This window comes from Blastomyces dermatitidis, assembly GCF_000003525.1.
Source record: "Blastomyces dermatitidis ER-3 genomic scaffold supercont1.2, whole genome shotgun sequence".
In the NCBI taxonomy this organism is placed as follows: domain Eukaryota; kingdom Fungi; phylum Ascomycota; class Eurotiomycetes; order Onygenales; family Ajellomycetaceae; genus Blastomyces; species Blastomyces dermatitidis.
In genome coordinates, this window is record NW_025544775.1 from 4,220,153 (window position 1) to 4,361,713 (window position 141,561).

General features: G+C 36.9%; 17 protein-coding genes across 21 annotated transcripts; 5 read left to right on the forward strand and 12 right to left on the reverse strand.

The window, feature by feature from the left end:
* Positions 1 to 17,676: 17,676 nt before the first annotated feature.
* Positions 17,677 to 17,838, reverse strand: BDCG_16453 (uncharacterized protein; the record flags this gene model as incomplete). Its single annotated transcript, XM_045425684.1, has 1 exon — positions 17,677 to 17,838. One exon carries the CDS (start codon positions 17,836 to 17,838, stop codon positions 17,677 to 17,679), a length of 162 nt encoding a protein of 53 aa, XP_045279799.1.
* Positions 17,839 to 38,161: 20,323 nt separating this feature from the next.
* On the forward strand, positions 38,162 to 38,434 carry BDCG_16454 (uncharacterized protein; the record flags this gene model as incomplete). Its single annotated transcript, XM_045425685.1, has 1 exon — positions 38,162 to 38,434. One exon carries the CDS (start codon positions 38,162 to 38,164, stop codon positions 38,432 to 38,434), a length of 273 nt encoding a protein of 90 aa, XP_045279800.1.
* A 3,558-nt stretch (positions 38,435 to 41,992) lies between these two features.
* BDCG_16455 (uncharacterized protein) lies at positions 41,993 to 43,704 on the forward strand. Its single transcript, XM_045425686.1, has 3 exons — positions 41,993 to 42,382; positions 42,463 to 42,645; positions 42,692 to 43,704. The coding sequence occupies exons 2-3, from the start codon at positions 42,643 to 42,645 to the stop codon at positions 42,932 to 42,934; spliced, it is 246 nt and encodes an 81-aa protein (XP_045279801.1). The 5' UTR covers positions 41,993 to 42,382; positions 42,463 to 42,642; the 3' UTR covers positions 42,935 to 43,704.
* Positions 43,705 to 72,225: 28,521 nt separating this feature from the next.
* Positions 72,226 to 74,088, reverse strand: BDCG_01866 (alcohol dehydrogenase; the record flags this gene model as incomplete). Its single annotated transcript, XM_045417411.1, has 3 exons — positions 72,226 to 72,712; positions 72,768 to 73,021; positions 73,801 to 74,088. The coding sequence occupies 3 exons, from the start codon at positions 74,086 to 74,088 to the stop codon at positions 72,226 to 72,228; spliced, it is 1,029 nt and encodes a 342-aa protein (XP_045274231.1).
* Positions 74,089 to 74,221: 133 nt separating this feature from the next.
* BDCG_01867 (NIMA interactive protein) lies at positions 74,222 to 76,256 on the reverse strand (the record flags this gene model as incomplete). Its single annotated transcript, XM_045417412.1, has 3 exons — positions 74,222 to 74,428; positions 74,487 to 75,665; positions 75,735 to 76,256. 3 exons carry the CDS (start codon positions 76,254 to 76,256, stop codon positions 74,222 to 74,224), a joined length of 1,908 nt encoding a protein of 635 aa, XP_045274232.1.
* A 20-nt stretch (positions 76,257 to 76,276) lies between these two features.
* On the forward strand, positions 76,277 to 81,205 carry BDCG_01868 (F-box domain-containing protein). Of its 3 annotated transcripts, none has more exons than XM_045417414.1 (6): positions 76,277 to 76,462; positions 76,517 to 76,661; positions 76,736 to 76,846; positions 76,918 to 77,039; positions 77,115 to 77,643; positions 77,696 to 81,205. In XM_045417414.1, the coding sequence occupies exons 2-6, from the start codon at positions 76,632 to 76,634 to the stop codon at positions 78,416 to 78,418; spliced, it is 1,515 nt and encodes a 504-aa protein (XP_045279803.1). In that variant the 5' UTR covers positions 76,277 to 76,462; positions 76,517 to 76,631; the 3' UTR covers positions 78,419 to 81,205. The 3 variants fall into 3 exon arrangements, with proteins under 3 accessions (XP_045279803.1, XP_045279802.1, XP_045279804.1); XM_045417413.1 differs by having other exon boundaries at positions 76,527 to 76,661; XM_045417415.1 differs by having other exon boundaries at positions 76,281 to 76,422.
* Positions 76,905 to 82,198, reverse strand: BDCG_01869 (indoleamine 2,3-dioxygenase). The gene is made up of 6 exons (XM_045417416.1): positions 81,449 to 82,198; positions 80,378 to 81,345; positions 79,992 to 80,314; positions 79,772 to 79,932; positions 79,405 to 79,707; positions 76,905 to 79,258 (listed from the first exon to the last, which is right to left on the reverse strand). Exons 2-6 carry the CDS (start codon positions 80,860 to 80,862, stop codon positions 78,986 to 78,988), a joined length of 1,545 nt encoding a protein of 514 aa, XP_045274233.1. The 5' UTR covers positions 80,863 to 81,345; positions 81,449 to 82,198; the 3' UTR covers positions 76,905 to 78,985.
* A 384-nt stretch (positions 82,199 to 82,582) lies between these two features.
* BDCG_01870 (uncharacterized protein) lies at positions 82,583 to 84,165 on the reverse strand. The gene is made up of 2 exons (XM_045417417.1): positions 83,357 to 84,165; positions 82,583 to 83,244 (listed from the first exon to the last, which is right to left on the reverse strand). Exons 1-2 carry the CDS (start codon positions 83,825 to 83,827, stop codon positions 82,669 to 82,671), a joined length of 1,047 nt encoding a protein of 348 aa, XP_045274234.1. The 5' UTR covers positions 83,828 to 84,165; the 3' UTR covers positions 82,583 to 82,668.
* A 382-nt stretch (positions 84,166 to 84,547) lies between these two features.
* Positions 84,548 to 88,341, reverse strand: BDCG_01871. Of its 2 annotated transcripts, none has more exons than XM_045417419.1 (5): positions 86,810 to 88,341; positions 86,684 to 86,704; positions 86,513 to 86,570; positions 86,382 to 86,441; positions 84,548 to 86,262 (listed from the first exon to the last, which is right to left on the reverse strand). In XM_045417419.1, the coding sequence occupies exons 3-5, from the start codon at positions 86,513 to 86,515 to the stop codon at positions 84,964 to 84,966; spliced, it is 1,362 nt and encodes a 453-aa protein (XP_045279806.1). In that variant the 5' UTR covers positions 86,516 to 86,570; positions 86,684 to 86,704; positions 86,810 to 88,341; the 3' UTR covers positions 84,548 to 84,963. The 2 variants fall into 2 exon arrangements, with proteins under 2 accessions (XP_045279806.1, XP_045279805.1); XM_045417418.1 differs by having other exon boundaries at positions 84,548 to 86,288.
* Positions 88,342 to 88,376: 35 nt separating this feature from the next.
* BDCG_01872 (ran-binding protein) lies at positions 88,377 to 93,401 on the reverse strand. The gene is made up of 6 exons (XM_045417420.1): positions 91,507 to 93,401; positions 91,187 to 91,413; positions 90,943 to 91,073; positions 90,592 to 90,838; positions 89,792 to 90,478; positions 88,377 to 89,666 (listed from the first exon to the last, which is right to left on the reverse strand). Exons 1-6 carry the CDS (start codon positions 92,781 to 92,783, stop codon positions 89,536 to 89,538), a joined length of 2,700 nt encoding a protein of 899 aa, XP_045274235.1. The 5' UTR covers positions 92,784 to 93,401; the 3' UTR covers positions 88,377 to 89,535.
* Positions 93,402 to 93,426: 25 nt separating this feature from the next.
* BDCG_01873 (uncharacterized protein) lies at positions 93,427 to 97,040 on the reverse strand. The gene is made up of 2 exons (XM_045417421.1): positions 95,799 to 97,040; positions 93,427 to 95,669 (listed from the first exon to the last, which is right to left on the reverse strand). Exons 1-2 carry the CDS (start codon positions 96,284 to 96,286, stop codon positions 94,958 to 94,960), a joined length of 1,200 nt encoding a protein of 399 aa, XP_045274236.1. The 5' UTR covers positions 96,287 to 97,040; the 3' UTR covers positions 93,427 to 94,957.
* Positions 97,041 to 97,835: 795 nt separating this feature from the next.
* Positions 97,836 to 99,419, reverse strand: BDCG_01874 (membrane associated DnaJ chaperone). Its single transcript, XM_045417422.1, has 3 exons — positions 99,174 to 99,419; positions 98,554 to 99,108; positions 97,836 to 98,456 (listed from the first exon to the last, which is right to left on the reverse strand). Exons 1-3 carry the CDS (start codon positions 99,231 to 99,233, stop codon positions 97,941 to 97,943), a joined length of 1,131 nt encoding a protein of 376 aa, XP_045274237.1. The 5' UTR covers positions 99,234 to 99,419; the 3' UTR covers positions 97,836 to 97,940.
* An 88-nt stretch (positions 99,420 to 99,507) lies between these two features.
* On the forward strand, positions 99,508 to 103,311 carry BDCG_01875 (RNA polymerase I subunit Rpa43). Its single transcript, XM_045417423.1, has one exon. The coding sequence runs from the start codon at positions 99,595 to 99,597 to the stop codon at positions 101,167 to 101,169; it is 1,575 nt and encodes a 524-aa protein (XP_045274238.1). The 5' UTR covers positions 99,508 to 99,594; the 3' UTR covers positions 101,170 to 103,311.
* Positions 101,641 to 108,541, reverse strand: BDCG_16456 (uncharacterized protein; the record flags this gene model as incomplete). The annotated part of the gene is made up of 6 exons (XM_045425687.1): positions 101,641 to 102,966; positions 103,034 to 103,226; positions 103,384 to 103,917; positions 104,418 to 105,700; positions 105,762 to 108,011; positions 108,132 to 108,541. 6 exons carry the CDS (start codon positions 108,539 to 108,541, stop codon positions 101,700 to 101,702), a joined length of 5,937 nt encoding a protein of 1,978 aa, XP_045279807.1. The 3' UTR covers positions 101,641 to 101,699.
* Positions 108,542 to 109,051: 510 nt separating this feature from the next.
* Positions 109,052 to 112,167, reverse strand: BDCG_01878. 2 transcript variants are annotated; one of them, XM_045417425.1, is made up of 6 exons: positions 111,413 to 112,096; positions 111,215 to 111,328; positions 110,911 to 111,117; positions 110,272 to 110,844; positions 109,882 to 110,138; positions 109,052 to 109,828 (listed from the first exon to the last, which is right to left on the reverse strand). In XM_045417425.1, exons 1-6 carry the CDS (start codon positions 111,623 to 111,625, stop codon positions 109,819 to 109,821), a joined length of 1,374 nt encoding a protein of 457 aa, XP_045279808.1. In that variant the 5' UTR covers positions 111,626 to 112,096; the 3' UTR covers positions 109,052 to 109,818. The 2 variants fall into 2 exon arrangements, with proteins under 2 accessions (XP_045279808.1, XP_045274239.1); XM_045417424.1 differs by having other exon boundaries at positions 109,052 to 110,138; positions 111,413 to 112,167.
* Positions 112,168 to 112,399: 232 nt separating this feature from the next.
* Positions 112,400 to 114,253, reverse strand: BDCG_01879 (triacylglycerol lipase; the record flags this gene model as incomplete). The annotated part of the gene is made up of 7 exons (XM_045417426.1): positions 112,400 to 113,008; positions 113,081 to 113,201; positions 113,260 to 113,301; positions 113,346 to 113,434; positions 113,654 to 113,894; positions 114,040 to 114,140; positions 114,222 to 114,253. 7 exons carry the CDS (start codon positions 114,251 to 114,253, stop codon positions 112,774 to 112,776), a joined length of 861 nt encoding a protein of 286 aa, XP_045274240.1. The 3' UTR covers positions 112,400 to 112,773.
* Positions 114,254 to 127,946: 13,693 nt separating this feature from the next.
* BDCG_16457 (uncharacterized protein) lies at positions 127,947 to 128,381 on the forward strand (the record flags this gene model as incomplete). The annotated part of the gene is made up of 2 exons (XM_045425688.1): positions 127,947 to 127,979; positions 128,076 to 128,381. 2 exons carry the CDS (start codon positions 127,947 to 127,949, stop codon positions 128,379 to 128,381), a joined length of 339 nt encoding a protein of 112 aa, XP_045279809.1.
* Positions 128,382 to 141,561: the final 13,180 nt, after the last annotated feature.

Below are 141,561 nucleotides of genomic sequence, written 5' to 3' on the forward strand. Positions count from 1 at the left end.
AGACAATTCATTGCCTGTTTTCTCAGAGATAATTATTCTCTGATTCTTTCAATGTTGAAAGATCTTCAGTGTCAACTGTGAAAAGATTTCATAGATCTCATTCTCAGATGCATCAGTCTCACACTGACTGAGTAAGTCAGAGTTAAAGTGATTCAGTATTGTAATATCTGTAAAAGCTTGTTTCAATTTCACAAATATCTGCACAGTATCTTGAGTGAGGATAAATAGTCTTATTTTTCTGTCTTTCACACTTCTCTTTAACAGATCTGTAAGAAGAGCAGTAATCTGTGAATATGCATAGATGAATTATCTGTAGAAATTTATAAATTCTAGAAACATCTGTATCTCACAGTACATTTACAGCATCAGCTAGTTCTCAATGATGAAGACTTAGCTTCTGTTCATGAAAATGCCATTTATCTTAATAATATAATCTAAGAAATCAATCTCCTGCATGTAGAACAAGCATTTTTCAGTGTTTGTATAGAGTTAATACTGTCTCAAGTGACTCAACACTTCTCAAACATGAGTATCATATTCTTTCTCTGATTTTAAGAAGATTAGAATGTCATTCAGATATACTATGTAGAAGATATTGACAAGGCTCTACAGTATCTCATTTATATAGATCTGAAAGATGGCTGAAGCATTACAAAGATCAAAAGATAAAACAAGATATTCAAAATTGCTGTACTTAGTATGAAAAGTCATTTTTCAAATGTCATCTTCATTAACTCTGATTCTATGATAGGCATTCTGTATATCAATCTTTGAGAATATCTTTGCTTCAGATAATTGATCAATCATCTCATCAATCAATAGTAATGAATAGTGATTCTTAATCATCATCTTATTGAGATCTCTGTAGTCTACATATAGGCATAGTCTATCATTTTTCTTGAGTATAAAGAGTATAGACATCTCTGTCAGACTCTTTGATAAATGTATTCAGTTCTTTGATTGCACTTCTTCAAGATATTTGTACAGAACATTCAATTCCTTTACAGATAAGTTATAAAGAGGCCTGTACAGTACTGTTACATTATCTTCAAGATGAATCTTATATCATATCTTGATATCAGAAAACTTCACTGCTTTTCTTTTCAAAAAGACATTCTTAAAATCTGTAAAGAGATGTTATGTACATTCATCTTCAATAATGAATACTGCTGCTAATCTTGCAGCAAGAGTGATGACTTCTTCATCTGTTTTCAAGTTTCAATCATCTGTTATACAGTATATCAACTCAATCTTTTTCTCAAGATTCTTTCAATGAAACTTTTCAGATTTCTCTATCACTATCTCTTCATCAGTGAGATGATATCATCATGTCTGAGTGACTCAGTCAATGAGAGAATTATTTTCTCTCAATTATGAGAGATCTAGAATAATGTTCTCATCTATGATATTAACTGTATGAAGAAGCAGACTGCTCTTCTTAAAGATTTCTTCTGAGTCTGTAATCACACATTTTGCTTGAATTATGCTAAAACAGTGACATTTCATTTCATCAGTAAATTTCACATGATCTGATGAATCTATCTTCTTTCAATTCTTCATCAAAGAAAAGAAATAGAATATAAAGTTAGTATTCACTCTGAAGTTGAGTAGACATCTCACTGATATCTTCTTATTCAGAGTATGCATTGTGATTATAATATAAACTCAGAGATATAAGAATTATTAATTCTTTTTTTTCTCTTCTTTATCTTCTATGAATACATTTGTCAGAAGAGAAGTTAACTTTGAGAAGATATCTTCTCAGTTTCTTCTCTTCTTCAGCTTCTTATAATCACTGATATAGTGATCATCAGCTTCACAGTTGAAACAGAGATCTTTATCAAATCTTTTTTAATATTTCTTCACAGTGAGTGAAGAATCAGAATACTTGAAATTCTTCTTTACTTTCTTCACACTGAAGCTGTCACAGTGCTATTTAGATTCTATTATTAATTGCTTAGAAGAGATCTTATTGACCTGTTTCTCAGAGAATTGATTATTCAAATAGATTCAGAAAGTCAGGTTGACAAGCTCAGTGCAATTAATTGATAAACTCTGATATTATAATATTATTATTCACATCTTGTGAGTCAGCTTTGTAAGATAAAGCTGTGTTTTTAATTGATTCAAATTATCAGTTAATTTCTCTCAATATTCTTCAAATCTTACATTGAAATTGAAAGAATTCTCATTATCTCATTGATATAATGAGTTGAACTGCTGTGCTGCTGTGAAGCTGTGATTACAGTGATCTTCAATTTAATTCAGTAGAAAGTTCTTGAATTCTTCTCAAGTCATGACAGCATTGATACACTCAAGCTCTCTCTTCTTAATGACTCAAGTAGTTGCAGAGATGCCTTCAAGAAGATTGACAGTGTATATTACTTATATCTCATGAGTATTATACTGACTCAGATTAAGGTGAAATTTTCATTCAAGAGTGTAAATAAAGCTGTGAAATTCAGACAAGATGTTTTTCTTATATCTCAGAGAATCTCTGATTTTAATCTCTCTATCTTCATGATAGATGTAGATGTGTAGAGGCCGCAGTGATGACAGAACAGTTGAAGAGCTCATGTCAAAATATGTAGTGAGTTCAGAAATCTCAGATTTCTGTCAGAGTAGAGATGTACACACTCTAGAGAATGATGTAGTGTTTTTCTCAGAGAGTGAAATCAGATCAGTCTCAGTACAGATGCATGAGATTATATCAGTCTGTTAAAGCTTAACTGATTCAAATGTGTAATCAGCTCAAGCAATTTAAGTTGTAATATAACAGAACTGAAGCAGTGACTAGTCAGCAGTGATATATAGAGATAGTTATTTAAGAAGCTGTATGAGTGAGCTTGACTATCTTGCTTGAATAGTGAGCTTGTAAGCTACAGAGTTATTGCAAGAATATCACAGATATGATACTTAGTAGACTAAGAAGATTGTATGAGACATGCAGTAACTCTTATATATATTTCAGTAGAAGAAAAATGAATCACTGACTTCTTTGATGAGGAGTCAGCATCTAGCTATTCTATATAGACAATGAATAGATACTCTTCTCTCATTCTATAAGCAAGAATAGTCAGAGCAATACCTCAGCAGCATCTCATTATTAAGAAAGAGTAATCTGCTGACCTCATATAGAAGTGAGGTTCTCATATTCATCAATTGAATCTTCCTATGATATATCTGAATAATGTCATAGAGTGGTTGAAAACCGGTTCAAACAGGATGAAATTATTCACATGGAAGCGATGGGCCGTGTGAAACCGCAACGGGGCCTTGACGCGGCCGGGAGCGTGACAGTATGATAAAGATACAAGATGTCATATGAAGAACAGTGAATGTCACAGAGCTATAACATGTATGCAGTGAGAATAATGATGTGAAGAAGATTATTCATTTATTAAGAGATTGACTCTCATTCACAACTGCAGACTATCAAGATGATGTGAGAACTTAATATTATAAACTCTGTAAAGCACTGAAAAACAGAGATATAGAGAAGTGATTAAATGACTGATCTCTCATTGAAGATGATATTAAAGAGGCAGATATAGCTGAACAGTTCAACTTGAAGAAAGATTTCTTAAATGTGAATCTAGCTATTGATGCAGATTATGCACAAGCATGAGCTAAGAATGTCTGATATGATAAAGATGTCATATCTTTGATAGAGTTAGTTAAGAACTTCAAGAAATAATATAAGAAAATGAGTATTCTTAAAGAAGATAAATCTATGAACTTTGCTATTCTTAATGAAAGATCTCAGCAATTATTATTAACAACATTCAGAAACTGCATCTGCAGAGCTCATCATCAATACACTCAGTACTACTATCTCAATTCATCAAGAAAGCCATCTGAATGAAAGAAAAATGAGAAGAAGAGAACTCAGATTAATCAAGCTCTTAAAAATCAAGAATTGAAGAGATATGTTGATCATGCAATATCTAGAGATTTATTCACAAATACAGATATAATAGATGTCAATGAAGCAGTTCTAGAAGAAATGATTCTGAAGTAATTAGATTATCAAACTATAGATTATCAATCTATTAATAATCAACCTATCAATCATCAATCTATTGATCAGCAAATTCAAAAAATATCAATGAACTCTTCATATTCTTGCTTCTATCTCTGAAACTTCTGAATCTTTGATACTGATGTGAAACAGCATATATGCAATAATTGAACACATTTTCTATTCTTTACACCTGTGAATGAGAATGCAGAAGTCTATACAGATGATTCCAGCACTAAAGTTGAAGATTATGAATAGACTGGCCGCCGGGATCATGAATTTCACGTTTGGTCCCATTTGCTCTGGTCTCATACATTTCTTGGCGTGAATCCCGCTGGGACTGGCTATCAAAAAAACAGATAAAGTGACTATATATCAGATCTTAAAATGAAACCATGACTTGAAAAAAATGAGAAAGTGGTCTCATTTGGTCTCATTTAGTCCTATTCTTGGCATAAAGTTACTATTTTTAGACATTTTAAGGTTTTTTTTAGACTATTTTTAATTTTTTAAAAAGTAACGCTTTTTGGTAACGCTCAAATGAGATTTAAAGTCATTTAAAGCAATAAAAATAATTTAAATTGAGAAATGAAAATCATGGTCTCATTTGAAAAATGTGACAAGAGTAGACAGTAAGTTTCACTGAGACAGTATGAGACTACTATCTAATGTTAAAACCGTGTAATGGGATCAGTCAAATTAATAATGAGACTATCAAAAAATCTGGTCCTGGTCTCAGATACGGTCACACGGTCAGTCTAATTATGAAACTGTTAGAACTATCATGATAAATGAAGCAGAAAAGCAGTTCAATGTCAAACTCATTAACATGACTTACATCCCGAATTTCGATACAAATATCATCACATGGAAACTGTGTTTCTATATAGAAGGCATCTATTATGATGGAAAAGACTTCAGATTGTGAAAATGTGCAGATAATACAATCTTTGCATGCATTGAAGTATTTGAGAAGTTGCTAGTTACAGAATATAGTGAAATAGCTGTTTTCTCAACTATCTTAGAAAAATTCACTATCAAAGTCAATGCAGCTATCACATCACACACATCTAATATTACTATATTTGAAAAAATGATATCTTCAAATTCTTCAACTTCTACAAATTCTTCTTTCAACCTGTCAATATGCATAAAACCTTCTCAAAAACCTAAGATCTCTATAGCTACTCAGTCTACATGACATAAGAGATTAGAACATTCATTAAAAATCGCTATTTAAAAGCTTGCAAATGATGCAACTGATGTTCAAATCATCAATCTAGAAGATGCTGTGAATGAGCTTATCACTGAGCTTTGCAAACCCTGCCATCTATCTAATGCAAAAAATTAAATATCTAGACATTCTCATGTTAGATTTCAAATAACATTCAAACACCTACATATGAATATCATACATGGCTCTACACAGTGCTATAATGATGAGCATTATCTTATACATTTCATGTGTGATTATCTAGATTTTCATATAGCTATAACAGCTATTTGAAAATCAGAAATCTGAAAAGCTCTTAAGCAAGCTATCAATTGAATTAAACATCAATTCAACTCTATTACAAAGATTATTCATATTGACAATGATACTGCAATCAAGAAAGCAGATGATTTCATAAATTGAGTGAATAATGAAGACCTAGAGATGAAGTATTCTTCAAAGTATATTCATGAGTAAAATGATGCAGCAGAGTGAGCAGAAGCAATATTAATAACAAAGACAAGAACTCTACAGATAGAATTCCTTCTGCTACAATCACTTTTCCCTGAGATTGCACTTACTATCACCTATCTAGCGAATTGAACCCCTACTAGAATTCTAGATTGAAAGTCATCTCTATGAGTTTTGAAAGAATTTCTACAAATCAAATCTCACTTCTGTGCTCATCTTTGAATCTACAGATGTTGCATCTATACAAAGATACTGAATGAAGTTCTCAATAGAAACTGCTCTCAGAAGCTAGATTTCTGAGCACATATTGAATATCTAGTTAAATATGATTCTACAAATATCTATCAAATTTGAATTTCACACTTAGAATGAGTGATAAGAGCAAGAGATGTGATGTTTAATAAGAATAGAAAATTCAACTCAGAAGACCTCTACATTGAAAGACAACTAAGAGATTGAGTATCTAAGAAGGTGAAGCTTCTACATATGAAAGTTTGAGAACCATCAATAACTTCTATCAATCAATTGAAAGAGATTATAGATGCAGATATTAATGTTTTCCATTCTGAAGAAAATGCTCAAAGCTCTGAAAAAATAGAGAAGGAAAATAATGTTTCAATTCTTTCTACATCAGATTCAACATCAGATTCAACACCAGAGTCAACAGGTTCTGATGTTGATATTAATACTCATTCAGCTGTGATAGATAATTGAACATGAAACATTGCATCTAAAGCTCATGATATCAGTGCTGATTTTAATAAAGCTAATATCATTGATGGCTGCAGAACTCGAAAACGCAGAGCTGCTCACCTTGTGACAGTTTCAAATGCTAAAAACAATCCGTTACAAATGATCAATGAGGCATTCTCTCAATCTCATCCAGACTTCTACAAGTCTCAAAATTTATTTCCTAATACTGTTTTTACAGTTATCAACAAAACAGCTACATCAAGAATTCATAGATCTCAACTGCCAGATTCATCAAATCACTGAACAGATGTCAAAAAACACTCACATTGTGAAGAATTTGAGAATGCTGTCAAGTGGGAATGAAATAGTATATCTCTGCAGAATACATATGAAATTACTAGCAGATCACAGAGAGATGTCTCAGTTATCTCTCTATAATAAGTATTCATCTACAAATTCAATGATGAAGGTTTTCTTTTGAAATACAAAGCTCATATCTGCATACACAGAGATCTTCAATCAATCACAGATCTCACTACAAAAGCTCACATACTAGCTGTCAGAGATCTCTGAATCTTGTTAGCTTTAACAGCAGTATTTAATCTAGATGTGAAACAGCTAGATGAAATCGATGTCTTTATTAATAGTGATATTGATGAGCTAGTATATGTGAAACTATCTGATGAATAGTGAAAGTTGAAGAGAGTGTAAAATTTGAAGCATTCAAATCATGTACTAAAACTTCTATAAGTACTATATGAATTACACAGATCACTTCTTCTCTGATTAAATGAACTATCTTCAACATTGAGAAAACTAGGCTTTATTTCAATGTCAGAGAATTGATGTCTCTTCTCTAATGATTGATTGATCATCTTCTTCTATGTGAATGATATTGTCATTCTATCACAACAAGAAGATTCAAAAGGAAGAGATCAACTAATCAAAGATCTTAAAAATGCATATAAGATTCAACAGATGAGAGATTTGAAATGGTTTCTCAACATGCGAATAATACGCGATCACCTCGACTTGAAGCTCTGACTATGCCAGAATGCCTATATTGATAAGATAGTTAATACATATCATCTCACACACACTCACAAGGCATATACCTCACTAACTGATACTTTATTAGAGCCTTTTAACAAGTCAGTCATATCTGTAAAAATTCATCATTATCAACAATGTATCAGCTTCTGCATTTACACAGCAGTGATGACTCACTCTGATATTGTATATAGTATATACAGTGAATAAACTAGCTACATTCATGATAAATTCATTGAAACATCACTTATCAGAGATGAATAGAATGATATCTTATCTACATAATACAAAGAATCTCACTATTCAATATAATAATAAGATTGACAGATCTCTATAACTTGATCTCAAACCTGATATCATTGAAGTCATCAGTGATGTCTCTTTCACAGATAATTTGAATCATCACTCTATACAAGAATATATCTTCAAACTATTCAGTGAGGTCATTGATTGAAAATCAAATAGACAGATAATTATAACTACATCTATTACAGAAGCTGAGCTTGTAGCTAGACTGACCGCCGGGACCATGAATTTCACATTTAATCTCATTTGATCTGGTCTCATACATTTCTTGACGTGAGTCTCACCAGAACCAAGCCTTAAAAAAATCTGAAAATGGACCATTTCTGAGAGAAATGGTGTGAAAAATGACCAGATTTAATTCAAGAACAGTGAAATGAGAGTAATTTTTCAGAATACACTGTGAAAGATGATCATTCTTTCAAAATCAGAATAAGACTGAGACTGAAGATCAAAATCAGTCTCATTCAGTTCATTCAGTGATTGCTTATATAATCAGAATTTAGTAATAATTATTGATAACACTTATGAAACAACTAAATACATTCTTGTGCAAGTTTATTCTTCACTTTCTCATGAAAACTACACTTCTCTGATATACTGTGATCAGAGGTATTAAACTGTCTGATAATTCTATGTTTTACAATCATGAGTTTCTTGATTATTTCTCCTTGTAATTGTCCTCAGTAATAGTAATAAATATCTCAACTTGAGTTGAACTTTCACTTCATTCTCACCCCTGTCAATGAAATTGTCAGAATATCATGCATCATCAGTGCAACAGTTGAATATGTACTCTTAACAATTTTTCATAACTCTAGAATTGATTTGGTGTGTAAATTCATTGAATTATCTTGAAGATAGTGATCAAATTCAGTTTTATAAGTATATAGTTTTACCTGATTTTCAGTTGCAATCAATGTATGCAAGTTCTGTTTCAAAGTTAGTATTATAGTTCTATGTAATATGAAGTGTTATCAAAGATTGTTACTTACTAGAGAATTGTATTTCACTATCTTCACATCTCAAACATCTGCTCATTCAAATCTCTGATAGTTGACATTGTAGTAGTCTCAGACTAATTTAACATATGAGTCTCATTTCTCCTCTGTTCAATCTTGAGAAGTGTAGATATTAACTTGATGAAAGAGATCTAGTAGAGCTGCTACAGCATAGTACTCTGTAAAAGATTGTTCTGTTTTACTGTAGTAATATATCAGTTTATTTCTTACAGCAACAATAGCCTGCACTATAGCATTATCTCAGACTGAATTTCTTTTTGAGTGATTCAACTGCTTCTTAAGATGAGTAAATAAAGTGTTATACACTCATCAGGCTGACTGCAGCATTGATGTATAAGTGATTGAGACTGTCTTTATTATCTTATAAAACTGAAACAGTAAATCAATTACATATTTCAACTGAGTTCACTTTATATTAGAAAGTTTCAATATCTGAATCTTTTTCTGATCAGAGTGTTGCACTCAATGATCAATCATCTGACATAATTAAAGAGCTCAAACAGTTATCTTATATATTGAACTTCACTGTGTTCTAACATTCTGTATCATATTCAGTGATGTGACTGATTTGTTTGTTTATTGAATATTATGAAATCATTGTTGTTATTTAGAAGAGGTACAAATTGCATTAGCAATGTTTCAAATCTATGATATTTAAATTATTAGTCAATCTATTCAAAATTAACAGTAGTGTTATTAAAAAGCATTATCAAAAAGCAATATTAAAAAGTGTTATCAAAAAACATTATCTTTTGTAAAGTGAATACAAAAGTTACTTGAGTAATCACTTTCATCTCATTCTCATCTCAAGAATCAGTCATCTCATTATTCTTCATCTCAATATTAAGATTCTTTATCAGTGTTTATATCACAAGTTGAATCACATGAGTAATGCAGAGAATATAATCTTATTTATCATTTCAGAAATACAAAGTCAATTTTTGCTTCAAGCTCTTCATCATAGTGTAGTTATTCACAGCATTATCAGTTATAATTGTAAGAAGACTGGAACTAATATCTCAATAGTCATTTTTAATCACAGTTATTAATATCTCTGTCATATAATTCTCAGTATGACTACTGATCAATGATTCAAATTCAATTAATATCTCTTAATAAGTTCAGTTCTCATCAATGTAACAATATATAACTTTCATAAATGCAAGATTATTTGTACTAGTTCATGCATTCACTGTGAGAGACACTCTTTGATGATTCTTCAACTCTGATTCTAGATATTGTATATTGACTTTGTAGTGTATCTCAAGATTGAACTGAAGACAGAATTGATATGAAATATGAAGATTTGAATTAAGCATTTGAAGAAGTGTTCAGAATTCAGGGTTTTCAATTGATTAAAGAGAAAGATTCAGAGATATACACATGTAAAGTAATTATTCACAGAAGTTATCAGATAAGAGTTATGAAATCAGAGTACTAATACAGAGTCATTTTCACATGATTTTCTTCAAATTAGAAAGTTAGTGTTATCAAAAATCATTATCTAGTAGAGTAACTTATCAGCTCAGTAGTAATTTTCTGATTATTTTTCTTTTATTGTCTGCATTCTGATAACTTCAGATGTCAGAAAATTTCTTCAGAGCTATAATCAGTTCATGATGAATATTTCTGAATGAAGTTACAGTGATTGCAGCAGAGAGATAACTCTTCAGTAATCTACAATACAATCTGTTAATAATTATTTCATAGTTTATCTCAATGTTTGTGTTGAGTTTTTCATAAATTTCATGACCTGGAATCAGATGTGAAGAATGAAGTAATTATTCATTATAATTGAAAGAGAGTATTCTGTGTTAAATTATAAATAATATAGACTTTGTAATTCACAGTGATTTCTTGAAGAGTTTATGAATCTTCAATAGAAGTAAAAGAAGTGAAAGAAGTGAATTCAGAAGACATAATAATAATTTAAGAAAGATGATAATTTATTTTTAATAACTGATCACTGATATGTGTAAGAAGAATTAATATAAGAGAAAATAATCTTGTTTCTTAGCTTAGTTATAATTTTAGTACTAACTCAGATTGAATATCATTAATGTATAAAAGTAAATAAATAATCTTGATTAATCTCTGTTATATTTCTTGAAATATATTAATATTATGAAAGAGAGTGTTACTAAGTTATGTTATCAGATGATATCATTAAAAATATATTAATATTATGAATATCAATATTGAAAAAATATTGATACTTATACATTATAGTGATTTGTGAATCATGATAGTTAAATATATATATATATATATATATTGTTTCTGACTTGATTACAACTTGTACAATAATTTTTAAAAACTCAAAATTAATTTCAATTATTAATAATTATGAACTTACAACTAACTAATATAAAAAGAAAAAAACTTTTTCTACTTATCATCTTTCTTCTCTTTCTCATTTTTCTTATCATTCTTTATAATTCACTTCTTATTCTTCTTCTCCTTCTTCTTCTCCTTATCTGAGATGATAATCATCTCAAAGTGTTTCTTCACTGCCTTCTCAGAGAAGAGTTCTCACTGCTTCCTCTCAGCCAGGTCAACCTGTACTTTAAAATCCCGCATTTTCTGGTCTGCTGTCTTGAGTTTCATCTCAGTGATAAGCAGATTGACATGCTCAGAGAGCAGAGCTGTCTTCTCAATGTTCTAAATCATAAACTGTATTTGAGACCTGAACAAGGCCTTAATCCTCTTCTTCTCTGTCAGCTCCTGCTAATCAATTAGAGAATAGAAGTGTTATCAAAAATCATTATCTCTCAATAAATAAAAAACTTATCAGTTTTAACTTCTTTGTCTTCTACTTTAACACTCTCTCAATCTTCTTCTATCACTGCTTATTTACAGTAATACTCTTCTTCTCTCTCTCTCTCTTCATCTTAGTCTTAAATCATTCTCAGAACTTCTTCTGATCTCATTACTACTGTATAAGACTCTTCACTATCTTCTTCTTCAATCTCTCACAGACAGTGTTATTCATATTATTTCTATACTTAGTTCAGTCTAAATCTATCAGAAGTATTACTTAAAATCATTATCATTCTACTTTCTTATAAAGTCTCTTCAAGATATTATAATATGTCTTACAATCTGTCTTCTCTCACTTAAACATCTTCTTCTTCTCTCTCTTCAATCTGTGACAGCGCTCATGTGCCTTGATGATCCGCAGGACCGCAGAATATTTGAAGAGAGATGATATAATTGATTTCAGTGAGTGTTAAAGAGAGATGAAGACAGAAGAGATGGCCAGAAATGATATAATGATGATGATGATGATAATAATGATGATAGTGATAATGATAATGATAATAGTGATGATGATAGTGATAATGATGATAATGATGATAATAATGATGATAATGATGAAAGAAAGAGTGTATTAAAATATATTACTAACTTATCAAATATAAAGAGACTCAAAGAAAATATTAACAGCTTTCAGCAATGTATAGAAACAGCTACAGTGTTGTATAGCAACATCATCTTTATTCAATACATGCACTGTTGATATTCTTTGTATACAGTTATTATATAATCTGTATCAGAGATACATGCAGAAAACAGATCTTTGTTACTAGAATAAATAGTTGCAGCAATTCTCTGTTTTCATATTATAAAGATAAGTTATTCTCATTTCTTTCTTCTCTCTTTTCTCTTCTTCAATCAATCACTAATTCCAAGCTGATATGAAAACTATTAAAACACTCTCAGAAATCCTCAAATTGAAGAGTATAGACTAATCAAATTTCAAATATAGAAGAAATCAAATTATCTTCTATAGATTCAATTACTCACTTCTCTTTAAATAAAACAGCAGTCACATTCTCTCTTCTCTCAATCAAATGAAACATGGCCTGTGAAAAGCAAGTACCACACCAGGCCATAATAATCAACACAGCCTCAGCACACAGGGCTGTATATATACAGTGTGTGCTGAACTGAGAGACTGTGTGAGTTGCAAACCAGTGACAGCATCTCAGAAAGAGCTGTGCAGCGTGAGAAAGCTGCAACTCTCAGTTATATGCACAGAGAGTGAATCACTGCAGTAAGTGCATGTGTATTGAAATAATGCTTTTTGATAATACTCAGTCTCTGATATGATGAAAATAGAGTCTCTCTGTGAGATCTGTTTCTATCAGAAGTCAGAGAATCTTATATTTCTCAAGATTATCTTCACACATCTTGTCTGTGAAATTGATGAGAGAAATCATTGATTTCAGTATTCTGTTCTTAATGTTATTCAAGTAACAGCAGAGTCCATCCTGGCCACACTTTTTGAGTGTATATTTTCTAATTATTCACATTTATATAGATATATACTGATTATTTATTAGATAATGTTAAGATAATGACTTATTACAGCCATGTTACTCTTACTGTGAGAAATACACAGTTAATGATGAATATTACAAAGACTCTGAGAAGTGAGTATTTTAAGAGTGCTGTGACTCTGTGATCTTGATTTTCTTTTATTTTTATTTTTTATTTTTTTCTTTTTCTTTTCTTTTTTTTTTATTTTTCTTTTTCTTTCTGTCTCTTTTTTTCTTTCTCTTCTTTTTTTCTTTCTCTTTTTTTTTTTTTTGTTGTGATTTTTTCTTGTTATTTTATTTTTTATTTTATTGTTATTTTTTGTATTTTACATTTTTTTTTAATTAAAATAATATTGATTATAATCTGTATTCAGAAAAGTAATGATATTTAATAACACTCTCTATTGAATTTTCAACAAATGAGCACTATATTATGATATTATGTAAGTGAGAAATGATTTCATAATCTCATTTAGTGCCATTTTCAATAATGAGATCAGAATGAAAATGTGACTAAGAATTCAAACATATTCTTTATCTGAGACTAGATTTTTATTTGAAAAGTGAATCTGAAACCTTTAATATTTGAAATAACAGGATTTGAAATCAATGTAATGAACACAAACCATGATCAGAAGTAATGCTTTTAGACAATGTGACAACTGTAAAGTTTGGTCCTGGTCTCAGACACGGTCACACGGTCAGTCTACTTGTAGCTAGACTGGCCGGCGGGACCATGAATTTCACATTTGGTCCCATTTGGTCTGGTCCCATACATTTCTTGGCGTGAGTCCCACCAGGACCAAGCCTCAAAAAAATCTGAAAATGGACCATTTCTGAGAGAAATGGTGTGAAAAATGACCAGATTTAATTCAAGAACAGTGAAATGGGAGTAATTTTCCAGGATAAACTGTGAAAGATGATCATTCTTTCAAAATCAGAATGAGACTGGGACTGAAGATCAAAATCAGTCTCATTCAGTTCATTCAGTGATTGCTTATATAATCAGAATTTGGTAACAATTATTGATAACACTTATGAAACAACTAAATACATTCTTGTGCAAGTTTATTCTTCACTTTCTCATGAAAACTACACTTCTCTGATATACTGTGATCAGAGGTATTAAACTGTCTGATAATTCTATGTTTTACAATCATGAGTTTCTTGATTGTTTCTCCTTGTAATTGTCCTCAGCAATAGTGATAAATATCTTGACTTGAGTTGAACTTTCGCTCCATTCTCACCCCTGTCAATGGAATTGCCAGAATATCACGCGCCATCAGTGCAACAGTTGAATATGTACTCTCAACAATTTTTCATAACTCTAGAATTGATTTGGCGCGTAAATTTGTTGAATTATCTTGAAGATAGCAGTCAAATTCAGTTTTACAAGCATGTAGTTTTGCCTGATTTTCAGTTGCAATCAATGTATGCAAGTCCTGTTTCAAAGTTAGTATTATAGTCCTATGTGATATGAAGTGTTATCAAAGATTGTTACTTACTAGGGAATTGTATTTCACTGTCTCCACATCTCAAACATCTGCTCATTCAAATCTCTGATAGTTGGCATTGTAGTAGTCTCAGGCTAATTTGACATATGAGTCTCATTCCTCCTCTGTCCAATCTTGAGAAGTGTAGATGTTAACTTGACAGAAGGGATCTAGTAGAGCTGCTACAGCATAGTACTCTGCAAAAGATTGTTTCATTTTGCTGTAGTAATATGCCAGTTTATCCCTTGCAGCAACAATAGCCTGCGCTATAGCATCATCTCAGACTGAATTTCTTTTTGAGTGATTCAACTGCTTCTCAAGATGAGTAAATAAACTGTTATACACTCACCAGGCTGACTGCAGCATTGGTGTACAAGTGATTGAGACTGTCTTTGTTGTCTTATAAAACTGAAACAGTAAATCAATCACATATTTCAACTGAGTTCACTTCATATCAGAAAGTTTCAATATCTGGATCTTTTCTCAATCAGAGTGTTGCACCCAATAATCAATCATCTGACACAATTGAAGAGTCTGAACAGTCATCTTATATGTTGAACTTCACTGTGTTCTAACATCCTGTATCATATTCAGTGGTGTGACTGATTTATTTGTTTGTTGAATATCATGGAATTGTTGTTGTTGTTTAGAAGAGGTACAAATCGCATTAGCAATGTTTTGAATCTATGATATTTAAATTATTAGTCAATCTATTCAAAATTAACAGTAGTATTACCAAAAAGCATTACTAAAAAGCAATATCAAAAAGTGTTGTCAAAAAACATTATCTTTTACAAAGTGAATGCAAAAGTTACTTGAGTAATCACTTCCACCTCATTCTCATCCCAAGAATCAGCCATCTCATTATTCTTTGTCTCAATGTTAAGATTCTTTACCAGTGTTTGCACCACAAGTTGAACCACATGAGCAATGCAGGGAATATGACCTTGTTTATCATTCCAGGAATGCAAAGCCAATTTTTGCTCCAAGCTCTTCATCATAGTGTAGTTATTCGCAGCATTGTCAGTTGTAATTGCAAGAAGACTGAGACTAATATTCTAATAGTCATTTTTAATCACAGTCATTAATACCTCTGTCATATAATCCCCAGTATGACTACTGATCAATGATTCAAATCCAATTAATGTCTCTCAATAAGTTCAGTTCTCATCAATGTAATAACATGTAACTCCCATAAATGCAAGATTGTTTATACTAGTTCATGCATTCACTGTGAGAGACACTCTTTGATGATTCTTCAACTCTGATTCTAGATGTTGCATATTGACTTTGTAGTGTGTCTTGAGGTTGGACCGAAGACAGGATTGATGTGGAATATGAAGATTTGGATTAAGCATTTGAAGAAGTGTTCAGAATTCGGGGTTTTCAATTGATTGAAGAGGAAGATTCAGAGATATACACATGTGAAGTAATTGTTCACAGAAGTTATCAGGTGAGAGTTGTGGAATCAGAGTACTGATACGGGGTCATTTTCACATGATTTCCTTCAAATTAGAAAGTTAGTATTACCAAAAATTGTTACCTGGTAGAGCAACTTACCAGCTCAGTAGTAATTTTCTGATTATTTTCCTTTTGTTGTCTGCATCCTGATGACTTCAGATGTCAGGAAATTCCTCCAGGGCCATGACCAGTTCATGATGGATGTTTCTGAATGAAGTTGCAGTGATTGCAGCAAAGAGATGACTCTCCAGTAATCTGCAATGCAACCTGTTGATAATTATTCCATAGTTCATCTTGATGTTTGTGTTGAGTTTTCCATAAATTTCGTGGCCTGGAATCAGATGTGAAGAATGAAGTGGTTATTCATCATGATTGAAAGAGAGCATTCTGTGTTGAATTATAAACAATGTAGACTTTGTGATTCACAGTGATTTCTTAAAGAGTTTGTGAATCTTTAATAGAAGTAAAAGAAGTGAAAGAAGTGGATTCAGAAGACATGATAATAATTTGAGAAAGATGATAATTTATTTTCAATAACTGATCACTGATGTGTGTAAGAAGAATTAATATAAGAGAAAATAATCTTGTTTCTTAGCTTAGTTATAATTTTAGTACTAACTCAGATTGGATATCATTGATGTATAAAAGTAAATAAACAATCTTGATTAATCTCTGTCATATTTCTTGAAATATATTAATATTGTGAAAGAGAGTGTTACCAAATTGTGTTATCAGATGATATCATTAAAAATATATTAATATTGTGAATATCAATGTTGAAAAAATGTTGATACTTATACATTATAGTGATTTGTGAATCATGATAGTTAAATATATATATATATATATATCATTCCTGACTTGATTACAACTTGTACAATAATTTTTGAAAACTCAAAATCAATTTTAATTATTAATAATTAAAAACTTAAACTTATAACTAACTAATATAAAAAGAAAAAAATCTACTTCTTCTCTTTCTCATTCTTCTTATCATTCTTCATAATTCACTTCTCATTCTTCTTCTTCTTCTCCTTCTTCTTCTTCTTCTCCTTCTTATCTGAGATGATAATCACCTCAAAATCTCTCTTCACTGCCTTCTCAGGGAAGGGTTCTCACTGCTCTCTCTCAGCCAGGTCAACCTGCACCTCAAAATCCCGCATTTCCTGGTCTGCTGTCTCGGGTTCCACCCCAGCAGCAAGCAGATTGACATGCTCAGAGAGCAGGGCTGTCTTCTCAATGTTCTGAATCATGGAGTGCATTCAAGACCTGAACAAGGCCTTAATCCCCTCCTCCTCTGTCAGCTCCTGCTAATCAATTAGAGAACAGAAGTGTTATCAAAAATCATTACCTCTCAATAAAAACTTATCAGTTTTGGCTTCTTTGTCTCCTGCTTTAATATCTTCTCAATCTTCTTCTGCTGTTGCTTATTTACAGCAACACTCTTCTTCTCTCTCTCTCTCTTCATCTTGGCCTCAAATCATTCTCAGAACTTCTCCTGGTCTCACTGCTGCTGTATAAGACTCTTCACTGTCTTCTTTTTCAATCTCTCACAGGCAGTGTCATTCACATTATTCCTATACTTAGTTCAGTCTAAATCTATCAGAAGTATTACTTAAAATTGTTATCATTCTGCTTTCTTGCAGAGCCTCTTCAAGGCATCATAATATGCCTTGCAATCTGTCTTCCTGTGCTTGAACACCTTCTTCTTCTCTCTCTTCAATCTGTGACAGCACTCACGCGCCTTGATGGTCCGCAGGACCGCAGAATATTTGAAGAGGGATGACATGATTGGTTTTGATGAGCGTTGAGAAGGGGTGAAGGCAGATAATGATATGATGATAATGATGATGATGATGATGATAATGATGATGGTGATAATGATGATGATGATGATGATGATGATGGTGATGATGATGATGATGATGATGATGGTGATAGTGATGATGATGAAAGAGAGAGTGCATCGGAATATATTATTGACTTATCAAACATAAAGAGACAAAGAAACTATTAACAGCTTTCAGAGATGTACAGAAATGGCTACAGTGTTGTGTAGCAACATTATCTTCATTCAATGCATGCACTATTAATATTCTTTGTATGCATTTATCATATAATCTATATCAGGGATACATGCAGAAAACAGATCTTTGTTGCTAGGAAGAATGATTGCAGTGATTCTCTGTTTTCATATTATAAAGATAAGTTATTCTCATTTCTTTCTTCTCTCTTTTCTCTTCTTCTTCAACCCATCACTAAGTCCAAGCTGGTATGAAAACTATTAAAACACTCATAGAAACCCTCAAATTGAAGAGTATAAACTAATCAAATTTTAAATGCAGATGAATCAAAATAATTCAACAATACTAATTATTCATCCTCCTCTTAATAAAACAACAGTCGCGTCTTCTCTCCCCTCTCCAAACGAAACATGGCTCGCGAAAAGCGAGTACCACGCCAGGCCATAATGGTCAACACGGCCCCAGCATGCAGGGCTGCATACATGCAGCGCATGCTGAACTGGGAGACTGCATGAATTGCAAACTGACAGCAGCATCCCAGGGAGAGCCGTGCAGCGTGAGAAAGCTGCAACCCTCAGCCATGTGCGCAGAGGGTGAATCACCACAGTAAGTGCATGTGTATTGCATGGAAGTAACACTTTTTGATAATGCTCAGTCTCTGATATCATGAAAATAGAGTCTCTCCATGAGATTCATTTTTATCAGAAGTTGAGGAATCTTATATTCCTCAAGACCATCTTCGCGCGCCTTGTCTGTGAAATCAATGAGGGGAATCATTGATTCCAGTGTTCTGTCCTTGATGCTATTCAAGTGACAGCAGAGTCCACCCTGACCACACTTTTTGAGTGTATGTTTTCTAATTATTCACATTTATACAGATATATACTGATTATTTGTTAGATAGTGTTAAGGCAATGACTCATCACAGCCATGTTACCCTCACTGTGAGGGATACACAGTTGGTGATGAACATTGTGAAGACTCTGAGAAGTGAGTATTTTGAGAATGCTGCAGCTCTGTGATCTTGATTTTTTTTGTTTTTATTTTTTATTTTTTTCTTTTCCTTTTCTTTTTTTTTTTTTTAATGTGATTTTTTCTTGTGTTTATTTTGTTTTTTGTTTTTTGTTTTTTTTTGTATTTTATGTTTTTTTCATAATTAAAATTATATGAATTATGATCTGTGTTCAGAAAAGTAATAATATTTGATAATACTCTCTGTTGAATTTTCAACAAATGAGCACTATGTTATGATATTATGTAAGTGAGAAGTGATTTCATGATCTCATTTGATGCCATTCTCAATAATGGAATCAGAATAAAAATGTGACTAAGAATTCAAACATATTCTTTATTCAGAACTAGATTTTTATTTGAAAAGTGAATCTGAGACCTTTAATATTTGAAATAACATGATTTGGGATCAATGTGATGAACACAAATCATGACCAGGAGTAATGCTTTTAGGCAATGTGACAACTGTAAAGTTTAGTCCTGGTCCCAGACACGGTCACACGGTCAGTCTACTTGTAGCTATCTCACAAGCTGATAAGAAGTCTATCTGATGAGATAGATTCTTTCAACATATTCAATTTGAATCTGGTCACAAGATTTATATTCAATGTAATAATCATCAAACTGTTGACATTCTTATGAAGAAAGACCTCTCTATAATCATGAAACTTCACCACATTGATATATATGAAAGCTGGCTTCAAGAACATGTTCAATTCAGTAATATTACAGTTGATTGAGTGCCTACGGCTCAGATGCCATTGAATGGCCTCACTAAGACTTTGCCATGTCAGAAACATACAGAATTCGTCAAGATACTAGGCCTAGTTAATATATCAGATATTATCAAGATGTAAGCAGAATAAATAGTCTATCTTAATATAATCTCTACAGATTCATCTACACTCTTTTTGTTGCCGCTTCATTTACACTTTCATTTACATGTTACATTCACTGAAGAGGGTGTGTTAGGAAAAAGAGGTTATACACTACTGAACGCTATCAACATCGTATTACTACAACATTTTATTAACTCTTACAGCCGTTGCGGTTAGCGATCCCACTAGATCACGTGACTCATCACTATATTATGTTTCTGTAGATAAATCTATCAATACAATCTTCAACTATTCTACAGATTATAGTCTGAATGACATGTTTTTCTTTTTGAAACATTGTATCAACATTTTTTTTTTAACATGAATAGTTTATCTTTTTTAAAAAGACTCTTACTCTTTATTAGAGATATTTCATTTTCTCTGAATCTACTGATCAGCAGATTCATATACTTTATATTTTTTTTTTGAGAAAGTGTGTTCTTCATTGTGAAGAATATCACTTTTTTTTTACACATCTAGAAGAAGCAGAGTCATCTCAATATGAGTGATACATCTGTTACTTCAGAGTTCAGCTCAAGGCTCAGAATCACACACTTTACTAGATAACTTATTAATAGAATGATCACTTATTATGAAAAGGCTTCTGACTTGCAAGATGAGACTGAGATCAGTTTTTATCAGAGTATGAAATTTGATGATGAGATAATAAAGAAACTTCAGAACAAAGAAAAGCAGAGTTAATATTCATCTACAGAATCTGTTCATTTTAACTCATTGAATTCTTCACTATCTCTTATCTCTGAAATACTGACTTTTAATGATGATCTGAATCAATCTATCTATTGCACTGCAGATAATCTTATGAATCTTATACAGATAATACTACAGAATTAAATAGCTGCAGCTGAAATCACTTAATATCTCATTACATCTGTCTCTACACAAAGAGATATTACAAGGAATGAGTTGTGAAAATATCAGAAGAAAGTCAAATATATACTAGATATTAAATCAGTGATCACATTTAATGACTCTAATTATAAAGCCTGATATATTGATATATTGACTGATACAGAGATTATTGATGAAACTGATATTCTATTGAGAACTCAATGAGAATTCTCTTTTACACATCATATCAACTCTGAGAAGTGAAGAATCTGTTTCAAGTCTCTATGTAGATGTATGCTATCAAGTCTTATTGAAAATGTTTGAATCACTATTAAAATCTTGAAAGCTGATAATACTGTGACTCTGTGAGACAAGATCAATGTTGAATATATGATATCACTGACAGAAGAATGAGTTAATATCTTCAAGAAATTGATAAAATTACAAGTCAAGAAGAATGATTATCTTACTTTTTAGAGATATTTCTGCTATCTTATTGCCTGTCACAAGAAGCTCTGTCAGAGTACTGAGAATGTATATCATGATCTTTTTCTCAACAATCTACAAGATTATCAAAGATCATTTGTCAAGATATATTTAAATGAGTTTTTCTTCACTGAACAGAGACTTATTATTAATATTGATATTGATGATTTGATGAAGTAACTGATCAATTATATATTCAAGAAGATCATCACTGAGTAGAAAAAGCAGCCTCAGGCTGATTCTGTGACTGTGAAAAAGAATAAGAATAAAAATGAGAATAAAAGCACATCTGTATAAAAGTGCATTCACTGCAGAAGATATGAATATACTGTTAACAGATGTTTCATCTTACACTCTGATAAAAAGAAAAAGAAGGATGACAAGAAGAATGATAAGAAGAAAGAGAAGAAGAATGACTTGATAAGTTCTCAATCAGCAGCAAATGCAGTAATTACAAAGATTGAGTTCTATTTCTCTTTCACAGTCACTGGAAAACCATTCTCTAGATCTTGATATTTGAACATATATACAAGTCTGAATATGACAGATGAGCTTCATTCTTTTTCAAATATTAAATCTTTTAATGATAATATCTCTGTTGATTCTGCAACTGAGAAAACTGAGTTTGTCAAGAAGATTGAGACTATCATCTTAAAGATTGAGAGTGATAATGTTAACTTGCAGAATGTTCACTATATTTCTAATATTACAGTTAACCTGCTCTCATTTACAAAGCTTGAAGATCAGAGATTCTGATTTACATTGTCTTTCACTATTTTCTCATTTTTCATTTGCAGAGCTCTGAATAATGTTATTTTTCATACAGTTCAGACTGCTCAGAACAATATATATAAGATTAATGAATGAAAGTTCAATGAGAATCTTAATCATCTGAACAAGGCAGTTAAGTATATTACAATGCTACACAAGTACAATTTTGACTGAAAAGTTGATCTTTCTGTGACTACTACTACTACTGTTAATAATGTTGATTCTGCAGACGCGAGAACATAGATATCAAAGATATCAAAGACTCTTTTGAATTGGTATTATAATCTCAGTCATATTCATACTGATACTATAATTACTATAGTCAAGAATTCTCATACTGAAGTCACAATTAAAGATTTTAAGACTAAGTTCTTTTACAAGAAATGTGTCAAGACAGATATGACATAAGATTATTTGAAAACACTGATGTCTAGATCTATTCAACTTATTGAGAAGGTTTATATTAACCTTGTAGATAATGAATATACATTGAAAGATCTCTCTGATCACTTCTTAAAGTTTCATCAGAGAATCAGATACTGAATACTTATCATCTATGATGTGATCTGCTACTGTTGAGTATATTTTTTAAAATTCAAGAATGAGACTGTTCAATACTTTGAGTTGTAGCTCAGATTCATGAATAATCTCAGATATACAGTCTCTGCTTTTCTACAGACTGATATGAATGATGTTTTTCAATTCACATGTATGCACACAGTTATGAATTCATATAATATTAAATAAGAATCAACAGTATTACATTCATCACATCAGAATAATGTTTCTGAACATGAAATTCACACTATTATGAGACAGGTTAGAGCTGCTCTTTTGAAAGATAATCTCTCTAAGAAGTTCTGAATAGATATTTTAGAGACAGTGATTACAATAATTAATAATACTCTCATATCTACAGTTCTTTATAACTCAAAATTTTGATCCTCTACTGCAGAGACTTCTGTGATTTCAAGTTCATATAAGATTTCTTAATATACACTTACAAATATCTCACTGAATATGAGGCATTTTCACTGATTAAGTGCAGAGATTTTTATTCACTTATATAAATCTCAGTAGTCTGTGAATAAGCTTTCTTCATGTGCTGATTTCTATCATATCATTGAATTCAGTGATACATTGATATATTATCTATGATATTCTGAATCTGATAAGATTATTATCAGTAGTGATGTGAGATTTCTAATCACTGAAAAACTGATTATTACATCTGTGAAACTCATTAATCATGTTATTGAATTGATTGTCACATCTATGACACTCACTAATAATATCAGTGAACTGAAACCTGATATTCATCTGATTGATGATGAAGATACTTCTGATATTAATAATCTGAATTTCACATGATTGCAGCCTGTGAAATCACTGACTATATATACTTTAAGTCTTATTACAGATAATCTTCTGAAGTTCTATAAGAACATCACATTATGATCAGAGAGAATAGAAGATTATTGAAAGAAGTTCATATAATACAAGATTATTAATCTGAAGATATATAATATATGAAGTTTCATCTTTAGATCTGATATTCTGAGAGATGAACTGATTACTTCAGACTGTTGAGTATTTCTTGAGAAAGATAGGTCTGTGAACCTGAATACTGACTCTGATAATATTCTTAGAAAATTATATTGAGTGATTTATAGTAACTGACTTAAGAAGAATTCTAGAGAAGAGATCTATGCTTCTGTTATCACTAATACTGCTAATTATATTCTTTTTATATTAGCAGCACTATGTGATTGAACACTCTGTTAAATGAATATAGTGATGATATATCTTTATAAGTGTCTTACTAAGAAAATCTATATAAGACAATTCATCAGATTTGAGACAGATTCACTGAAAATACTTATCTGCACAGTTCAGAGTAGTCTATACAGTCTGAACTCTGCAATGAAGATCTGATATAATTACTTAACAGCTCTGTTAAGTAATTTTAAATTTACAGTCAGTGTTCATGATTCAGTACTCTGATATCATATATTCAGATATCATCTCTATATAACAATCTATGTTAATGATCTCAACATCATATTCAAAGCTTCTGAGAATGCTGATTAACTAGTAAGTATACTCAGTGAGAAATTGAAAGTCAAGAATCTATATCAGTCAATCAAGTATTTAAGTATAAAGATCAATTATTCAAATAAGAGAATTGATTTGATATATTATTAATATATTAAATATCTTATTAAAGATTTCTATCTTGATAATACAGCTGTTATCAGAATATCAATGAAGAATAAATTCTGTATTAATAATTTCTCTATATCTGAGAAAGAGACTGATTTCATAATTCAGTGATATTAACATGATATAAGTTACTTATAATATCTTGCAGTTAAAACATATTCTGATATCACTCACACTGTCTCACTACTTACTCAATGAAATATTGATTCAACATCTCAATGTTGAAAGACTCTATTATATATTATATGTTATTTGAAAAAGATCATAAATCTGAGGATTTTCTATAAATGTGTAATGTCGCGGAACCGAAGCAGTGACTAGTCAGCGGCATCATGTAGAGGTAGTTGTTTGAGAAGCTGTATGAGTAAGCTTGACTATCTTGCTTGAATGGTGAGCTTGTAGACTACAGGGTTATTGTGAGGATATTACAGATATAATACTTAGTATACTAAGAAGATTATATGAGACACACAGTAACTCTTGTATATATTTCAGTAGAAGAAAAACAAATCACTGACTTCTTTCATAAGAAGTCAGCATCTAGCTATTCTATATAGACAATGAGTGAATTCCTTCTCTCATTTCACAAGTGATAATAGTCAGAGCAATACCTCAGTGATATCTTACTATTAAGAAAAAGTAATCTGCTAATCTTATATAGAAGCAGAGTTCTCATATTCATTAATTGAATCTTTCTATAATATATCTGAATGATATTATAGAGTGATTGAAAATCAGTTCAGATAAGATGAAATCATCTGCATGAAAGTGATGAGCTGTGTGAAACTGCAATGAGATCTTGACACAGCTGAGAGTGTGATAATGCTCTCTTCTTTAAGAGTATAGTCTCTATACTCTTAAGATTACTAGATTAGAAATTATCTTTGTTGTATAGTAATGATTATCAATCAATTAACAGCACATATGCTGTGTGTGATATAAAGAAATAGATGAGTTTTTTTACTGACTGTGTAGATCTTTCTTTTCTCATCTTCATTCAAATCAAACACATGATAAGTGAGTTTCTTATATATTAATTTAAAATGTGAAAAATGTAATTAATAAGTGACTTATAGATCTTTTAACATATTCTGTTCTATATATGAAATTCTCTGTAAAAGTGATATGTTTTAGAGACAAAGTTAACAGTAGTAGTAGAACTTTTTCAAAAAGATCTCTCTCTTTCATAATACATTTTTCTCCCCTCTCTCTTATCTGCAATAGTGAGTGTATGAAAGTATCATTCTTGAAGAACAGTAGAGGGCTTCTTCTGATGTTTTCTAGTGAGTAAACATCTTCATGATGCGGCAGTGACCTTCATAGTCATTAAGAAAGTCAGGTTGAAGGCAGAGACAGTGATGTCAATGAGCTGCAGAAGTATCACTCTCATTGTCATATCTTCTTCTTCTTCTGCTTCTTTTGCAGCTATGATGATAGTCATCATGTCTTGCAGTGAGATGTTGTCTCTTCTGCCAGTCAGTTTATTCATATTCAGTCTGTCTCTCACTCTCTCTGTTATCATTACAACACTGCCTCTCTCTCTAGTCAATACAGTGATGTATAATCCTGTGTGATCATTCAGAGAGAAATCTGAAGAGAGCTTGATTCTGAGAACAGTGACTTTAAGAAGCTCAATCTGTAGTTTCTCTCCTACAGCATATCTGAGCTCTGCTCAGAATACTGCTGAGTTAAGTCTGCAGAGTTCTACAGTTTCTTCATCTTCTCTCTGTGAGAAGGCTTTGATACAGTCTCTGATCAGTACTGCTACTTATCTGTACTGTATTAAGTAGCTGAAGAAGAAGAGAATTCTATACACTTATTTCTTCTCTCACTCTCATTGTTTTCATTGTATCTGTAACAACAACTTCTATTTCTCTGTAAGTATTATCTACTCTATAAGAAGATATTGTGTCAGCTCTGACAAGAAGCTCAGATGCTTAAGCAGTACAGAGTGAGAGTCTCAAAGCTTCAAGTATTAATAGATTCTATTAAGACTGAGGAGATTTCTCTTACTCATCTGTAAAAGAAGATGAAAGTGTGAGTCTCTGAGATGAAAAAACATCTCAGAATGACTGATCTTAAGAAGAGATTAGTCAGTACTGTTATTGAAAGTATCACAGAGATTAATTACTGATTGAAGAGAATCTCACTTCAGTTGAAGCAGATAACTGAGATACTTTATAAGTTGATAAGTTAATACTTTCAGTATCTCTTATACTCTTCTACAGCATGCTTCTCTGCAGTATCACAGCACTAACTTCTCAGCAGATAAAGATGCTAGTGCTGAAGACTTTAACAGTAAAGAATGAGTTTAATAAAGATGTGATTATTGATGAGTAGACCCTGGTTTCTCTTTTTACTTTTTCAGCAGGCTGCAGTTCTATTAGAATAGCAGCAGTTCATGAGTTAATAATATTAATCTTTGTTAATTTCAAATATTTCTTTCTTTTCTTATTAACTGCTTCAGGAATTTTACACTTGTATAGTCTCATTAAACTTCTAAAAAATCCTTTGAAAGAAAATAGAAGAAGAGTGCTACAGAGTTTACAAGATACTAGCTCATCACTGCAAGATTATCTCTAAAAAACTCTTTGAGAAAAATGAGAAGTTCTAAGCAGTATTTCTTACTCAGTGTCTCTGATATATAACAGAGCAGTCTCTACTAACTATCTCATAGCTTACAATCTCTTTCTCAGCATTTTTCAAATGCTCAAGCAGTTTTCATAAATTCTCTGACAATAAATATTCTTCTCATTTAATAAAATATTGAAGCTTACTATAATATATTCACTTATTCAATATTTTCTTTATAAGATATTCAGTATCACTCTTAATCTTGATATTATTCAGCTGAGACAGCTTCATCTCAGAGTATTACTTATAGAGCTTTAAATAGAAAATGTGAAAAATAGAATGAATTGATTTCAATTCTATGAGTAATTTCAACTCATATGTTTACTTACTTATTAGTCTTATTACTGAGAAAGATCTTAGTCATTACTCACTGAGCTTCTTATATAATCTTATTATCTTGATATTCTTTGCTGAAAGTAGTACTTAATTCTCTATCAAGAACTTCATCAGAAGATGTTTTCAATTATAGTATTTTATCTACTACTTCTGAGCATGATGAATACTTTTCACTGTCTTCTCATGAATTTTATTCAAAAGTTTCAATCTCACTTTTACTTCTGATACTGAGAGATACTCTGTTCTCTGTATCTGTCTAATATTCTGACTGTCTATTTCTCTCTTTGAAATGTTGTCTGCAATATCACTGAGTAATGAAGAATTATATTCATAATAAGTATAAAAAGAAGATATCTTTAAGATTGCATTCTTTGCATTATTATATATAAATTCAGTAATTAGAAGATATTTAAGTCAATCATTCTGATAATATAAACAGAATACTTAAAGATGCTGTTCTAGTATCTGATTCTGATATTCAGTCTGATCATCTGTCTGTGAATGAAATACAGTACTGAGAAGATGTCTTATTATAAGATAATAGCAAAAAGTCAATCAGTATTTACTGATGAAGAGAGATTCTCAATCTGTTATCAATGATTTCAAAGCACTGTGATTATAAATAATGATATCTAAAAACAGATCAGTCAATTCAGAGACTTTAATCTTTTTATAAATAGAGATATATCTGATTATCTTTATAAAGTAGTTAACAATGATCAAAGTTGAGTTATATTCTTTGACTCTTATTAACTTCAGCAGATCAACTATGAAATTCATTAATAGATTCTGTCATAAGCTCTTTGAAACAGATAGTGATATTAACTCACTGTATTACTTATACTGCAGAATCTTTATTCTTTGACAGATATTATAAGTTTTAACATACTCTTTAACATCTGTTCAAAGCTTATCTCAAATGTATTTATATTTTAGAAGCTTCTCAGTCTTCTCTAATCTGAAGTGCTCTGTATGAAGATTATTATGATGAATTCTCAATAACTTCTAATACATCACTCTGCTAAAAGAGATGAAGACTGAATTATTTAGTAGTAGAAGTTCACATTCTTCTAGTTATCAGTGACTTAATTTCTTAGCAGTATTATCTCACTCAGAGCCTGTCTCTTTCAAGTTCAAACTGAACTCTTTCTTCTTCAACTTCTGAATTCAAGCTGCAGTAGAGATGTCTCTCTTCTGTAACTTATTAATAAATTTCAAAAGTAGTTAGATTGAAAGATTGTAGACTGTTTTATCCTTTGTTAATTCAATGATTATAAGATATAACATGAGAAGCTTATGATCTTTAGTGTCAGTTCTCTGCAGAGACTCAGGTTTTCTTTCATCTTCTATACTGAGTTATACAGCTGTCTCTCTGACACTGTTCTCAAGCTTCAGAGAATTTTAATTCTCTGCAGTCAGCTTCTTCTGCAGTGATGACAGAGATTCTTTTATAGAATTCTTCTTCATATCAATGATATTATAATCAGACTGTCTAGATAATATGTTAGCAGAATTAAGTCAATCTGAACAGTATCAGATATAGAAATCATACTCTGAAAGCAGCTCTGTTCATCTGACTTAACATTCTGTCAAGCTCTTTGTTATCAAGAAGTAATGCAGATTTGCATGATCAGTAAGAACTTATACTGAGTACTTACTACTCTGAAGATAATGTTATCAGATCTTAAAGAATTTAATAATTACTAACATCTTCTGATTATGAGTATCATATCTTCTCTGTATAAGTGATAACTTCTTGAAGAAGAAGATCACTGATCTTCATTCATAGTATCTTATAGACTCTGTGAAAAACCCTTCTCTTACAGACAATTCATTATCTGTTTCTTCAGAAGTAATTATTCTCTGATTCTTTCAATGTTGAAAAATCTTCAGTGTCAACTGTGAAAAGATTTCACAGATCTAATTTCTGAATACATCAGTCTTACACTGACTGAGTAAGTTGAAGTTAAAGTGATTCAGTATTGTAACATCTGTAAAAGCTTGTTTCAATTCTGAAAATACCTGCACAGTGTCTTGAGTGAGAATAAACAGTTCTATTTTTCTGTCTTTCACACTTCTCTTTAACAGATCTGTAAGAAAGACAGTAATCTGTGAATATGTATAGATGAATTATCTGTAGAAATTCACAAATTCTAGAAACATCTGTATCTTGTGATACATCTGCAGCATCAGCCAGTTCTCAATGACAGAGACTCAGCTTCTGTTCATTGAAATGCTATTCATCTCAATAATATAATCTAAGAAATCAATCTCCTGCATGTAGAACAAGTATTTTTCAGTGTTTGTATAGAGTTGATACTGTCTCAAGTGACTCAACACTTCTTAAACATGGATATCATGTTCTTTCTCTGATTTTGAGAAGATTAAAATGTCATTCAGATATACTATGCAGGAGATATTGACAAGGCTCTGCAATATCTTATTTATATAGATCTGAAAGATGACTGAAGTATTACAAAGATCAAAAGATTAAACAAGATATTCAAAATTGCTGTACTTGATATGAAAAGCTGTTTTTCAAATATCATCTTCATTAACTCTGATTTTATGATAGATATTCTGTATATCAATCTTTGAGAACATCTTTGCTTCAGATAATTGATCAATCATCTCATTAATTAACAGTAATAAATAGTGATTCTTAACTGTCATCTTATTGAGGCTTCTGTAGTCTATACATAGATGTAATCTATCATTCTTCTTAAGTATAAAGAGTATAGACATCTCTGCTGAACTCTTTGATGAATGTATTCAGTTCTTTGATTGCACTTCTTTAAGATATTTACACAGAATATTTAATTCCTTTACAGACAAGTTGTAAAGAGGCTCATATAGCACTGTTACATCATCTTTAAGATAAATCTTATATTATATCTTGATATTGAGAAACTTCACTGCTTCTCTTTCTGAAAAGATATTCTTAAAATCTGTAAAGAGATGTTGTGTACATCTGTCTTCAATGACAGATACTGCTGCTAATCTTACAGTGAGAATGATGACTTCTTTATCTATTTCTAAGTCTCAATCACCTGCTATGCAGTATATTAACTCAATCTTTTTCTCAAGATTCTTCTAATGAAACTCTTCAGATTTCTCTATCACTGTCTCTTCATTAGTGAGACAGTATCATCACATCTGAGTGACTCAGTCAATGAGAGAATTGTTTTCTCTCAATCACAGAAGATCTAGAATGATGTTCTCATCTATGATATTGACTGTATGAAGAAGCAGACTGCTCTTCTTGAAGATTTCTTCTAAGTCTGTGATCACATACTTCACTTGAATTATGTCAAAACAGTGACATTTCATTCTATCAGTAAATTTCACATGATCTGACAGATCTATCTTCTTTCAATTCTTCATCAAAGAAAAGAAATAGAATATGAAGTTAGCATTCACTCTGAAGTCAAGTAGACATCTCACTGATATCTCTCTGTTTGAGATATGCATTGTGATCATAATATAAACTCAGAGATATGAGAATTATCAATTCTTCATTTCTTTCTCTTTATTATCTTCCATGAATACATTTGTCAGAAGAGAAGTTAACTTTGAGAAGATATCTTCTCAGTTTCTTCTCTTCTTCAGCTTCTTACAATCACTGATATAGTGTTCATCAGCTTCACAATTGAAACAGAGATCTTTGTCAAATCTTTTTTAATATTTCTTCACAGTGAGTGAAGAATCAGAACATTTGAAATTCTTCTATACTTTCTCTACACTGAAGCTGTCACAGCACTGTTTAAATTCTGTTATTAATTACTTAGAAGAGATCTTATTAACCTTTTTCTCAGAGAATTGATTATTCAAATAGATCTGAGAAGTCAGGTTGACAAGCTCAGTGCAATTAATTGATGAACTCTGATACTGTGATATCATTATTCACATCTTGTGAGTCAGCTTCATAAGATAAAGCTGTGTTTTTAATTGATTCAAATCATCAGTCAATTACTCTCAATATTCTTCAAATCTTATATTGAAATTGAAAGAATTCTCATTATTTTATTAATATAATGAGTTGAATCACTGTACTGCTGTGAAGTCACAGTTACAGTAATCTTTAATTTGATTCAGTAGAAAGTTCTTGAATTCTTCTTAAGTCATAGCAGCATTGATACACTCAAGCTCTCTCTTCTTAATAGCTCAAGTAGTCACAGAGATGTTTTCAAGAAGGTTAGCAGTGTATATTACTCATACTTCATAAGTATTATACTGGGTCAGATTAAGACAGAATTTCTGTTCAAGAGTATAGATAAAGCTGTGAAATTCAGACAAGATATTTTTCTTATATCTCAGAGAATCTCTGATCTTAATCTCTCTATCTTCATAATAGATGTAGATGTGTAGAGGCTGTGACAGTGATAGAGTAATTGAAGAGCTCATGCTAAAATATACAGCAGGTTCAGAAATCTCAGATTTCTGCTGAGATAGAGATGTACACACTCTAGAGAATGATGTAGTGTTTCTCTCAGAGAGTGAGGTCAGATCAGTTTCAGCACAGATGTATAAGACTATATCAGTCTGTTTAGACTGACCGTGTGACCGTGTCTGAGATTGTCACGCTCCCGGCCGCGCCAAGGCCCCGTTGCGGTTCCACACGGCCCATCACTTCCATGCGGATGATTTCATCTCATCTGAACCGGTTTCCAACCACTCTATGACATCATTCAGATATATCATAGAAAGATTCAATTGATGAATATGAGAACCTCACTTCTATACAAGGTCAGCAGATTACTCTTTCTTGGTAATGAGATGCTGCTGAGGTATTGCTTCAGTTATTCTTGCTCATGAAATGAGAGAAGAGTATCCACTCATTGTCTATATAGAATAGCTAGATGCTGACTTCTCATTAAAGAAGTCAGTGATTTGTTTTACTTCTACAGAAATATACACAAGAGTTACTGTGTATCTCATACAATCTTCTTAGTATACTAAGTATCATATCTGTGATATTCTCACAATAACCCTGTAGTCTACAAGCTCACTATTCAAGCAAGATAGTCAAGCTCACTCATACAGCTTCTTAAACAACTATTCTTATATATCACTGCTGACTAGTCACTGCTTCAGTTCTGTCATATTACAATTTGAATCACTTCACCTGATTATATGTTTGAATCAGTTGAGCTCTAACAGACTGATATGACCTCACACACCTGTACTGGGATCAATTCAATTCCATTCTCTGAGGAAAACACTACATTATTCTCTAGAGTGTGTACACCTCTACTCTGACAGAAATCTGAGATTTCTGAACTCACTGCACATTTTGATATGAGCTCTTCAACTGCTCTGCCACCGCTGTGGCCTCTACACACCTACATCTATCATAGAGATAGAGAGATTAAGGTCAGAGATTCACTGAGATATAAGAAAAATATCTTATCTGAATTTCATAGCTTTACTTATACTCTTAAATGAAAATTTCATCTTAATCTGAGCCAGTATAATACTCATAAGATATGAGTAATATACACTGTCAACCTTCTTGAAGGCATCTCTGCAACTACTTGAATTATTAAGAAGAGAGAGCTTGAGTGTATCAATACTGCTGTGACTTGAGAAGAATTTAAGAACTTTCTACTGAATCAAATTAAAGATCACTGTAACTGCAGCTTCATAATAATGCAGCAGTTCAACTCATTACATTAATAAGATAATGAGAATTCTTTCAATTTCAATGTAAGATTTGAAGAATATTAAGAGAAACTGACTGATGATTTGAATTAATTAAAAACACAGCTTTATCTCACAAAGCTGACTCACAAGATATGAATAATGATATTATAATATCAGAGTTCATCAATCAATCACACTGAGCTTGTCAACCTGGCTTCTCAGATCTATTTGAATAATCAATTCTCTGAGAAAAAGGCTAATAAGATCTCTTCTAAGTAATCAATGACAGGATCTAAACAGTACTGTGACAGCTTCAGTGCAGAGAAAGTAAAGAAGAATTTCAAGTATTCTGATTCTTCACTCACTATGAAGAAATATTAAAAAAGATTTGACAAAGATCTCTGTTTCAACTGCAGAGCTGATGATCACTATGTCAGTGATTGTAAGAAGCTGAAGAAGAGAAGAAACTGAGAAGACATCTTCTTAAAGTCAACTTCTCTTCTGACAAATGTATTCATAGAAGATAAAGAAGAGAAAGAAAAGAATTGATAATTCTCATATCTTCAAGTTCATATTACAATCATAATGCATACTCTGAATGAGAAGATATCAGTGAGATACCTACTTGACTTCAGAGTGAATATTAACTTCATATTCTATTTCTTTTCTTTGATGAAGAGTTGAAAGAAGATAGATTCATCAGATCATATGAAATTTACAGATGAAATGAAATATCATTATTTTGACATAATTCAAGCAAAGTGTGTGATCACAGACTCAGAAGAAATCTTCAAGAAGAGCAGTCTGCTTCTTCATACAGTCAATATTATAGATGAGAACATCATTCTAGATCTTCTGTGATTGAGAGAAAACAATTCTCTCATTAACTGAGTTACTCAGATATAGTAATACTGTCTCACTGATGAAGAGACAGTGATAGAGAAATCTGAAGAGTTTCATCAGAAGAATCTTGAGAAAAGAATTGAGTTAATATACTGCATAGCAGATGATTGAAACTTGAAGATAGATGAAGAAGTCATCACTCTTGCTACAAGATTAGCAGCAGTATTCATCATTGAAGACAGATGTACACAACATCTCTTTACAGATTTTAAGAATGTCTTTTCAGAAAGAAAAGCAGCAAAGTTTCCTGATATCAAGATACAATACAAGATTCATCTTGAAGATGATGTAATGACACTGTACAGATCTCTTTACAACTTATCTGTAAAGAAGTTGAATGTTCTGTATAAATATCTTGAAGAAGTGCAATCAAAGAACTGAATATATTCATCAAAGAGTTCAGCAGAGACATCTATACTCTTTATATCTAAGAAGAATGATAGACTATGCCTATGCATAGACTACAGAGGCCTTAATAAGATGACAGTTAAGAATCACTATTTATTATCATTAATTGATAAGATGATTGATTGATTATCTGAAGCAAAGATATTCTCAAAGATTGATATATAAGATATCTATCATAGAATCAGAGTTAATAAAGACAACATTTGAAAAATAGCTTTTTGTATCAAATACAGCAATTTTAAATATCTTGTTTTATCTTTTAATCTTTGTAATGCTTCAGCCATCTTTCAGATCTATATAAATAAGACACTGCAGGGCCTTGTCAATGTCTCCTGCATAGTATATCTGAATGATATTTTAATCTTCTTAAAATCAGAGAAAGAACATGATACTCATGTTTGAGAAGTGTTAAGTTGCTTGAGACAGTATCAACTCTATATAAACACTGAAAAATGCTCATTCTACATGCAGAAGATTGATTTCTTAGATTATATTATTGAGATGAATGGCATTTCAATGAACAGAAGCTGAGTCTCTGTCATTGAGAACTGGCTGATGCTGCAGATGTACTGTGAGATACAGATATTTCTAGAATTTGTGAATTTCTACAGACAATTCATCTATGTATATTCACAGATTACTGTCTCTCTTACAGATCTGTTGAAGAGAAGTGTGAAAGACAGAAAAATGAGACTGTTTACTCTCACTCAAGATACTGTGCAGGTGTTTGCAGAATTGAAACAAGCTTTCATAGATATCACAATGCTAAATCATTTTAATTCTGACTTACTCAGTCAGTGTAAGACTGATGTATCTGAGAATGAAATCTGTGAAATCTTTTCACAGTTGACACTAAAGACCTTTCAATGTTGAAAGAATCAGAGAATAATCACTTCTGAGAAAACAGACAATGAATTGTCTGTGAAAGAAGACTTTTTCACAGAGTCTATAAGATATTATAAATGAAGATCAGTGATCTTCTTCTTCAAGAAGTTATCACTCATACAGAGAAGATATGATATCTATGATCAGAAGATGTTAGCAATTGTTGAATTCTTTAAGATCTGATGATATTATCTTCAGAGTAGTAAGTACTCAGTGTAAGTTCTCACTGATTATGCAAATCTGCATTACTTCTTGACAATAAAGAGCTTAACAGAACATCAAGCCAGATGAGCAGAGCTGCTTTCAGAGTATAATTTCTATATCTGATACTGTTCAGATCAGCTTAACTCTGCTGACACACTGTCTAGACAGCCTGATTATAATATCATTGATGCAGAGAAGAATTCTATAAAAGAATCTCTGTCATCACTGCAGAAGAAGCTGGCTGCAGAGAGTTGAGATTCTCTAAAGCTTAGGAACAGCGCTGAAGAGGCAGCTGTGCAACTCAGTATAGAAGGTGAAAGAGAATCTGAGTCTCTGCAGAGAACTGATACTGAAGATCATGAGCTTCTCATATCACATCTTACAATTATTGAATTGATAAAGAATGAAATGATCTACAATCTTTCAATCTGACTACTTTTGAAATTCATTGATGAGTTACAGAAGAAGGACATCTCTACTGCAGCTTGAATTCAGAAGTTGAAGAAGAAAGAGTCTGATTTAAACTTGAAAGAGACAGGCCCTGAGCAGGGCAGTGCTGCTAAGAAATTAAGTCACTGATAACTAGAAGAATGTGAACTTCTACTGCTGAATGATTCAGTCTTTGTCTCTTGTAGCAGGGCAGTGTGTCAGAAGTTATTGAGAATTCATCATAATGATCCCCATGCGGGGCACTTTGGGTTAGAGAAGACTGAGAAGCTTCTAAAATGTAAATACACTTGAGACAAGCTCCGGGCAGATGTCAAAGAGTATGTTGAGACTTGCAATGTCTGCCAAAGAATAAAGGTCCCGCGGCACAAGCAATATGATACCATCATTCGTGATCACAGTGCTCTGAAATCGTTGGTAACAGATTGAGGATTCCTCTTCATCAGCAAGTACTGGTCGGCTTTTTGCTATTATCTTACAATAAGACATCTCCTCAGTACTGCTTTCCATCCGCAGACCGATGGCCAGACTGAACATCAGAATCAGACACTAGAACAGCATCTTCAAGTGTTCTGTTCATATCATCAGAATGATTGGCTCAAATACCTTCTGATCACTGAATTCACATATAACAATGCAAAGAATGCAACCTTAAGAGTATCTTCTTTCTATACTTGTTATGAATATAATCCTTTGTTATTCAGTGACATCATGGACAATGTTTCAAAGAGAGAGATAGACAGTCAGAATATCAGATAGATACAGAGAACAGAGTATCTCTCAGTATCAGAAGTAAAAGTGAGATTAGAACTTTTAAACAAAATTCATGAGAAGACAGTGAAAAGCATCTGTCATACTCAGAAGCAGTAGATGAAATACTACAATTAAAAATATCTTTCAATGAAGTTCTTGATAGAGAATCAAGTGCTACTTTCAGTAAAGAATATCAAGACAATGAGACTGTGTAAGAAGCTCAGTGAGTGATGACTAGAACCTTTTTCAGTAACAAGAGTAATAGATAAGCAGATATATGAGTTGAAATTACTCACAGAATTGAAATCAATTCATTCTGTTTTTCACATTTTCTATTTGAAGCTCTATAAGCAATATCTCAGAGTAGAGCTGTCTTGGCTGAATGATATTAAGATTGAGAGTGATATCAAATATCTTGTGAAGAAAATATTGAACAAGTGAACACATTACAGTAAGCTTCAATATCTTGTTAAATAAGAAGATTATTCATTGTCAGAGAATTTATGAGAACTGCTTGAGCATTTGAAAAATGCTAAGAAAGAGATTGCAATCTATGAGATAGCTAGTAGAGATCACTCTGTTACATGTCAGAGACATTGAATAAGAAATATTACTTAAGACTTCTCATTTTTTTCAAAGAGTTTTTTAGAGATAATCTCACAGTGATGAGCCAGTGTCTTATAGACTCTGTAGCACTCTTCTTCTATTTTCTCTCAAAGAGTTTTTAGAAGTTTAATGAGACTACACAAGTGTAACATTTCTGAAGCAGTTAAAAGAAAAGAAATATTTAAAATTAACAAAAAGATTAATATTATTGATTCACAGATCACTGCTATTCTAATGAGACTGCAGCTCACTGAAAAAGTAAAAAGAGAGATTAGAGTCTACTTATCAATAATTACATTCTCATCAAACTCATTCTTCACTATTAAAGTCTTCAGTACTGACATCTTTATCTGCTGAGAAGTTAGTGCTGCAGCACTGTAGAGAAGCATGCTATAGAAGAGCATGAGAAATGCATGAAATATTAACTTATTAACTTATAAAACATCTCAGTCATCTGCTTCAATTAAAGTGAGATTCTCTTCAATCAGTAATTGATCTCTGTGATACTTTTAGTGACAGCATTAGCTGACTTCTTCTTGAGATCAGTTATTCTGAGATGTTTTTTTATCTCAGAGATTCATGCTTTCATCTTCTTTTACAGATGAGCAAGAAGAATCTCTTCAGTCTTAATGAAATCTGTCAATGCTTAAAGCTCTGAGACTCTCACTCTGTACTGCTTGAGTATCTGAACTTCTTATCAGAGCTGATATGACATCTTCTTATAGAGTAGATAATACTTACAGAGAGATAGAAGTCATTGTTACAGATACAATGAAAATAACAGAAGTGAGAGAAGAGATAAGTGTATAGAATTCCTCTCTTCTTCAGCTGCTTGATGTAGTGCAGACAAGTAGCAGTGCTGGCCAGAGGCCACACTGAAGCCTTCTCACAGAGAGAAGATGAAGGAATCACAGAACTCTGCAGACTCAACTCAGCAGCATTCTGAGCAGGGCTCAGATGTGCCACAGGAGAGGAACTACAGATTAAGCTTCTCAGAGTCACTGTCTCTGAAATCAAGCTCTTTCTGAGTTCCTCTCTGAATGATCACATGGGGTCATACATCACTGTATTGACTGGGAAGGGGGGCAGCGTTGCAACAGTGATGAAAGAAGTGAGAAACAGACTGAACACAGATGAACTGATCAGCAGAAGAGATGACATCTCACTGCAAGGCACAGTGACTATCATCACAGCTGTAAAAGAAGCAGGAGAAGAAGAAGATGTGATAATGAGAGTGATGCTTTCACAGCTCATTGATGCCACTGTCTCTGCCTTCAATCTGGCTTTCTTAACAGTCATGAAGGCCGCTGCTGCACTATGAAGATGTTTATTATTCACTAGAAAATGTCAGAATAAGTTCTTGATTGTTCTTCAAGAATGATACTCTCATGCACTTACTGTTATGATTGAGAGAGAGAAAAGAAAAATGTTTCATAAGAGAGAGAATCTTTTCAAAAAATCCTGTCACTACTGTTAGCTTTGTCTCTAAAATACATCACTTTTGCAGAGAATTTCATATATAGAATGAAATATATTGAAAGATCTGTAAGTCACTTATTAACTACATTTCTCACATTTCAAATTGATATATAAGGAACTCACTTATCATGTGTTTGATTTGAATAATGATGAGAAAAGAAAGATCTATGCAGTTAGCAGAAAAACTCATCTATTTTATTATATCATGCACAGCACATGCACTGTCAAATCAGTTGATAATCATTACTATACAACAAAGATAATTTCTAATTCAGTAATCTTGAGAGCATAGAGACTATACTCTTAAAGAAGAGAGCATTGTCATACTCTCAGCTATGTCAAGACTCTGTTACAGTTTCACACAGCTCATCACTTTCATGTGAATGATTTCATCTCATTTAAACTGGTTTTCAATCACTCTATAACATTATTCAGATATATCATAGAAAGATCTGATTGATGAATATAAGAACTCTGCTTCTATATAAGGTCAGCAGATTACTCTTTCTTAGTAATGAGATGCTGCTGAGGTATCACTTCAGTTATTCTCACTTATGAAATGAGAGAAGAGTATTCACTCATTGTCTATATAGAATAGCTAGATGCTGACTTCTTATCAAAGAAGTCAGTGATTCATTTTACTTCTACAGAAATATACACAAGAGTTACTATGTATCTCATACAATCTTCTTAGTATACTAAGTATCATATCTGTGATATTCTTGCAATAACTCTGTAGCCTACAAGCTCACTATTCAAGCAAGATAGTCAAGCTCACTCATACAGCTTCTTAAACAACTACTCTTACATGTTGCTGCTGACTAGCCACTGCTTCGGTTCCGTCATATTACAGAGATCAGGACCAGAATTTTTGATAGTCTTATTATCAATTTAACAGATCTCATTACACAGTTCTAACATTAAATAGTAGTCTCATACTGTCTCAGTGAAACTTACTGTCTACTCTTGTCACATTTTCCAAATGAGATCATGATTTTCACTTCTCAATTTAAATTATTTTTATTGCTTTAAATGACATTAAATCTCATTTGAGTGTTATCAAAAAGTGTTACTTTTTAAAAAATTAAAAATAGTCTAAAAAAAACCTTAAAATGTCTAAAAATAGTAACTTTATGCCAAGAATGGGACTAAATGAGATCAAATGAGATCACTTTCTCATTTTTTTCAAGTCATGGTTTCATTTTGAGATCTGATATATAGTCACTTTGCATGTTTATTTAATGATTAGTCCCAGCGGGATTCACGCCAAGAAATGTATGAAATCAGATTAAATGAGATTAAACGTGAAATTCATGATCTCAGCAGTCAGTCTAAGTCTGTTAGAGCTCAACTGATTCAAACTTGTAATCAGATCAAGTGATTTAAATTATAATATGATAGAACTGAAGTAATGACTAGTCAGCAGCATTATGTAAAGATAGTTATTTAAGAAGCTGTATAAGTGAGCTTAACTATCTTACTTAAATAGTGAGCTCATAGACTACAGAGTTATTGCAAGAATATCACAGATATGATACTTAGTATACTAAGAAGATTGTATAAGATATGCAGTAACTCTTGTATATATTTCAGTAGAAGAAAAATGAATCACTGACTTCTTTTATAAGAAGTCAGTATCTAGCTATTCTATATAGATAATGAGCAGATCTCTTCTCTCATTTCATGAGTGAGAATAGCTGAAGTGATACCTCAGCAGCATCTCACTACTAAGGAAAAGTAATCTGCTGATCTTGTATAGAAGTAGAGTTCTCATATTTATCAATTGAATCTTTCTATGATATATCTGAATGATGTCATAGAGTGATTGAAAACCAGTTCAGATGAGATGAAATCATCTGCATGAAAGCAATGAGCCGTGTGAAACTGCAACAGAGTCTTGACGCGGCTGAAAGTATGACAAAATGTGACCTGTATAAGAGATTCATTTCTACTAATCTTTTCATTCTCTCTGATTTCTCTGATGATTTCTATCTACTCTTTAGCTACTCAGATTCTGATTGAGCTGATCTCTTGAATAATAATAGAAAATCAATATTCAGCTATATTTTTAAGCTTACAGATAATTTGATTTCATGATATTCAGTAAAATAATCTTATATATCTCTAAGTTTTAATAAGACTGAATATATGACTCTTAGTGAGATGATTTGTGAGATAATATAAATCTGAAATCTTATAATTAAGCTTGACTTCATTACTACATCTCTGATACAGATTCTTACTGATAATAAGAGTATTATAGATCTTATAAAGATAGCAGTTATTACAGTCTGAAGTAAACACATTAATACATGTTTTCTTTTTTTATATTGACAGTTAAATCAGAGAATCATTGATTTAGAATATATTCTCATTACTCAGATAATAGTAGATGAACTTATTAAATCTCTAGATACTGTGATATTTAGACTGACTGTGTGACCGTGTCTGAGACCAGAACTAGAATTTTTGATAGTTTCATTGCCAATTCAACAGATCTCATTACATGGTTCTAATATTAGATAGTAGTTTCATACTGTTTCAGTGAGACTTACTGTCTACTCTTATCACATTTTCCAAATGAGATCATGATTTTCACTTCTCAATTTAAATTATTTTTATTGCTTTAAATGACTTTAAATCTCATTTGAGTGTTATTAAAAAGTGTTACTTTTTAAAAAATTAAAAATAGTCTAAAAAAAACCTTAAAATGTCTAAAAATAGTAACTTTATGTCAAGAATAGAACTAAATGAGATCAAATGAGATTACTTTCTTATTTTTTTCAAGTCATGGTTTCATTTTGAGATCTGATATATAGTCACTTTGCATGTTTATTTAATGATTAGTCCCAGCAGAATTCATGCCAAGAAATGTATGAGATCAGATCAAATGAAACCAAATTTGAAATTCATGATTCTGATGACCAGTCTAGTAATATTTATATAATTCATGATTTTACTAGATCTTACAGATATAAAAGTTGAGAATGTTTAATTTTACATTTGTATTTGATTTTGACAGACTATCTTGGTGATTTGAGTGTTTTTGTATGTGATTCTTGTTATCTTGAGAGGGGGTGTTGACCCTTACAGCTATTGCGGTTAGCAATCCCACTAGATCACGTGACCCACCACTATATTATGTTCCTGTAGATAGATCTATCAATACAACCTTCAACTATCCTACATATTTCTCATCATCATCAGCTTACTACAATGCTCGTCTAATACTCGCTTATGCTAGCTCTCTTGGCTCGCACATATATTTTACTATAAATAGCTCCATCTTTTGTATGAAATAGATATATTAGATAGTGCACGGATAATATAACAAGCAGATCTTGATACAAATAAGATTCATATGTCTCCAACATATTCATCCGTGACACCCAATCCGACACCCTTCCTGCGGGGTAAGAGTGGAAAAATTTTTGAGCGAGCGGGCAGCAATTCAACAGAGCCTTTCGAGTTCGTGCTTGCGCCAGTTGGTGAACTGGTTTCCTCCATGCATTGGTGCCTAATGCGCCGGAGGCATTGCCGGATGAAGAAAGCGGTTTGCTCGCCCCATCATTCAACGTTGTTCCAGACAAAACGCATTTATTTGCTGGCTGCTCAACCTTCTACGTCATTCACCTCATGACGGCCTTACCTCGAATTATATTTTTTATCCTTTTTTAATCGGGCCATGTGATCATATCTGTGAAAAGGTTGATATATTGAGTTGTGTTTGAGGGCACTATCGATGACTTGTCGTCTCGGATACTGTTCCTGTAAAATCGAACAATAAAGGGTATCTTTCTACTTCAATCTCTTCATATAGCAGCGTTCTACCATCGCTATCCGATCACATTAAATTAAGAGAATATCTAGCCTGATCGGGCCGGTCAACTTCATTGGACGAGAAAAAGCAAACATCTTCGGTTGCCGTATTTATCCCCTTTTTCGGCGCTTCAAGGATTCGGATATTGTGCTTCAGTATAGCGCCCGAGCGCATACTCAACCCATCTCCCTTCTATTCGAACTGTATTGGCATCCCAGAGGCACCCTTTGATGGTAAGTACTTTCATTTGTGTTTTTTTCCCATCTAATAGCTCATTAGGCCTTCGTAGAGGAAGCCCTCGATTCGACGATAGACTTCGAGAATGTCGAGGCGAACGGTGTTACAATGATTATCGGCAGAGGGCAGATGGTATACTGGAAGGGGTGCAATGTTACCGTCCTTGAGAAAGATAGTGCAGGGGAGGAACGGTTCAGGAAGCTTGTTGGTATGCCTGATGGGCAGGGACAGGTTGAATCCGGTACTAAGTTGTACGTCACTGATGGAAAAGTCAAAGAAGCGTAGAAAGGCAGTTGAGAGTCCTGTTTGCATTCTAGGTATATAGTTTGTTTTGTATTTTAACACCGCCTTCTAAACCGAGAGCCAAGTTGATAATGGCCCCATTCCTTGTGAGTATCATTGACACACACTCTGCTACATGCATTCCTTCCGCCAGTTCCTTCCTGCGTATTGGGCTTTCGGCAATTGCGTCATGTATCTCAGGACCGAATACATTGACAATAGCTTCATCGGGGACACCTTTCAATGTCGCTTCGGAGTTGGGAATGATCAAAGTAACACCATTGTTTAAAACAAGGTGCCGAACTTGATTCACCCATTTTAATTTTGCGCCGAATAACGCCATCATAAGCCATTCCACGCTCCATTCGCTGACTTCCAGGCTCATGAGACAATCAACTGTTCCCGCCCAAATAGGGAACACCGTCGTCACGGCAGCTTTTAATTCATCCCTAACTATGAATCTTCTGATTGCGGATGCCATGTCTTGACTAAAGGTTTTCACAACCGTTTGCAAGGAAGCATTTTCGAATACTCGCTGTTCTGGTGCTGGATTAAAGTTCGGATTGTTCGAGATTTCAGGTGTTCCCAAAAGCTCAAATTGCGCCTCATTGCAAGGACCCCCGCTGGCGGAGTCAGTCGTCCTGGATGTTCGATTACACCTCGGTGTTTCTGGTAGATCGACCGTCGTTGGAAGACGCACTGGGCCTGCGTGGCCATGGTCCATGGCTTGTGGTGGGCTGCATGAGCCCTGGCTCATGGGAGGCTCAGTGTATTCGATTCCCTCATCTTCACAGATCGTCTTTGCATTCTCCGCCAACCATTCCGGGTGATCAACACTGGACCACCAAGCTTGAAGTTTCGGAATGATTTCAAGGTAACTCTTCTTGGCTAGCTCTGTAGGTGTGTTACAAAAGCAGTATAAAACCAAAACAGAAGAACTGAATCTTGCTATTCTTCGAAGAATCTCTTGCGCATTCGATTTTCTTCCTCGTGTGGTGGTTGATAAGTTGGAAGTAGATAAATCTGCTCGATACAGCTTTGCAAAGGCAGAGAATCGTCTGAATTGGCGTGTCGCTGGTTGGTGATTGGGAGTATAAAACATTAACCTTTCTTCACGGGTCTTAGGAACGCGGTCCTAGGAAACCAGGAAGCAGAAAACTTGACCTCGCTAAGTGCGCCACTTGACCTCGTTACATAATCATGACCCCGACCTCGCACAATACAGTAATAATCAGTTGGTAATTGACTTTCAATCTTTCAATTCACTCATTTATTCATCCATTCAGCTCATCAATCAATCAAAAAGCATGTATAACTGATTCATAATCAATTAAATAAATAGATAAATTCATATGAAATATAAAGAGATATTTTACAGAATTTGAAAATATATTAAGATAAAAATATTTAATAATTGATTTTAAATTGATTTTAAATTGATTTTGAATTGATTATTAATTAATTATAGTAATAAAAATAAATTCAATCTATATATTTAAGTAATTAACAATTGATTGAAAATCAATTAATAATCAATTCAGTGAAAATTATATAAATACTTACTTTATTATTAAATTCAAGAATAATTTCAGTATTAAATTGATTTTAAATTGATTTTAAATTAATTTTGAATTGATTTTGAATTGATTGTAGAATTGATGGTAAATAATTGAGTAGTTTCAAATTACAAGAAAAGATGTATTGAGTGAGGTCAGATAGTGACACGGGTCACATTTATATAGAATAGTTGAAGGTTGTATTGATAGATCTATCTACAGAAACATAATATAGTAATGAGTCACGTGATCTAGTGAGATCACTAACTGCAATGACTGTAAGAGTCAACACTCTCTCTTGAGATAATAAGAATCACATACAAAAACACTCAAATCATCAAGATAGTCTGTCAAAATCAAATACAAATGTAAAATTAAACATTTTCAACTTTTACATCTGTAAGATCTAGTAAAACTATGAATCATGCAAATATTACATTATCTAGAGATTTAGTAAGTTCATCTGCTGTCATCTGAGCAGTGAAAATATATTCTAAATTAATAACTCTCTGATTTAACTGTCAACATGAAAAATGAAAATATGTATCAATATGCTTACTTTGAGCTGTAATAACTGTCATCTTTGTGAGATCTATGATACTCTTATTATCAGCAAGAATCTGTATCAGAGATGTAGTAATGAAGTTAAGCTCAATTATAAGATTTCAGATTCATGTTGCTTTGCAGACTGCCTCACTAAGAGTCACATATTTAATCTCATTGAAACTGAGAGATATATAAGATTGCTTCACTGAATGCTATGAAATTGAGCTGTCTGTGAGCTTAAAAACATAGCTGAATATTGATTTTCTATCATCATTCAAGAGGCCGGCTCAATCGGAATCTGAGTAGCCGAAGAGTAGGTAGAAATCATTAGGGAAATCAGAGATAATGAAAAGATCAGTAGAAATGAACCTCTCATACAGATTATGTCTGTAGAAAATACTCAGATTCATGATTTCTTTCAAATAATATATAACATGTAATAGAGCCTTTCAATATTGAGATGTTGAATCAATGTTTCATTGAGTGAGTAGTAAGACAGTGTGAGTGATATCAGAACATGTTTTAACTGCAAGATATTGCAAGTAACTCACATCATGTTAATATTACTGAATTGTGAAATCAGCCTCTTTCTCAGATATAGGGAAATCATTAATATAGAATTCATTCTTCATTAATATTCTGATGACAGCTGCATTATCAAGATAGAAATCTTTAACAAGATATTTAATATATTGACAATGTGTTAAATCAATTCTCTTGTCTGAATAATTAATCTTCATACCTAAATACTTGATTAACTGATATAGATTCTTGACTTTCAATTTCTCACTGAGTATACTCACTAGTCAATCAGCATTCTCAGAAGCTTCAGATATGATGTTGAGATTGTCAATGTAGATTGTTATATAGAGATGATATCTGAATGTATAATATCAGAGTACTGAATCATAAGCACTGACTGTAAATCTGAGATCACTCAACAGAGCTGTTAAGTAATTATATCAGATCTTCACTGCAGAGTTCAGACTGTATAGACTACTCTCAACTGTGCAGACAAGTGTTTTCAGTAAATCTGTCTCAAATTCAGTGAATTATCTCATATAGATCTTCTTAATGAGATACTTATAAAGATATGTCATTACTATATTCACTTGATAAAGTGTTTAACTGTGTAGTACTGCTATTGCAAAAAGAATACAGTTAGCAGTATCAGTGATAACAGAAGTGTAGATCTCTTCTCTAGAATTCTTCTTAAGTCAGTTATTATAAATCACTCAATGTGATTTTTTAAGAATACTATCAGAATCAGTATTCAGATCTGTGAGCCTATCTTTCTTAAGAAACACTCAACAGCTTAGAGTAATCAGTTCACTTCTTGAGATATCAGATCTAGAGATTAAACTTCATGTATTGTGTCTCTTCAGATCAGTAATCTCACATTGTATGAACTTCTTTCAATAATCTTCTACTCTCTCTGATCAAGATATGGCATTCTTGTAGAACTTCAGAAGGTTACCTGTAATAAGGCTTGAAGTGTAAGTAGCCAGCGATTTCGTGGGCTGCAACCATGTGGAATTCGAATCATCAATATCAGAAGCATCTTCATCATCAATCAGATGAATATCGGGTTTCAGTACATCAGCATTATTAGTAAGTGTCACAGATGTGACAACTGGTTCAACAACATGATTAATGAGTTTCACAGATGTAACAACCAGTTTTTCAGTGATTGAGAACCTCACATCACTACTGGCAATAATCTTGTCAGATTCAGAATGCTATAGGCAATATATTAATATGCCACTGAATTCAATGATACAATAGGAATTGACATGTAAAGAGAGCTTATTCACAGGCTGCTGAGATTCATGCAAGTGAATAAAAACCTCTGCACTCAATCAGTGAAAATATCTTACATTCAGTGAGGTATTCATAAGTGTATATTAAGAAATCTTATGTGAACTTGGAATCACAGAAGTCTCTGCAGTAGAGGGTCAAAATTTTGAGTTGTAAAGAACTGTAGATGTAAGAGTATTATTAATTATTGCAATCACTGTCTCTAGAACATCTGCTCAGAACTTCTTAAAGAGATTATCTTTCAGAAGAGCAGCTCTAACCTGTTCTATAATAGTGCAGATCTCACATTCAGAAACATCATTCTAGTGTGATGAATGTAATACTGTTGATTCTCATTTGATATCATATGAATTCATAACTATGTGCATACATGTGAATTGAAAAATATCATTAATATTGATTTGTAGAAAAGTAGAGACTGTATATCTGAGATTACTCATGAATCTGAGTCACAACTCAAAGTATTGAACAGCCTTATTCTTGAACTTTAAAAAATACACTCAACAGTAGCAAGTCACATCACAGGTGATAAGCATTTAATATTTGATTTTCTGGTGAAACTCTAAGAGATGATCAGAGAGGTCTTTCAATGTACATCTGTCATCTGCAAGATTAATATAAATCTTCTCAATGAGTCAGATAGATCTAGACATCAGTGTTTTTAAATAATCTTGCATCATATCTGTCTTGACACATTTCTTATAAAAGAACTTAGTCTTAGAATCTTTAATTGTGACTTCAGTATGGAGATTCTTGATCATAGCAATTATAGCATCAGTGTGAATGTGACTGAGGTCACAGTGCCAGTTCAAAAGAGTCTTTGATATTCTTGTATTCTTGAGACCTGTATTCAGAACTGTAGAATCAATGTTATTAACAGTAGTGACAGCAGTCACAGAAAGATCAACTTTTCAATCAAAATTGTACTTGTGAAGTATTGCAATATACTTGACTGCCTTGTTCAGATGATTAGAATTCTCATTGAACTCTCATTCATCAATCTTATATATGTTGTTCTGAGTGATCTGAACTGCATGAAAAATAACACTGTTCAGAGCTCTGCAAATGAAAAATAAGAGAATAGTGAAAGACAATGTAAATCAGAATCTCTGATCTTCAAGCTTCACAAATGAGAGCAGGTTAACTGTAATATTAGAAATATAGTGAACATTCTGCAAGTTAACATCACTACTCTCAATCTTTAAGATGACAGTTTCAATCTTCTTGATAAACTCAGTTCTCTCAGTCACAGAATTGACAGAGATGTTATCATTAAAAGATTTGATATTTGAGAAAGAATGAAGCTCATCTGTCATATTCAGGCTTGTATATATGTTCAAATATCAAGATCTAGAGAATGGTTTTCCAGTGACTGTGAAAGAGAAATAGAACTCAATCTTCATAATTGCTGCATTTGCTGCTGATTGAGAACTTATCAAGTCATTCTTCTTCTCTTTCTTCTTGTCATTCTTCTTGTCATCCTTCTTTTTCTTTTTATCAGAGTGTAAGATGAAACACCTGTTAACAGTATGTTCATATCTTCTGCAGTGAGTGCACTTTCATACAGGTGTGCTTTTGTCCTCATCTTTGTTCTTATCTTTGTTCTTGTCCTTTTTCACAGTCACAGAATCGGCCTGAGACTGCTTTTTCTGCTCAGTGATGATCTTCTTGAATGTATGATTAGTCAGTTGCTTCATCAAATCATCAATATCAATGTTGATAATGAGTTTCTGGCCAGTGAAGAAAAACTCATTCAAACATGTCTTGACAAATGATCTTTGATAATCTTGTAGATTGTTGAGAAAGAGATCATGATATATATTCTCAGTACTCTGACAGAGCTTCTTGTGACAGGTAATAAGATAGTGAAAATATCTCTGAAAAGTAAGATAATCATTCTCCTTGACTTGTAATTTTGTTAATTTCTTGAAGACATTAACTCATTCTTCTGTCAGTGATATCACATATTTAATATTGATCTTGTCTCACAGAGCTACAGCATTGTCAGCTTTCAAGGTTTCAATAGTGATTCAAACATTTTCAACAAGACTTGATAGCATACATCTATATAGAGACTTGGAATGAATTCTTCACTTCTCAGAATTGATATGATGTATAAAAGAGAATTCTCATTGAGTTCTCAATAGAATGTCAGTTTCATCAATAACTTCTGCATCAGTTAACATATCAACACATCAGGCTTTATAATTAGAGTCATCAAATGTGATCACTGATTTGATGTCTAGTGCATATTTGACTTTCTTCTGATATTCTCACAACTCATCTCTCATGATGTCTCTTTGTGCAGATGTAGTGAGATATTAAGTAATTTCAGCTGCAGTCATCTGGTTCTGTAGCATCATCTGCATAAGATTCATAAGATTATCTGTAGTGCAATAGATAGATTGATTCAGATCATCATTAAAAGTCAGCATTTCAGAGATGAGAAATGATGAAGAATTTAATAAGTTGAAATGAATAGATTCTGCAGATGAATATTGACTCTGCTTTTCTTTATTCTAAAGTTCCTCTGTTGTCTCATTATCAAATTCCATACTCTGGTGAAAACTAATCTCAGCCTCATCTTGCAAGTCAGAAGCCTTCTCATAATAAGTGATCATTCTATTAATAAGTCATCTAGTGAAGTGTGTGATTCTGAGCCTTGAGCTGAACTCTGAAGTAACAGATGTATCACTCATATTGAGATGACTCTGCTTCTTCTAGGTGTGTAAAAAAAAAAAAAAAGAGATAAAAAGTGATATTCTTCACAATGAAGAATGTGCTTTCTTAAAAAAAATAAAGTATATGAATCTGCTGATCAGCAGATTCAGGGAAAATGAAATATCTCTAATAAAGAGTAAGAGTCTTTTCAAAAAAGATGAACTATTCATGTCAAAAATATTGATACAATATTCTAAAAAGAAAAATGTGTCATCTGGGCTATAATCTGTAGAATAGTTGAAGGTTGTATTGATAGATCTATCTACAGAAACATAATATAGTGATGAATCACATGATCTAGTGAGATCACTAACTGCAACAGTCATAAGAATCAACAATTTGTGAGGTCAGCTTACATAACAAGGTCAAGTGATGCACTTAGCTGTTGACTCTTACAGCTGTTGTGATTAGTGATCTCACTAGATCACATGACTCATCACTATATTATGTTTCTATAGATAGATCTATCAATACAACCTTCAACTATTCTACAGGTTATAGTCTGAATAGCACATTTTTCTTTTTAGAATGTTGTATCAATATATTTTTAACATGAATAGTTCATCTTTTTTAAAAAGACTCTTACTCTTTATTAGAGATATTTCATTTTCTCTGAATCTGCCAGTCAGCAGATTCATATACTTTATATTTTTGAGAAAGCATGTTCTTCATTGTGGAGAATATCACTTTTTATTTTTTACACATCTAGAAGAAGCAGAGTCACCTCAATATAAGTGATACATCTGTTACTTCAGAGTTCAGCTCAAGGCTCAGAATCACACACTTCACTAGACAACTCATTGATAGAATAATCACTTATTATGAGAAAGCTTCTGACTTGCAAGATGAGGCTGAGATCAGTTTTCACCAGAGTATAGAATTTGATGATGAGACAACAGAGAAACTTCAGAATAAAGAAAAGCAGAGTTAACATTCATCTGCAGAATCTGTTCATTTCAACTCATCAAATTCTTCATCATTTCTCATTCTCAGAATGCTGACTTTTAATGATGATCTGAATCAACCTATCTATTACACCGCAGGCAATCTTATGAATCTTATGCAGATGATGCTACAGAATCAGATGACTGCAGCTGAAATCACTCAACATCTCACTACACCTGTCCCCGCACAAAGAGACACTATGAGGAATGAGTTACAGAAATATCAGAAGGAAGTCAAATATGCACTAGACATCAAATCAGTGACCACATTTAGACTGGCCGCCGGGACCATGAATTTCACGTTTGGTCCCATTTGGTCTGGTCTCATACATTTCTTGGCGTGAATCCTGCTGGGACTGGCTATCAAAAAACCATGCAAAGTGACTATATATCAGATCTTAAAATGGGACCATGACTTGAAAAAAATAAGAAAGTGATCCCATTTGATCCCATTTAGTCCCATTCTTGGCATAAAGTTACTATTTTTAGACATTTTAAGGTTTTTTTTAGACTATTTTTAATTTTTTAAAAAGTAACACTTTTTGGTAACACTCAAATGAGATTTAAAGTCATTTAAAGCAATAAAAATAATTTAAATTGAGAAGTGGAAATCATGGTTCCATTTGGAAAATGTGACAAGAGTAGACAGTAAGTCCCACTGAGACAGTATGAGACTACTATCTAATGATAAAACCGTGTAATGGGATCAGTCGAATTGATAATGAGACTATCAAAAAATCTGGTCCTGGTCTCAGACACGGTCACACGGTCAGTCTAACTACATTTGATGGCTCTAATTATGAAGCCTGATGTGTTGATATATTGACTGATGCAGAAGTTATTGATGAAACTGACATTCTATTGAGAACTCAATGAGAATCTTCTTTTACACATTATATTGACTCTGAGAAGTGAAGGATTCATTCCAAGTCTCTATATAGATGTATACTATTGAGTCTTGTTGAAAACATTCAAATCACTATTGAAACCTTGCAAGCTGACAATGCTGCATCTCTGTGGGACAAGATCAACATTGAATATACAATATCACTGGCAGAAGAATGAGTTAATATCTTCAAGAAATTGACAAAATTATAAGTCAAGAAGAATGATTATCTTACTTTTCAGAGACATTTTCACTATCTTATTACTCATCACAAGGAGCTCTGTCAGAGCACTGAGAATGTATATCATGATCTTTTCCTCAACAATCTGCAGAATTATCAAAGACTGTTTGTCAAGACATGTTTGAATGAGTTTTTCTTCACTGATCAGGAACCCATTGTCAACATTGATATTAATGATTTGATGAAGCAACTGATCAATCAGACATTCAAGAAGATCATCACTGAGTGGAAAAAGCAGCCTCAGGCTGATTCTGTGACTGCGAAAAAGAACAAAGATAAGGACAAAGATGAGGACAAAAGCACACCTGTATGAAAGTGCACTCACTGCAGAAGATATGAACATACTGTTGACAGGTGTTTCATCTTACACTCTGATAAAAAGAAAAAGAAGAATGATAAGAAGAATGACAAGAAGAAAGAGAAGAAGAATGACTTGATGAGTTCTCAATCAGCAGTGAATGCAGTAATTACAAAGATTGAGTTCTACTTCTTCTTCACAGTCATCAGAAAACCATCCTCTAGATCTTGGTATTTGAACACATGTGCAAGCCTGAATATGACAGATGAGCTTCATTCTTTTTCAAATATCAAACCTTTTAATGATAATATCTCTGTCAATTCTGTGACTGAGAGAACTGAGTTTGTCAAGAAGATTGAGACTGTCATCTTGAAGATTGAGAGTGATGATATTAACTTGCAGAATGTTCACTATATTTCTAATATTACAGTTAACCTGCTCTCATTTACAAAGCTTGAAGATCAGGGATTCTGATTTACATTATCTTTCACTATTCTCTCATTTTTCATTTGCAGAGCTCTGAACAGTGTTATTTTCCATGCAGTTCAGACTGCTCAGAACAACATATATAAGATCAATGAACAGGAGTTCAGTGAGGATTCCAATCATTCAAACAAGGCAGTTAAGTATATTGTGATGTCACACAAGTATGATTTTGACTGAAAAGTTGATCTTTCTGTGGCTGCTGTCACTACTGTTAATAACATCAATTCTGCAGATGTGAAAACACAGAATACAAGAATATCAAAGACTCTTTTGAATTGGCATTATGACCTCAGTCACATTCATGCTGATGCTATAATTACTATAGTCAAGAATTCTCATACTGAAGTCACAATTAAAGATTCTAAGACTAAGTTCTTTTGTGAGAAATGTGTTAAGACTGATATGATATGAGATTATTTGAAAACACTGATACCTAGATCTATCTGACTCATTGAGAAGATTCATATTAATCTTGTAGATAGTGAATGTACATTGAAAGACCTCTCTGATCATCTCTTAGAGTTCTGTCAGAGAATCAGATACTGAATACTTATCATCTGTGACATGACTCACTACTGTTGAGTATATTTTTTAAAGTTCAAGAATGAGGCTGTTCAATACTTTGAGTTATGACTCAGATTCATGAGTAATCTCAGATATACAGCCCCTGCTTTTCTACAGACTGATATTGATGATGTTTTTCAATTCACATGTATACACACAGTTATGAATTCATATGATATCAAATAAGAACTAACAGTATTATATTCATCACATCAGAATGACATTTCTGAACATGAGATCTATACTATTATGAGATAAGTTAGAGCTGCTCTTTTGAAAGATAATCTTTCTAAGAAGTTCTGAGCAGATGTTCTAGAGACAGTGATTGTAATAATTAATAATACTCTCACATCTACAGTTCTTTATAACTTGAAATTTTGACCCTCTACTGCAGAGATCTCTGTGATTTCAAGTTCATATAAGATTTCTTGATATGCACTTATGAATACCTCACTGAATATAAGGCATTTTTACTGATTGAGTGCAGAGATTTTTATTCACTTGCATGAATTTCAGCAGCTCACAGATAAGCTTTCTTCACATGCTGATTTCTATCATATCATTGAATTCAGTGACATATTGATATATCACCTATGACATTCTGAATCTGACAAGATTATTGTCAGTAGTGATGTGAGATTTTCAATCACTGAAAAACCAGTTGTCACATCTGTGACACTCATTAATAATGCCAGCAAACCGGAACTGGAACCGGAACCTGATATTCATCTGATTGATGATGAAGATGCTTCTGATATTGATGATCTGAATTTCACATGATTGTGGCCCGCGAAATCGCTGGCTACTTACACTTCAAGCCCTGTTACAGGTAACCTTCTGAAGTTCTACAAGAATGCTGCATCACAGTCAGAGAAGATAGAAGATTATTAAAAGAAGTTCATACAACACAAGATTACTGATCTGAAGAGATGTAATACATGAAGTTTAATCTCTAGATCTGATATTCTGAGAAGTGAACTGATTGCTTCAGACTGTTGAGTGTTTCTTGAGAAAGATAGACCTGTGAACCTGAATATCAATTCTGATAATATTCTTAGAAAATCACATTGAGTGATTTATAATAACTGACTTAAGAAGAGTTCTAGAGAAGAGATCTACACTTCAGTCATCACTGATACTGCTAATTATATTCTTTTTACAATAGCAGTGTTACATGATTGAACACTTTATCAGATAAATATAGTGATAGTATATCTTCATAAGTATCTCACTAAGAAGGTCTATATATGACAACTCACTGAATTTAAGACAGATTCACTGAAAACACTTGTCTGTGCAGTTAAGAGTAGTCTATACAGTCTGAACTCTACAGTGAAGATCTGATATGATTACTTAACAGCTCTGTTAAGTGATCTTGAATTTATAGTCAGTGCTCATAATTCAGCACTCTGATATCATACATTCAGATATCATCTCTATATGATAATCTATATTGATAATCTCAACATCATATTCAAAGCTTCTGAGAATGCTGATTGACTAGTGAGTATGCTCAGTGAGAAATTGAAAGTCAAGAATTGTAAGAATAAGTGCTCGCAGGCGATTATTTGGGTGTTTGCAGCTTGGCGTGATATGTACTGTTAACTACTAGAAGTGTTCACAGTAGAAAGATAAATGTAGAGGTCAAATGTATAATAGCATTCAAGCTGAGTTGTGAATAGTATTTGTGAACTCCAGTCTATATAGTTGTGTGTAGTCAAGGGCCGCTAGCCCTATTAATTATGCAAGAGATAGGAATAGAGATAAAGAATCTGTAAGAAGTGAGATTTCTTACATATTCCTCTCTCTCTAAGGCTTCATCTGTGAAGCCTTTCACTGAGTGACTTCATAGTCAGCTCAGCACTGCAGTGATACTCACTAAAAATTCTTCACATTTATAAAAAACCTCAGTGAGGAAAAATTCCTTGTTATTATGAAGAGAAAAGAGTCTGTCACTCAGTTTCTTATTCTGTGAGATTCTTTATGATCTACAGATTCTTCTCTAACTATCATACAGATTCATCTCACATCTTTCATACAGAAGAGTTCTGATTGACTCTTAATCATTTTCACAAGATTCTTGTATAATTATCACACAGATTCATCTCACAGATGAATTACTCTCTGTGAGATTATCTTCATCAAAGAGAAACATTTACAAGTTAATCTTTCATTCATTCTTACAAATCATTGCTCTTTGACACTGTAGAATTGTGAGGAATTTTTCATTCTTTCATTAACTCTGTAGAATTGTAGAATCAAGATATCTGCAGTCTGTAATCACTCTTTATAGTCACATGAAAAGATTCAGACCTGCAATTCACAATCACTCTTATTTACTAGAGTGATCTGACTGTTTCATAGAATCACTCACAGTGTAAGCAAATCTCTTTAGAGTAGTATAAATATTTCAGATCTGTTCATGAAATCTCATCTTCTTTTTTCTTTTTCTGTAACAGCTCTCATTCTTATAAACTGTGAATATTCTCATTCATTCACAAAGTGTTTTCACTCAGATGACAGAGAGAGAGTGTTCCTGACAATATTCATGTATTGATTCAAGAACTTCTTAAGAATAAAAATTTTTTCAATTTCAATCTCTTTGTAAACAATGTCTGATCACTGCTGAGCTTCTTATGAGTGTCTTTATAACTTCTCTGATCACTTTTTACTGGCTGATGAAGTAGAGACACTGCTGCTTACAATCACATCTTCACTTCTCTCAGTCTTGTCATCACACCTGATCTTCAGGTCAGCAGTCAACTCCCTGTCTTTCTCAGGCCAGCCTCTGGCTCTAAGCAGCACAGTTCCTCTCTTTGCTGTAAGTCTTCTCATAAGTAATTCCTTGCAGATTCTAGCTGACAGTTCTTGTAAAGCTCTCAGTGTTGTCAGTGTCTTCTGTGATTCTGCAGATCTATAATTACTTTCTCCCTGCTCACACAATCACTGATCAGATATATGTGAATATGCCTAGGTTCTCTATCAATGATTCTCACACTGTGACACATTTCTGCAATTTCATTGTCAATGAGAGATGAGTCTCTGAGTACTCACAAAATCCAGGTAATCAAGGCAATGCAAATGTCATGAATTTGTGATAAGAGTTAATCTGAACAGATAAGCTCTCTCTTCATATTCTTATTATTTTCAGACTGAATACTTCAGTACAACTGAGAGAGCAGACACAGCTTTATAAGAGATATCTGATTATATGTGCAGATGACCAGTCTTCAAGATTCTGCTGCAACTGTATACACTCTAATATCTGACTTCTCTGAAGTCTGTGCATTTCTGACAGTCTTTGTATCAAATATAACAATTGTCTGTATTATGAGCATGATACTCTCTGCTTCTTTAAAGAGAGAAATTGATAGTTATGAGAGAGTTGAATGTCATGAATATTGAGAATGTAAGTTTGAATTTTCTTTATTTTTTCTTTATTAATCTTCAAATTGTGTTCATGATTCTGTTTATTTTCTTGTTTTTTAGCTTAATAAGAACATGTTTTCTTCTTCTCTTATATACACTACAGACTGTTCATCTCAGTAGAAACTCATTATCTTGTAGATTAGAGTTTATAAATGACAGTGTTAATGTCTTTATCACAATCAGATTCTTAGTAAAGATCACATTATTCTGACTTATCAGAATTTACAGTATGAAAGTCATATCTCAGCTTCTGCAGATGTCTTATCTGCTCAGATGATTCTCAAGTGAACTCATTCATCTTATCAGAATACTCTTATCACTGAATCTTGAATCAGAGCTTGTGATCTCACTTCTCTGAGTCAATAATCTCTTTAATCTGATATTCTCTTTCACTCTCTAGTACTTTATAAACAGAGTGATGAGTCACAGAATTCTCTTCTGAGAATTCCTTATATTCACAGAGTAAAGAGATATGAAAAATATTATATATCTGTAATTCAGATAACAGTTTCAATCTGTAGAACTGTGAGCTAACTTTCTTCATAATCTTACAAGACTCTATCTGTAAGAGATTCAGCTTCTTACTAGATCTCTATGTAATGATGTTTTCTAGACTCAGTCAGACTCTATTATCTTTCTTAAAACTCTTTATAATATGCTTGAAGTTATAGTATCTCTTCTAATACTCTTAAGTCTTTCTCAAGAATTTATGAGCTTTCTTCTGAATCTTCTGAATTCTCTCAGCCTGTTCACAGGCATCACTACACTCTATAGTGTACTCTTGCAGGTTCATCAAGATTATCTGTGAATGAGTCTCAGTGAGTATCTCAAAGAGGGTTTTGTCTGTGCTGACATGCTTTGAGTTATTGTATACAAACTTCATAAGTGATAATCAATGCACTCAGTCATTCTGATTGTAATTGACAAAGTATCACAGATACTGTTTTAATATACTCATCAGACATTCTGTCTGATCATCTATCTGTTGATAAAAAGCTGTGCTTAGATCTTGCAAGATCTTCAGTATAGTCATCAGATCAGATCAGAACTCTTCTGTAAAGATTGATTCTCTATCTGAGATAATATTCACAGATAACTCATGCAACTGAATCATATTACAGATAAAGTGTGATTCGGAAGAATGTACAACCGTCGGATAATACCGCGGCCGCTTCCGAACTACTAGCGTACGCGTACGAGTGTAAAGGAGCCATAGTGTATGCTAATTAATTTAGTGTATGAGATTACAATATAAGAAGCCGGTGTACATCTGTAATTGTACACTGGCTTAAGCAATCTTTGAATCACATCTGATAGCATGTCTAAAAACTGGTGAGAAGTGCAGGCTTCTTCAGAGCATGATAATTCTGTCTACAAAGTGATTCATAGTTATCATGTCAGTGTGGTCCTAGAACATCTCAAAAGATAGTGTATGAAGAGCAGTGAGTGAAAGAGCATCTGATTGATGCTGCTTTGCTTGTTGAAGAAAAACTTCACACCCAGATGCATGTCACATATGAGATGTGAATGAATGAGGTGTGAGAAAGAAGATGAAAGTGATGAACCAGATTCAAAGAAGTTCACTCTCTACTCAAAAGAAGGATAAAAGAGAGAGTGATCATCACCGGAGTTGTACAATGATAACAGAAATCATATAACAATATAGTGATATAACAATACAAGCAATATAATGATAGACATTGTATGATCAATCAGAAATCAATCACTGAAATGAATACCTTCTCTAGCTGATACAAACAACATCCTTCTCTGCTACCTGAATCAGAAGATATGCAGAACCTCTTAGAGAGTTTACTTAAAGCAGTAAGAAAAGCAGCTGAGACTGCTGAATCAGAATTGAAGCTCTGTATATGTACAAGAATTCTAAACAAGATTGAGGCCTTGTGTACATAGTGACAGGCTGAGATGAAAGTTAAACAACAATTGACATTCACTGTGAATCAAGCATTCACTATAAAGAGCTTCACTGATGCAATCATCATTATCAATAAGAATAGAGAAAATCAGATCTTAGACCTGCAGCAGAAGATTAAATATTTACACAGACAGATAACTACACTGAATCTGAAGATTTCATCATAATTGTTCATGATCTCTTCAGAAGCATATATATTATCAGAGACTGCTGTGCAGAATGAGAATTCAAGTATGAAATATATCAAGCTGAGAGATCTGCTGAAGTCATCAAGCTTCAATGATGACTGAAAAAATGATGCTGTAATCAGCTGACTAAGTCAGATGCAATTATATTATTGAATTGAATGTGAACTCACAGACAGGCAGTCAACAGAATTTCAACAAGTCTTAAGATCTGTCACATTTCTATGTGAAAAAGTGAAGTCATTATGAATGACTGATGAAAAGATGAATCTCACAGATCTGAAGTGATATCTATTTTCATGAATATGAAATGAGTTTTTCAAGTGAATCTTGCACAACTTTGAGAAAGTGAATGTATGAGATAAGTGTTATGAACACTTCACTGAGTGTAGATAAGTGAGTGATCTTATATTATACTTCACATACTTCAGCTTATACTATCTCATGTTAAATGAAGAGCTTTCAACATCTTTCTATTTACAGATCTTCATTCATGATCTTATGTCTGAGTTGAAAGTGAAATGAAAATGCTTAACCTCACAGTCAGGTATAATGAAGAAAGCATACAATATTCTTATTGTATGAGAACAAGTAAGTCAATTGCAACAGAAAATACTGTAATTGAGTATGTCTCAGTGAAGAACAGATAATCAGACTTCTATAATATAAGTTATACATCTGAACATGATGAATCTAGATCTGAATGCTATTGCTAAAGTACTGAATCTTCTGAAAAAGAGATTTTCTGAGTGAAAACCTTGATGTTATAAGTATCAAGCTTGCTTCAACTGTGAATATCAAAATCATGATGTAAAAGATTGCACTCAGTGTGTGCAGTTAAAAAACTAGCTGAATCAGTGAGCTCAGAGACACTCACTGATATTCTATGAAAAGTCTTCAAAGTGAAAGAGATGCCTGTGTTAGATGACTCTCTGAATTCTGTAAATGCAAAGAAGAAGCAGGCTTCTGAATGAGGTGTGAGTGAGAATGATGAAGTGAACACTCATCTCAATGTCTTGAGACCTGAAATGTTAATGTATAGAGAGCACTTGAATAAGAATTGAAAGATGACTGCAAAAGTGTTAGTGAACACAGAAGCTTCTACACAATATATTGAGAATTATATAATCTGAAGATTGAAGAGAGTCTGCTGAGTGAAGAATCTCTGATGCATAAGATTATCTGATAATTAATATTTGATATCATCTGCAAGAGTAAGAGTTTCCTTGCACTTTGAAGAATGATCTTGCTATATTTGAGCGCGAGAGCTGCAGAACATGGAATATGATCTTATTCTCAGACTTAATTGATTTCAAAGGTTCAATCTGCAGATTCAATGATGTACATGTCATATGCAGTTGACTGATAGAAAGAAAATGGTTCATACAATTCTATCAACTGATATGAGAAGGACATTTCACACCTCTGATATAGAAGGATTAAATCTGCTTATACATTAACAAGCAAAGAGAACAATTTACAAGACCTCATCTGAAAGCATTCTGTATGTCATACAGGATCTGAAAGTGGAGAAAATTAAGATAAAGAATATGTAAGAGAACAAGTGTATGAAGAAGCTTCTGAAGAAGTATGAAAAGGTCTTCTGAACAGATCTTTCACCGGAATTACTGCTGGAATGAGGATTTGTACATGAGATTGACATGAGGGATGCAAAACCAGTCAATCAGAATGCATACTCTCTGTCACAAATACATCTCAAAGAACAGAAGTGTCAGATCACAGATCTTCTAGAATGTGATCTCATACAACTCTCATCAAGTGTGTGAGGCTTTTCAGTTCTATTTGTGAAAAAGGCAGGTGAGAAGTGATAGATGTGTATTGATTATCAAGCACTTAACAAGCTTATAATTAAGAATGAATATTCACTGTCATGAATTCAATAATAGTTGAATACAGTCAGAAACACCTGATATCTATTAAAGATTGATCTTCTCTCAGAATACTGACAGATTTGCATAGATGAACTGTCAGTTCTGTGAACTGTGTTTAATATGCAATGAAGAAAGTTCAAATTTCTGGTAATATTATTCAGTCTGACAAATGTGCCTGTCATCTTTCAAATGATGATGAATACAATTCTTCATAAACAGAATGAAATCTCATGTCTTGTATATCTTGATGACATTCTAGTCTTTTCAAACTTATATAATAAACATCTGAAGTATCTTGATAAAGTGCTTACAACTCTGGCAGAGTATAAGCTCTACATCAAATCAATCAAGTGTGTGTTTGAAATAAAAGAGTTGAAGTTTGTGAGACATGTAGTGAGTGATGACTGTATACATCTCATCTCAGAGAAATTGAATGTCATAGTGAATTGACTGTGACTGAGAAATGTATATTATATACAACAGTTTCTTGAGTTGATCTCATACTACTGCAGGTTTATCAAGGATTTTGCATGAATATCTGCATCACTCTCAGATCTCTTAAGAGAAATAAATGCAAATCTGTGAAAGAAGAAGTTTTGTTCAATTATCTGAAATGCTGTGTGTGAAGAGGCTTTTCTCACACTGAGAAAATGTGTAACAACATTCTCAGTGCTTATTCAATCAGATTGTAATAAACCTTTCTACATTGAGATGAATGCATCTGAATGAGCTATTGAAGATGCTCTTTTACAGATGAGTAAGAACAGCAAGCTGCACTCAGTGATGTACAATGATAGAAAACTATCAGACACTGAGCTCAATTACTCAGTGTATGAAAAGAAATTGCTAGTAATCAAGCACATGCTGATATTGTGAGATAGATATATCAATAACAGACATATAACAACAGTGATCACAGATTATGAAAGTCTCATCTATCTACAATCAATGACAAAATCTTTCAAATGCTTAGTATGTTGAATCTCAGAGTTTCAAGTGTATGATCTTTATATCAAATACTGAAAGAGATCAGATGCTGTGATGCCTGACACAATCAGTCACAGACCTGATTTCATGAGTGAGAGTTCTGCAAACCAGGTACAAGAGATGTTCACATTAAACACACTGAGAGAATGCAAGGAATCAGAATGAGTGAATACCATAATCTCTCACTTGAAGAATGACAAGGTGTCAGATGACAAGCATCTCATGAGAGTAGTAGAAGAGATGCTTCCAAACTTCAAGCTGAGAAAATTGAGAAACAAAAATAACATTGTGCTTTATCACAATCTAGAATACACAGAAGCTTTCTATCTAGAATCTTCATTTAGATGTGACTTGATGGCTTGCATGCACAAGGAATTCAGTCACTTAGAAAGCTCTGAACTTATGAGTATACTCAAATCAAGAGCATACTGGTCAAGCATGACTGAGAACATTCAGATGTATGCTCATGAGTGTCTGAATTATCAGGTTATGAAAGAATCTAAGAAAGGATTAGAATGTGAGAAAGTACAACATCAGATGAAGTGTACAATACAACTGTTCAAATGATGAGAGATGAACCTCATAGACATATTACTGTGAATGTTAAATGGAAATTGATAGATAATCACTGCTATTGATTACACTACTGACTGGCCAGTCATGAGAGCAGTTTCAGAGGTGACAGAGAAGATGATGATGAAGTTTCTACATAATAAGATCTATGTCAACTATGAAATGCTGTGCAAGATTCTAACTGATAATGATGTGAACCTTGTAGAAGAAGCAGTGAGGCATTTCATGAGCCAGTTACAGACAAGATATTGTAGAACAACACTATATCATTCATGAATGAATGAGAAGATGAAATACTTGAATGGAATCTTGAGCAACATGCTGATGAAATATCTAGTGAGTAAGCCTATGAGACTATGAGATGAATATCTCAGGCAGATGCTATTGATCACACAGATTTAACAGCATGCAGTCTTCAAGCATTCACCATTCTACCTGTTATATGAATTGCATCCGCGCATCCCGGAGAATGCTTTGAAAAAGGTGAGGGAGGAAACAGCAGTTGCGGATGCAGCAGGAACAGCAGTTGCAGACACAGCAGTCACAGATGTGAAATCAAGATTGAAAGAGATCAGTCACACATGTGCAAAAGCTAACAAGTTACTTCTGAACTGAGCAATTCAATCAAAAAGAATACAAGACTCACTTGTTAAGAAATCAAGTCTCAAGATGAGAATGTGAATTCTTATATATAATAAGAGTTCTGAGAAGTTTCAATCTAGATGGTTTGAGTTATATAAGATACTCAAATCATATTCTCTGAGAACATACACATTGAAAGAATCAGAGAGACAGGTCTTATACAACTTAATCAATGATTCATAACTTGTGAAAGCAAAGATACAAGATCTGAGTGAATTATGATTATTCACAGTACTATCATCAGCATTGAAAAAGAAGAAGCTTATAATTGAAAAGTCTCACAAAGTAAGAGAAATCATAGACACTTATGAACCAGATGATCTCACTTATTTCAATCTTTTCACAATTATAAGAAAAGAATGAGAAGAAATGAAGAAATCAGATGAACATCACACTTCAATAAGTAATGAGACTGTAGCTGATTGTATAATAACATATCACAAACAGCAGATACAATGTAGCAAAGAGCAGTCTCAAAGCAGCAGACTTGTATATGAGTCAGGTCACAGAAGAAAAAGAAATTCAGAGTTGAATTCAACTGTTTATATCAGTTCAATCATGAAGATTACAGAGAATGAACTATCTGAAATATCTGTAAATGCATGGAATCAAGTCATCTCAATCCCTGAGAACACTCAGAGATTGAGTGAGGTTAGTTTCAATGAGCTGTTCACTGTAGTGATCTGAGCAGGTGAAGAGAGACAGTATAATGTGTGAGACAGAATTATAAAAAGTTAGAAGCTGCTGAACCTAGTCACTGAATGCTGTATCATATAGAGATTGTGTAAGAGTAGTGGCTAGCAGATAGAGAAAAAGTGTAAGAAAAGAGATGATGAATTGATCATCAACTGTAAGAATCAGTCACAAAAGATAAATGTTATTATACACATCTCATTCATTTTCATACATCACATATTTAATCTATTTCCAATGTCACATCATCTGAAAAATGTCAAAAACAAAGAAAATCTTAAAACTTGAGATCTGTAAGAGATTTAAGAGTTACAAGTCACTCTTGCAACAATGCTGTGCACATCTTCAATTTCTCTATTACTCTGTGTACAACATTAATGTCATTGATTGCAAGATTGACTGGAATGCCAATATAGAAATGCACATGCATATGTGTAGAGAAATTGAAGAAGAGTGTGAGATCTGCAGAATCAGAAGCTGGGGCAGAGAGAGCAGAGGTAAAAGAAACAGAAGAAGAAGAAGGTGCAGAATCAGATAAATAACAGAAGCTACTCAGAGCTAAATGCTTATAATCTGATGTGTACACAATCTTTCTCACAGAGAAGAGAGAGAAAGCAACAGAAGAAGCTTGAGAATGAAAGAAGATAGTCTCAGTGATGTTATCATCTTCAATCATAATAATCTCTGACACTGAAGTAACTAAGAACTATTGTTAGTATACAAAAATTGCAAAATCAGAGATGAGAACAGTTATCAAATGAACACCTGCTGATCTTAGAATTGTACATGCAATTACAACACACACAAGACTTCTCAGAAAGAGAGAGAGAAACACAGGGGAATGCAGGAAGTAGAATGCAGCATGTGAACAGCTCATTCTCACAACAACACTTCAGATAAGACATACAAGTCTCATGTCTGTGAGTGTAAAAGAGTATGATATCTGCATTTCTGTTTCTGAAAACACAGATATCTTTCACCTGTATTACAAAGTCAGATAACAGATATCAGAGAATAGGCTGATACAGATTAATCATTCTGAAGGAATTTGTCAGAGCAGATGTTTCTGTGATATTAAACTTTATAATTATAAAAAGCTTCTTGATGTCTGTGAACATCATGACTTTGTGCACAGTAAAACTCATAATGATTTTCTCTAAGAATAGAAAAATCAGTGTCAGATTGAAAAGATGAAAAGAAAAAGACTTATAATCTCAACACTGTTGAGAAGAAAGATAATTCTCTGATATGAATAAACAATTGTCTCATCATAAATATTTAAAATAAACATAATAATCAGCATCTGCAGCTGAGCTTCAGATAGTTGTGTTATACACAGTCTTCATACAATAAATTATTCTGAGAGTCAGTAAGAAGAGCAGAAGCATACACACTGAGAGATATGATTTATTAAGTCTATACAACATCTTCTTGAATTGAGAAGAGCTGATAACAAAAGCAGAGACAGTAAAACCAGAAGTGATAGAAGTGAAGATCACAGGAACAGAGATAGCAGAAGCAGGAGAATCAGACACAGAGACAGATGTAGAAGATTGAGAGAGAGTGACAGAGAAAGAAACAGAGAGAAAAGAGAGAGATATGAAAGACCTGATTATACATAGTACAGACAATTTCTTCATTATCACATTCTTCAAGTTCTCAATCAATGATTTAATATTGAGTTCACTATCATCAGCAGATATGAATCTGTCAACATGTGATGATTCTATATAAATAAAAACAAACATATCAGCATCTGCATTCATATAAAATCATGTCAGAAAACACAATCAGAAACCTGCTGAGAAGAGAAATGATTGAGAGTGTATAAGAAGATATATCATTATTCATGATAATACATTATTCTGATGATCATTAGAAGATAAACAAGTCCTGATCATGTTTCACAATACATTACACTTACTGCTAATGAACTGCCTGATATGAGTACTATAATGATGCTTGTTATGAGAACAGAGAATCATTGTCAGAAATGCATATGATGTGATAGATGAACAGATGAAAAGAGTTAGACAGAAGAAGAAATAGAAATCTTGAATGAAATAGTGACATTTAATAATGATGATGATGAAGAAGATGATTGAAGAATGAGAAAAGTTAGTGAATGAGTGATATAATATAGTGAAAGTTTCTTTATAAGAGTGTACACAGAACACTAGCTGAATCAGAGATAGATCACACAATTATGAAATGCTAGTGATGAGCTAATTCACATGAAGCTAGGATATATGACATGATTATATGAGCGTGACTGAATCTGGTGGGGGAGGATGTGATTCAGAAGAATGTATGACTGTCAGATAATACTGCAGTCACTTCCGAACTACTAGTGTATGTGTATGAGTGTAAAGAGGCCATAGTGTACGCTAATTAATTTAGCGTATGAGATTACAATATAAGAAGCCGGCGTACGCCTGTAATCGTATGCTGGCTTAAGCAACCTTTGAATCACAAAAGATATGAGTCAAATTCTTTGACTTCAAGTTCTTGTAAGTGGGTATAAAGTGTGTTATCTTGATAAAGTGATTCACTATCACCAGCACACTGTCAAAGCAGGCATCATATATGTCCTTGCTTTCAGAGAGGCTCACAAGAGCATTCATTTCTAGCTGTTCTCAAGGTTTCTGCAGGATGGGTAGAGGAGTAAGTTCTTCATATAATCTGAATCACACTACTCACAAACCCTGATAAACAGCACAAGAATTCACTATCTTCTTCACAAGTTCTCACATCTTTAATCAGAAGTATTTTCTTATAAGCAACTCATGAGTTCTAGTGTCTATAAAATGACCTACTAGAGAAGAGTCATGATGTCTTTTAATAAGTTCTATACATAGAAACTCATTTATAAGCACATAAATTCAATCCTCTCTTCACAAGAGATTATTTAAGTCTCTTCAATTCTTTATTTCTGCAGGATTGATTTCTGCTGTGAGCAGTTTTCAAATATACTGAGCATATTCATTCTTCAGTTGCAGTTCAGACAATCTGAATAGAAGATCTTATGAAGACTTATACTCTGTTTTCTCTTATATCAGGTCTTTCACAGTGCTTCTCAAAGCTCACAAACTCTTCAGATTATAGATACTCTCTTCAAGAATTCTCACAGAGATTCTCAGAGTATTGACTCTCAGTGTTGTAGAGAGTAATTGTACAGACTTCTTCTCTTTCTCTCTTCTCTTCTCTTATAAGGAATTAAGAGACTCTTCAGTCAATCTTTTTATAACACTCAGTCTGAGCATTCTGTAAAGCTTTTCTGTCTTCTCTAGTCTCTCTGTGTCTGTCACTCTGATCTTCTTAACATAGTCTGATCTGTAAGAGAGTCTGTTCACTGAGTTCTTAGTTCTCTTGATATATTCTATCTTGAACCAGAACTTACTCAGTCTCTGAGCTCAGTGAATCTATTACTGTAAGAGTTTCTTGATTAAAGTAAACTGTTGTAAGCTGTCATGATCAGTTTTAACAGTAATTACTATTACAAGATTCTCAAAGTAGTGATGTCAGTGATGAAAGAATTTCACTATTATGAGAAGCTTCTGATTATAAATGTCATAGTTGATCTCTGTGAGTTGCATCTTTCATGAGAAAAAGATCACTGAAACTCAGTTTTCATTTAACTGTAGTTATGAGACTATTTCTGAAATCACAAAGAAGGAGATATCTGTCTTCAATCTAATTAAGAGCAAGAGATCAAAGTGAAACAGCATTACTGCATCTGTAAATGTCTGTTTCAATCTTGTAAAGACTCTGCAAGCTTCTGAGATAAGAAAGTTCTCACAGTTCTTCCTTCTCAACAATCTTTTCATTCTCTATTTGCAGAATGACTTCTTCTTGTTTTCACTCTTCAGTAGACTGGCCGCTGAGATCATGAATTTCACGTTTGATCCCATTTGGTCTGGTCCCATACATTTCTTGGCGTGAATCCCGCTGGGACTGGCTATCAAAAAAACATGTAAAGTGACTATATATCAGATCTTAAAATGAAACCATGACTTGAAAAAAATGAGAAAGTGGTTCCATTTGATCCCATTTAGTCCCATTCTTGGCATAAAGTTACTATTTTTAGACATTTTAAGGTTTTTTTTAGACTATTTTTAATTTTTTAAAAAGTAACGCTTTTTGATAACACTCAAATGAGATTTAAAGTCATTTAAAGCAATAAAAATAATTTAAATTGAGAAGTGGAAATCATGGTCTCATTTGGAAAATGTGACAAGAGTAGACAGTAAGTCTCACTGAGACAGTATGAGACCACTATCTAATGTTAAAACCGTGTAATGAGATCAGTTGAATTGGTAATGAAACTATCAAAAAATCTGGTCCTGGTCTCAGACACGGTCACATGGTCAGTCTACTCTTCAGCATGTCTGTAAGAGCTAAGAAGATTCTCATGAATGCAAAGATAAATCATCTATAGAAATTCACAAAGCTCAGAAAGATCTGAATCTCATGAATACTAGTTGACTCTGATTATAATAGAATAGTCTCAATCTGTGAAGATTTCATCTGAATATTATTCACAGTGATTACATATTCTAGGAAATTAATTCAGTGAGTACTGAAGTTGCACTTTACAAGCTTAACATACAGTTCTGTCTCATCTAAGGCCTTCAACACACTTTACACATGCTCAGTGTGTTCTTTCTTCTTCATGAAGTATATTATCACATCATTCAGATATATTATTACAAAGACATTCAGATATGCATGAAGTGTTTTATTAATGAAAGACTGAAATGCTGCAGAGATATTAGTCAGATTAAAAGACATCACTAGATATTTAAACAATCTCAGTGCAGTTCTAAAGACAGTCTTTCATTCATTCTCAGACTGTATTTGCAGCTGTGTATATGCATTGATCACATTCAGTTGTGTGAATATAATAGCTCTTATAAGACAGTTAATCACATTCTCAATCAGAGACAGGAAATAGCAGCTCTTTATTATCTTAAAGTTCAGGTCACAGTAGTCTACACACAATCTGAGACCTTCATTCTTCTTCTTCATAAACATCACAGAGGCTTTCACAGAGATCTGTGAAGATCAGATGAAGTCATTCTTCAGATTCTTCTTTATATAGATTTACAAGACCTCTGTCTCATAATGAGAGAGCTTATAGATTGATTCTCAGAAGAGTTTCTGCTCTTCTATCAAATCTATTATCAGATTCTTCTTACAGTGAGAAGAAAGCTCAGCTGCCTTAGCTGAACTGAACATCTCTGTGAGATCTTGGTATTTCTCTGATATCTGAAGCTCAGTTTCCATGATCATAAGATTCTTAGACACTTATAAAGTCATTATATAGATGAGCTTGTCTTCTCTAATCAACTCTGCAGTATTAACTGCTTCTATCTTTATAAGTGAGTCTGTCAACACTGATCAGAAGTATAAACCTGACTCACAGACAGCTATGTATGAATTGTGTCTTTGAAGTCATGCAAGTTTCAAATACATGTTATCTATGATATTCATAATAATCACAGTTTCTGCAAATCTTCTTCAGATTTCAGAGAGATCTTGCAATTCAAAGATGACTCTTATGAGTTTCTCAGTTCTCAGATCTAAGTTCTCATACCCTGCTTGTTGTAAGAGCAGATTCTCAGTCTTCATCTTTCAGCTCATTCACTCTGCAAGCTTTAGAGACATCACAGTGATCTGGAATCCTGAGTTTATCAATACTTCTCATGCTTACAGAGCAGCAGCACTGCAGTGTAATCTCTTTCTACAAGCAAGCATTTTTATTGAGAAAGTAACAGATTCAGATGTCAGCTTCAAGATTCTTAAGAAGACTGTTACTAACTCTGTCTATAACTTCTCAAATTTCTATTTTAATTTATTTAAACAGTTTGTGCAAAGATATTCTGATTTAGAATAGATGAAGTAGAGTCTCTTTTTCTTAATCTCTCTATTATACACTCTGTTTATAAAAGCTTATGAAGCTCTCTCTCTCTACTCAGTAATCAGATATGAATCTCTCTATATCTTATTATCTTTTTCTGACAAATCTGTTCTCTGTTATTCTGACTCTCACAGAGCTGATTGATAATTTACTCTTTACAGATCTGTGACTCTTACAGTGATCTGTAAGTGATGAATAAGAGTTATCAGTTTCTTCAGAGTCAAGAACTTAGAGTCTTGCTCAATGAACTTGTTCTGTATATTTTTATTCAGTCTCTTTATAAATATCATTATTCAGGTCTTGTTTCAGAGCTCTGTTTTCACAGATCTTAATTCATATCATAATTTCATGAAGCACTGTAAGTAGTCTTTATCAGATTTCTTATCTCTTTTTCTAATATTAATGATTACAGCTCAGGTGTTCTCTATTCAGCTTGTAGAGTTTCTCAACTTATTCTCTAAATAGATCTTAAGAACAGATTATCAGAATCTCTTATAATTATTCTCTAAATAATTCAGTCAGTTCTTAACTTCAGTGTAATAGAGATCTGTTATTGTATAGATGACAGCTTCTTCATCTTTTATATCACACAGCTGAGCTTGTGAGTTAATTTCAAATACAAACTTATAAAAGCTTTTATAGATTGTGATTTGATAGATAATCTTAAGTGATTATAGCTTGAGAAAGTTTCTTTTCAGTTTATAAGTATCTCTGAAGATCATGTCTAGAGACTCAGTTCAAGAGTGTTTATAGACAGTAAGTATTTCTTATAGAAAAATAGCTTGATTCTGTGAGAGATGCTCAAGAATATTCTTCACTAAGATTAATTTATTCATGAGTTTGAAGAGTTTCTCTGTCACAGATGTAGAGAATAATGTTCTATAAGTAATTGATAAGTTCTCTGAGACTTCTTTTATAGAAGTTATTCATAATTCAGATGACTGCTTCTAAGTATCTGTAGTAGAGTTTGCAGAGATTGAAGTACATAAGTTTCTAGTTCTTTCAGTCATAATAAGTGATTGCTGACTGACTGAGCTTGAAATGTAAGAATAAGTACTCACAGACAATTATTCAGGTGTTTACAGCTTGATGTGATAGATACTGTTAACTACTAGAAGTGTTTATAATAGGAAGATAAATGTAGAGATCAAATGTATAATAGTATTCAAGCTGAGTTGTGAATAGTATTCACAAACTCCAGTCTATATAGTTGTGTGTAGCCAAGAGCCGCTAGCTCTATTGATTACATGAGAGATAGAAATAGAAGTAAAGAATCCGCGAGGAGCGGGATTTCTTACAAGAATCTACATCAGTCAATCAAGTATTTAAGTATGAAGATCAATTATTCAGACAAGAGAATTGATTTAATATATTATCAATATATCAAATATCTTGTTAAAGATTTCTATCTTGATAATACAGCTGTTATCAGAATATTAATGAAGAATGAATTTCACATTGATGATTTCTCTATATCTGAGAAAGAGACTGGTTTCACAATTCAGTAATATTAATATGATGTAAGTTACTTGCAATATCTTGCAGTTAAAACACATTCTGATATCACTTGTACTGCCTTGCTACTCACTCAACAGAACATTGATTTAACATCTTAATATTGAAAGACTCTATTACATATTATACATTATTTGAAAGAAATCACAGATCTGAGTATTTTCTACAGACACAGTCTGTATAAGGAATTTATTCCTTTCATTTCTTCTATTTCTATCATTTCTACTGTTTCTATTAATTCCTCTGTTATTCCTGATTTCCCTGATGATTTCTATCTACTCTTCAGCTACTCAGATTCTGATTGAGTCAGTCTCTTAAATAGTGATAGAAAATCAACATTCAGCTACATTTTTAAGCTTACAGATGACCTGATTTCATGACATTTAATGAAGTAATCTTGTATATCTCTAAGTTTCAATAAGACTGAATATATGACTCTTAGTAAGACAGTTTACAAGATAACATGAATCTGAAATCTTATAATTGAGCTTGACTTCATCACTACATCTCTGATACAGATTCTCACTGATAATAAGAGTGTTATAGATCTCATAAAGATGACAGTCATTACAGTCTGAAGTAAGTATATTAATATATGTTTTCATTTTTCACATTGACAGTTGAATCAGAGAGTTATTGATTTAGAATACATTCTCACTGCTCAGATGATAATAAATGAACTTACTAAATCTCTAAACAATGTGATATTTGCATGATTCATGGTTTTGCTAGATCTTACAGGTGTAAAAGTTGGGAATGTTTAATTTTACATTTGTATTTGGTTTTGACAGACTATCTTGGTGGTTTGGGTGTTTTTGTATGTGATTCTTGTTATCTCGAGGGGGGGTGTTGGCCCTTACAGCTGTTGCGGTTAGCGATCCCACTAGATCACGTGACCCACCACTATATTATGTTCCTGTAGATAGATCTATCAATACAACCTTCAACTATCCTACATTAGCGAGGTCAAGTTTTCTGTATACACGTCGAAGAAGCCGTAACAATCACTACGCAATAATATATCTGCATATTGCTGGTTAAATATTCATTCACATGTAATGAATACTCGGTATACTTAAACTATCATGTTTTTCCTTTCCATTTTGGTAATTCCTCAATGGATAGGTTGTTAATTGTAACCAGTTGTGAACATAAAGTTGTGTACGGAGGACATATTTACTACAGTTGTCTACCCCAGGGCTGCTTGATGAAATATTTAGCAAAACGAGGGGCTGCACCGGTCATCAATTTTCATATATGTCAATGTGTACTTCGTACTATACAACGGAACTGAGTTCTCACAATTCCTCTACGCAAATCATAGCATCGTGGCACTCTCAGGCTTATTCACCAGGACATACCTGTATCTTGCTTTCCCGGTGTGCATGTTAGCGACTGCATTGTTAACATCCTCCATCTGACGTTCTTTAATCCATGGGATATCATTTTTGTCGGCTGCTAACTAGAGCATCTGGCGGATCTCTTCTGGAGAGCCTATTGTCGAGCCTCCAATTTTGACTCCCTTGCTTATAAGCGGAAATACCCTGAAGGCTGGGAATGGCTCTTCTGGAGCACCGACTTGAATGAACTGCCCATTTACCTTCATGAGCCGCAGATAGTTTCCAATAGGCATATCCGAGGATGAAACAGTGCTGATAATTAGGTCCAATGATCGAGCATGTGTCTTCGCCCAACCTTTATCCTCATCCGTCGCGATAAACTTGGTCGCTCCTAGACCACCTAACGTTTCAGCTTTTTTCGCGCTCGTCCGCGAAATAGCAGTAATATGATCGCAACCTAGCGCTTTCGCGAACAAAAGGCCCAAGTGTCCCAGCCCTCTAATCCCAATAATGCCAATGGATTTACCCGGCCCAGCGCCATTTTTCACCAAGGGCGAAAACACCGTTATTCCGGCGCATAAGAGGGGTGCAGCAGCGGCACTGGGCAAGCTATCGGGTAATTTAAATGTAAACCATGCCGGTCCTCGCCAACGGCTTCGCATACCCACCATATGACTTACTCCCATCACGAAATCGACCTCCATATGTTCCCGTTTGGTATTGACAGTGGTTCTCTAATCCGGAAGAGCACTCTGGGCACTCTGGTCGGTGGCACGAGTCCGATTGTGCCCCGATGCCCACTCGATCTCCAACTTTCAAATGCCGAGATGGAGAGGAGAGGGTAGCTACTCCAGATCCTACGCGAGTAACATGTCCGACGATTTCGTGCCCGACGACATAGGGGTAATCTGTAGGTCCCTAGCTAGAGCGGAGAGTGTGGATGTCTGAGCCACTGATGCCACAGTGGGTGATCTTTATTTCAATGTCTGTCGGGTCGAAGGGTTTTGGTCGGTAGGTCGTGTGGATTAACGGCGAGGTTGCCGAATGGCCGACCCATCCATAGAATGTTGAGTCTGTCATCGTTATCCACCAACAGTGCTGGATGTTAGAATGGGCTGCGGAACCTTTTTTTAGGCTTTTCTTCTCAAGTTCGTTAACACACTTGTTCGCTCAGGAGCGAGGAAAGTGAGTTTGAACAGTGGGAATTGAAGCCAAAGGCTGCTGAAATAATTGAGCATTACTGTCACTTGTAAAAACACAAGAGACGGCCTCAGCATTTATATCTGTTAAGATCCAAGGATGTAGCCCCATTTGAGCCGAGGGTCTAGTTAGATGCAACCGAGGCAGAGAATCTATGTGGAGAAACTCATGGGTTGAGGATGCTATGGACAGAACAGCAAGTGGGATAGAACATCTGCGTTGCGTTTGATATTAGCAGAGAGGTAAACTGAAAAACAAAAAAGCGAAACCTAGCTTGTTCTACATTGATCTGACGATGAGCAACACTGCTCGCCTTCGGTTCTGGAGGGAAGCACCCAGTGATGTTGATAACCGGGGCGCTCATGCTATAGTAACATGTTTTAAACCGCGTTTCCTCAAGCGAGGGTCAGCCCAGCATTATTTGTGAGCCCCATGCTTAATTCAACAGCACAACCTTGATAGGGCTTCATGTAGAACAGAATGGTTGAGATTCACACCAACTCGCGCGCGAAAATCGCATACGGATCTCGGATAGTAATGAAGTTGAAAATCTTCAATATATTATTCAATATTTGTGATTGCCAATAGATAGAGTACAAAACCAAACTCCGACTTTCCTGATGTGTTGGATAGAAATATCGTAGACGTGCGACTTCTCCCTGATTCATCTCAGAGGACTGAAAATAAGTAGAAATTACTGAATCCGCCACATATGTTTTCCATCTGTCCTTCACAAGCATGGAAACATTGTAAATATTATTGACCCAGGGCTCGATGATGTCCATCACGATGATGTGGAATATGTAAACTCCAAAACCTTCCCTTTATGCACAAAACAAGAAAATGATTGCTTTGAAACTGAAAGAAGATAATTCGGGGTCTCAATAGAGTCGTCGACTGAAATGTTTGGCTGCCAATTTAGGTGCCAGCATGGAGTAAATCTTGCAACTCCTGCGGCGTCAATGTACTTTTTCGTCGCCTTGGCTTCGTATTGGAGCGTGTCGACGAATTACTTCTCTTTCTTCTTTCATTCTTCTTGCGTTCTCCTTCTGCTTCCTTTGCTTCTGACTCAACATTGGCAAGTTTTTCAGTGGTCGACAGCTTTGATCTTGTCGGTATTTTGTGCTGGCTTCAAGTCAGCTTCTTCAATCTCCAGCTTCAATCTTATCTGATCTCTACTAACCTTCGGAATTTTTGATTCAGCAACCCTCGGGGTTTTCTTCTGTGGTTGTTGCGCCGTTTTCGGTTTAGCCGACAAAGCAAGCTCATCATCGCTATATTCGGAGTCCTCCTTCCAACTTCGCCTAGAACGCCGGGAGGGTACATCTCGGAATGCATTTCCCGTTCCTTCGCCAAGAACACGTTGTTTCACAGCCTTAGCTGGACTCGTTATGCGAATTTCGGGCGGGTTTGTATTTTCTTTGGCATCATAGTAGTCTCTCTCCCCTTCCCCAGTATCGTTTTCATCATATATTGACGGGCCGAAGTTTCCTGCTTTGGGCACGGATCTAGCACGTTCGGGTTTCTCAAGTCCTAGCCCAAGTCCCATTCCTTGCGTAAGTTCATCAATATTAACCGACAGTCCTCCCTGAGCCATTCGTTTGTGCCATGAATCCATCATTGAAACAGCCTCCTTCCATCGTTCTTCCATCTTTTCCCAGCCATCTCTCAACCTATATATTTCATTGTCTCGTACTTCAACCTCCTCTAAAGGCACAAACGAGGGATTGGTGAGCAACGACCTAAGTTGCTCAAGTACCGAATCCATTTCAGCGGAGAGTTTTTCGTATTGTGGAGTCAGCTCTGAAGCTGATGTCTCCAAGCGGCTACTTTCATAGGCATTGGAGCCAAGAATATCTTGTTCCTGGGTGTCCTTTTCAGGTAAATCTGACAGACCTTGCAAGTTCCGCAATGTCTCAAGGGTGCTCTTCACGATGCCAATCATCGCGTCATTCTCGTCGCTGAGCTCCTGGCAGAGATTAGTCAGGAATTCAGTCGTCTCCTGCTTGAGACTGTATCCAACACTTTCCAGGCCTTCTCCGCCTTCCAACGCCTTCCGAACCATGCTAACTTTCGGGGTAGGGGTTATTGTTATTGTTGTTACGCCAAGTCCCTCTCGCTTTCCCCTCTGTCTTTCTGCAAGATGAGATTTAAGTCTTTGGAGCTCAACGTCACGTTTTCGAACATCTGTAGCGCACTGGCTTCTAATCTGTTGAATTGAGGTCTTCATGCGTTGTATCTGCTCCTTTAGCCCTCTATTTGTGACCTCTGCGCTGTGGATAGTAGCCTTAAAGGCGCGTTCCTGGCCTTCAGCAAGTGCCAACAATCGAGACAAATCCGTGGTCTTGGCTTGAAGTCGCTCCTAAAGCAAAAACGAAAATGACTTTGTTAGATTTAAATGTTCGAATTGCAGAGGGCAGCTACAACATACAATTTCGAGTGTTTGTTTCGCTTCTGTGCTCCGAAGTGCTCTGATGTTTGTCGCCAGGTTCTCCCTTTGCTCTGCCTCGCGCTGGAAACTATCAGCTTCTATAATTGTAGCACATTGTCCAAATAAATTGTTAATACAAACATCTCTTCTCAAAACTAGGTCATGAACCAGGTTTATAACCCTTGACATAGTGTCATCCACGCCCCCAGGTGCATTCTCTGGCCGTGCAAAATCGATCGGTTTCCCATTGCGCAGCAACCCTCGCGCAAGTAACAGATTATTAATGTAATCAGAAGCGGTAGATAGGTTTTGAGTCTCCATTTTCCTGCTTCTTTTGGGCGCTTGGAACCACAGCACTGGCCCCAGGACGTTGAAGTCAAGCCGACACCATTGAGTCGTTTGCTCACACATTTCCCAATCAGGAAGAGCATAAACATTACTCCGGTTGTCCGTTAGACCTAGCAGTGCAAAACTAGCCCAAATGCGTCTTGGCGCTAACCACAAGCGCGTAATTCGGGTCATCCTCGTCAAGCGCGCAGACAGATCATTCAAGCCATCTAACTCCTGTCAGTCACTTACATTACCAGTTGTGGCAAGTCATCTCAGTTAGCATATCATTATTATATTTATTGAACATGCCTCAAGGAGACGCGAATTCTCTTCAAGTTTACGGACAATCTCAATACCGGTATGGCAACTTTCACAGAGCACTTGCTGCATTTAGCCAGGCAAGTATACGTGCGATCACCGATATGGATGATAACCATAACTAAATTCCTTAGGTAAAACCAGGCATTGAAAATTGGGGGAGGTGACACCGTTGGTATTTTGGACAATAGAGCTGCAACTCACTGCAAATTAAAGGCGCCTAATGCGGGCCTTCAGGATGGCAGACGGATGATCGAGGAGAATAAAACTGACTCCCGGGTATGCTATTCTACAAACTTCTTCCAACTACAAATAATGATACTCAGAGCAATCATAACTAATTTTCCCTTCAGGGATATTTACGTACTGCCAAAATTCTCCAGTTGATGGATAAACATGAGAGAGCGCTCCAGACTTACCATTATGCCCTTCGTATATTACCATCAGATGACGCTGGCCGTCAGGTTCGTTAATTTCCTTTGCACTACGAATTTTCAATCTTTTCCATGGCGTAGCGGGCTAATCTCTTGCATAGCAAATCAAAAAATTAGCGGCAAAGTTAGAAAAACGATTTAAGCAGCCCATAGATTATTTTGCTCTCTTACCATTTGAGCTAATGTCCATGATATTAGAATATTTGGATCTAAAGTCCCTCCTGTGAGAATCCCCTTTTTTCTCGTTTATTTTCTCTCTCATTGTACCTCCCGACTAAACTAGCATGATGCTACAAAGTTCAGCACTCCGGGTTTCTAAGCATTGGAATATGGTGTTAAATTCGCTCCCCAAGTTATGGACCCATCTTGACCTCTCAAAAGCCAACCGACCCATCTCTCTCAAATCAATTCAGGTGTTCTTACGCAGATCACACTGGAGATTGACTCGCGCCTCAATAGCCAATCTTCAATCAGTCGATTTTCCTAAGCTTATGGCCGGGTTACAAAAGATTCCTTCTTTAGAACACCTGGAGCTTCTACCAGGCTTCTACCCGAAATTCGAATTTGCGCCAGTTTACACTCTCACTAGTCTAAGAACCTTAGTCTGTTCAGCAACATCCGAGATGACATTCTCTGATTTCATGAAGGTTTTATCGGATTGTCCGTTGCTTGAACGGGTCGAGGTTCATATCAAGCCTGCGCCGCCTAGTGACTACGAAGTGTTTCCTGCTAAACTTCCCAATCTGCGGTCACTAATCGTCCTTGGATGCCGTCACTATAGACATCCACATGATGTTTCCCCACTAGATCTACCATTTCTAAGAAATGTACTTAGCCCCTGACTCCGCATTCCATCTCAGGTACTAATTTAAAGTCCAGGCCACTCTATTCGATATAACCCCGAATCTTGAAGAGTTATACCTCATCCACAGATCATGTTCTACAACCTTGAGGATGAGTGACGTACCAAAAATTTCGAACCTGCCAAAACTCAAGCGTCTCGGGCTTCTAGGCATAAAATTCAACAATTACCCTAAACTACCCGAATCTATTGAACACCTCTCATTATCCATGAGCGAGTATGACCCCCCAATCATCCTACCAAGCAATACCATATCAGCGATGACACCGAATTTAAAAAGCCTAATTCTCCAGCGCTTCCAATACGATGAATTGGGTACATTTCTTATTGCTCTCACTCAATCGAAACCGTCCCTCACAAACCTTGATCTCGAGGGATGCCACCTACATGTAGAAGACCTACTGATAGCGATGATGCAAGGCAACCTAGAGAATCTCATGTCTCTAAACATCAGTGGCCTGGCAGAAATCGATGACAAGATTATCACAAACATAATCGACATGGTCCCTAATATCAAGGAACTGGACATTTCCCGGACACAGGTGAAAGAACACAGCGTGAAACGGCTCCTGGATTGCGATAAGTTGAAACTTGAAAAGCTTGTCATTCACAAGATGGAGACGCCATTTAGTAGGGATTTCATTGACTATGCCAGGAGCAAAGGGGTTGAGATTCCACCACCTATAAATCTGGAAGGGCGAAAACGGGTTCCTATCCCTCCAGCCTCACCGCGTAGATAATAGGACGAAATCTTACATACACCCCCGCCTTCATTCCTTTTTGGTCTATTCTAGGAGATACGCGTGGTTGAACTTGGGCTTGTTAACTGCATGACCTGCCAGAACTTGAAATCACTTTCCCAAGCATGCTGCGATTCACCTTTCAAGAACTTATCTTGAACGCCCTCCTTTTGGAAAGTGAAAATGCTGGTCGGCCGGCGCTCTGCAAGAAGCTAAGGTAGCTATGAAAGGGCTTGTTGCCATGTGGCCCAAACGACGAACACTGCGAAAGAGAACTCGTATTCCCATGTTCGGCCTTTTATCCTCTCTTTAAGTATATCTACCTCGTTCATACAATTATCCTCTAGCCAAGGAGAGCAAATATACGGCAAAAGAAGGCCCACTCATAGTTGGATTGCATTTCTTGAAAGCTAAGTTCAACGAAAAGGGGAAACCAAAACCTAGTTATTGAAATACCGAATGCCGATCGAACGATATATCACCCGACATTACCAGTAACACATTTCCAAGCCACAAATAGGCGCAAGAATGGGTGTTTTAAGACATAGAAATTATCCCATATATAATTCATACACCGCGCTCCTGGCACCATCTAGCGACCTCTCTGTCTAGCTTATTCTTTTGATCACGCACAAGCGTCATCATCTCTTCTGTCTGAGCTCGATAGTAGTAGAAGGACTCCAGCTTCTCGACCTTCTTCTGCTCAGAGGGAGCCGCTCCGTTCTGGGCACCGTTCGTGCCGACGACAGTAGGGAGATCCTTGCTGGTAAATGGAGCGACATACTTGTCGTGAATTGAGATCATGAGATCCAGTACCGCGAAAAGTTGGTTAGGAAGCCACTGCAATTGATGGTGTTAGTTTCAGTCACGACGTACGTCATAACTGAATGTCTAGGTTATTGCGACAGGATTGGAAACGGAAAGAGGGAGCGCGTTGATATATATGATTCGTCAGAGGTTCATGCGATAACAATTACTTCACGTACCGTGATAATTGGGCTTCCGCCAGTTGCTGTTGGATATGGCGTTCGCTTAATGATGTACTCTCGCGTCAACAGCCAATGCCTCCATCTGAAACTCCGGACATGGTCCAGGGCTTTCAGGTACAATAGTACTGTTTCCGCGTCTTGGACGGCAAATTCTTGAACGCCAACCTCCTCTGCCTTGGATGCCACATGTGCCAAAAATTGACGGTGTGGAAGCGGACGGTAGGCGCGGAATTCATGTAGAATTGTCGTCAATGGTGTAGATGGCATTTGAATTTGGAGAAGGTGGTCAAGTAGCGGAATCTGCATGAAGGGCAACTCAGCTATAAAATACCCAGAGCATTAAGTGGAATCAAGGGATCTTTACCATGCTATCGTTAGCGCCACTCTCTCCACGGAAGTTTAGCGGCTTGTTATCTAAGACGCCTTCATAGACGACGCCATTTGGAAACATTGCCTGAGATGTGATACCAAAGATAAATACGCGGAACGAGAGGTAATCACTAGGCTTGGAGTTCTTCCACATATCTATTTAGAGGGTTATGAATGAATGCTTTGCTTCATCGAGTGGGAGCAATACAACTTACCTTCCATACAAGCTTCAACTTTCGCCATCCCCTTGAGAATTTCCCTGAAGGCGTCATTAACTTCTTCCCGAGACGAGGGTTCTTTACTTTCCTCCAGCTTGTTGAGTATGCGGACAGCGCCACTGACTAAGGCAGCTGACTCCTTTACCATATCAACATGGGTCAGAATGAATCCCGCTTCGGAGCTTTTGGGATCAAGTCCACGCTCAAAAGCACGAATGAGCCTAAGATTAGAGTACTCTAACCCCAGTGAGGGATCAGCAGTGGTATAGTTAAACAACGCATAAGAAGCTGCGTACGACATGAAGGGCGGTACGTCGAGGCTTGCAAGAGACAGCGTTAGTAATAATAAACAAAATATGGAGAATGTCAGAGTTACAACCTACATCTCGGAGCATCGATAAAGAGGTCGTGCGATACACTTCGGCAAAGTATCCCGGCCAAGCCCATAACCGCCAGCAGGGTCTTTGGACCATTTCTCATAGCACGGTTCTAGTAAGTAAGCAGAGCAGACGAATGTATAATCCCTGAATACAGCTGTGATCATAAATCTATCCGGTTTACCATCCTCTGTGAGGAGCTTATCCACCTCATCAGTAAGGTCAGGAAGCTCAGCAAGGACAGCTGGGCCAAGCTCATAAGTAGCTAGGAGGCCAGGTGACCCGTCTGCCTTGACGACAGGCAGGCGAGAAGTCAAAGAGTCCAATGCCTTGAAAGCATCAGGCAAGGTTACAGGAGGAAGCTCGAAAGGCAAGAACCCCGATGAGGTGGTGATGGTAAAGGGGTCGATGTCTCTCGAGAGCTTGTCAGGGGTGTCGAATAGGTGGGGGAAGTGTTCCAAGGTAGAACAAGGTGCTTCAGACTTCTTCATGGTTACTTCAGATGATAGTTGGCAATATATCTTGTCGATCAATTGTGACAAGGTGTACTTGGGGGTGGAGGTGAAAAGGGGGAATGAATATATGGAACCAAAGTACTTGAAAGTATAATAGACAGAGTCTAACTTAAAAGGGAAATTTAATTGATCAACAACAGAAAATAAGCAGAGAAAAGGGAACAATGGAACGAAAAGGTGCTTTCTTGAGGAACAGAAAGACAGTCAAAACTGCGGGAGATGGTGGCGGATTATATACTTCATGAGGCCGGAATTGATACCGGCCTCGCGAACCACTATTACGAAACGGATAAAGAAGAAACGGGGATCTAAGCAGCAGGCTCATATCAGGTGATGTGACCTTGTTCGGAATGGGTTATGCACCTAGTATCAGAGTAAAAGCATCATATTCAAGCCTCCCAAGGTGCATAACTGGTGGCATCATGGCCTTCATCAACACAGCAGAGGCGAGGTTCTGCTCTTGAAGGTTTGACTGAGGTTAGAAAAGGGTTAAGACGCTATTCCAGTTATGGCTAGGCTGACCCTAACCTCGAAATGGAGCGTAATTTGTATGCACACATACCTAAGTTAAGTTTCTCTCTGAGTCACTCAAATAGGCAACGAGGCAGTCAATGTGGAAATGCTATTCTCTTGATGGCTTACACCCCATTTTGTTCCCGGTCGCCTTTCAACTTTTCAGTGACAATTCGAGAGTCCATCCAATCCCTCCCCTACGCGACATGATCTGCCCAACCTGGCAAACAGGATGCATCAATGAATCAATGCAAAGATGTGGAATACAGCTTTACATGTCTTGCATGTATATTTTGCTAGGCAGCGTATCTGCAGATGCAAACTTCTCTTAACCCCGAAAGCTCGTCCAAATATTTATCTCTCCAGGATCACTGGTTGCCAGTTCAAACCCGCAGCTTGGTAAAGGTGCCATTTCAATCCAGACCAAAGGAGACTTTACAGAAGCATCGAATACCCCTTACACACCAAGTCTAAATCGATGCAGGCTTATTCCACCTCAAAAACCAGGACTATATCCAGAAGATTTCGGCAGCGATTGCCCTCAGACGGACATGATGGAGATCAGAATTGAAGATTGTCCCAGCGAATTTTTCCGTGAAATGGCTGAAAAGCAATACGGCGTAGGCATGGGTCAGCCAAAGATAATTCATAACTACGTATATGAAGATATATTACCAATCTAGGGTTTGATAGCGAGGGGCGAGCTCAGGCCCAGGCTGTTCCTTTGCCCTCTTCTTACCAATCATATCCATCACTCGGATCAGTGAATCCCATCGAGAACAAAAAAAGAAAAAGAAAAAAAATCCCGAAAAGGGCCCCACAAGGTACCGTTAACCTAAATTTAAGCACAAAAGATGGCGTTCCCCGCATTTCCAGGGTTTGCTTGGAGCACTCCCCCGAGGTTAGGTGGGGGTTGGGCGGCAAAAATTCCGGCCTCCGTTGATATCCGCGCCAACAGCAATTTCGGCCAACCTTCCAAGGAATCAAGCAAGAACTCTCCACACCAATGAGCGTCCGCCCTCTGACACTGCATCTTCGGATCGAATACTGGAGCAAAGTTTGGAACCTTGCAAGCACCAGGTTTACATAAGACAACAGGCTTCTGCTATGAAAGAACTTGACGAAAACCATTATATGCAAAGCAGCCATGAACCGGAAAGCCATAGAAACTGGATGTGGTATGGGGGCTGGTAGAATTATAAAGCCCTAAGGTATCATACTATTTATTAAATTCGATAGGTTCACCAAAAGTATCCTTGACTGATTATCTCATAGAGCTGAGACAACAACGGCTAAAGCTACACATAACAACGAAAGAATCCAAATTTGCAACGGGACAACCGTTGATGCTGACGATGAAGGGTCTACCATCCCACTTTCAATGCTCGTATCAAGACATATTGTTACATTCGATGGCCCTCCCGCCTTCTTGCATTGCTCGTTAAATGCTCTGTCGAGCCCTTGATCACTCTTGGATGTATTGTGGTAAATCGCGATAAGCCTGATGGTCAAAAATACATCGGTTGTGCTTGGTGCACCGCTCCACTGTCCGCCGTCTGCCCAAACGTTCAAGTACGCATGGCCCGGAGCGTGTGGAATCCGCAGAGTGTTTGAATGCACCTGTGTTGAGTTCTGGTAGAATCTCAACTCCTCCGGGGTCCAATCAAACCGATGTCTTTGGAAGGAGTTCAGCAAATCGTTGTCGCGTAGTGGAATCACTTTCGTGGCATTGCTGATGACTTGTCCATTCTCGTCCAGAGCGGGGTGTGTTGTATAGTGGACTGGAAACCAATTTGATTTGAATTCCCTTGAGAGAATTTCGATATCAATTTCGTTCTCGTCGTCCTGTCTTCCAAGAACAACTCGACCCAAAGAGTTTAGCTTGTGCTTACCCTCCCTCTCTAAATATCATATTCTCCAAAAGAAAAGTGAAGAGAATTGAGAAATAGCTACTCACACGATACCAAAAGAATGCGCCACAGCTTCCACCTTTCGCATTTTCCAGCTTCAGCTCAGCCCGAAAACTACCGTGGATAATGTCGCCGTTCTGGCTGGCAATAGAAGCCACACTCACTTTTCTTTTCTTCGAAGCTTGTTCTTTCGAGTACCCCTGTTGTCGCAATACAAGGTTGCCTTCACGGAGGAAAACGTTTTCTTTTGCATTATCGATCGCCAAAGGTTTCACCCAGCCTTTCGGAGGAACACCCCAGTCCTGAATGACCCAATCCTTTATGAAATCCGGATTTGAACCGAGCCTTTTCGACGGTGACAATGTGCTGAAATTGTTGTATATAACATGTGTGAAGTAATCTTTTGTGTCGTCCATGGAGAACCCGCATTCGCAAGCTGCGTGGACCAAACTGATTTCTAAGAAAAGGAACACGACGAAAAAGACCATTTCTTCGAACCTGAATAATCGTCGTTTCATCTTCGGAGGTGTTATCGTTGACTCTTAGCCAAAGTATCTTCAACCCCGCGAGTACTACCCCATCGGCCGTTTTACCCAAGCACTCCAAAATGAAAGAATGTCCTGTGAAACGCACGCGTGCCAGGCTACTCAGCCATGTATTTTCACACTCAAAAGGAACAAACGAAAGAATTCTTCACTGGTTGCAAGGCTTCACGCGGTTTCTGTGGAGTAAGTAGCCTTATCAAGTCAGGACTGAGGAAATAGGTTTTTCGGCAAAATTAACCAAAAGGATCGGCGACAGCGTACGGGATAATGCTATCTGCAATGCGGGTATAATCTTTCAAAGCGAGCATCTAGTATTTAACTAGTGTTTATCTCGTCGCTTCTGCCGTGTTTTCACATAAACCGCGGCCAAAGCTTTGAAATTCCCGTCTAAACAAAGAAGGAACCACCGACCAACCCAACTGGGATGGTGCCTTCCTTTCTCAGCTGATCGAAGAATTACCAAGATCGGATTGTTGGGTATTAGTAGCCCATCATGGGTCGCTCCTTCCCAGATAGTGAATGTCCCTAGCAAGCAAGATCGGCGTGAGCCTCAACTCGGCAATATTTCAACATGCTCAGTTGATGAGTTTCGAGTTTCTGGATTAAATTGACAGCAAAACAGCCTACTTACCTATCAGCGACGTTGGATTAAAATAAATATGCAACCGCATGCAGTCAGCCGAGTGGTATGGCTAAGAATTTTAGGAGGCCGGCGTTGGTTGGTGTTGGTGTTGGCCCTTTGAGTTGGTCCTTTTTTCGAGATGTGGAGTTTTCATCACGAAATTTAAGGCTCCTCGTCACTCTCACATTCATCTTGAGGTTCGTTTTTGTCATAAATATATGTACAAAAGGGTATATACATCGTTCTTCCTACTATATAACTATATAACAGAGTACCTGCATTCAGCACGTTTCGTGATTTGAAGCCCGCATGGGGGTATGTTTCATTGATAGTGGCCAAATTGGTTATCGGTCAGACGCATTCTTCTGCGTTAAAGGAATTCCCTCGTCCGAGATTCTTATCCCAAAAATCGTGGTTCGAGGCATCCACCAACTAGTGACCAATTTGGATGAACCGAATAGCTTCTATAAGCCAACAAGCAAAGAGCCTAAACGGCAGATGGGGGAACGATAATTGAGTCAGGCTCTGGTCTATTTTGAGCAGTATCATGGGAATTTGACGCCGATGCGGTTCCCACAGATGCAGATACCTCCTGCCGCTCTCCCTCTCCTTCCCTTCCACTATTGGGTTTCTTTTTTCTTTTGAATATATTTCCCTCCGTCCAAATAGCGGCCGGCACCGCGCTGACGCAACACATAATTCCAAGCGTGAGCGTCATCACACCCCATCCTGCGCCCTCAACAGCATATCCGCCCCAAAGTGGGCCAATAATCAGCCCAAGAGCGTACGTCAAATTCCCTAACCCAAACGCCTGTGCATATGCCCCCTGTTCTCCATAATGTGCGGCGTTCTCTCGCATCTTCTCCTCGACGGATAGGACGATTTCGATCTGTACTGGGACTTCAAACAACATTGCCAAGCCGCCAGAGAAAGCGAGGAGAACGCAGAAAACGATCTTATTATACAGGGTATTCTGTGTCACGATGCGGAGTAGAATTACTGGGATCGTAGTGAGGAGGTATCCTATAGCGACGTACCAGCGTGTTCCATGCTTGTCGGCCAGCCAGCCTATGGCAGGAGATATAAAGGTAGGAATAAGGACTGCCAGAAAAACGAGCCCGGCACCAGCAGAGTCCCAGTGAAATGTGGAATGAACGAACAGGGGGATAGTAGCCTCGAAGGCTCCAAATAATATGGCTAAAACTGTGCAGCCCCAGAGAGCCATGACAAGGCGAATCGAGCTTAGCACTGTAATGAATGGTGGTAGGTAATGGACCAAACGAGAAATCCTACTCCCCCGAGGCTGAGCAACAGTGAAAGCTCTTGCCTCGTCTTCTTTTTGGGACACCTTTTCAGGCCCTTCCAGTTTTTGGGTAGAAAAATGCTCCCGAGCTAACTGCAGACCTATTGACGGATCCCACTTTTGCGCAACTCGAGCTTCAATCATGACGAGCCGAAAAACAATATCTGCCCCTAGGAAAATGAAGGCGGTAACATATACCATATAATACCCCACTTTCGCATATACAATGCCGCCTATCAATGGCGCGCTGATCGTTGCAATGCTTCGGGCGGCGACAATCGTTCCTAAGTGCGCTCCGATTTCCTGTGATCCAACTCTATCCGCCATCATTGCCAGTGCGATGGTCCACACAACTGCACCTGACAGGCCCTGTAGGATTCGGGCGACTACTAACAAGGCCAAATTCCTTGCGAGTGCGAACATCACGGTTGCACCCGCCAGGAGCAAAAGGCCAACGATGAAAGGAACCTGGCGGGCTTTGGTCTTGTCCGCCCACCACCCACAAAGGGCTAGAAAACATGTCAGCCATGAACATGAGCATGGAACGGGTACTGGTGTGGGTATCTTTTCTCTGGCATGGAAATGGAATCAGAGACACTAACGCGATCCAACGAGCAAACCTCCCGCATATATGGTAAGGAGAATTGACGTCCATTTTTGCGCTACGGATATATATCTATCTATCAGCCACGGCACAGGTTTTCGGATGGGAAGGGAAACGGGAATTGCTCACCATCACTGGGATCAAGTCCAACCCGATAACTAAGCGCGAACGGTATCACCGGCACGATCTGATCAAGTTTTCCCCGTCAGAGCGCTCTCTAAACTCCAGAGTCATCCATCCAATTGTATCCAACTATATTGGATCCAAAATTTAAGGAAATCAAATGAGCCAGTAGCGTACCAATGCATATAGGAATATATCCTATCAACAAGCAATCCAATCGGTTAGCCAACTAGTTTAGTTCAGTCGAATAGGCGGGAACTTCCGGTTGTCTAGAACGATAAATTTGCGTTCATCCACACATACCGCAAACACCGAGAATGAGCACACCCAGAGAATAAACCACTTGGACGAGCGGATGTGCAGCCATTTGGGCGGGTTCTTATTTTCCCGCCATGGCCATGGCCATTGCCATGGGATGGCATCTGGGGAATTTGGCCGTTGCAGACAAGCCATCTATATGCTGGGAGGGATTTTCTTAATGTATGTATATGCTATCTCTCCCCTCTCCCTACCTCATAGAATGGTGAGGTAACTTGATAATCCGAATCCGGAGGGAGGTATTATCTCATCTGTGGAACTTCGTACTGTAGATTAGGCGTATATATATTTATACAACGGACGGCGATATAGGAAAGATATATATGTACAGGAAAAGGGAGGGTGGTATCTAAATATTCATCAACTAGTCAAAGTCCAAGAAAAAAAAATTGAAAAGAAATTGAAAAAATTGACCTAATGGGGGGAAAGACTCCTCCTTAGGATAAATATCATGGCTAGCAGGAAGCCCCCGTATAACCTCTAGTTTAACCAGCGGGTCCGCTCAACTCTCTCCCCGGGTATGATGTATCCAAAGGGCGGTTGGGGAATTGATTATTAATATTGGATCGAAAATAAAACAAATTTGCCCATGTATGTACGGAGTATACTTACCGTACCGTACCACGATGAGCAAAATATTCCAATGGATCTCTCCCCTCTCCTCCCTGAAGTCTCGGCTACGGTTTGGATTTGAGTGAACGAATACGCTTGAACGGGGGTTTCCTTAAGTTAGTTCAGTAGTTATTATTTAACTACAGTAACTACATAACTACCTAGGTAATTAAGGACCCTTACGGAGCGAGCTACCTTAGGTGCAGTGCAGTGCAGTGTTGTTCTCGACCCTAACGACCCAACTCTAGACTCGGAACTCAGTCGGACTCAGACGCGGACTCCGCTCGTCCTTGATTAAAGTGCAGCAGGAGGGAGGGGAGGACTGGTTGGTCGGGAGCCTAGGCGCCCGGGGAGCCGGCGGGATAGCGGATGGGGTCGTCGTCCATAAGTTAGTTTGTCCTGGATCATAAATCTAGGTAGGGTAGTGGTGGTGTGGTGTGGTGCTGGGGTAAACGCATACATCTAACGAACGAGGGTGGTATGATAGATTGCTTGGTGAAGGAGGAGGAGGAGGAGGAGAAGAAGAAGATGATGATGACAGCAACCATGCAGAGACCAGGGCAGGGAAGATATTAAGATATCCAAGGGCCAAGAAGCTCGGGGGTTTTGTTGCTCTGTAGCATTATTGGTTGAAGGTAAACAGCGTCCGCAATTCAATGAGGCAGCGAAGTCAGAGAACGATGAATAAATGAGAGGAATTGTAAAGTTATACCTAGACATATCCCCTCAGTTCTCAAGAATTACAGTAATCCTCTTCTCTCATTTACCTACCGTTCGTCGCCTCTTTAACTTCCATCTTGCAGTCAAACTCCATGTAGCTGTCCTCTTAAATCTTCATCAATCACTCTTTGAGTTAGTTGAGGGTGAGTAATGGATGCTCATCTACCCATGTACTGATCAAAATCCAGGAACAAGAAAGGAAAAGAATCAATGAAAAAAATGCACAGAGAGTTAACTACTCATGGTAGTGTTTTGAGTTCTATTTATATTTTAGCAGGGCTAGAAAATAAGAGAGACAAAGAGCTGAAGAAACAAAAGTTTTCAATGAAAAAGAAAAAGAAAAAGAAAAAGAAAAAGAAAACAAAAAGCCCTGTCAACTCATTAGCTATAGTTAATGAAAAGCCAATTCCCAAATTCATATTCATGTTCACTACATACCCGCTATATCAGATGCAACATAAGCTTGCAATAGAGAAATATAAAGAGGCGTAGTTGGTGGTTTACTTCAGAGGGGGGACCAAAGAAAACAAGTCCAGTAATAATAATAAAAATATAAATATAAATATAAACATAAAGAAAATTAATGATGAGGATGCAACTGATGAATACCTACCTCTCTTTTGCAGAAACACGAAAAGAGAAAAGAAAACCATAAATGTTTCCATCTGAGCACACACACGCTCACTAATCTGTAATTTCCCCCATTCCATTCCTTTCCATTCCTTTCCCTTCCCTTCCCTACCCTACCTTGTATTTCCCCTTCCTCCCTTACTTCCTTCTTCTCACCATTTCGCAGCCTGTTCTTCAGGATGATGTGTGTGCCCATGACTTCGACGATATTAACTATATGATACCAGCACGGGAAGATAAAAGAAAGACAGAAAGAAAGAAAAAGAGGCACACCAGCCAACCCCCCCCTTCTTGTTTACCTAGCACAACGAGAGCATGGAGTGTTCGAGAGGTATTGGAATAAATTGATGTTGGTGTGCTGGATGGGAAGAGAGTGACAAGGCAGGGAGTGGGAGGCGGGGGAATGGCAAGGGGAGGGGGGGGGAGGGGAGGGGATGGAGGAGAGAGATGGGATGAATAAGGGAACATAATAATGGGAAAAATGGATAACTAAAAAATTGAAAATTAAAAAGAATAAAAAGAGAAAAGAAAAGAAAAGAAAAGGAACAGCCTGTGGAATGGGATAATAATGAAAGAGAGGAAAAGAACATAAAAATAAAATAAAAATAAAAATAAACACACGCACACCCCCATCGTGCTCCATTACATCAGAGAATACTCCGTCCTGTATACTGCATACTGCATACTGCAAATGCTACAAACGTCGTTTTTGTCGTTTTGTCGTTGCTGCTGGCTGCTGATGGTCTTTTTTATATCACAAAATCATGCCGCACATTAATAAACGCCCCAGCGCCGCCGTCCTCGCTGATCTCATTTACCAGCACCTCTGTCTGTTGGTATAGCTTCTCTAGAGCGGCGGATGAGGATTTGCCAAGGAATACTATACACGATTAATTTTGTCTAGATTAGCATATCATCGTAGAATAGAGGCGGGGTGCGTAGGGAATGGGATGATGATAAAGTAAAACTGCTATGAGAGAAGAAAATAACAAAAGAAAAACTCACCCAGAATCGCAGAATTCAACTCCTCCGCCACCGGCACGCGCCCGCTCGGCTCAAGCAGATGCCCGTGCACGCTCGACTTGGGATTCGAGTAGGCGACTAGTGAAAATATATCGTCCAGCGCCCGCTTATACTCCCGCCGCTCGTCGCCGGGGTAATCAGCCTGCAGCTCCTGGCCGTATAAGATCGCTTTGTGGAGGAGGCCGTGGTAGTTTGCTACGTTTGCCGCCTGTGGCTGTGTCGTTGTGCGCGGGGTGCCGTTGTACTCGGCTGATTCTTCGACGTCCATGCCGTTTTCGTCGTCGTCGTCGTCGTCGTCCAGGGCTTGGTCGTCATTATCATCACGATCGTCATGTCTCCCACCGGCTTCTAAAGAACCATTATCGTCTTCGTCGTCATCGTCGATGACATCGTTCATCTGCTCGTCTAATTCCATATCGTGCGCGAAGACATCATCGCTAGTATCATATACTGACATAGAGGTAGCGCCATTGGGTGAGCGGGGCGCCTGTTTGGACGTCGAGGAAGTAGTAGGTTGTGGTTCAGTGCAACGGCGCATCATCTCGATGAATTTCCGACAGCGGAGGCGGAAGTATATCTGCGGATTGTTGACGAGGACGTCGGCGTACGAGGCATTTGTTAATTTTAAAGCCTTGTCGATATCGCCGTCCAAAATGGCAGTACGGATTCCTGAAAAATAAGTGTCAGTACATTTAACACCCTCCAAAAAAAAAAAAAAAAAAAAAAAAAAAAAAAAAAAAAAAAAAAGGGATCAGAGAGGGAGTTGGGGATAGAAATGTTACTTTGTCGTTTAATAGCATCACCATCCTCCTCAGCCTGATAATCCTTTAACGGCGTCTCTCGCCCATTCTGCAAAGCCCGCGACTCCTCCTGGACCTCTTCAGCAAATGCTCGTGCGGTCTCTACATAGCCACCATGCGCCAAAAATTGAGCCACGAGTTCCTGGATAAACGTCGTCTCGTCGAGGGACGAATGCAGATTAGAAATACTAGTAGCCCTTATGTCCGCTTGAACTTTGAGTTTCTCCCTCTGGAGCAAAAGTAAATAATATTGTTAGCATGCATTCGGAAGATCAGACAACCACTGGAGTAATAAATGTTTTCGTCTCTTCAGAAAAGGAGTAGTAGCCTTACCTCCATCAGCCCATCAATATCATAGATAAAAGGAGACTGGCCAAAATTCGCCTTTAGATGCGTGGTGGGTTGCTTCTTCACCCCAACGGCAGGATATAGCTTCACATTCCTCAGTTCCCGGAACGCATCACCTGATTCAAACACACGAAACTGTTAGCAATCCCCCATACCTTTAATACATGGATATTGTGTTTGGTAGTCCAAAAAGTAACCCCGGGGGGGGGGGGTGTGGATAATGCCATACCAAGAAACACCCCATTCCTCGTGAAAAAAGCAGTACTCGTCGAGAAATTCACCCCGCAGCCAATGGTATCATTCACCGAATATTTGGGCCCATACTGCGTACCCTGACCCTGCGTCTCGCCGAAGAAAGTCCTGCCATCGTCGCCGTGGTAAGCCCAGGATTCCGGCTCCCAGCCCGGTAATCGTTCGAGAGATGCTTTGTTGCTCGTGAAGCCCACGCATATCATCCTAAAACGAATATATTAGCTAAAACCACATTTTACCCATACTAAATATCGAATATATAGACTTATATATAATATATATAAAATAAACACGTACCCATCCTTCGGCTTCGACATGATGGTAACCTCAAAGTAATAAATGCCGCACTGCGGCGGCATTGGATGGTCTGCCCGACACGACGCAGCTTCATGATCAAGCTTAAGAGGGTTGCCCAAGTACCGCACCTCCAGGCCATCGCTCAGCAGGTCCAGGCCTGCGTTTTTATACTGATCACTCCAGCGGGAGGGAAGGGGCATGATGGGGGTGCTCTCATCGTCTGATGATGAGGGGGGGTGCTCGATGATCTCGTGGGTCATGCCGCGGTGGGATGGGGCGAGGCGGTGGAGGTTTACATTACTGGAGTTGGTGGAGAGTGGGGGCGCACCTGGTGTGGTGTTGGAGCTGGTATTGGTATTTGTAGCGCGGGCAGCATTATTCGCGGTGGCGGCGGTGTTTGAGGAGGTGGAGGCTGAGGAGTGGTTTGAAGCGGAGTCCTTTTGAGTAGATGATATTGCAGCTGAGGAGGAGGAGGATGTGGCGGCGTTGAAGGTGTTGGATCTATGTGCTGCGGCGAGCTGCGCGATGTATTTGGAGTTTCTGAGATATGAGGGGGTGAAGAAGGAGGTAGCAGGGGAGGAGGAGGGACCGTGCAGGAAACCTGTGTATGGCGAAGGAGACGGGGAGTAGTGGTCTGGATAGGTTGCGAATTGCCGCGAGTAAAAGGGGAGACCGGATGTAGTTGCAGGATTTGTGCTTGTGCTGTTGGGAGGGAGAGATCTCCTCCATGGGCTTCCTGCAGCCCCTCCTCCTCCGCCTCCTCCCCCGCCACTGGCACCGTTTGGCTGCATGTTGCTGTTATGGGCGACACTACTGTCCACCCAGACGTGTCTGCCACTGCTATGTGCTCGAGAATCGGGAGGAATGTAGTGCGGGGGGAAAGAGTTACTTGGAGTAGCGCCGGATGCTGAAGAAGAAGAGAGGAAAGACGGAGGATGCGGACCTGACCAGGCCGACGGATGTTGCTGATGTTGTCGAGGATTATGTTGCTGTTGCTGTTGCTGTTGTTGTATTTGCAGTAGTTGGAAGAGTTGCTGCTGCTGGTGTTGGAGAAGGTTTTGGGAGGAAGCTGGATCTAGGGAGGAGGAGGAGGTTGTATTGGCGGCCGTCGGTATATTGCTAGTATTGGATGGGGTGGAGTTGGCTAGAGCAGCGGTGCCAGAGACAACAGAAGCATAGGACGAGCGTCGGGGCATGGACGAGAAAGAAGGCGGCGGTGCAGGATAGGAGATTGGAGGACCCCCGCCACCGGAGCCAGGAGGAGCATTATTTGACATAGTAGTAGGATAGAGAGGGAGGGAGAGGAGAAAAGACGAACGAGGTTGTGGTGGTGGTGGTGATCAGGTGTAGTGGTGGTGGTGGTGGTGGTGATAGTGGTGGTAGTGGAGCAGATAACTTAGAGGCGGTGGTGTGGACTCTAGATGGGACAATGACCTCACGGCAACACCACGAGGACTGCTGTGTAGTTATATATAACTAATATAATCTATCAGAAGTATTGCCGACAGACAGATGGCTCGATCAGGTGTTGGGTTCTGGTCAGGCTCAGGCTCAGGCTCAGACTCAGCAATGAGTAAATTCGTTGCCTTTTTATACGTCCGTGATGGTTGATGGACGATGGATAGAAAGACGTATTTCCTTATTCTTCTCTTCTCCCCGTCGTCTTGGGCGCTTTGGTCGCTGGGGACAGAAAGAAAGAGGGAGAGGCTAGAATGATGTGCGGAGTAGTAAGTAGTTTTATTATTAAATAGTTAGTATGTTGTATTATTTATTAGCCCAGATATATCGCTCGAAAAAACAAACCAACCTCCATTTCCTAGCAGCAGCAGCAGAAAAATAATAGACATATATATAAAAAGGGAAATTCCCCGGTGAAACAGTCTAAATATTTCTTAACTGGTGGTCTGATAAGTTGAGGGTTTATTATGTATTTAGAGCCAGCCAGGCCAGCAACTACCACCGCAACCACCAACCAACCACCACCACCACTACTTACTACTACCACATTCTCCAACCTACATTGAACCGATACGATCATTCTTCGCGCTGACTGGCACGGGGACGGGGAAACTACCTGCTCGTCTCTCACATTTCAAATAATCTAGTTCGGTGCAGTATTGCCGATTCCTCAGCGAAGCCTGGGGTCGGGGTCGGGGCTAGCAAATGCTACATGACTAGCTACCTCCTCCTCCGACTTTCTCCTCCTCGTATTCCATGTTACGACAGGGAGGGATTGCAAGAGGCGTGTTCTATTTATTCCCTTGCGGATTATCGAACTATTTAGAGTATAGGCACGTCCACGTCCATCCTCCAGAGTCGCCCGAGTACCTATCCAGTGTGTATGTGTGTACAGAATCCAAACCCCAGAATCCACCAAACCGGTCTGTACCTGCTGGAAGGGAAAAAAAAAGTCCATCTATCTATATACATAAGCAAAAGGGAAAACTAGAGAAATATAGAAGAAAAATATTCAGAACGGAAAAACCAAGCATATGCGTCTTTCTTTTTTTCCTCTTCTATATTGTATCTCCCATCCGTCCATTCCCCATCCTGCCCTCAGACACCATTAAAAAAAAGAAAAAAAAGCCAAACGACAAGAAAATATCATAAAATACAACCATATTAATTCTCCAATCCATCCCTCGCTTTGCTGAGTCCGGTCTGCCAAGAGCAAAAAGAAAAGAAACGATCCCGTGCTAGATAGAGACCCGAAAAGACAAACCAAAACGAAGTGAAACGAATATTGAAATATAAAAATGAAGATGCATGCCCAACCCGCTCTTTCAAAATACTTTTTTGCTTTTTTGCTTTTTTGCCTTTTCCCCTTTCTGAGATGTATGTGTATGTATGTATGTGTAGCTGGCAGTCAGTCGGACGAGAGGAAGAAGAAAAGTAGAAAAATAAAAGAAGGAAGAAGAAAGAAGAGTGGTGGAGGGACGGAAGAAGGCTGTACAAGGTAGGTAGGTAGGCAGGGACATTTATTAGGAAAACAGGTAAATTAGAAAAGAACCAAATGACAAATACCGATTAGCAGAGACGGTAGTAGAAAGGATGGTTATCAAATATAAAGTTGAAACAAAAAGTAGAAGAAAAACACACCCTTTATAACCGTACGAAAGTGCAGAGAGAGAGAAAAAAACCCCTCATATAATAGGGCAAAAATATGATACAGAGAAAGGAAGTGGTACATTGGAATCAGCAGATGAGGATGAAAGTAAAGAATAAACCCAAGGTGATGAGGATGAGAAGGGGTAGTCATACCAGAAAAGGAGGAAGAAAAAACAATCCCCCCTTTTGCCGGCAGAATCGAGACGGGACACCGACATCCAAAGGAAAATTAAAAAAAGAGAGAATTCTATGCTCGACAGGTAGATCGACCGGACCAAGGACGGACAGAAAACAGAGGCACGGTGAAGTTTCTTTTTCAACTTTTCAACCACCCAACCCACCACTAGACAACGGCGACAGAAACAGCCGTAGCTGAACCGGCAGCATCACCACTCTCATTAGAATTATTAGCATTAGAATCGGCATTCATATCTGCCCTCGATGTGGTCGTCGTCGCTAGCGGCAGTAACGGGGTCACATCCCCATCTCCATCCCGATCCTTGAAACTCTGCTTCTCTTCACCCGCAAAGGCGCTAGCCGTACTCTGATTCGCGTTGCTATCAGCATCGTCGATGGCGGGCGCGCCGCTGCTGCCAGCAGGAGCAGTTGCAGAAGAGGAAGCGGGAGCAGCAGCACCAGTGCCATTGGCCATATTAAACGTGGCACCATCCGCATCCTTCCCACCACCACTGGTGCCCTGCTCTTGTTGCTGTCCCTCCGTCCCTTCCTTCCGCGGTCCCGTCGGTTGTACATCCTCCATGCTACTACCACAATCACCATTAACAACAACAGCAGTAGCATCAGGCCTGGGCGGTGCCGCCCACGTCGGGACCTGCCAAACAACCCCCGTAAAACTCTTGAGGTTAAACGTTTTCCGCTCCCATTTGCGGCATGGCTTGCCTGTGCGGTCGAGGGCGCGCAGGCCCGCGTTGATAGCGCCTTGGTTCGCTTTGGGGCCTAGTTTGTGTGTTGGTGTCGGCACATGGCCGGTACCTGTGCCGGAGGTGCCTCCGCCGGGGGTAGGGCGAGAGCTGGGGTCGATGGAACCGTCCTCTCTGTAATATTTTTGTTCTCATGTTAGCAATTTTTGTTCGAGGTGGTGTAAATTTTGGACGAAAAGGAGGAGAGAAAAAAAAGCGAATAAGAGGTTCGAACAAACGGTGGAAAATGGGAAGGAAACGTACAATCTCGGCTTCTTCTTCGGCCCAGGCTTCCCTCTTGGTCTCGGTGTGATATTGGCGTCAACACCCTGTCCTAGACCCCGTTTGCTCCCAGGTTTCGGACCTGGGACCCCTCTCCGTCTCTGGGCCTCTGGCAGAGCCGCGGCGGGTGTGGAAGCTGCGTCTGAAACATTATCAGCAGAGGAGGCGGGTGCAGCCACGGTGGGGGTAGCTTCTGCCGCTGCGGAGGCGGGGGTTGAGGACGGAGAGGAGGATGGCGATGAAGGCGAAGAGGAAGCTTTGGGTTTGGTCTTGTTGTCTTCTATGGGAGGCTCCTCTGGCGTTGAGGTGGTGGTGGTGCCGGGGAAGCGCGAGAGGAGTGAGGAGGAGAGCTTGAGGACGAGTGGGTTTGTCATTTTTGCGGAGGAGGGTTTGGAAGACGATCTACCGCCGGAGAAGGAGGAGGTGGATGGGGTGGAGGAGGAGGAGGGAGCCCTGGTGGGTGACGGCATGTCTATTAAGCTGGCTTGGTGGTGGTAGAATAATTGCAACAATAATTTTTTCTCCCTTCCTATAGTGGTTTGACGAAGATGGCTCCAGCCACTTTCTTGGGATGGCAAAAATTCTTCGCAACGGTGAATGAAGGGGATTTGCGTTCGAATTAATCCCAATGAAAAAAAAAGAAACAAGAAAAAGAAGGTTTGCCGGGCGGCGTAATTCCCATTTAATTTCCTGTCCGGCCAAGGGAGGCTTGACGTAGAGGTGGGATAGGGCTGCCTTGTAGAGACGACGGGAGGGGTGGGTGGGTTGAGGCGACTCGATAAATTGGGTGGTCAGCCTATCTTGGGGATATTAGCGCGTAGGCGTGATGGTGATGTTTTCGCGTTTGGGTGGTGATAGGCGGTATACAGCCGTGATAGTCGTGGTCGTGGTGATGGTGGTGATGGTGGTGATGGTGGTGATGGTGGTGGTGGTGGTGGTGAAGGGAAGAAAAAGTCAGGGAGGATGGGTGGAGGGGAGAATTAATAGGAAGGCAGCCAGGCGTGGGCTGAGAGAGAGTTTCATTGTCATGATGAGGAGACGAGAAAGCCGGAGTGTGGTGTTAGCTACTACCTACCTACCTACCTACTACTATTATTATTATTATTACCAGCGAGACGAGAGTGGGAAGTGGAAGCGGGCGGGAAGCGCAGCCATCACACCAGGAAACGGAAACTGAGGCACAGGCTTAGGCGTGGGCTTGGTCTCGCTCGTAGAAACATACACCCGCGCGCTGGGGAGCGCCAAGGAAAGGTTCCAGCGAATCCTGTTACCGTACCGTTCTGTTACGGCCTCGTTACGCCCAAGTACGCAACGTAGAGCCAAGTATCCAGCTGTTGTGTATATTATACAGCAGCCTTACGGGTGTACACGGCTAGACCTGTTACAGCCACTCGAGTGGTGACTAAGCAGCCCCCATTCCTGGCTCATCATGATGTTAACTCTATATGCACCTTAGATACAGACACGCACATTGGAGCAAAAAGGAATAGAAATACAGGTACAAATATCCAAAACTGCCAAACCTAGTCAAATCAACCACACATGCCTGTTTTAAACAGAGCGTGAATGGTTCAGGGATATACCCCTCTGCCATTCCCTGCTCATTCAATGAGCCAAGAACCAGAATGCTAGAATAGGGAGGGAGAAATAATATATGAACACACCGTATTCGTTCCTTCGTTCCACAGTCTTCGTTCGAGCTTCATATACTTACGGGCACTGCAAATTAACGGAGCAATTATGTAGGTATACATTTAATAGGAAATAGGGACAAAGAACTCTCAAGGGCCTGATGATGAATGATGGTGATGATGATGTAATGTCTATCGCCAATTCTCGCTACTCTAAATGAACATGCCCATACCGGCTACAGCCAAAATCCATTGTGCAGAGAGAAAAGAAAAAAAAAAAAAAAAAAAAAAATAGTTCTATCTATGCAACATATCGAAACATAACATACCTCCCGTCTCGAAGAAACTGACCAGGGAAACAAACATCACCCCAAACACCATCCCATAAAAGAGCATAAAAAGCAAAAGCAACGCAAAGCCAATACATCATCAATAGCCAGAAACAAAAAAAAAAAAAAAAAGAGAGAGAGAGAGAGAGAGAAAAACCTGCCTCTCAAATCCCCACCCCAGCCCACCTCTCCATAACCACCCTCACCGCCTCCTTAACCTCCGGCGCATCCCTCACAGACCCCAAAACCAGCCCTTCCTTCATCCCCCGCCGCAACTTCCCAACACTCTCCTTATCTCCCTTAAAAGGCGCTAGCCCTAGCTGCAACAACCGCGTCGCCTCCGCCTCATTCACCTGCGCAAGATGCATCAGTTGCGTCAGCTGCGTCTGGGTTTGCGCTGTCAGCCCGCCGTTGCTGCTTGCTGCTGCTGCACTTGATGATGATGTTGCTGAGGAGGAGGACGAGTCTGGCGGTGTCAGTTGGGAGATGAAGATGTTGAGGGTCATGGAGGCGTTGCGGGCTAGGGTGAGGGTTTGGAAAGGGAGGAGGTAGAAAATGTCTAGATGGAGGAGGGTGGAGAGCCAGGGGGGTAGGTAGGAGGCGGGCATGAAGGTGCCGTTTTTGTGGGTGAGGAGGGCGAGTTCGAGGGTCAGGAGGGCGAAAAAGATGTAGAAGCGCCACTGTATGTGGTGTTAGTATGTGAGTGAATAGGGACATATATGTGTAATTATAGAGATTGGTTTTCCAAGGGAACAACAGGACGAGAACAAAACGTACATATCGTCCCCAGGCCGAGAACCAGAACAGATTCATCAGTACCATCATGACAAACCCGCCTAAATACTGCGGCAACAGCGCGCGCAACCCCACAAACAGAAACTCGCCCATCGTCTTCGCCTTAGACCCTTCCACCACCTCCTGCCCAAACCGATCGTACGCAAACCGCTTCACGGGGTCCAGCAACGTATCCTGCGCCAACCTCAGTCGCAGAAATAGCGCATCGGGCGACTCATAACCGGTGCCGTCACTGTTGAGAATATACTGCTGGCTCTGGCGCTTGTCCGGGTGGTGCAGGGTGGCTAGACGCCGGAAGCGTGATTTGATGGTGCGGTCATCGTCTGTCGGGAGCACGCCTAGTAGTTGGTAGAAGTCGCCCTTAGCGCGGAGTGTGTGGTAGGCTTCGTAAAGGGTGTAGAGGAGGTAGGAGGTTACGACGACGACGTAGATTCTGCGGTAATGGCGGGCGTGTCGCGGGCTAGAGGGGACCGGGTGAGGGTCACCGGCGCGAATGGTTATGCGGTAGTACAGGTTTTGGAGGAAGGAGGTTGCGTACTGTTTTGGGCATTTGTTAGATAGGGATTGTATATGTGTATATCTACGAAGGGAAGAAAGCTCACTCTTGGGAGAAAAGCCCAGCCGGCGTAGGAGAGAACGGTGGAGAGGACGTCGCCGGCCATTTTGCTGTGGAGGTAAGGAGGTGTCGATTGATAATCAACGAAGCGTTCCAAGAGAAATTTCGCGGATAAAGAATGAAGTAGCTCTAAGAAGGGATTGATTAATCTATGACATACATTTCTCCTCAGCAGTGCCGGCACCTCTGAGAAAAATGATAGTCTTCCGCAAACCCAAAAGTATAAAGAAACCTATCTACTTCCATACGCCTTTGTGTTGGGTTCCAGGTTGGAAGTCTTGGCGCCAACCCCAGAAAAAAAGTCTCCGCCGAAAAGTGAAAAAAATATTAACCATCTGCAACATCAAACTTATTTACGCACACAAGGCATTGCAGCCACAACGACGGGTGGAATATCCGCATGCGCCATGTCACTGGACGCAATGGACATCGATCCCGCTCCCCTTTCACCAGAGAGAAAGCGCAAAAATAAAGAAAAGGACAGGCACTCGGCCAAAAAGCGCAAGCATCAAGTGACCACCACCACCGCACAGCCAGATGTAGAGGAGTCTTCACCAAAAGCGAAGAAAAAGGAGAAGAAGGAGAAGAAGCATAAGAAGCACAAGTATCATGAGGGTCTCGAGGCATCTGCGCGAGCGCTGCCAGATACGCCCAATTCGCGATCTAAGAAGCCCAAGAAGCCTGCACACCAATCCCACCAAGCTGCCTTGAACGATGACTGGGAGCAAGAAGAACAACCTTCCAAACCGCAATCCCAATCCCCAACAACCTCCAGAAAGCCTCTCTCGAAAGCCTCTGTTTCGCAATTGGAATCCACATCAGCAGACTCCACAGAATCGTCCGCCTTCCACCTCATAACCGCAACCCTCTACGTCCCTCTCTCCCCAATCTCCATCTCCCCAACCCACGCCCTCTCCTCCCTACAAGCCGAGCACCTCTCTCCCCTCCTGCTCACCTACTACCCACCCCTCCGCGGCATAGTGCTCGCCTACTCCAACGCCTCCATATCCTCGAGCGCTCCCTCACCAACCTCCCCGCCAACCCCCCCCCACAACCCAGACGAAGACCTAAACCCACAGCCCTTAACCCTCGCCGTGAGCGCGGGCGAATACGGCGTCCTCTATGTCTATCTGACAGCTACGTTCCTAATATTCCGCCCAGAGCGCGGCCAGCTGCTCGAGGGATGGATAAACGTGCAATCCGACGGCTTTCTGGGCGCCGTAGTGTACAATCTCTTCTCCGTAGGCATTGAGCGTCGCCGGCTGCCCGCTGACTGGCAGTGGGTGGCGCCGGGAGAAGAGTCAACTACTGCAGCTCTGGGAACCACTACGCCTAAAAGATCCAGCGGTACTGACGACGACGATGATGACGACAATGAGGATAAGGATTCAGATTTCGACTCTGACAAGGAGAATTTCCGCCCGCTTCCTGCGACTTCATCTACAATCCTCGACCTGAACGCCCAGAATCATAACCATGAAGGCATGGAGCCGCCATTTGAAGCATTCGAAGATGCTGCCGCCGGCTATTTCCGGACGCGCTCGGGAAGACGAGTGCGCGGAATGGTCCGGTTTCGCGTCAGGGATGTGGATGTCATTCCAGGCGCGGAGCATGATAAGGGCTTTCTGAGTATTGAGGGGACGATGCTGAGTGCCGTGGAGGAGGCGAAGTTGCTAGAAGAGGAGAGGAGAAGGGCTGCGTTGGCTCCATTGTCATCATCATCATCATCATCATCGGCGGTAGCGAGAGCAAGAGCGGGAGCAGGGAGGAGTGGTGATGAAGTACCTCCGCGGGCGATGATGTCGGGTGGGCTGGGGATCCCGAGCGCTGCTGCTACTGCTGCTGCTGCTTCTGATGATGATGCTGATGATGATCTAATGGAAGTGGAACCGGAGGCGGAGCTGCCCGTGCCCGTGCCGGGGAAACAGGGGAAGGACAAGGAGAAGAAGAAAAAGACTAAGGTGAAGAAGACGACCTCATGAGAAGTAGGCACAAAGTTTGAGGGGTAGGCGGGAGACGGGATTTTGAGATTACGCCGGATGTTTGGTTGGGTTTGGTATATACTACTCCATACTTTGCCCTTTTTTCTTTGATCTATAGAAGCACATGTGAAGATATCGATTTTCCACACTTTCCATTCGCGGTCTCATTTGCTATGTGGTCTCATGTATATCCTGGGAGAGGTTTTCATCTCATGTTTTGTCCTTGGTATTGTCGCTGTTTTTTTGTGCTAATCTTCATAGCTGTCTCTTTTTGCATGCTATGTCGGCATGCTTTGAAATATAGGGGTGATTATTCTTTTTTGTCAAGGATTAAAGATCATAGAGAGCATTCCATTTATGAAGATTTGGTTTTGGGATTTATTTTTTCTTCTTTGTGGTCAGTTATATTTCACTTGAATTATCATCGCCAACTCCCTTCAAACTGAATCCGACCCAATGCCACGCCATCCATTAATTCCTAATCATGGAAACCCCTCCCCCCCCCCAAAAAAAGGGCACATACACCTTCCTCATGCCAAATCCACCTTCAACACATCCACCCCCTCATCCACCTCCTTCTTGTTCACCATCTTCCCCCTCTTCATCAACTCAGCACACTTCATAACAATCGGATCCATCCCCATACTCGCAACCGCCACCACCGTCTCACCCAGCACATAGTATGCCACGAATTTCCCCGCCTCCGTATCCCCCTTAATAATCAAATCGTCAAACCCATTCATCGTATTGCCGCAGTAGCGCAGTTGGCCACCCAGCGCCGACCAGAAGATCGGAATGAACGATTTCGCCTTCAGCGGCACGGAACTGTTGCTCGAGAACGCGTGGGCGATCGTGCGTCCGACGCTTCGCCCCGAGTTCTGTGCTACGTCCCAGTGCTCGATGCGCACGTGCGTGTGGCCGCCTTGGCCTGCCCCAGGTCCATCGTAGGGGTATGTGGCGATGTCGCCGACGGCGTAGACGTCGCTATCGCCGTTGGTGCCCTTTAGACACTCGACAGCGAAGTACTCGTCCGTTTTGAGGGACCCGTCGCGCTCGAGGGTTACGCTGGGGTTATCGCGGAGGAATTCTGTGGCCGGGCTGACGCCGACGCCTAGGATGACGAGATCGGCGGGCAGAGCGGTGCCGTCTTTAAGGTAAACGGCGGCTACCTTTGAAGGATCCGCGTCAGACGAGGTGGCTTTGTCGACGGAGGCGGACATGTAGAACTTCACGCCGTTCTTTTCCAGATTAGTTTGGAAGACGCGTCCTACTTTTGCGCCCATGATGCGCTCGAGCGGTACGGATTCCATGCCGACGATTTTCACGTTGTTCTCCTTGGAGAGTGTGTTGCCTACTTCCATGCCAATGAAGGAGCTGCCGATTATCACGATTTCTTTCTGCTTCCTGGGCCCTACGGCAGCTAGAATGGCTTGCACATCTTCCACAGTGCGGAGGACGAATATGTTCCCCAGTTCTTTGAAGCCGGGGAGTGGCAAGCGGCGCGGGGTCCCGCCTGTAGCTAGGATTAGTTTTGTATACGGAACTGATTTGCCTGATTTGGTCGCTACGGTCTTGTTTGTGAAATCGACGGAGGTGACTTCGTCCGAGAGCACGGAGACGGAGACCGCGGCATACCATCCTTTCTCTCTGAGGAGGAGTTTCTCTGGGTCTGGGATTAGGGCTTTGGAGAGCTTCGTTCTGTCGAGGGGGAGGTTGGGCTCCTTGGAAATTATTGTGATTTGGCCGCTGAAGCCGTGCTCACGGAGCACTTCTACTGCTCCGATGGTTCCGCTTCCGCTGGATGGGTAGAGATATGCCATTAGCAGGAGTTGGGTGTAGAGAAGGGAAAATTCTCCAGACCTACCCTCCAATAATTACAACCTTCTGATCATGTTGAGAAACGCTACAAGAACTAATGGGCAGCCTGCCATTTTGTTTGAAGGTTGTCTCGTCAGCCTTGACGTAGACGCTTCCATCTTTCTCGAACACTTCATATTTATGTAGCGCATTGAGGGCTGGCGCATCTTCCACGTCTCCAGTTGTAATATTAAAACAAGCTAGCAAAAAACAAAATATGATACCAGTTAGCGACAATCAACTCTTTATATCTCCTCAATTACAATTAAATTTACATAAACGGAAGGAACCAAAAAAAGTATGTAGGGGAGAAAACTGCAAAAATATAATAGGTATTAACTAAACGGATATACATACCACCATGCCACGGGCAAGTCAGCCTCGCATCAGGAGTCAAAACGCCCTTTACCAGCGGCGCGCCATAATGCGTACAGTTAGCAGTAAGCGCATGGACCTGGCCGCCATGTTTCAAGAGCAAGAGTTTTCCCTTCTCGATGCCCTCGACTTCTACTTCGATCTTGTCAGCAGGAAGGTCGAGCGAAGTTAGGTCCTTGATTTTGAACGTAGATGTTGACGACATCTTTGGCGTTGGAGTAGACGACCACCGTCGTGAGGTTGAGAAGTGGTGTATACGCGTTTTTGTTAAATGGATGTTGTTGTTGTCGTTGCTGGTTGTCCTCTTGTTGCTGGTGTTGTTCTTATTGGAGTTGGTGATGATATGAGATGATGTATGGATGTGCTGGATGCGGGGGAGGTTGGCAGCTATCTCCGGGCGATGGGATGCAAGGATAGATGACGTGCCGAGCGCCGACTTACATGCGGGATACCTGGTCCAGACAGCTGCGGCGATAATTGGAGTAGATTTATATAGTAGAGGTGGTGTGGATTGGGCTGTACTGCGACAGATGATGGAGCTACCCGAGGAGGATGGAGGGAGTCGCATGCTATGGGGTGACACCTGCGGAGTCTGAGGGAGGCACAATGAGGCATGGAACGAATGGATTCAGTGAGTATACCCAGTTATGTATTACTGATATCAATTCCAGGCAGTGGAGAGTTCCAAGGTATTGTGCAGTGAGATTGGTAATGATGCGACCCCATAGGCCAATGGGCGTGTTGTGATGTCATGGGCGGGAATTCTAACCAGAGTCGGGACAAGTGCTAAAACATACTTTTATAGGCACGGAAACATGAGCACAAACGGGGAAAAGGAGAAGTGAACGGTGCCATTGAGTACGCAGTAGGTCGTGCAAATTAAAATTATTTTCTCACAGCAGCTAATATACACATATTATATCAGTATCCCAATCCTTCTACGCTCCCTTAAAACTCCAAATTACCAGGCCAGCATTGGATAAATAATAGCTATACCACACTTCTCTTCCGCAAACCTCTCCTCTGCGTCTGAACAGAAGGCGCTTCTGTCCTGCGTGGCCGCCGGCCTCTAACAATCCGTTTCTTAACCCACCCAGGACCCTGCGGAAGTCCGTGAGACGCGGCAAAATCTCCGTCGGAATTCCCAGGCGACTCGGGCTCGCTAGATATTGTTAAATCCACAATAGAACTACTGCTCTTCTGCGACACGTCTTGATTGGTAACATATTCAGAGTGCTGCGTTGACTCCTTGTCAGCCTCGGTTATGGCTGGGAGATCCAACCTGTCGTCATAGCGCTGGGGTTTCCGGCGGGGTGAAGATGATACCTGGCGCGGAGATGAAAGGATTTTTCGCCTGCTTCTTCTAGTTACAGACGTGGACGGCGAATTTTCCGCAGCTGTTGTTGTGCGGGGTGGGGCTGTAGAAACGAATCGTGCCATGGGCGGTGATACACTTGGAAGGTTCCTATCAGGTTCGTAGAAAGGATTGGGGATTACGGATCCACTTGAACCAGGGCGGTGTGCAGCTGGCTGGCTATCTTCGACAGCGGAAGGGAGTAATGAAAGCTGGGACTCGTCTTGATCTATAGTCGTCTGATCGAGCTGAAACAATGGCGGTGAAGAGTTGTAAATGGCATCGGAGCCAAGGGGCATCGGCTGAACATGTTGTGCACAATCATCCATTGGAGCGTCATCGACTGACTTTATTCCAGCGTCCAATCCGGTGTCGATACACGTCTCCTCAATAGACGGTTCATGCTGTGAGGTGGTTGTTAGGTCCTTGTTAGAAGCCATAGAATCCTTGGCCAATGCATCATCGGGTTCGAGATACTGAAGCTGATGGCCAGATAAATCTGACAATTTCTGATGATGGGAGCTAGGCTTGTGGGAAGAGGGATCCGATGTAGGATCTTGTAGCCAAGTAGGGGAGCTGGGCACCTCCGTGACGATCTGCTTTTCAGGCGTACCCCGCGGAGAGCGGTTTGCTGAAGGGGAGGGTTGGGGCTGGTGATCTTTGCGAAGATGCGTTGAGGGGTTAGGTGGTGGGCTCGAGACAAAGCCGGCAAAGGTAGGGGATTGAACGGTCGGACTAGCACAATCCGTGACCCCCTTGTTCTCGATGGTTGCGTCATTGTAAGTCCTCGAGTCCTGGACGTTGAACAATAGCTCTTCGGGAGGAAGAAAATCTGAATCAAACCCTGACCTAAACCCGGCCTCTCGAATCATTGCCGAAATTTCGTGTCGTGTCGGCGACGAAACAGTGGCGACTTCGGGAATCGGGGGCGGAAGTTCAATAGGACTGGCTCAGGTATCGCGTAAGCTGACTGGCCCATCAACAGAAAAGGAGAATTTATACCAACAGGTGGTGCTGTGTCTCCTCAACCACCTCTACTGAACCATCAGTAGATCCGATGGAGAGCAATTTCGGTTCTATGAGCTCTCCAAATTGCATTTCCCTAAATCCATCATCTTCTCCTTTCCATTCATCGTAACCAGGCATCTCAAACATGGTATATCGCGTCACCCCATCATCGTCATCGCCATGGTCCTCTCGAGGTTGCTGTCTATCGCGCCGCGCAAGCCGCAGTGTTAAAATCCCATCCGTAACATCTTCGATAACGGCAGTACGATATTTAGACACCAGCGGTTGCCAGTTTGTAGCTTTAGACATGTCCAGCTGCTTAAAGGCGACGATCGTTCCAGGCTTCATATCAGCGTCCCGTGCATCTTTCAGAATAGACATATCGTCCGGTAAGCCTGGAAGATCATCTGTAGACGCACTCTTATCTGCTGAAGTCGCCTCTGCGCTAGTCACATTACGGCCGACCCCATTAAGAGACTGAGCTGAGTTGTAATGTTCGTCAGCCCAATCATTCCCATAATCTAGCTGATTTCCATTTGAAAAACTCGCGTCTCCATTGCACCACTCTTGGTCAGAATAATCGGCTTCTTGGCGATTTCGAGATTTCCGCTTTCGCTTCTTGCCACTAGCTTGTTGGTTTCCTTTAATTTCGCGGATTTTCGCCTGCGCATCCTTATCCCATCGTTGTACGAAAGGGAAGGGCGGCGTGGACAACTCTACATCATCGTAAAGACATTCCGTAGCTTGAAGGATGAGTCGATCTTCCCAGTTTTCAATCGAATCGATCTTCGCTTCCGTAGATTTATCAATTTCTTCAACTGAGGATAATTTTGACTGTGGTTTCGGCTGATGTACATGATTGCTCAGCGTCTCTCGCAGTGCCTTCTCACCCTCCTTTGTTTTTGGGGTTTTCAAACCTAGAGAGCCAAATACAAGGCGCTGCGAGCTAGGAACATCTAGTTTTGACTGTCTCTTAGATGATTCTGTAGCTGTCCCGAAAGCACCGTTGGCGCCATTTATCGGTGTGGTTGACATCGATTCAAGAGGACTCAATTTATTAGCGTTCTTGGTAGGCTGCGGGGTCACATCAACACCCCCTTTCGCTATATCCCGTAGTAGCTGTGCACGCTTCCTTTCAAACTCCGCCTGTTCATCGTTGCCTTTCACCTGACTTTCTGAGATCTCTTCACCTGACATCCCCGGAAACGGGCCAGGGTTAGCCTCGCACCATTTGCGCAGATCGGCGAAATTAGCATCTTTGTGAAGGATTCCGAGCTCCTTCAGTTTCTCAAGTCTTCTTCGTAACTTGTTTCTCCTGTTGGTATTCTTCGTTCGTCGAGAACCGGTACCAGGAGGATGGACAATTGGCTGTGGGGTAGCGACGGAGGTCTGCGGGCCATTTTCCGTCAAAGATGTTGTCGCTTGTTGTTTGGCACTGGTAGTAGAAATATTGATATCTTTTGATTCTGAAACTGATGAACTACCACTGGAGCTTGAAGATGCTTCCGAAGATGCTTCACTCGAGCTGGAACCACTGGAAGAGACGGAGCTTGTTTCATCCTCGTCGCTCGCCGATTTTGCATCGGAGGATGTTGACCCCTCGGAATCAGATTGTCGCTGATCCTCAAAGCTTACGCCAAGACTGCGCTTTAGTGAAGACGGACAGGATGTCCGCGCCTTCTGAAGCAAGATCCCGTGAATTTTGCGCTCTCCAACGCATATATCAGCTTGTGCTTTTTGCTTCTGTTGCCTCGTAGCTCGCGTTTTCGAGTCGGGGGTGGGGGCTGATGAACCGGCCCCTTTTGCTATAGGTAGTTCCTTGCTCCGTTTCTCGTGGAACATTATGGCTTCCTCAGACGGGGTAACAGCAGATTCATCGCTCTCGGTTTGATATTCATAATCGTCGTCCTCTTCATCGTCCTCGTCGTCGTCTTCATCCCCTGCCCTAAGAACAAGCTCTTTCCCAGCTCCATCGGTTTCTTCTTTCCAGTCTGGGTCGTTCTCTTCATCATCTTCGTCTTCAAGATTAAAATCTCTTGCAAGAGCGTCATCAACCCGCCATCCGCCAAAGTTCAATCGCCTCTTCTTCCGAGGTGGAATTGTAATAGGTGGCCTTGACGACACTGCTTTTTGAATATAAGGTTTCCCGAACGGAACACCGTCGATCAAATGCCTCCCATCAATAGTGATCTGATGGCGGCCCGTAAGTCTCCTGGCCATGAGATCACCAAGTTGTAATGCGCGTATTCTAGAGCCCACAGGGAGAACACAAGGTCAAAGTTAGCAAATTTGCAAGCAAAATAAAGTCATCAGACAAAATACCATAAAAAAAATATAGAATAAGGGGCCCGAAACAGGATAAACATACACAACTTCATCCCCATCCCTCAACAGCCCATCCACCTCCATAAAATGTAAACACTCAAACCCCATAACTTCCACCGCATAATCCTCCAGTCCCCATTGCCCAGCACCACCACCAATGCCACCACCACTCCCACTATCTTCCTCAACTTGCGTCTCAAGTGGAATAACCTCATTCACATCTTCCAGCAACTGTGCGATTGTCAACCCCCCGCTCCCCGAAGCCGCTGCTGATGCGCCAGATCCAAACCCAGCATTTGGAGCCCGCGTCGACGTAATTGTACAAGATGATACCGTGGCGAAGGATGAGACAGCAGAATTGGCTCTGGTGGACGCAGAGCTGGGCGAGGAAGTTGTCCAGAGGACACGGGTTGTAGGAAGGCCATGCCGCTGTATGACGAGGTGGAGACGCATGGCGCTTAGTGGCTGTTCGGTTTAGAAGGAAGGAAGATAGGAGGGGAGAGAAAAGATATGGAATTGATTTGAGTTCCTGCTGCCAGTTTCGTCGTTAGTTTCACCGAATCCTGTGGTGTCTGGTAATTTTAGCGGGTCCTATTCGCCTAGATCCCGCCTGTGGATGCCATTGTTAGAGCACTTAGGAAAGCATAGACAGTATGGGAGCTTTGATGCTCCTTATCGAGTGAGCTGGTAAATTCTAGCTCCAACCCGGAGCTTCAAAATATAGCATAGAGAAGAACAGTAGAGGTTATATTAAACAATATGCTGATTAGTGCCAGTCACACTATTACTATTTGCCGCTGCCTCTCGTAGACGGTAAAAGTTCAGCTGATAATGTTGTGTCTTTGGTGTTTGCGAAAGTTCCAAATATTCAACCCCTGGCGATGTCAAACTTGCCTATATTTGGTCTAGCGCCTAGCGCCAGCTCTCGCTTAACTCTGAATTCTTTTGCGACTTCAATGTATTTTGACTGAGAGTTTGAACCAGGTTTTATTTTTTATTTATTTGATCCCTATTGAAACCCATCCCGCAAAGAATTTTTAATTACCCCGGTCAATGTTGTTTTTCTCTAAACAAAAATATGTCCCATGCACTCATTGATGCACAAAAGCGACGAAAAAAGAAAAAACAAAAAGGGAAAAAGATAAAGGAAAAAGAAGGATTCCTGACATGAAAATGTACGCTTTCGTTATCCGAGCCCATGAACCCTCGCTTTCGTGATACATCGTTATCCCAAAAGTTTATATGTAGAAAAGAGAAAAAGAAAATAAAAGACAGTTGGAAAGAATGGGAATAAGCTATTTGTTGAGAGAAATAGCAGTTGATCGCATACTAATACTACGATCTTATCACCTCTCGCATACTCAGATGACAGGAGAAGGACTCATATATTTCCCAGTGGAGTTTCAACCTTTAAGGATCACGCTTGTTTTCCCGCCCCCGGAACGGGTTTCCTAGGGGGAACTCCCATGAAGGGCAATGGCCTTCGTTGCTGTGAGTCCTGTAGTGTTTGTTGTGCCTGTGGTGCCTGTTGTGGTGGGTATAGGGTCTCCTCGATAAGTTGAGTTTGTTGAACCTGTCCAATTGATGTCGATTGCAGCGGCTGGACGGCGAAATGGGAGTTGGCATATTGCCCATCCAGAGGCGTTACATTTGCATAATGGTTATCAAAGAAAGACTCCGTTGATGCATTGCGCGGGCTGCTACTAGGGAAAAGCCGCTCGTTGTCTTTATTATCCTTTGCTGAACCCTTATTATCAGCCCCTGACCATGATCCTGGGTCTGGAGGGTTATACTCGCGCCGCGGGCCATCCACTGGCCCAAGAGCATCTGCCATGGCATCCTCATAGCTTGGAGGAGCATCATCGTATTCGGTGTGCACGGGAGCGATTGTCGGGACAACCTCAGGCCGAGGAGGTTGCGGAGGCGGAACCTCGGATACCTTGCTGACCTTACTAGGAGACCGCCGGACAGCGTCTAAGAGGGCCTGAGGAGGAGCGATTCCAGAGTATACTTGAACGGGTATCCGGAGGGGAACAACGATAAGCTCAGGCTAGACCGCGAAATATGCATCTGTTACTTGGGTGCTCCATTATGAAATTACAGACAGATCAAAGATCCAGCCCTACGTATGAAATGCATCGAGGGACATGGGAGTGTGTATCTGGAAGCCGTGAGTAACGTACCTTCATCATAGCAGAAGAACCATGTCTTAATCCAACTTGTACATCCAAGTTGTACGTCCGCGATATATTGCAGGTATCGAATGACGGCGCCACAGAACTGGGCAATGGGGTACGATCCCACATGCTGGAATCTATCTTCCACTCCTTCCCAGCGGGAGCGGTTCCATCCCCAAGCGGGATGTTCATATTGCTTTGGCTTACAATGACCCAGCTCCCACTCTCAGTTCTGGCAAGATCGTGGGCCCGGATGTGTGTATATGCGATTAATTCGACCTGTATCATCTGCAAGAAAATCGTGTCGGAGCTGTCGTTAAGCTTTCTTACCAGAATTCGTAATGGAATGGGCTCGTTACAGGTGATGATTGCAGGACTAGGTAATCTGGCATCTACGGAAAATTTGGGAGGTTCTTCCTCGATATCGATCAAGGGTGGAGGATTGGTTGTTCGGAAAAGACTCTTCTTCCCAGGTATACTGCTGACTTTTGAAAATTGTTGCTGGCGTCTGGCATACGATTCCGCGCCGGGTACTACTCTCTCCGGAGGCTCGATGGGCAGGAATTTGAAATCCGCAAACTAGATCGAGTCCCTATCAGCATTCAACTTCGAGGAAGCGAAAGGTATATCCAGGATCATACATACCCCTCTATAATTCTCCTTGTAAAACTGTGGCCGCGCAACCGTCGCCTTCACGTAATATCTAATCTCGGCCTCGCCCGGAAATCCCGTCAGCGACGGTGGAAGTGCCCTACGGACGTGTATATTCGTATCGCGGGCAACCTCTAGCCTTATCGCGCCCATGTTGAGATTTGTCCTCGCATGCTCACTGCAGTCATTATTGAAGGGAAACTATAGAGGGCCGAATAGCAGGAGCAATTAGTCGCGGTTTTTTCAAACTCGAAACCGTACGCTACAATATTGCCTGGAATCTTCTCATTTGACTCACTTTGAAACTAAAGGGATATTCGTGATGGCCGGACGGAAGGGTATAGTACGGGTTACTTCCGACGAGTTCAGACGTATCCTCAACCGGAAATAAAGTACGGGTTTTGTATAGGAGCTGCAGGTTTGAAACCGCGTGAGTAATTAGCGCGAAAGCTCCAACCTCAATAGACTCGATTCGTTATTATAAACAGACGCATACCTTGTGGGATTCCACCTCCGTCCTCTTCTTCTCACTGCGGTCACTATTGGGGTATTTCGGAGCGGCAAGCCTGGTGCTGCTCTCGCCCTCGAGCTTCACGACGACGCTTGATACGGGAGTATCGGTGGATAGGGCAAGGATGACTTTCCCTGTGATGAAATCGAGGTTCGTAAAATACGCATGCGGCCTATCCAGATGGATTCGAACAGACATGGTGAATAATTGGCTTAATTCGAGTGGGATTCCTGCGCAGAGCGTTTTCCCAACAGGAAATGAGCTAACCGCGGGGTGTAACTACACTACTCTGCGAGGCGAAAAGCAAGTATTACACAGACAATTAGAAGGGAGGTGAAAGCAAAGCTGGGAGAGAATCTAGAAGCGAGCACTGCGTCCTCTAGAAGACAAATTAGGTATTATATCTGTGTTTCTCAAAGAGTAGTTTAGAGAATGAAGACACAAGCAGTTTTGTTTGTTCCGGTGTGTTGCGGGCGGGCACTGGAAACTGACCGGCCGGAGATAAATCCAGGCAGATGTCGTTGTGCCAAGCCCCGCCATATCTTTCGGCTTTCTTGTGGCTTGTTCGGTTCATGCCACCGCAAAGATTTATACACTGAAGCATTAAAGTAGGTACCCTTCGAGATACATAGGGCTAACTAACGGATGAGCTAGGACAAACATCTGCTTTCAGCCTTGTGCAGCAGAGCCATTAGTTACTCCGTAATTATGATGAATATGCTTATCGGCACGAAAGTGTTCCGAAACAAGCCAAAACCACAGCAGTCATTCAGCTTTCTTTCCACGCCTCAAGCGATATGATATGCTTTTAAGATCCTGAGCCACGATACGCAGTTGGTTGGTAGCTTTGTTCCCTGTAACCGCTTGCCGCCTCAGCCTCATCCACACGTCACTTGCGAGTGCAAAGTTTGTAAAATGGTTCGAGAAATTCCGGATTTGCAGAAAGGGAAATAAAAAAGACAAGAGAACAGAGGGAAATGCTGCTATCTATCGTTCATTAACACAAACTTATGATACGCCTTTATCTATATCTATCAATACACTGCAATAGCATGGGAATACAGGCACATACATGTACCAGGGGTAGGGGCAGGCGAGGCGATTCTGGAAGCAGGGTAAAACTCAAGCATCAGTAAACTCAACCGGAGGACTTATAGGCCTTCTTTTGCAAGCATATCTACATTCACCGGATCCAAACGGAATCAGCTAGATCCAAAAGCTGTTTGCAGATATGTGGCTCTCTTACCAGCAATATCCAGATATAGGGCAAGTGCATTGAACCTGTGGCTCCCCCAGAAACACACATCAGTATTTGCCTGCGGGGTGATCATGCTTAGCATGAAACATCACATGTTCCCTGTTAATTCAGAGACAAGCCACTTCAGACGGTTGGTCCAGTTGATTAAGTCAAGATGGCTAACACCAACAAGGGTGCCTTTATAGCCCTCTTGACCTCCCCACTTGCTACTTTGGACGCTGACCAGTCCGTCATTCGGGCCTTCCTCCTGCTCGATTATCCGGTGGGACTGGCCAAACACAGACCACAAACTTGGGGTTAGCGAGGCCCCGTACGAAAAGTACCTGGGTGGTCCCTGATAGTGAGTGACGGGTCACCGTCCTTTATTTGCGAGCGAGCGCTAGTAGATTACACACCTGACATCGTGAACGTCTGGAGTGTTCGGATTGAACTCCTCCTGCATGTACTTGCGAGTGAGTTGATTGAATGCCCCTGATTCGATTTTCAGCCGCGCGAGAGCGTTGCATACTCGTTTCTCTGTGTTCCGTGTGCTTGAACAAGATATTACCCGTATTCGAAAAGGGATATGACGTACCTCCAATCTGCCCAAACACATAATCGGCAAATGAAGAACCTACTCTAGTTAGCAGTAGTACTCAAGCAACTTGCGACATGACCAACCTCGATGAGGGGTGGAGATCGTAGTCAGGGACAAAACGCGGAAGCTCGTAGGGCGAAGTCTACTAATCATATAACGGGAGTCCAGACCCCTGAACAGTTTCCCTGTGCGAAACATGTATGAATAACCCGAAAACACATACCCCTAAATAATAAGGTGAGCCCATATCCAGAAATAATGAAATTTTATGAAAACTTCAAGCAGGTTTAACATACCATACTATGTCTTTAAATAGAGGATAGTTAGCGAAGACAAATTATCCATCAAACCGTGCCTGCATACATATATAAAATGCAAAGTCTCCACTCACGCAATAATATTGACTTCGTCGACCTGAATCCAAGCCTCGATCCCTCTCATAAGCGCTTCGGCTCGTTGCTCAACGGACCCTGACGGCAGGACAGGAACCGTAATAACATCGATCCCCTGAAGGGTAAACGCCTCCTTGATTCCGCGCCAGTATTGGATTCCTGGAAGATACTTCCCCCCCAGTCTCAACTCATCAAATCCTAACAGCCCATGGGCAAGCACTATGGGGTATTTTGGCTTCACTGTAGAATACAACACCTCAAAGATGGTTCAAGATAGCAAATATATCAGCAAATTGCACTAGGCATCATATTTTCTTTCACCAGGGAGGTGGTTTCCATTTTTCTTTTCACTACTTTTTTTTCCCTCTCACTGGGCATTACTGACAGTATGTATCTCGAATTGTAGAGTATTTGTCTTTCATCAAAGGTTCCAATAGCTCAAGGCATAGATCCTGTGGATGAGGCTTTGATACATTGATTGTCAAGCTGAATCCTCACACTCGAAATACTGCGAGTACTTGAGCATTGTTGGGATGATGGCACGGTGAAACTGTTTTACAAACCCACCAAATGACTGGGTTACAGATCGCATGCGTCATTCTATGGCGCTGAGAAACAATTCATTTTTGTTGACAAGTCCTGAGCTGAGAGCAGAATGAAATTAGCTAAGTCTCTTGTAGAGAGGCATTCTCCATTTAAAAAAAACACTTCAATGATGATTCCAGTAAATTTAAGTGACAAAATGATAAATATTGAAGCCTGAAGCTAGTGAGCTAAATATTGCCGTTGAATAACAATTCATACAGAGACTACACTACTATTATTATTATTATTCTTCCATTATACTCATATGCAAGCGGAGCTTATGATGGCTCCTTGCGTGATGTTAAATACAGGCCAAGTGTTGGTTAACGTGATCAACCACTCAACGCCCGCTTAAACCCAATGCCCGCCATAGCCATCACAATGATGAAATATTTTCATCAATATCTCAACAATACAATTAGATTTTAAGGTGATATATTATATGATGAAAATATATATAGAAAATTACACATAAAAATATACAGCTAATTCTGTAGATATTTATTAAACTTAATAACTCACTCAGAATATGAAATCTTGAATAAAGACAGATTTAGTGAGTAAGTAGTTATTAAATCAGTAGAGATTGTAATATTATCAGATTTCTCTGACAGTGAATCTATAAGCATTCTGACAGGGCTCTGAAAATGTGATTTAGTCACTTTTTATAAAATTAAGAATCTACTTTTCTGATTAGAAAGATAATTTTTAAATTCTTCAATCTTTTTCTGTAAGAAATCCCGCTTCTTATGAATTCTTTACCTCTATTCCTATCTCTCATGTAATTAATAGAGCTAGCAGCCCTTGGCTACACACAATTATATAGACTGGAGTTTGTGAATACTATTTATAACTCAGCTTAAATACTATTATATATTTAATCTCTACATTTTATCTTTCTACTATGAATACTTCTAGTAGTTAACAGTATATATTATATCAAGCTGTAAACATCTGAATAATTATCTGTAAGTATTTATTCTTACATTTTAAGCTCAGTCAGTCAGTAATCATCTGTTATAACTAAAAGAACTAGAAACTTATATACTTTAATCTCTGTGAACTCTACTACAGACACTTAGAAGCAGTTATCTGAATTATAAATAACTTTTATAAAAGAAGTTTCAGAGAACTTATTAATCACTTATAGAATATTATTCTCTATATCTGTGATAAAGAAATTCTCTGAACTTATAAATAAATTAATTTTAATAAAGAATATTCTTAAGTATCTCTCACAGAACTAAGTTATTTTTCTATAAGAAATACTTACTATTTATAAACACTCTTAAACTGAGTCTCTAGACATAATCTTCAGAGATACTTATAAACTGAAAAGAAACTTTCTTAAGCTGTAATTACTTAAGATTACTTATTAAATTACAATCTATAAAAGCTTTTATAAGTTTATATTTAAAATTAACTTACAAGTCTGACTGTGTGATATAAAAGATGAAGAAGCTGTTATCTATATAATAATAGATCTCTATTACACTGAAGCTAAGAACTGATTAAACTATTTAGAGAATGATTATAAGAGATTTTACTAATTTATTCTTAAGATCTATCTAGAGAATAAGTTAAAAAACTCTGTAAATTAATCAGAGAATATCTGAGCTATAATTACTAATATTAGAAAAAGAGATAAGAAATCTGATAAAAACTACTCACAGTACTTTATAAAATTATAATATGAATTAAGATCTGTGAAAACAGAGCTCTGAAATAAGATCTGAATAATAATATTTATAAAAAAACTGAATAAAGATATATAGAACAAGCTCATTGAGTAAGACTCTAAGTTCTTAATTTTAAAGAAACTGATAACTCTTATTCATTACTTATAGATTACTGTGAGAGTTATAAATCTGTAAAGAATAGATTATTAACTAATTCTATAAGAATCAGAATAATAGAGAATAGATTTATTAGAAAAAGATAATAAGATATAGAGAGATTTATATCTGATTACTAAGTAGAGAGAGAGAGCTTTATAAGCTTCTATAAATAGAGTATATAATAGAAAGATTAAGAAAAAGAGACTCTGCTTTATCTGTTCTAAATTAGAACATCTTTATATAAACTGTTTAGATAAATTAAAATAGAAATTTAAAGAGTTATAGACAGAGTTAGTAACAGTCTTCTTAAGAGTCTTGAAACTGATATCTGAATCTGTTACTTCTCTGATGAAAATACTTACTTATAAAGAGAGACTGTATTATAGTACTACTATCTTATAAGTATAAAAAGTATTGATAAACTCAGAATCTCAGATCACTGTAGTATTTCTAAAGCTCACAGAGTAAATAAGCTGAAAGATGAAAACTAAGAATCTGCTCTTATAATAAGCAGAGTATGAGAACTCAGATCTGAGAACTGAGAGACTTATAAGAGTTATCTTTAAATTATAAGATCTCTCTGAAATCTGAAGAAGATTTACAGAAACTGTGATTATTACAGATATTATAGATAATATGTACTTAAAACTTATATAACTTCAAAAACATAATCTGTACATAGCTGATTATAAGTCAGATTTATACTTTCAATCAGTGTTAACAGACTTACTTATAAAGATAGAATCAGTTGATACTGTAAAGTTAATTAGAGAAGATAAGTCTATCTATATAATAACTTTATAAGTATCTGAGAATCTCACAGTTATGAAAACTGAGCTTTAAATATCAGAGAAATATTAAGATCTTATAAAGATATTTAACTCAGTAAAGATAGCTAAGCTTTCTTCTCACTATAAGAAGAATCTGATAATAGATTTAATAGAAGAGTAGAAACTCTTCTGAGAACTAATCTATAAGCTCTCTTATTATAAGATAGAGATCTTGCAGATCTATATAAAGAAGAATCTGAAGAATAACTTTATTCAATCTTCATAGATCTCTGCAGAAGTCTCTATAATATTTATAAAGAAGAAGAATAAAGATCTCAGATTATATATAGACTACTGTAATCTGAACTTTAAGATAATAAAGAGCTGTTATTCTCTGTCTCTGATTGAGAATGTAATTAATCATCTTATAAGAGCTGTTATATTCATACAACTGAATATGATTAATATATATATACAGCTGTGAATACAGTCTGAAAATGAATAAAAGACTATCTTTAGAACTGTACTGAGATTATTTAAATATCTAGTAATATCTTTTAATCTGATTAATATCTCTATAGTATTTCAGTCTTTTATTAATAAAATACTTTATATATATTTAAATATCTTTATAATAATATATCTGAATGATGTAATGATATACTTTATAAAGAAGAAAGAACACACTGAGTATATATAAAGTATGTTAAGATCTTAGATGAGATAGAACTGTATATTAAGCTTATAAAGTGTAACTTCAGTACTTATTAGATTAATTTTCTAGAATATATAATTACTACAGATGATATTCAGATAAAATCTTTATAAATTAAGACTATTCTATTATAATTAAAGTTAACTAGTATTTATAAGATTCAGATCTTTCTAAGCTTTGTGAATTTCTATAGATAGTTTATCTTTATATTTATAAGAATCTTCTTAGCTCTTACAGACATACTGAAGAGTGAAAATAAGAAGAAGTCATTCTATAAATAGAGAATGAAAAGATTATTAAGAAGAGAGAACTATAAGAACTTTCTTATCTCAGAAGCTCACAGAGTCTTTACAAGATTAAAATAGATATTCATAGATATAGTAATACTATTTCACTTTAATCTCTTACTTTTAATCAGATTAAAGACAGATATCTTCTTCTTTATAATTTCAGAAATAGTCTCATAACTACAGTTAAATAAGAACTGAGTTTCAGTGACTTTTTTCTTATAGAAGATGTAACTTACAGAGATTAACTATAATATTTATAATTAGAAGCTTCTTATAATAATGAAATTCTTTTATCACTGATATCACTACTTTAAGAGTCTTATAACAGTGATTACTATTAGAACTGATTATAATAGCTTATAACAGTTTACTTCAATCAAGAAACTCTTACAGTAGCAGATTCACTGAACTCAGAGACTGAGTGAGTTCTGATTTAAGATAGAATATATTAAGAAAACTAAGAACTCAGCAGACAGATTCTCTCACAGATCAGACTATATTAAGAAGATTAGAAGAACAGATATAGAGAAATTAGAGAAGACAGAAATGCTTTACAGAATGCTCAAACTGAGTGTTATAAAGAGATTGACTGAAGAGTCTCTCAATTTCTTATAAGAGAAGAAGAGAGAGAGAGAGAAGAAGCCTGTATAATTACTCTCTATAATACTGAGAGTTAACACTCTGAGAATCTCTGTGAGAATTCTTGAAGAGAGTATCTATAATCTGAAGAATTTGCAGACTTTGAGAAGTGCTGTGAAAGATCTGATATAAGAAGAAACAGAGTATAAGTCTTTATAAGATCTTCTATCTAGATTATCTGAACTATAACTGAAGAATGAATATACTTAGTATATTCAGAAACTGCTCATGACAGAGATTAACTCTGCAGAAATAAAGAATTGAAGAGACTTAAATAATCTCTTATAAAGAGAGAGCTGAATTTATATACTTATAAATAAGTTTCTATATATAGAACTTATTAAAAGATATCATAACTTTTCTCTAGCAGGTTATTTTACAGACACTAGAACTCATGAGTTATTTATAAGAAAATACTTCTAACTGAAGATGTGAGAACTTGTGAAGAAGATAGTGAATTCTTATACTATTTATCAGAGTTTATGAGTAGTACAGTTCAGATTATATAAAGAACTTACTTCTCTACTTATCTCACAGAAATCTTGAGAATAGCTAGAAATGAATACTCTTATAAGTCTCTCTGAAAGCAAGAACATATATAATACCTACTTTAACAGTGTGCTGATGATAGTGAATCACTTCATTAAAATAGCATACTTTATACTCACTTATAAGAACTTGAAGTCAAAGAATTTAACTCATATTTTCATCTGTGATATGATTCAGTTGCATGAATTGTCTATAAATATTATCTCAGACAGAGAATCAATCTTCACAGAAGAGTTCTAGTCTGATTTGATAACTATACTGAAGATTTCATAAGATCTAAGTATAGCTTTTCATTAACAGACAGATAATCAGACAGAATATCTGATAAGTATATTGAAACAGTATCTACAGTGCTTTGTCAATTATAATTAGAATAACTGAGTGTATTAGTTATCACTTATAAAGTTCATGTATAACAACTTAAAGCATGTCAGTATAGATAAAACTCTCTTTGAGATACTCACTGAAACTTATTCACAGATGATCTTGATAAATCTGTGAGAGTATACTATAGAGTGTGATAATATCTGTGAATAAGCTGAGAGAATTCAGAAGATTCAGAAGAAAGTCTGTGAATTCTTGAGAAAGACTTAAGAGTATTAGAAGTAGACTGACCGTGTGACCGTGTCTGGGACCAGGACCAGATTTTTTGATAGTCTCATTACCAATTCGACTGATCCCATTACACGGTTTTAACATTAGATAGTAGTCCCATACTGTCTCAGTGAGACTTAGTGTCTACTCTTGTCACATTTTCCAAATGGGACCATGATTTCCACTTCTCAATTTAAATTATTTTTATGACTTTAAATGACTTTAAATCTCATTTGAGTGTTACCAAAAAGCGTTACTTTTTAAAAAATTAAAAATAGTCTAAAAAAAACCTTAAAATGTCTAAAAATAGTAACTTTATGCCAAGAATGAGACTAAATGGGACCAAATGAGATCACTTTCTCATTTTTTTCAAGTCATGGTTCCATTTTAAGATCTGATATATAGTCACTTTACATGTTTTTTTGATAGCCAGTCTCAGCAGGATTCACACCAAGAAATGTATGGGATCAGACCAAATGAGACCAAACATGAAATTCATGGTCCCAGCGGCCAGTCTAATTAGAAGAGATACTATAACTTTAAGTATATTATAAAGAGTTTCAAGAAAGATGATAGAGTCTGACTGAGTTTAGAAAACCTCATTACACAGAGATCTAGTAAGAAGCTGAATCTCTTATAAACAGAGTCTTATAAGATTATGAAGAAAGTTAGCTTATAGTTCTATAGATTAAAACTGTTATCTGAGTTATAGATATACAATGTTTTTTATATCTCTTTACTTTATAAATATAAGAAATTCTTAGAAGAGAACTCTGTAACTCATCACTCTATTTATAAAGTACTAGAGAGTGAAAGAGAATATCAGATTAAAGAGATTATTAACTCAGAGAAGTAAGATTACAAGCTCTGATTCAAGATTCAGTAATAAGAGTATTCTGACAAGATAAATGAGTTCACTTAAGAATCATTTAAACAGATAAAACATCTGCAGAAGCTGAGATATGACTTTCATACTATAAATTCTGAGAAGTCAGAATAATGCAGTCTTCACTAAGAATCTGATTATAATAAAGACATTAATACTGTTATTTATGAACTCTAGTCTATAAGATAATAAGTTTCTACTGAGATGAATAGTCTGCAGTATATATAAGAAAAGAAGAAATTATACTCTTATTAAAGCTAAAAAATAAGAAATAAAAACAGAGTTATAAACACAATTTAAAGATTAATAAAGAAAAAAATAAAGAAAACTCAAACTCATACTCTTAATACTTATAACACTCAATCTCTTCATAACTATCAATTTCTCTCTTCAAAGAAGTAGAGAGTATTATATCTGTGATACAGATAATTATTGCATTTAACACAAAGTTTATCAGAAATGCACAGACTTCAGAGAAGTTAGATATCAGAGTGTACACAGTTATAGTAGAGTCTTAAAAGCTGATTGTCTATGTGTGTAATCAGATATCTCTTATAAAGCTATATCTACTCTCTCAGTTATGCTGAAGTATTCAGCCTGAAAATAATTGAGATATAAAGAGAGAGCTTATCTGCTCAGATTAACTCTTATCACAAATTCATGACATTTGCATTGCCTTGATTATCTGAATTTTACAGGTATCTGAGAACTCATCTCTTATTGATAATGAGATTGCAGAAATGTGTTGCAGTATGAGAATCATTAATAGAAAACCTAGACATAGTCACATATGTCTGATTGAAGATTGTGCAGGCAGAGAGAAAGTAATTATAGATCTGTGAGACTGCAGAAGACACTGACAATATCAGAAGCTTTATAAGAATTATTAGCTAGAGTCTGTAAGAAATTACTTATAAGAAGACTTACAGTAAAGAGAGAGACTACACTGCTTGAAGTCAGAGACTGATCTGAGAGAGATATGAAATTGACTGTTGACCTGAAGATCAGATGCAGTGATGAGACTGAGAGAGATAAAGATATAATTATAAGTGACAGTATCTCTGCTTCATCAGCTGATAAAAAGTGATCAGAGAAGTTGCAGAGATGCTTATAAGAAGCTCAGCAGTAATTGAACATCATTTATAAAGATATTGAAATTGAAAAATTTTTTATTCTTGAGAAGTTCTTGAATTAATATATGAACATTGTCAGAAACACTCTCTTTCTATTATCTGAGTGAAAACACTTTATGAATGAATAAGAATACTCACAGTTTATAAAGATGAAAGCTGTTACAGAAAAAGAAAAAAGAAGATGAGATTTCATAGATAGATCTGAGATATTTATACTACTTTAGAGAGATTTACTTATACTATAAGTAATTCTATGAAACAGTCAGATCACTTTAGTAAATAAGAGTGATTGTGAATTACAGATCTGAATCTTTCTATATAACTATAAAGAGTGATTACAGACTGTAGATATCTTGATTCTACAATTCTACAGAGTTAATGAAAGAATGAAAAATTCCTCACAATTCTACAGTGTTAAAGAACAATGATTCATGAGAATGAGTGAAAGATTAACTTATAAATACTTCTCTTTAATGAGAATAATCTCACAGAGAGTGATTCATCTGTGAGATAAATCTGTGTTATAATTACATAAGAATCTCATGAAAATAATTGAGAGTTAACTGAAACTCTTCTATATGAAAGATATAAGATGAATCTGTATAATAGTCAGAGAAGAATCTGTAGACTATAAAGAATCTCATGAAATAAGAAACTGAGTGATAGACTCTTTTCTCTTCACAGTAATAAGAGATTTTTTCTCACTGAGATTTTTTATAGATATGAAGAGTTTTTAGTAAGTATCACTGCAGTGCTGAGCTGATTCTATGAAGTCACTCAGTGAAAGACTTCATGAATGAAGTCTTAGAGAGGAAGAAATATGTAAGAAATCTCACTTCTTATGAATTCTTTATCTCTATTTCTATCTCTTATATAATCAATAGAGCTAGCAGCTCTTGACTATACACAACTATATAGACTGAAGTTTGTGAATACTATTCATAACTCAGCTTGAATACTATTATACATTTGACCTCTATATTTTATCTTTCTATCATGAATACTTCTAGTAGTTAACAGTACATATCACACCAAGCTGCAAACACTTGAATAATCGCCTGCGAGTATTTATTCTTACATTTTCTTATTTAACTATAATTACTGCTATATAGCAGTTTATTCTTTCTTCTCTTTTTACTCTTAAGTCTTTCTTATATCTTTAAGCTTCTTTTCAATCTATTGTTGAGCAGCTCTTACAGTCTTATTCATATCTTTTTACTACTTTACTATCTGATAAGCTGTCTCTTACTTCATTCTCTTCTTCATAATATCTGTCTTCTTCTATTTCTTAAGAATAGTGTGTTATAATGTAAGAAATCCCGCTCTCTGCAGATTCTTTACCTCTATTTCTATCTCTTACATAATTAATAGAGTTAGCAGCTCTTGACTACATACAACTATATAGACTGAAGTTCATAAATACTATTTACAACTCAGCTTAAATACTATTATATATTTAACTTCTATATTTATCTTTCTATTATAAATACTTTTAGTAGTTAATAGTATATATTATATCAAGTTATAAATATCTGAATAATTATCTGTAAGTACTTATTCTTATATTTTAAGCTCTATCAGTCAGTAATCATCTGTTATAACTGAAAGAACTAGAAACTTATATACTTTAATCTCTATAAACTCTACTATAGATACTCAGAAGTAGTTATCTGAATTATAAATAATCTTTATAAAAGAAGTCTCAGAGAACTTATTAATTACTTATATAATATTATTCTCTATATCTATGATAGAGAAACTCTTTAAACTTATAAATAAATTAATCTCAGTAAAAAATATTCTTAAGTATCTTCTATAACATTAAGCTATTTTTCTATAAGAAATACTTACTGTTTATAAACATTCTTGAACTGAGTCTTTAGATATAATCTTCAGAGATATCTATAAATTAAAAAGAAACTTTCTTAAGTTATAATTATTTAAGATCTTCTACTGAATTATAATCTATAAAAGCTTTTATAAGTTTATATTTAAAATTAACTCACAAGCTCAGCTGTGTAATATAAAAGATAAAGAAGCTATTATTTATATATTAACAGATCTTTAGTACACTGAAGTTAAGAATTAACTGAATTATTTAGAAAATAATTATAAGAGATTCTACTGATTCATTCTTAAAATCTATTTAAAGAATAAGTTAAAGAACTCTGTAAGTTGAACAGAGAATATCTGAACTGTGATTATTAATATTAGAAAAAGAGATGAAAAATCTGATAAAAACTACTTACAGTATTTTATAAAATTAAAATATGAATTGAGATCTGTGAAAACAGAGCTCTGAAACAAGATCTGAATAATAATATTTATAAAGAGACTGAATAAAGATATATAGAATAAGCTTATTAAGTAAGACTCTAAGTTCTTAACTTAGAAGAAACTGATAACTCTTATTCACTATTTACAGATCACTGTAAGAATCACAGATCTATAAAGAGTAGACAATTAACTGACTCTATAAAAGTAAGAATAACAGGGAACAGATTTATCAGAAAAAGATAATAAGATATAGAGAGATTTATATCTAACTACTAAGTAAAGAGAAAGAGCTTCACAAGCTTCTATATTATTATTATTATTATTATTATTCTTTCATTATACTTATATACAAGCGGAGCTTATAATGAGTTCTTGCATGATGTTAAATACAGGTCAAGTGTTGATTATACAGAAGGAAATACAGGTGTTAAGATCATATCAAGATAATAAGAATATAGAAAAATACAAAGAAGTGATAATTAGATACATACAATAATAACTTCTCAGCTCAGAAACATAGAGTGATTTATTGAAGTGATTTGTACACCTCTGTATTTATTAGAAACCTGAGGTGCTTGAGTTCTGAATTTAATGTATTCTCAGCGGGTTTCGAACCCACACATCTTGATTTCTCACGCTAAGGTACTACTGAGTGGCTGTATTAATCATTCAGTCACCGGGGCACACAAGCTTCTATAAACAGAGTGTATAATAGAAAGATTAAGAAAAAGAGTCTCTGCTTTATTTATTTCAAATCAGAACATCTTTATATAAACTATTTAAATAAATTAAAATAGAAATTTAAAAAGTTACAGACAGAGTCAGTAATAATCTTCTTAAAAGCTTTAAAGCTGATATCTGAATCTGTTACTCTTTTAATGAAAATACATATTTATAGAGAGAGACTGTGCTGCAGTACTACTGCTTTATCAGTATAAAAAGTATTAATAAACTCAGAATCTCAGATCACTGTAGTGTTTCTAAAGCTTATAAAGTAAATAAGCTAAGTGATGAAAACTGAGAACTTACTCTTATACTAAATGAAATATAAGAACTCAGATCTGAGAGCTGAGAAACTTATAAGAGTTATCTTTGAATTGTAAGATCTTTCTGAAACTTGAAGAAGATTTACAGAATCTATGATTATCACAGATATTATAGATAATATATACTTAAGACTTATATAACTTTAAAGATATAATCTGTACATAACTGTCTATAAGTCAGATTGATACTTTTAATCAGTGTTAATAAACTCACTTATAGAGATAGAATCAGTTAATACTGTAAAGTTAATTAGAGAAGATAAGCTTATCTATATAATAACTTTATAAATATCTGAGAACTTTGTAGTTATAAAAACTGAGCTTCAGATATTAGAGAAATATCAACATCTTATAAAGATATTCAGTTCAACTAAGATAGATAAGCTTTTATCTCACTGTAAGAAGAATCTGATAATAAATTTAATAAAAGAGTAGAAACTCTTCTAAGAATTAATCTATAAGCTCTCTTATTATAAGACAGAGATCTTACAGACTTATATAAAGAAGAATTTAAAGAATAACTTTATCTAATCTTTGCAGATCTCTGTAGAAGTCTCTATAATATTTATAAAGAAGAAGAATAAAAATATCAGATTATATATAAACTACTGTAATCTAAACTTCAAGATTATAAAGAGTTACTACTCTTTATCTCTAATTAAGAATGTAATTAACTGTCTTATAAGAGCTGTTATATTCATATAACTGAATATAATTAATATATATACACAGCTGTGAATATAATCTAAAGATAAATAAAAGACTGTCTTTAAAACTATACTGAGATTATTTAAATATTGTAAGGGGCCTACGCCGAATAGATCAGTATAATATTGATAGGTCTTATATAACAAAGATAAAAACATTAGAGAAGGAAAGAAAGAGAAAGTGCAAGAATCAGCAATTGAGATGAATATTTATACACATATGTGGTGATGTACGCGGTGAAGCTTCAGGGTGGAAGAATATATGTGTGTTCATAGCAGCTGAGAATCAGTGATTGAGAATGGCCGAGAATCGGAGTGTATGCTACACATGTTCATAGCAGCCGAGGATCAGCGATCAGGAATGGCTGAGAATCAGAGTGTACACTACACGTGTTTGTAGCAGCTGCAGATTGATGATCAGGAATGAAAGAATCTATGAAGTGTAATGAAATAGTCTATATGATTGATCAGGCGTAGACTGGCCGCTGGGACCATGAATTTCACATTTGGTCCCATTTGGTCTGGTCCCATACATTTCTTGGCGTGAATCCCGCTGGGACTGGCTATCAAAAAAACATGTAAAGTGACTATATATCAGATCTTAAAATGAAACCATGACTTGAAAAAAATGAGAAAGTGATCCCATTTGGTCTCATTTAGTCCCATTCTTGGCATAAAGTTACTATTTTTAGATATTTTAAGGTTTTTTTTAGACTATTTTTAATTTTTTAAAAAGTAACACTTTTTGATAACACTCAAATGAGATTTAAAGTCATTTAAAGCAATAAAAATAATTTAAAATGAGAAGTGGAAATCATGGTCTCATTTGGAAAATGTGACAAGAGTAGACAGTAAGTCCCACTGAGACAGTATGGGACCACTATATAATGTTAAAACTGTGTAATGGGATCAGTCGAATTGGTAATGAGACTATCAAAAAATCTGGTCCTGGTTCCAGACACGGTCACACGGTCAGTCTAATCAGGCGCAGCCTGCCACATTAGCCTTCTCTTTCCAGAAGCAGTTTCTATCAGTCAAGAGCCACTGTTTCAGATAATATAAAACTCAGAGTTCAGGTCAGTTGATTGTAGCCAACTCATTTCACAAGATATTGTTGACTGCAGCTGCAGAATCTCTCATTGAGAATATCTTCAATCTCTCACTTAAGCTCATTATCTTCTTCTATGATGCCTGGTGGCTGCCAGTCAGACATCAGCTGAGAAGGAAATAGATCAGTGACAGCATGATGAAGCAAGCTCATGTGAAATACATCATGAATCTCTGATGATGTGTCAAGATAGTAGTTATAACTATCTAGAACTTCTATCACTTTATATCTGATATAGCAGTAGTCTAGTGTATAAGATGAATATGTGATTCATATATTCTTAAGATTCAATCACACAAGATCTTCTATCTTATACTGCTCTGTGAGATCTCATCAGATGTTGATTTAATCTTCTTAATCTTGTTTTATAGTTGTTATGAAGATCTCTGCTCAGTCACAGACATCTCAAAGCTTCATTATTATATTATCAGCAATCTGAATCAGACTGTGAAGATTCAGTGTAAACTGTGTAATCTCTAGAAGATTTAACACTTTCATATGATACTCATGTGTGGTTCGGAAGAACGTACGACTGTCGGATAATAACGCGGCCGCTTCCGAACTACTAGCGTACGCGTACAAATGTAAAGGGGCCCTAGCAGCCGCTAATTAATTTAGTGTACAAGATTCAATATATAAGAAGCCGGTGTACGCCTGTAATTGTATACTGGCTTAAGCAACCTTTGAATCACATCTAGTAGCATGTCTAAAAACCAGTGAGAAGTGCAGGCTCCTTCAGAGTGTGATAATTCTGTCTATGAAGTGATTCATAGTTATCATGCCAGTGTGATTCTAGAACATCTTAAAAGATAGTATATAAAGAGTAATAAGTGAAAAAGCATCTGATTGATGCTGCTTCACTTGTTGAGGGAAAACTTCATGCTCAGATGAATGTCACATATGAGATATGAATAAATGAGATGTGAGAAAGAGAATGGAAGTGATGAATCAGATTCAAAGAAGTCTGCTTTCTACTCAAAAGAAGAATAAAAAGAGAGAGTAATCATTACTGAAGTTGTACAATGATAACAGAAATCATACAGTGATATAGTAATATAATAATAGACATCATATAATCAATCAGAAATCACTGAAATGAATATCTCTTCTAGCTGATACAAACAACACTCTTCTCTGCTATCTGAACTGAAAGATATGCAGAACCTCTCAGAGAGTTTACTCAAAGTAGTAAGAAAAGCAGCTGAGACTGCTGAACTGAAATCAAAGCTCTGTACACATATAAGAATTCTAAATGAGATTGAGGCCTTGCATATACAGTGACAGGCTGAGGCAGAAGTTAAACAACAATTGACATTCACTGCAGATCAAGCATTCACTATGAAGAGCTTCATCAACACAATTGTCATCATCAATAAGAATAGAGAAAACCAGATCTTAAACCTGCAGCAGAAGATTGAACATTTACACAGACAGATGACTATACTGAATCTGAAGATCTCATTACAATTATTCACAATCTCTTCAGAAGTGTACACATCATCAGAGATCACTGTGCAGAATGAGAATCTAAGCATGAAATACATCAAGTCAGAAGATCTGCTGAAGTCACTAAGCTTTAATAATGACTGAAAAAATGATGCTGCAATCAGCTGGCTAAGTCAGATGCAATTATATTATTAGATTGAACATGAACTCACAGACAGACAGTTAATAGAATTTCAACAAGTTTTAAGATCTGCTGCATTTCTATACAGAAAAGCAAAGTCATTATGAATAACTGATAAAAAGATAAATCTCACAGACTCAGAGTGATATTCATTCTTATAAACATGAAATGAGTTTTTCAAATGAATCTTGCATAACTTTGAGAAAGTGAATGTATAAGATAAGTATTATAAACACTTCACTGAGTGTAGATAAGTGAGTGATCTTACATTATACTTCACACACTTCAGTTTACACTATCTCACATTGAATGAAGAGCTTTCAACATCTTTCTGTTTATAGATCTTCATTCATGATCTTACATCTGAGTTGAGAGTGAAATGAAAATGCTTAATCTCACAGCCAGGCACAGTGAAGAAAGCATACAATATTCTTATTATACAGAAACAAGTGAGTCAATTATGACAGAAAATACTACAATTGAGTATATCTCAGTGAAGAACAGATAATCAGACTTCTATGATATAAGTCACACACTCAGATGTGATGAATCTAGATCTGAATGTCATTATTAAAGCACTGAATTCCCTGAAAAAGGAATTCTCTGAGTGAAAACCTTGATATCATGAGCATTGAGCTTGCTTCAACTGCAGATATTAAAATCATGATGCAAAAGATTGCACTCAGTGTACACAGTCAAGAGAAGTAAGAAAGTCAAAAAACTAGCAGAATCAGTGAGCTCAGAGACACTCACTGATATTCTATGAAAAGTCTTCAAAGTGAAAGAGATGTCTGTGTTAGATAACTCTCTGAATTCTGTGAATGCAAAGAAGAAGCAGGCTTCTGAATAAGATGTGAGTGAGAATGATGAAGTGAACACTCATCTCAATACCTTGAGATCTGAAATGTTAATATATAGAGAGCACTTGAGTAAGAATCAAGAGATGGCTGCAAAAGTGTTAGTAAACATAGAAGCTTCTATATAATATATTAATAATTATATAATCTGAAGATTGAAAGAGGTCTGCTGAGTGAAGAATTTCTGATATATAAGATTATCTGATAACTGATATTTAATATCATCTGCAAGAGTAAGAGTTTTCTTGCACTTCAGAGAATGATCTTGCTATATTTAAGCATGAGAGCTGCAGAATGTGAAATATGACCTTATTCTCAGACTTGATTAATTTCAAAGATTTAATCTGCAGATTCAATGATGTACATGCTATATACAGTTGACTGATAGAAAGAAAATAATTCATACAATTCTATCAACTGATATGAGAAGAACATTTCACATCTCTGATATAGAAGAGTTAAATCTGCTTACACATTAATAAGCAAAGAGAATGATTCACAAGACCTTATCTGAAAGCATTCTGTATGTCATATGAGACTCAGAAGTGAAGGAAATCAAGATAAAGAATATGTAGGAGAACAAGTGTATGAAGAAGCTTCTGAAGAAGCATAGAAAGATCTTTTAAACAGATCTTTCACTGAAATTGCTGCTGGAATGAGAATTTGTATATGAGATTAACACAGAGGATACAAAATCAGTCAATCAGAATATGTATCTTCTGTCACAAATGCATCTCAAAGAACAGAAGTGTCAGATCACTGACCTTCTAGAATATAGTCTCATACAACTCTTATCAAGTGTGTGAGGCTTTTCAGTTCTATTTGTGAAAAAGGCAGATGAAGAGTGATAGATGTGTATTGATTATCAAGCACTTAACAAGCTTATGATCAAGAATGAATATTCACTGTCACAGATTCAACAACAGTTGAATACAGTTGAAAATATCTGATATCTATCAAAGATTGATCTTCTCTCAGAATACTGGCAGATTCATATAAATGAACTGTCAGTTCTGTGAACCACATTTAATATATAATGAAGAAAGTTCAAATTTCTAGCAATGTCATTCAGTCTGACAAATGCACTCATTATCTTTTAAATAATGATGAATACAATTCTTTATAAACAGAATGAAACCTCATATCTCATATATCTCAATAACATTCTAGTCTTTTCAAACTCATACAATGAATATCTGAAGCATCTTGATAAAGTGCTTACAACTCTGACAGAGTATAAGCTCTATATTAAATCAATCAAGTGTGTGTTTGAAATGAAAGAGTTGAAGTTTGTGAGATATGTAGTGAGTGATAACTGTATACATCTCATCTCAGAGAAATTGAATGTTATAGTGAATTGACTGCAGCTGAGAAATGTACATCATGTACAATAGTTTCTTAAGTTGATCTCATATTACTGCAGATTCATCAAGAATTTCACATGAATATCTGCATCACTCTCAAATCTCTTAAGAGAAATGAATGCAAATCTGTGAAAGAAGAAGTTTCATTCAATTATCTGAAATGCTACATGTAAAGAGGCTTTTCTCACACTGAGAGAATGTGTAACAACATCTTCAGTGCTTATTCAATCAGATCATAATAAATCTTTCTACATTGAGATGAACACATCTGAATGAGCTATCAGAGATGCTCTTCTACAGATAGGCAAGAATGACAAGCTACACCTGATGATGTATAATGATAGGAAACTATCAGACACCGAGCTCAATTACTCAGTGTATGAAAAGAAATTGCTAGTGATCAAGCACATGCTGGTGTTATAAGATAGATATATCAACAACAGACATATGACAATGATAATCACAGATTATGAAAGCCTTGTCTATCTACAATCAATGATAAAATCTTTCAAACACTTAGTATGTTGAATCTCAGAGTTTCAAGTGTATAATCTTCATATCAAATATCAAAAGAGATCAGATATCATGATATCTGATGCAATCAGTCACAGATCTGATTTCATGAATGAGAGTTCTGTGAATCAGGCATAAGGAACATTCATGTTAAACACACTGAGAGAATGCAAGGAATCAGAATGAGTGAACATCATGATCTCTTACTTAGAGAATGACAAGATGTCAAATGATAAGTGTCTTGTAAGAGTAGTAGAAGAGATGCTTTCAAACTTCAAGCTGAGGAAATTGAGAAATGAAAACAATGTTGTGCTTTATCATAATCTAGAATATGCAGAAGCTCTCTATCTAGAACCTTCATTTAAACATGACTTGATGACTCACATGCACAAGAAATTCAGTCACTTAGAAAGCCCTGAACTCATGAGTGTACTCAAATCAAGAGCATACTGGCCAAGCATGACTGAGAATATTCAGGTGTACACTCACAAGTGTCTGAATTGTCAGGTTGCGAAAGAATCTAAGAAAGGGTTAGAATATGAGAAAGTACAACATCAGATGAAGTGTACAATACAACTGTTTAAATGATGAAGAGTGAATCTCATAGACATATTATCACAAATATCAAATGAAAATTGATGAATAATCACTGCTATTGATTACACTACTGGCTGGCCAGTTGTGAAAGCAGTTTCAGAGACAACAGAGAAGATGATGACAAAGTTTCTACATGATGAGATCTATGTTAACTATGAAATGCTGTGTGAGATTCTAACTGATAACAGTGTGAATCTTGTAGAAGAAGTAGTGAGGCATTTCATGAGCCAGTTACAGATAAGATATCATAGAACAACACTATATCATCTGTGAATAAACAGAAAGATGAAACACTTGAATGAAATCTTGAGTAATATGCTGATGAAATATCTAGTGAGTAAGTCTACAAGACTATGAGATGAATATCTCAGACAGATACTATTGGCCACACAGATTCAACAGTATGCAGTCTTCAAGTGTTTATCATTCTATCTGTTGTATGAATTGCATCCACGCATTCTGAAGAATGCTTCAGAAAAGGTGAGAGAGAGAGCAGTTGCAGATGCAGCAGAAACAGCAGTTGCAGACACAACAGTCACAGATGCAGAATCAAGATTGAAAGAGATCAGCCACACACATGCAAAAGCTAATGAGTTACTTCTGAACTGAGCAATTCAATTGAAAAGAATATGAGACTCACTTGTTAAGAAATTAAGTCTCAAGATGAGAACATGAGTTCTCATACACAATGAGAGTTCTGAGAAGTTTCAACCTAGGTGATTTGAGTTATATAAGATACTCAAATCACATTCTCTGAGAATGTATGCATTGGAAGAATCAGAGAGATGAGTCTTATACAACTTAATCAATGATTCATAACTTGTGAAAGCAAAGATGTAAGACCTGAGTGAATTATAATTATCTGCAGCACTATTATCAGTGTTGAAAAAGAAGAGACTTATAATTGAAAAGTCTCACAAAGTAAGAGAAATCATAGATACTTACAAATCAGATGATCTCACTTATTTCAATCTTTTCATGATTATAAGAAAAGAATGAGAAGTAATGAAGAAATCAGATGAATATCACACTTCAATAAGTGATGAGACTGTAGCTGATTGTATGATAACATACTGCAGACAGCAGGTGCAATGCAGCAAAGAGTAGTCTCAGAGCAGCAGACTTGCACATGAATCAGGTCACAGAAGAAAAAGAAATTCAGAGTTGAATTTAACTGTCTACATCAGTTTAATTGCAGAGATTACAGAGAACAAACTATCTGAAACATCTGTGAACACATGAGACTAAGTTATCTTGACCTCTGAGAACACTCAGAGATCAGGTAAGATTAGTTTTAATGAGTTATTCACTGTAGTGATCTGAGCAGGTGAAGAGAGACAGTATAATACATAAGACAGAATCACAAAGATGAAAGCTGCTGAACCTAGTCACTGAATACTGTACTATATAGAGGTCATGTAAGAGTAGTAGCTAGCAGATAAAGAAAAAGCATAAGAAAAAGAAAAGAGATAATGAATTAATCATCAATCATAAGAGTCAGCTGTAAAAAGACAAATATTATTATATATATCTCATTCATTTTCATATGTCATATATTTAATCTATTTCCAACATCACATCATCTGAAAAACATCAAAAACAAAGGAAATCTCAAAACTCAAGATCTGCAAGGAATTTGAGAGTTGTAAGCTGCTCTTACAATAACACTGTGTATATCTCTGATTTCTCTACTGCTCTGCATATGACATTAATGTCATTTATTACAATATTGACTGAAATGCCAATATAGGAATGCGCACGTGTATGTGTAGAGAAATTGAAGAAGAGTATGAGACTCACAGAATCAGAAGCTGGGGCAGAGAGAGCAGAGATGAAAGAAACAGAAGAAGAAGAAGATGCAGAACCAGACAAATAACAGTGAGAGTCACTCAGAGTCAAATGCTTACAACTCAGTGTGCACACAACCTTTTCTGCAGAAGAGGGAGAGAAAGTGACAGAAGAAGCTTGAGAATGGAAGAGAGTAGTCTCAGCAGTGTTGTCATCTTTGATGAGAATGATCTCTGACACTGGAGCAACTAAGAATCATTATTAGTGTATGAAAATTATAAAATCAGAGATGAGAACAGTTACTGAATAAACACCTGCTGATCTTAGAGTTGTACATGTAATTACAACACATACAAGGCTTCTCAGAAAGAGAGAGAGAGACATGAGAGAATGCAGAAAGCAGAATGCAGTGTGTGAATGACTCATTTCTACAATGACATCTCAGACAAGATGTATAAGTCTCACATCTGTGAGTGTAAAAGAGTATGACATTCACATTCTCATTCTCAAAAACATGGATATCTTTTGCCTGCACTATGAAGTCAGACAACAGACATCAGAGAATAGGCTGATACAGATCTATTATTCTGAAGAAATTCATCAGAGTAAATGTCTCTGCAATATTGAACTTTACAGTTGTAAAAAGCTTCTTGATGTCTGTGAATATCATGACTTCATACACAGTAAAACTCATAACAATTTTCTCTAAGAACAGAAAAATCAGTATTAGATTAAAAAGATGAAAAGAAAAAGACTTATAATCTTGATACTGTTGAGAGAGAGAGTGATTCTCTGATATGAATGAATGATTACTTCATCATGAATATTTAAAATGAACATAATAATCAGCATCTATGACTGAGCTTCAAATAGTCATGTTATACATAGTCTTTGTACAATAAATTGTTCTGAGAGTCAGTAAGAAGGATGAGAGTGTACACACTGAGAGATATAGTTCATTAAGCCTATGCAACATCTTCTTGAATTGAGAAGAGCTGATAACAAAAGCAGAGACAGTAAAACCAGAAGTGGCAGGAGTGAGAATTGTGGGAACAGAGATAGTGAGAGTGGGAGAATCAGACACAGAGACAGGTGTAGAAGATTGAGAGAGAGTGACAGAGAAAGAAACAGAGAGAGAAGAGAGAAACACAGAAGATCTGGTCATACATGACACAGACAATTTCTTCATTATCATATTCTTCAAGTTCTTGATTAATGATTCAACATTGAGTTCACTATCATCAGCAGACACAGATCTGTCAATGTATGATAATTCTATATGAATAAAAACAAACATATCAGCATCTGCATTCATGCAAAATCATGTCAGAAAACACAATCAGAAACCTGCTGAGAAGAGAAACAGTTGAGAGTGTATGAGAAGATGTGTCATCATTCATAATAATACATTGTTCTGATGATTGTTAGAAGATAAACAAGTTCTGATCATGTTTCACAATGTGTTACACTTACTGCTAACAAACTGCCTGATATGAGCACTACAATGATGCTTATTGTGAGAACAGAGAGTCATTGTCAGAAACATGTATAATGTGATAGATGAACAGATAGAAAGAGTTGAATAGAAGAAGAGATAGAAATCTTGAATAATAGTGATGTTTGATGATGATGATGATGAAGAAGATGATTGAAGAATGAGAAAAGTTAGTAAATGAGTGATGTAATATAGTGAAAGTTTCTTTGTGAGAGTGTATGCAGAATGCTAGCTGAATCAGGAATAGACTATATAATTGTGAAATGCTAGTGGCAAGCTAATCCGCATGAAGCTAGGATGTACAATATGATCACATGAGTGTGATCAAATCTGATGAGAGAGAATGTGGTTCAGAAGAACATACAACTGTTGAATAATAACACAGCTGCTTTCAAACTACTAGCATATGTGTATGAATGTAAAGGGGCTCTAGCGGCTGCTAATTAATTTAGTGTACGAGATTCAATATATAAGAAGCCGGCGTACGCCTGTAATCGTACGCTGGCTTAAGCAACCTTTGAATCACACATGTGTAAGAAAGAACAGGCTTATCTCTGTCAAAACAGCATCTCAATCATTGATAGCAATCTCTGCATGTAGAAGAAGATTATATCAATCATCTTATAAGTGATTACAGAATTTATAAAGATAATTCTTTACAATCTGAATTATTCATTCTGATGCATCATCAGTCTCAAAGTGATAGATAGTTAACAGACAGTGTATAATCTTGAGAACTTGATAGATTCTTGTTCAGAGAGTGCTCATGAATTAACAGCTCTGATCTGATACTATCAATCTCAGCAACTCATGTATCTGATAGAATGAACTCTATAAGAAGGCTTCAGTGACTTGTTCAGTGTTCATCTTATCACAAGATTTCAATATTACATTCTTACTCAGTCAGTTAACAATAATCAGAATGTTTCTACAGTTCTTACTCTCAGATAGATTAATAGTGAAGTTAATCACTACATCTTGTCAGATTCTATCAGAGATATTGAGTGATTTCAGTAGATCTTTTCTACAGTTCTTTCATGAGATAATAGAAGAACAGTGATTGCAGTTTCAGATGAAGTGTCTGATACTGTTTAATATCTCAGATCAGTAGAATTCTCAGAAGATCATTCTATACAGTTGTTCACAGCTCAGATGATCAGTTATACACAAATCATGCATCTCTTGCATTATCTGAGTGTGTAAGAGTTTGAAGTGAGAGACCCAGTGTTATTCACAGAATCATAGAGTGTTATTATCATTAATTGAGCATTTTGAGATATTGATTCTTATATGTAGTTCTAAGAGAAATCAGAGTGCTTTTTAATATACTGCTTCAGTGAGAATCTGAAGAAGTTCATCAGTCTGAGCTGCTGTATATCACAGTTCATTCAGTGTAGAGAAAGTGAAGATATCAATGTTAGTTCTAATTAAAGAAGTATATATGATGTTGTAAGCTGTTTCATCTTGATCAATTAATATCTTCAGATTCAAGAGCTGATGCTCTCAGTTTATTCAGTAAGTATCTGTTACATCAGATGACATATCTTACTCTCATTATAAGAGAGTGTCTATTATCAAGTTCTGACTGCTAGAACAGTAGTGTATTGTAAAATAAAAGCAGCTTAGAAACTCAGACTATTGCATCTATCATTCAGTAAGTTTACAGATAGTTGTGAAGTATTTGAGATTCTTATGATCTGTAACTATCTCAAATTCAGAGACACTTCAGAGTTCAGAGTTTCATTCTTCTAAACAGTGTACAATCATAAGAAGTTTCTTATCATAGATCTCATAATTGCATTCAGCAGGACTCAGTTTCTTAGATATGAAGACATATGATTATAGAACATCTTCATCATCATATTACAATATTACTTCTTCTGTCACATAGTCAGAGAAGTCAGCTTCAACAACTGTCTCATGATCAGAATCAAATATTATTAGCAGAGAGATATTAATGAACATCTTCTTCATCTGTATAAATGCAGCTTCAGTGTTTACTGATCATTGAAATACTGAGTCTTTCTTAGTGAGATCTGTAAGTGATCTCATGATATCTGAGAAGTTTCATATAAATCACTGATAGAAGTTAGTAAATTCAATAAAGCTTCATATATCTTTCACAGTATGCAGAGCTTCTCATTTAAGAATGGCAGAGACTTTCTCAAAGTTCATTCAAATTCTCTTATCAGCTTCTATAATAAAACTCAGATACTTGGTACTCTTGACTTCAAAATCACACTTATTAATATCTATCAGTAGTTCTGCTTCTCATAGCTGTTGTAATATCTTTTACATATATTCTTGATATTCTTTTCTGAATTCATCAGTGAAGATGAGAATGTCATCTAGATAAGCAGATACAAACTTATTAAGAAAATCTCAGAGTACTCAGTTGATATACTTCTGAAATATACTAGAGATGTTAGCCAGTTCAAAGAATGTGACTATTCATTCAAAGAGGTCATAATGTGTTTAAAATGCTGTAAGCTATTCATCTTCTTCAGTGATACAAATCTTATGAAACACAGCAATGACATCTAGTTTTATAAATCATTGAGCTTACTCAATCCGTGCTAGAGTCTCATTGATGAGAGATAAGAGATATCAATCTTTCTTTATCAGTCTGTTCAGACCTCAGTAGTTCACACAGAATCAGAGTTCTTTATCTGATTTCTTTGCAAAGAGAATAGAGGCTGCAGTAGAAGAGTTGCTAATGTATATGAATTCTTTATTCAACAGATCATTGAGTGTCTTTTGAAGAAGAAGAAGTTCATCTCAGAACATGTTATAAAGAGAGTCTTATGATAGTTCAGAGTTCTTATCATTCTTTTTTTCTAACTTGATACTGTGATTCACTTCAGAATCTTGTAAGAAGAGTATATTTATAATATTATCTTATCAGAAGATATCTAGATATTCATGATATTATTGAGAAAGTTTTGTATGAGAATCTGTTATTATAATACAGAATAACTTTTCTAGAGTCTTTTTGATATCAGTCAGACTGACAGAATAGATTAATATATGATTCTACTGTCAGTGAACTTGTCAGTGACTCTGTTGATGATTTTGATGATAACTTCTTTTTCAGAGTATTTTGTACATGTTGACAGAGATCTGTATTAGATTCATGATTTTGTGAATATCATTTTTATGAACTCTATCATTGTTAGAGAATATCAAGCTTCTGTTTCAAGCATTCAATAAGATGCCTTATTCAGATAGTCAGACAAGTTCTAACATAAGATTATAATCAAGATTATCAACTTCATATGTATAGACATTCTCATGTTGATGTTCTCTCACATCTATGATCAGCTTCATCATGTAATGAGTACAAACATCTTTCAGATCATCAAATTCTGTAAGAAGTCAGAGTTTTGATAAAGAAATACACTGAAGATTATGACATCTTACAACTGAAGATTTTATCATTGTATAGTGACATAGACTGCTGTCTATCATGGCTTTCATATTATACATATTATCAACTAAAGTAGATACAAGAATCACATTCATTGCTATCTTCTCTTCAAATTGCTGTCATCTGATCTCTTCAAGCTTCTGTTTGTGAATTTGAACAGAAGCTAATCTTTTTCCTGTTTCACTGAGACATTCTCATAGTTATTCTCTGAATCTTTCTCTAATGTAATGTGGTTGGCGCGGACAGGCACTGATTCATTCTTCAAATGAGAAGGTATATAGATTGATCAGCAGTTGAAAGCAATGTGTTCTGATCAGTTACAGTTAATACACACTCTACATTGACATCAATCAATAACTTCTTTGAGAGTGATCTTAGAGACTTGAAAGCCTGTTTGAACAGCAGAGACCCTTGCTTATGTGTAGATATTCAAGTCTACTCAATTCATGACATCTGCATCATTGTTATTCCTCAGCATGAGTGTATGAGTCACTGAGATGTAATGTCTTCTGCCACTATTCTGTATATTCTTAAGCTTGATAAGACAGTCATTCATTGTTCAAAGCTGTGTGCAGAAGCCTTTATAAGTTGAGTCTTCATCTGTGCTTATAAGAGTCTGTAAGAGTTTAAAAGTCAATGTCTTCTTGAGCATACTAATCTTCATTCAATTCTCTCAAGACTGATCATCTGCTTCTAGAATCTTGATGTTGAAGTCAGAGATGAATGTTGTAAGAGAAGTGTTTCTCTGTCAAACACTCTGTAATCAATCTAATGCTTTCTGTTGCATGGCAGTGTCTCAGAACAGAATATCAAGATATTTCATAATATTGTCAGATGTTTGTAATACTGGTTCACATGCTTTCATTCATGAATGAAACTTCTATTTCACACAATTCTTCAATCATTCATTGATATATCAATCTTGATTGATTAATAAACTGATGAAATCTTCATCTACACTCAGTTTCATGAGCATTTTCATTCTTCATGATGAGTAGAGAGTGAGATCAGAAGTATTGAAATATATAAGAGCATTTAAGCATTCTTTCAGCACTTTTATATTTGATTCTATAAATATTGAAATTGTATGAGTTTCTTGTTATGATAATCATTGAATTTCTTCATATTGATATTATTAAGTTGCATGCATATCAGCTATTTATTGTTGTTGTAGTTTCAACATTGCTCAGAGTCACTGTGACACTGTGTCTATACTCATGTTTGAGAGTTTCATATTATTGTTAGACATGATTATATCAATTATCAAATGTATGATATCTGTGAAATCTGAAGAAGTGTAATTGTATTCTTATACATCTAGATGTCAGAACTCTCAGGTCTTTCACTGATATTCTCTTTTATAAGATCTTATTCTCTTTGTAAGATCTTGTTGCAGAGTCAGAGTGACTGATAAGCAAGCTTCTATCTGAGAACTATCTGAGAACTTAGTGTTCATTTAACTGTGTGACTGTTTCTCTTTCTTATGCATCATTACATGTTCAGATATCTCTCAATGAATAATTATTTCTAATGAGAAGATGATGCTGAATAATTGTTTTCTAATAAGAAGACAATGAACATTTTTATAGTGTAAGAGGCCTATGCTGAATAGATCAGTATAATATTGATAGGTCTTATATAACAAAGATAAAAACATTAGAGAAGGAAAGAAAGAGAAAGTGCAAGAATCAGTGATTGAGATGGATATTTATACACATATGTGGTGGTGTACACAGTGGAGCTTCAGGGTGGAAGAATATACATGCGTTCATAGCGGCCGAGGATTGGTGATCAGGAATGGCCGAGAATCGGAGTGTATGCTACACATGTTTGTAGCGGCCGAGGATCGGTGATCAGGAATGGCCGAGAATCGGAGCATACACTACGCGCGTTCGTAGCGGCCGCGGATCGGCGATCGGGAATGGAAGAATCTATGGAGTGTAATGGAATAGTCTATATAATTGATCGGGCGCAGCCCGCCACAAATATCTAGTAATATCTTTTGATTTGACTAATATTCTCACAGTATTTCAGTTTTTTATTAATAAAATATTTTATATATATCTGAATATCTTTGTAATAATATATCTGAATAATATAATAATGCACTCTGTGAAGAAGAAAGAACACACTGAGTATATATAAACTGTGTTAAAGATCTTAGATGAGATAGAACTGTATATTAAACTTATAAAGTATAACTTCAGTACTCACTGAATTAATTTTCTAGAATATGTAATCACTGCAGATGATATTCAGATGAAATCTTCATAGATTAAGATTATTCTATTATAACTGAAGTTAAGTAGTATTTATGAAATTCACATCTTTCTGAGCTTTGTAAATTTCTATAGATGATTTATCTTTATATTTATAAGAATCTTCTTAACTCTTACAGACATGCTGAAGAGTGAAAATAAGAAAAAGTTATTTTATAAATGAAGAATGAAAAGATTGTTAAGAAGAGAGAACTGTAAGAACTTTCTTATCTCAGAAGCTTACAGAGTTTTTATAAGATTAAAATAGATATTTATAAATACAGTAATACTGTTCTACTTTAATCTCTTACTCTTAATCAGATTGAAGATAGATATCTTCTTCTTTATAATTTCAGAAATAGTCTTATAACTAGACTGACTGTCAGAATCATGAATTTCACGTTTGATCTCATTTAATCTGATCTCATACATTTCTTGACGTGAATCTCACTGAGACTAGTCATTAAAAAAACATGCAAAGTGACTATGTATCAGATCTTAAAATGAAATCATGACTTGAAAAAAATAAGAAAGTGATCTCATTTAATCTCATTTAGTTTCATTCTTGATATAAAGTTACTATTTTTAGACATTTTAAGGTTTTCTTTAGACTATTTTTAATTTTTTAAAAAGTAACACTTTTTGATAACACTCAAATGAGATTTAAAGTCATTTAAAGCAATAAAAATAATTTAAATTGAGAAGTGAAAATCATGATCTCATTTGAAAAATGTGACAAGAGTAGACAGTAAGTCTCACTGAGACAGTATGAAACTACTATCTAATGTTAAAACTAGACTGACCGTGTGACCGTGTCTAAGACCAGAATCAGATTTTTTGAATC

What these genes read in the sequence shown, in the direction of transcription:
- BDCG_01873 (XM_045417421.1), bottom strand. Translation starts at nt 96,286, where the DNA reads ATGCCGTCACCCACCAGGGCTCCCTCCTCCTCCTCCACCCCATCCACC. An exon ending in CCGAAGAAGAAGCCGAGATT is followed by an intron (nt 95,670 to 95,798) that starts GTACGTTTCCTT and finishes AAAATATTACAG; the next exon opens with AGAGGACGGTTCCATCGACC.
- BDCG_01874 (XM_045417422.1), bottom strand. Translation starts at nt 99,233, where the DNA reads ATGGCCGGCGACGTCCTCTCCACCGTTCTCTCCTACGCCGGCTGGGCT. An exon ending in GCTGGGCTTTTCTCCCAAGA is followed by an intron (nt 99,109 to 99,173) that starts GTGAGCTTTCTT and finishes TGCCCAAAACAG; the next exon opens with TACGCAACCTCCTTCCTCCA. An exon ending in TCTCGGCCTGGGGACGATAT is followed by an intron (nt 98,457 to 98,553) that starts GTACGTTTTGTT and finishes CACCACATACAG; the next exon opens with TGGCGCTTCTACATCTTTTT.
- BDCG_01870 (XM_045417417.1), bottom strand. Translation starts at nt 83,827, where the DNA reads ATGAAACGACGATTATTCAGGTTCGAAGAAATGGTCTTTTTCGTCGTG. An exon ending in GCGCATTCTTTTGGTATCGT is followed by an intron (nt 83,245 to 83,356) that starts GTGAGTAGCTAT and finishes CTTGGAAGACAG; the next exon opens with GACGACGAGAACGAAATTGA.
- BDCG_01871 (XM_045417418.1), bottom strand. Translation starts at nt 86,959, where the DNA reads ATGGCTTGTCTGCAACGGCCAAATTCCCCAGATGCCATCCCATGGCAA. An exon ending in ATATATTCCTATATGCATTG is followed by an intron (nt 86,571 to 86,683) that starts GTACGCTACTGG and finishes AAACTTGATCAG; the next exon opens with ATCGTGCCGGTGATACCGTT. An exon ending in AGGTTTGCTCGTTGGATCGC is followed by an intron (nt 86,289 to 86,381) that starts GTTAGTGTCTCT and finishes CATGTTTTCTAG; the next exon opens with CCCTTTGTGGGTGGTGGGCG.
- BDCG_01875 (XM_045417423.1), top strand. Translation starts at nt 99,595, where the DNA reads ATGTCACTGGACGCAATGGACATCGATCCCGCTCCCCTTTCACCAGAG.
- BDCG_01868 (XM_045417413.1), top strand. Translation starts at nt 76,370, where the DNA reads ATGCCTCAAGGAGACGCGAATTCTCTTCAAGTTTACGGACAATCTCAA. An exon ending in CACTTGCTGCATTTAGCCAG is followed by an intron (nt 76,463 to 76,526) that starts GCAAGTATACGT and finishes AGGTAAAACCAG; the next exon opens with GCATTGAAAATTGGGGGAGG. An exon ending in AGAATAAAACTGACTCCCGG is followed by an intron (nt 76,662 to 76,735) that starts GTATGCTATTCT and finishes TTTTCCCTTCAG; the next exon opens with GGATATTTACGTACTGCCAA.
- BDCG_01869 (XM_045417416.1), bottom strand. Translation starts at nt 80,862, where the DNA reads ATGAAGAAGTCTGAAGCACCTTGTTCTACCTTGGAACACTTCCCCCAC. An exon ending in CTTTATCGATGCTCCGAGAT is followed by an intron (nt 80,315 to 80,377) that starts GTAGGTTGTAAC and finishes GTCTCTTGCAAG; the next exon opens with CCTCGACGTACCGCCCTTCA. An exon ending in GTGGCGCTAACGATAGCATG is followed by an intron (nt 79,708 to 79,771) that starts GTAAAGATCCCT and finishes CCCTTCATGCAG; the next exon opens with ATTCCGCTACTTGACCACCT.
- BDCG_01878 (XM_045417424.1), bottom strand. Translation starts at nt 111,625, where the DNA reads ATGTCTGTTCGAATCCATCTGGATAGGCCGCATGCGTATTTTACGAAC. An exon ending in CGGAGGTGGAATCCCACAAG is followed by an intron (nt 111,329 to 111,412) that starts GTATGCGTCTGT and finishes TCAAACCTGCAG; the next exon opens with CTCCTATACAAAACCCGTAC. An exon ending in GTTCTTCTGCTATGATGAAG is followed by an intron (nt 110,139 to 110,271) that starts GTACGTTACTCA and finishes TTCGCGGTCTAG; the next exon opens with CCTGAGCTTATCGTTGTTCC.
- BDCG_01872 (XM_045417420.1), bottom strand. Translation starts at nt 92,783, where the DNA reads ATGTCAAATAATGCTCCTCCTGGCTCCGGTGGCGGGGGTCCTCCAATC. An exon ending in ATGTCGAAGCCGAAGGATGG is followed by an intron (nt 91,414 to 91,506) that starts GTACGTGTTTAT and finishes TATTCGTTTTAG; the next exon opens with GATGATATGCGTGGGCTTCA. An exon ending in GTTGAATTCTGCGATTCTGG is followed by an intron (nt 89,667 to 89,791) that starts GTGAGTTTTTCT and finishes AATCGTGTATAG; the next exon opens with TATTCCTTGGCAAATCCTCA.